Below are 144,179 nucleotides of genomic sequence, written 5' to 3' on the forward strand. Positions count from 1 at the left end.
AACTGATTTGGATCACACTTGTCTCAGGAAGAATAAAGAAGCAGAGAAAGGGAAAAAAAATAATAAGTTGATAAATAATTTAGTCTTGAGGGTTTCTTCCTCGGGTAAGTAGTTTTTGGAGGTAATAACAACACGATGGTTTCGTTTCCAGGGTTCGATTCTCCGCCGAGGAGAATCAGTAGGGAGGCACTGCCAAGAATCCGGTCTAGCTCCTTGCCAACAATTGACGGATATAAATAGTGATGAAGCATACGCGTTTAGCGCGTGGGAGATATTTACAACCTGAGCACGTTGGAGAGGAAGATGATAGCCAAGTGTGATAGTATGTACAAAGAGTATAATATACTCGACCCTAATGCAACAGCAGTGACGAAATCATTGATGAATTCCAAATTCAAATCGACGTTCGAATTGAAATTCGTTTTTTTTTTAAAACAAAAAAAATAAAAGAAAATCCTGGATACATCCACAGCATATGCCTTGTAAGTATTAACCTTGCCTATGTACATCGATTATCACGGGTACAAACAGGCCTTAGTCTGTTCGCGGTAATAATGTAGCAAATCATTGTCCATCGGCTTAGTCGATGAGTTCGATAGACTGGTCATAATGAGATGGACTTTTTAAATTAGGAACGATTTTTTAATTAGGAAAGATTTGATTGGTGACAAAACGTGGTTAGACCGACGGACAAAGTTACATTGCATTCATAACGCGAATAGATTATTGTTATATTAGTGGTGTCTGAACTTCGCCTATAGGTGTCGCTGTTTACCTACAAGTTCGCATTGGTAGCGACATCTACAATTATCTAATTATAATTATAACTTTAAAATGCTCTATGCTCCTGCTCCTCGGATCAACCGCGTATTTTAGCTTGTAGAACGCCATTATCACTTCATTGTCAAAAGTGCTGAACATAGACTTCTTCAATATTTAATGGAATCAGGCGTTATTTTGCGGAAGTCCATCCTAAGTAAGAAAAGGACCAATATTTAGCAACTTCCGTACTCATTAAGAGATTTAACGGTGGTAGTTGTGTAATTCGCATTGTTAGCCGCATGCGCATTTATCAGCGGGCTGGCGGGCGGTGCACTTTGTTGCATGACTACCACTGCATGTGCGGAAGTGGCTAAATATTGGTCCTTTTCTTACATAGACTTCTTCCAAAGCTTTCCAAAAGGGCCAGATGGAAGCGGTCTCCATCTACTGTAAAAGCGTTGACCTGTTCTGCATGCTAAGTGGCCTGCCTGATGTCACTTAACTCGCCTATACTTAGACCGTCTGTTTCATTTGCCCTCGTATCTCATTTTTTATTCGATCCCGCAGAGATTCAGAGCAAAACCCCCTCCATGGAACGTTATAACTGTGAGCTTGCCAATGACCCTCAAACTTAGAGACAAATAACTTTAGTTTCTATGAAATTGGGCATATCTGGCATTAAACGGTGATTGAAATAAAACACATGAATCATTTAACATTTTATTATATTTATAATATAATAGCTATCGTCCCACGGACGCGCCCGAGCGGACTGTACTGTACACTCGCCGTCATAATACTGTGCGATGTCCGACGGCGGACGAGGGGGGGAGACGGAGGCGTCGAGGGTCACGCCCCCTTGCGCGACGCCACCGACACACCGGCATGGAATGCAGAGGTGCGACACAGAATCACACTGATTTAAAGAATCTCATATAAATAGCATTTTCATTTTAATTATATAACCACATAAATAACATTCGCGACTGTACGCGATAAGATGGCGGAATATAACGTCACTAAAAACGATTTACAACTAAGCCAGCCGCCGGTCGCCAGTCGACCGATCCGTTAGATAAATTAAATCGATTTTATAGAACTTGCATATCGATTATTATATCGATATTGTGTACTACACTACAGTAAACTGCGAGTTGGGGGTCGACGACGGCTGCGGGGGGAAGTGGGGGGTCTAATCCTCGAGGTTGCGGAAAGCGGCCGACATATCCTCCAAGAGCTGCTCGAAGTCCGCCTTGATCTTCGCCTCGCCATCTTTCACTGGGTCCTGATGGTCAAACAAGAATTAAAATTTATTATGTATTAAATATAATTTAAAGTTTTTTTTGCTAGTCATCGTCTGTGGTATGCGAGCAGCGGGGCGGAAGGCGCTATTGATGAGACGCATACGAGATATTTGAGAACAGGCGGCTTGACGACTGCATATCCCGCACTTCTGCTCCCAAACCCCAGAAAGCGACTAACACTTACACTTGTGTGCGCATTTAGTATCAACTTTATAGTTTCACAAGAACAATGGTTTTGTACAAAGTTACTTATTCAATTAATGTAGAGGCCCCATGTGTTGCCTCCCTGTGGGGTGTATGCCCCATGTTAGGAAACATTGTTCTAGAGTTGAGACCACGGACCAGCTAAGGTCAACCACAACCTTCTTAAGGTCGTCTGAAGGCGATGAATGGAAGTCAACACATGGGGGGGGAAATTTGTGGGTGTGGTCTATATTTAGTGGAAGTTCTAGAAGAGAGGTGTTGATGATTGCAATGTAGAAACTGTCCATGTTGCATGTATATGTCGTTTAGAGGAACTGACCTTGAACTTCATGGAGGAGAGCTGGTAGAGCACGTTGCCCATGGCGTCACGGATCACGTTCCACGTGACCTTGTTGTCGGACTGCGCGGTTGACTCGACCGCGTGGCGCGACATGTCGTAGAACGCGATCATGTTCTTGAGCATGCCCGAAGTCTTGTAGAACGGACAGAAACGATCGTACGACGAGTAGCTGCGGACAAACATACCATGTTCATATTGACATTGTCCAAGTGAAAAGGCTTTAAACTGATGAATGTAGTTTTGTACCTATTTCCAATCACCTGTATATAACTTTATGAATTTAGTTACATTAATTTATTATTTCTATTGGAATGCGACAGGCACTTAACTTCTAACAGTATAAAGTCCTTAGCTGATACAGATAGTAAAAATTATTTCAAAACAGAAATGAGGAGATCCTCAGAAGACCCAAGGTCACCAAAGTAGCTCGAAGAGTCGTCTGAAGTGACAATAGGCGGAGCACATCGCCCGTAGACAGGGCATTGGTTGAACCCCCCCCCACCCCCTACCAAGTGGCCCAAAGACATAGTCAAGGTTACAGGAGGTCACGAGATCGCTGGATGCAGACAGCGCAGGACTGATCATGATATCGAACTTTGTAAGATGCCCATGCCTTGCAGTAGCGTCATCAGTCAACATAATGAAATAAATAACTCAAGTATGGATCTACACCGTTAGTACTTAGTCCAACAAAGAAAACAAAAATAGAGGGGGTTACAGTGGCGTAGCTATGGACATGATCCTCACCCTTTTTGTATACAAAAATTTGTTTCCAGAATCTTTTGAACCCTTTATGAACCCATCTTTGTTGTTTATACATTAAGGGAGAGGATTATGTCCTTAAATGTCGAACACATATATATCTTCTTTTGTATATTTCATGAACACAGATATATGTTTTGTGATTTAGGGCCATTTTAAAAAACACTTTATGTGTTTTGCGAATGAAAGGCTTAAACACTGTGTATATTATAATTTGCAACCGTTTACTTTTTTTTTAATATTCATATTATTTAACAACTTTTTTAGCACAAAAATAGTAAAATTCGATATTCTTTTTATGTTATTTACTTCAAATTATGGTTTTCATTTTTCTTTTAACATTTCATTATTCATCATTCAAAAAAAAAGTTAAAAAAAATTATTTTCAACTTTGGTGCCCCCCCTGTTTGTGGTGCCTGGTGCGGCCGCCCCGCTCGCCACCCCCTAGCTACGCACGCCACTGGGGGGTTATATATATACCTGTTTTGTTGCAAGAAGTCGTCCTTGAGCAGCTTGGCAACCTCGAGGGTGATCTTATCAGTCTCGGCCAGGGAAGCCTTGCCGACAAGCTGCACGATTTCTGTAAGATCCTCTTCCTCCTGCAGGATCTCCTTGACCTGAGCAAATGAAAAATGGTAAATATATATTTATTGAATATAATTGGTCACAACATTACATGAGATGTGACCAAGTAGGTAAATCTGACCATTATTTAATTGAGAGTAGAATAATATTTTGTCTTTTTGAGTATAAATAACAACGCACTGGTTGCACAGATTGAGTTGTCGTGGATCACTAGACGTTAATTAAACTTAAAAAAAATATTTGGCCATATGATTTGGCACTTTAGTTACATCTGACCACATTAGAAAATGGCTTCCTCCATGCATTTAAGACTATAAATAAATCTTATGCTCATTTTCAATCTTATGCGCATATAGTTGTTACTGACCTTTGTCCTAAGCGGCACAAACTCGGGGTAGTTCTTCTCATAGAAGTCATCGAGAGCGCGCATGTATTTGCTGAAAAATAAATATCATTACAGATACTTAAACTGTAATTATGTTTTTGACACGAGACCTACCAAGTAGTAAACCAAAAACAATTATTCTAATAAAAACTAATTACGTAGATTAAATAATGATAATTTTTAATCTGTAATAAACATATCGGGATACATATAACGCCATCTAATGACTTGCTTTGATATATATGTCATAGGCCATATGGGCACACCAAATAAAAATATTTCCTAAACTCAGTGATTATAAACTACTCTGTATATGTATATACAATAGTTAAAACCGAATATTTTGGATTATATATTGATATAGAATTTATATTTCAGATTGAGTAAGGATGGACTGTGTACTAGTCAACCCTGTCAATATTTCTGCTGCGACAAATCAAATGCCAGATATTAAAGCTGTATGTTTGTTAATTTTGTTTACTGGTTAGATTTATTATAAAAAATTTATAGGTTAGTCTAATTATGTATCCAATATAGGTTTTTAATTGGGTGCCCACCTGTATGAGATAAGCCAGTTGATGGAGGGGAAGTGCTTTCTCTGGGCGAGCTTCTTATCGAGACCCCAGAACACCTGCACGATACCGAGAGTGGCGGAGGTAACGGGATCGGAGAAGTCACCACCGGGTGGTGATACGGCACCCACGATGGACACGGAACCTGCCGAAGATCAGATAATACTTACGTAAACAATGTGTTTGTTGCAATTTTTCATACAATGGTTTTACAGAAACGATGCATAATTTGTTAACTAAATTATTTTGAAAAACGAAAAAAGTTGAATATTTAGTGTAATTTAGGCACAAAATCCAAAACCAAAAAATAAAGAAGTCATTGTGATAATCTTTCATGAAGGCCTATGCCTAGCAATGGTCTTAAATTACTCACCCTCTCTGTCTGGGTTGCCCAAGCACTTGACTCTTCCGGCACGCTCGTAGAAGGAGGCGAGACGGGCACCCAGGTAGGCCGGGTAACCGGAATCGGCGGGCATCTCAGCCAGACGACCAGAGATCTCACGAAGAGCCTCGGCCCAACGGGACGTGGAGTCAGCCATCATGGAAACATTGTAACCCATGTCACGGAAGTACTCCGACAGTGTGATACCTGGAAAAAATATATTGTCATAAAGTTTAACAGGGAACTATCTACAACCTGTAAAACGATTTAGTAATGAGTGAATATCAGGCAATTTCTAGAATGGGCTTTTAAAGCAACTTTGGAAGATTTTCTTGTCTCCGTGGACTCGTTTCCAAGCAGCTCTGTGCTCATTTTGCTTCCTTTGGTAAGATCATATATAAAGTGATAGGTGGGTGATTAGTAATAGTGAACATCAGACCCCCTCCCCTCCCCCCCTAGACATGTATAGATGCCGCATGCGCATTTATCAGCGAGCTGGCGGGCGGTCTAAATATTGGTCCTTTTTCTTACTTAGGATGGACTTAGGCAAAGACTTAAGCAAAATCACGCCTGATTCCGTTAAATATAAATCAATTGTCAGCTCTGCACATAATCAAGTCTGAAAAAAAATTACTGCCTGAATAAAAGCTATAATAATAGTATTTATTATTACCAGTGTAAATGGAGGCCTCTCGGGCAGCGACAGGCATGTTGGATGTGTTGGCGACCAGCGCTGTTCTCTTCATGATGGACTCGGTAACGCCTTCAATCTCCACCGTCAGCTCGGGGAAGTCCCGCAATACTTCTGACATCTCGTTACCTAAATTAACATGAAATAATATCAATTATATTCCCTACAGAATATTTTGTTTACACTAAAAACTAACTTTGAAATGGCAACATTGTAATGTCAAAAGGAAAACCAATATGTCATTTTGCTATTTCAAAACTAATTTTATTACTAAACTCCTAAATTGATGATTTATTGCCGTCATGCTCTCTTCCATTTTTATTGTGTATCTCCTGTACAACATTTTTGAGCATTTAGAGAGAGCAACATTTTTCAAATTATACTTTTCTTTCATTTTTTAATGGCTGACAATAATAATGAATAAATGAATAACCAAGTGTTATTCAAGGAAAGAGAGTTCAATGGAAAGAGCTGGAGTTTCAGTGCGAGATGGAATCAGAAATAAAGAAAACGATAAAAGAACCAAGGCCACCGACGAGCTTACACAAATGCTTGTCTGAAGTGGCAGTGGGCGAGGTACATTGTTGTTGGGGCATAAAGATTCTCAAGTGGCGACTAGGAACCTGTTCACGCTGCCAGGAGGCCTATGTCATGCATTGGGCGTCTATCGGCTAGATATACAATGATGGTAGGAGAAAATCTCTGAGAAAGACCTATGTCCAACAGTGAAACTAAAATGATGATGATGCAAGGAGTATATTGTACTCACCTCGCTCTCCGCACCCTACGTAGATGATGACGTCCGAGTTGGAATACTTGGACAGAGCCTGTGAGATGACAGTCTTTCCGCAACCGAAAGCTCCGGGGATGGCCGTGGTACCACCCTGGACACAGCTGTTCACAAAACATATATTTAATGAACCTTGTAATATGTTATTATATATACTATGACAAATTGCATATATATCTTAGTGAAGAAACACTACACAGATTAACAATATGACATCCATTATTTATATAGCATTATGGTCGTTATTACCTAAACCTTCCTAAAAAGAAAATTTAAATTAACAAGGGGTTTACATATTTTTAATTCATTCTAAAATCTGAGCAAGTATCAAGAACCATGTTTTCTTGATACTTGCAAATTTTCCAACAACATTTTTAAGGATATTGAGACAATTTTTTTTTTAATATAAACTTAGGGTTAGAATATTTGAGGTGATGAGATGTGCTTACGGGAAGAGTGAGTCGAGCACACGCTGGCCGGTGAGCAGCGGGTGGTTGGCGGGCAGCTTCTCGGTGACTGGACGCGGCTGTCGCACAGGCCACACTTGCAACATGGAGTATTTGGACTTCTCGCCATCGAATTCCGTCTCCAGCACTATGTCCTGATGGCAAACACCGTGAATGTAATGAAGCATCGAAGCATTTCAACTGTCTTTTAACCTCATCTACAAGATTGCATATGTGATTAGTAAACTTTTCTCTGAATTTTTACTTTCATGTTTACCATATTATCGGTTATAAAATATATATAATAAGTCTTACACTTTATCATATTTAATAAAAAAAATTCTATTACACTGAGGAAATTTTTTTAATTACTTGCAAGATGATGGTGTATTAATGTATTAAAGAATGGCATCACCCCTTTTCTTTTAGCTATATAATCAGTGTTCATATTCTGAATGTTGGCAAAAATCAAATGGCCATTTGATTAACTTCTTGCTTTTCTCTAACATAAAGTAAAGCAAGAAGTAAATGCTGATGATGGCATCAAATCCAATTTTATAAACTATGAATGATATTGCATGAAGTGAAAAAATATTTATAAATGAAAATCAAAAATGCACATTGGACATGTAAACACAGACTTACAGTGACTTTGTAGTTTCCAGCAGGGGCGATGTAGGTGACGGTACCCTTGCCCTTGGGTGGGATCAGCATCTTGTGCTTGACCAGAGTGTTCTCGTGTACGATACCATACAAGTCTCCTCCAGTTATATGGGATCCAACCTGAAGACAAAAAAAAAGTTCAAAACTTACTGCTTTTATGTACAAATAGATGGTTTATCGCAGTAAATATGCGAACATGCATGTAAATATTTGAATCAAATTCATGCACATATGTGTTATTGTAAATGTATGTGTGTGTGTTTATTAATAAATCTGAAATAATAAGTTTGCAGTCACCTTAACGTTAAGAGGGTTGAATTCCCAGTCGACTTCGCGAGCCAAACTGGGCACGTTGATACCCTTGGGGATGTAGATGGACTGGGTGAGTTCGTTGATGTCCTTCAGTGGTCGCTGGATACCGTCAAAGATGGAACCGAGGATACCAGGGCCAAGCTCCACGGACAATGGTTTTCCGGTTCGCAGTACAGGGTCGCCGACGGTTACACCAGAGGTTTCCTCGTATACCTAATCAAAACATAAAAACATTTATTAAAAATTGGATGGAGAATTATCAAGATGAAACTTGGCTGAACCCTAAGGAACGCCACGATGTCTCGTCTTACTCTGCCCGCCTCCAACGACTTCAGGCAACTACCCACCTACGCTACCCACACGAACGAGAAACTTTCGCTCCAATGGCCAGCGGTTGCAATGTGCTCTGGCCTCTGCCACAAATGAACAATTCTTCAAGCTACGTCTTCTTCTCATCCATGACATTGGTTTTTCTCCAGATCTCCTCATTGGGATCAGAAAGCCTTCTTATCTAAAGGTTCACCATAAACAACCGCGTGTCGGTTCCGTAAGTCATCACCACCAATACACCCTGGTCAAAGACCTTCGTATTCAGACATTAAAGTATCTTTTATTTAGTTTAACGATATAAAAAAAATAGTTACCTGAATGGTAGCCAGGTCACCCTCGAGACGAATGATCTCACCCACCAGCTCATTGTAACCGACACGCACCAGCTCGTACATAGCAGAGCCGGACATCTTCTCCGCCGTTACGACTGACAACAGAAATAATAAGTCAATACTGTACCGTCCGCACATGTTCTACTATGGACATAGATTATTATAAAAACAATATTGCCATATATCTGTAATTTACTGTTCATTAGACAAAACACGTTCCTTTCATTCTAATTTCAAATAACAATATTGCAACCAATTCTCCTTCAATAATTTTCCCATAATAATAATGAGTTGTCACTGGCACTGGGCTGCTGTTTTCTGAATGGCACCACATTGAAGCCACAAGATAGCATTGTATTAAGATAAGAACATAATTATTTCTTTAAATGCGAGAAACTTGAAAAAAAATTATAAAAATACAAGACGGTAAAATTCATCCTTTATGTAGACCAGTTGTTTCAATCTTTATTGCGCCATACCTCACCCTTTCCCCTATGTTACATACATAATTTTTATATTTAAACAAAAAAGTTAAACTTGTGGGACGTGGGGCCCACCTTGGGAAACAGTGATATAGACAATATTCTCTTAAATACAACTTGTAATTGACTGTACTTTTAGTTCATATATCATGTCAAAATCCCTAACTCCATATCTTTGGACATGTAGCTGTCCTTACTAGACAGAACCGAATTCAGAGTTGGACTGGTGACAATAATTTGTGAATCTAAACATTTAGTAAAGTTGATATTCAATTAGTTAGCATGTATGACCTATGTCTTAACAAAGATCAATATCGTAAGACTGCACCATGATTGTTTTTCTTTAAAATTCCTCCTTTGTTATTATGTAACAAATATAATTACTCCAATAATTTCACATGTCACTGAATTTCACATATCACAGTACTGCCATATGTCCAAAGACTTCACAGAAGTGGTCATCTATATTTTAGCAAAAGATTTGTGCAACTAGTTATTTGCATTACAATGTCATTATTAAAATGTATACTGCAGACATATATATTGACTGATTTGATTTAAAGTCTTACTAAAATTTAAAAAAAGTTTGAACAGAAATTTTAACTACATTTTAAGGGTTAAATGTTCATAAATTACTGTAGGTGTGTTAAAAACCTTTGCCACCATAGTATTATTAAAAATAAACTAACCAGGACCCGACACTGCAAACACATAACCGAATCTGTCCTCATTCTCCTCATCTTCAATCTTCTTCAAATTACTCTTTGACGCCATTTTGAGTAAGGTCTTTACTTAACTGTGAACAAAAACAAACAATTAATTATTGTTTCTTTAGAACAATGACATACTTTATTTCTGTAAAGAGAGGTCGAACCAGACTTTTCTCCTATGAATTAAACATTAAGAAAACATAAGAGGATTAACAAATTTTGAGCCTATACTCCCTTAAGTTCAACTATACTAAACACCAGTAGAATGTACTATTGAAATTAGCAGATGCTGATCTTTCTCAGAAGCTCCTGATTGCAGCCAGTGACTCCAAGGAGCATCCTTCAGGTGATCTAAAACCTTACCAGTCTCCCAACCTAATGAAGTATCTATGTAACAGTCAGAATCGGCAATCTCAAGTTGAGTTGCTAAAGATATTTAAGCTAATTACGCTCAGGGCCCTGCAACCTTCTATTTACAGAAAATGTAAGTACCCATAATGCAAACTGTGACCTCCAATCACAAATAAAGTTTCACTGTAATGAGAACAGTAGAAAAACATCTGTGTGAAGTTACAAGAATGATTTATCATACATCTATTTAAAATCTACAGTTAAGATTTTAGCTAGCTTTCATCCTATGTCAAAGAAAGTTAAAGTTGCACAATCATGAAATTGTCATTTTATACATTCAAGAGATCACAACCAACCTTACCATCATAGCGATGGAATAAAGCTAGTGAAAGGTCTACTAAACACACTGTTTCTTTAATAAGAAAAACATTACATTTTCCTTTACTAATTTTTTACACTATTTGTAGTAAAATGAGCTATATATCAGATAAACAATGGATTTTTTCACCAATTATGTTATACAGGAAGTTTCTCCTCAAAAACTTTCTGGTTAGATATTAACAATCAAACAAGAATAATACTCACATCCTAAGGAAAATATCTTAAAGAAAAACTTTTACTAGCCCACTCTTGGGAATCTAGGGACAAACTGACAGACATGTCAGCTGATCAACAGCTGTTATCAAACTGTGATGTTGATAACATCTCCCATCCATCAATGTCAAATTCAAAACATAATGTATGACAATGGCTAATTTGGAAAAATATATAAAATTTTCTCATATGCAGATATTAGATAATAACCATAAGGGATAAGACCATAATAATATTGAAACTTAATTTCACTGAGAATTTATTATTTAGATAATTTAATATATCCATTTTCAGAATTACCACTGGAATTGCCTGTATACCTAGATTTTATAAATACATGAGTGATTTCCAAATTTCAGCTTTAGGTAAATATACAACCAAAATTTCAATCTCCAATAATACCATTTTACTATTAATTTCCTTTGGAATCTCGGAAGACGCTAGATCCAGACTGCTTTGAAAGATTCTATTGAAAAGCTAAAACATATGTCCAGCAGTGAATATTCTGGAGCTAACATGATGGTGGTGACTTTTGTGGGAAATAAATTAAATGTAAAAAAAATTGTTATATAACTGTTTTAGAATTCAGGATGTCTCTTTTTACATAAGTTTCACTTACAAAATATATAAAACTTTTATCATATATAATACAAATTTAAAACTATTATTACAAAAAGGTGTGATTAAAGGCCATCACCAACAGTACAAGTGATAATAAAATATTTATGTAATATATAACAAAACTTTACTTTGAAATTACATCACGAGATTGGACAATATTGCAAACATATGCCCAGTTACAAAAGTTCTAATAACCAATTGCAACAAGGACAGAAATATAATTAAATTGCCAGGAGTCCAATAAGTAGAAACATTTCATATTTAATGCTCTATAACATTGCTTAAACACTTACAAAGTGTTTAATGATATTAAGGAGGAAGATCAATCTTTTCATATTTATAAATTGATGGAAATACAGCAACATGAAGTATATGAGATTCAAATAAGAATTTATTTGAAAGTTACGGTAAATAAATAATTAACTATTGTGGCTTGTTAGCTTAAGCCTTTTCAACAAACACATTTTTGATCCTGTACGAAAATTAGGAGAACTCGAAAGTAGTATCAATCACATGATCATGGGTGGATCTTAATCAAGGGCTCGTTAATTGCGCATAATTTTATCATTTGACCTAATATCGCCTATAATAAGTAGAATACATGGACTTGAATCAGTAAATAACTAAAAAGAAAACATGAAACCCTTAGAAATATATGACAATTCAAGACAACTAATAAAACTTGTTAATGGCGGAAATACGAAAATCTCTCTTGCTTACGAATATTAAATATTATTACTTACATCTAATAACACAAGCACAAATTAAAATGCAACAAAATATATCTATTTACTATGTGAAATATAATAATTCAACTCACGGGACGGCAAAGATTGAAAAGACGATCCGAGAATGGCGGAGATCACAACTTATCACAAGACCAATGATAAAAGTTTAGTCAGCTGACTTTTGTCTATGATATTTTGTCTATGTTTCAACTCATCATGAAGATCAATAGTGCTCAGTATTGATTTTTATTATTCAAACGCAGACTTCTAACATTTATATTAAACTTGTTTTAATTATTTTATCTATTTAAATTAAGATTTTAACCTTAAAATGCTATGTTATTTAAGCAACTTTTACTTTTGTATTTAAAAATAATATATTTTTATATCATTAGTTACCTAGTGATCGAATGTGTGTTATATTAATTATTACAAATCTATTGTAAACCCATAACCCACATATCAATAGTAAATATTTTTTGTGATTTATTTTTACATTAAATGTATTGATTGTTATTAAATATTTACCATGGAACCTAAAATCTGGGACGTTAGATATTCCCTGATAAGCAATTAGTCGACTCCCACGTGCCTATATGTTTAGAATATTTTGCGTTACTATCATTTACAGTTTTGCAGATCTGAGATGGAAATTTTTATAACTAAACTCGAAAGTTTTTCGCAAGATCTTCAGATTGTCATATAAATATTTCACGTTTAGACCGCCTCGCTCTAATATGGCTTAGCCTAATGGTCCCCGAGGAAGGACCACAACTTGAGCTTTACTAATTACACTAGTAGTTTTAGTCCATTTAAGGGCGTCTGAGAAAACTGAACCTCAACTCAATCCATTGCTATTGATAATCTAAGGTGAAAGGAAAAAAATACCAAATTTACTAGCTATATTATTAAACTTTAATTGCACAAAGTTCACACAAAAAAATCCTAAAAGAAGTGCCTACTGTACTTTGCCGTAAATTGCGACATATTTTGTCAGTAATTATTTTATTGGCAACATCGATGTGAAGTTTAATGATAATACATAATATACATTGACGTTACAAACTTTTAGGTTTTGTTATTTTCATACATGGAATTACTGTATATATTCACACCTAAGCTTAACACTTTCAACAATAGTAATCAATCGCATATATCTTAAATGTACGGACGTCTGAATACTTGCTTGGTTTTGGAGTAAAACATGTTTTTATAGGAACCATATTTTCAGGAACAAAAAAGATATACAGCTGAGCAAATGCTTGAGTTGGTTACTGCGACACGGTGCCATTAAAGAGGGTTTCAATTTAAGGTAGAGGTTTTTTGAATATATTTCATTTAAAAACATTAATTAGTGGTGTAATATCCATTGAGATATACCCGTAAAAGTAATCGCTAACAGATCATGTTTTCAAAATCTGTCGTTAAATTTAAAAAAAAAATTAATTCCTTTCTGAAAAGTAAACTAATTCTGCTGGTTTTTAATATCTGTTTTTATTTATTACTATTTACATTCGTAATATTTATTATGCTCAATAATATGAAAAAATTAATAATCGTAAAGTGTTTGCTTTTATTTACCATATGTTAATATTTAATTAAACATAATATTTGTAATATTCAACAAGTGAAGAAATTATAAGCAGTCATTGATCTTTTTATAAGTCTATCAAACATTTTTCTTGATTTATTGTATTGTTTGCTGAAAAATTTATGGAATAAGGTTTGATTGTTTTCAATATTCAGTACAATGAGACAAGTTACAAATAATTTCAAAAATAAATATTAAGATTTGGATCTTTTATAGTAATTTCTTTAATACAAAGAAACAAGTTTTTTGAGTAAATGATACATTAATTTAAGAAACTGTTTCATGAGATATTCACTGTTATAAGAAAAAATATATAGGCTGATTTGAAAAAGATGTAAAATTTTTAATGATGTCAATATTTTGCCCATTTGTCAGCAAAAAGCTCTTACACATTTTTCCAATGATTTTATATAAAGGTATCACTGTGAAATATGATACATTCATTAATTACATTTATTTCTATTGAAATGCACTCTGCAAGGACAGATTGCATTTTGAAACCAGTGATTATTGTATAAGACTAATCATAAATTAATTAAAATTGAATGTGCTGTACATTCAACCCTTTAATGTTTTTACACCAATAGTCTCTGTATTAATATTATAAATTATTGGTGTGTATTTCAGCCCAGAAGGGTACTTGGAAGTGGATAAAATCTTGCAGCACAAAAGTATCCAAGGAAAATTTAACAAAAGTGACATAGAGAGAGTTGTAAATAACAATGATAAGCAGAGATTCAAATTGAGATGGAATGCACAAACAAATGTACTAGAGATAAAGGCGAACCAGGGACATTCCATTAATGTAGAAGATTCAGACCTCACTCCTATTTTAGAGGTAAATCATATACTTTGTTTGTATATAAAAATGGTGATTTTTTTATTTATAATTTAATTCTACATGCTTTTATGTATTTCCTTTTAACATAGACATTTCCAACTATAAAATTATTGCCAAAGATATAAATGAAAAGGAAAAAAATAAACTTTTATATTAAATAATAAATTAATATGAAATAACTGAGAAAATAAATTAGCTTTAATAATTTGTGCAACCAAATTTAGGTAGGTTAGGTTGCAATCTCAAACTAATTTATTCTCTCTAAGCTAAAATGTGTAGAGAATCATGTAACAAAAGAGTTTCCAATTGAGTTACTCATGTCCCCCATACCTGCACAAAAGATAAGCACTAAAAGACTTTTAGTGATTAGGAACACAACATAATCTTAAGAGAAATATCTTCTCCCCAGTACTAGAAAAAGATTTTTATGTCTTTTTGCTGACATGACCTAGCTAATGAAGTACCATATATGTATTGTACTTACCTTTTAAGAGAAAAAAAACAACCTTTGTCACCTGTCATTGCTTTGTAAGGTGTTATCTATACAAATTTATAAAATTGGTGTCTGCTCATAATATTAAAATAATCGCTTTTTACTAAACGAATATATATACCACAGGAGGCCTAGCTCTTTGATAGTGTCAGCCATTTTTTGAAATTTTTACTGTTGTTAATTTTCAGTGTTTGGATTTTGCTAATTTTACGGTGCCATCAGTAATTTGTTTCGATTGCTCAGGAGCTGACATAGGTTATTTAAATATTGAAACAATTCAGCAATCAATTGGAACCAAAAGGCGTTGCTGTTTGGCCTGATATACACAAAAGTTACATTTTAATATTTGTCTGTCTATTTGTTTTGGCGAATCTCTAAAATGGCTAGACCAGTGCTTTCCAACCCTTTCTGTATTATGCCCCACTTAAGCCTTTCTAAAATTCTTACACCCTCCTATGTAATATATCGGACATAATTTTAATATTTTTTTATATATGTATATTAGGAAAGGGATTATACTTGTGTCGAGTAAATTTAACAGTCAAATTACCCACCTGTGGGACGTGGGCCCCACATTAGGTAACACTGGGCTAGACCGATTTTGACAGGACTTATTCTGGCAGGTAGCTGATGTTATATGGAGTAATTTAAGTTATTTTTATTTTAGAAAAATTCTTAAATGAAAAAAAAAATAAAGAATTTTTCTGCCACCTACCTACTTAGACAAAATTAGGTAGAAAAAAAAGTACAGTAAAGGTGAAAACCAATGCATTGTACGGACTTGCAAGGCATATTGATAGCCTCATGCCCCACACCTGGTCCCTCTCCCGACAATGACACACACCGTACACTTAGTGAATCCACAGAATGCTTGTAAATTTTGAGATTTTATATAAAAACTTTTTCAAGTTAAATTTAATAATTTTCGGATGGTCAAGGCATATTTTTTAGTTATAAGTATAATCAGTACAACATATTTGTATTAGGGGGACCGGAAAGTAATAACATCTCTGTTGACCTATTTTACAGAAAAATCGATTGATTTTTACCACTCTAGCATTGTTTACTAGATGGCAAAAGGTTGTTAATAACAAAAGCAAGTCTATTGTTGGTGGAAATAAAAACTTGTTAAAAATGTAGTTTTATGAACTTTTATTATTAGTTTAAGAAAGCGACATTACTTTCTGGTCCCCCAAATTTTCATGTGAAAATAAAATCAAAATAAGGATACATTAGTTAAGCAATGTTATAAAAATATGTTATTATACAACATATACATTATATGGAACATATATTAAGTTTAATGCACTGTTATGCATACTTTGAATTCTGATAAGTTTAATTGTTTTTGATAAAATACACTAATTACTGTTTGTTAGTGACACATGAACATTGCTTGTAATTGCCATAATTAGTTATTTGCTTATCTACTTAATATTATATCGTCAACTGTCTGGTTGTGAGCTTGCCAATAAAGACCAAAGTAAGAGATTACCTTTCTGAGCCCATTGTTGAATGTTTACTTAAAGCAATGCTAAGGAATTATGGAATAGGCTTCAATAAGTTACAAAAAGAAATACTAAAAAATCAACAAAGAAAATTATTTTCGCAGTCTCCCTATGTGCAGTAAATTTTATCTCCTAGTTCTTTCTGCTATAAGCTAATACATAAACTTTATATATACACCTGAATATTAAATCTATGGTTGTGATAGACAATTATTTAAAATTAAATGAATCGTTGTCAAATGTAACAGAGGTGTGAAAAGAAATGTTTTATTTTGTTTCTAAAAATAAATAAAAGTTATTCAGGTTTCATAAATCCAAGACTTCTTTTTTAAAAAGTTATACAAGAATATATATGTGTTATTCTATTGTTTAACTTAACTAAGAGTCGGTTTGGAGATTAAGTAAGTCTTAACTGCCACCATGACCATCCGATGTCCCTCACATTCTTATGATGAGTTTCTTGGAAAGGATGTTGGATGTTTACATTGTCTTGCAGGCGGCTTATTTGGCAAAGAAAAGCCTAGGGAGTAGATATGCCTTCTTGCCTAGTTTGCACATTATCTTGTCATAAGACATGATACATAAGAAATAAGTAGTAATGTATTTATGTTTTTAATTTTTTAACTAGTAATAAATATACTATAGATATATCGCTGTACTAATGGCCACAATATTTTCTTATTGACATCATTGACCCTAAGATAATATTTATTTACTAAACTTTCATTTTAATGTGAGACACATTTCAATTAATTCACATATGAAGGTGTGACAAAACGGACAGTACATAAAGCGCGGGAAACAGTACTGACGTTTGACATATGTCAACATAGTTTAGTTCCGTTTTAAAAAAAAATAAGAATATATAACTTTACTTGTGTTAATAATAAATTATATTAGTAATAGAACTTGAAATAAAACAATGAAACTTACATGCGGCTCACGGGCAACCTCCATGACTTAGATGGTTACCAGTGAGCTGCGTGGTCTACATAAAAATTTACAATATTGTTTAACAAATTATTTTGGCTTTTTATATATCACTGCCTTGAAATAATACATTAGCGTGTATATATTTAGATTTTTCTTAATATTATTCTAATTTGATTTCCAGCCAAAGTACACAACAGTGGTTCATGGTACATATTATTATTGTTGGCCCAAAATAAAGACGGAGGGACTGAGTCGTATGAAACGTCGCCACATACACTTGTCAAAAGGTACTCTCGGCGCAAATGTGATCAGTGGAGTCCGGAACAACGTACAAATATATATCTTCATAGACCTGGCAAAGGCGCTGGCTGATGGATTGAAATTCTTTGAGTCAGAGAACGGGGTGATCTTAACACCGGGAAATGTACATGGTCTTCTAACTCCTGATTACTTTTTAAAAGTGATTGCCGCCAAAACAGGTTCGATAAGTTTTTATTATATGCTTCTCTCCTCGACTCTCATTCTAAAACACTAATTTTGTACAATTACTTTGAAATCATAGCTTTTCTATGAGGTTTCTATGGCAGTTTATTTATTTGGGACCAACAGCTCTGCAGTAACAAAATCTATACATCGAGGTATAAAAAATAATACATGATGATTGATTATAGGTGTAAAAACTCTGGAAAAGTGAATGTATTCCTCATTTACTGTTAATTGATGTATATAAAATTTTAACATATTTGTATAATATACATGTATGTAAAATATTAACATAATGACAATGTAGTAAAAAAAAGCATTTTCAAAATTTAGATTACATTAATATTAAAATTAATTATTTTTTAATAAACTTCATCGGAACTGAGTTAATGGAGCGGAGAGGTCTGTGAACTTAAGAATAAAACAGAAGCTGGACAGATGCATTCCGGTTGTATGATGAAGTTCACACATAGTAAATTGCTCTACCTGATGAGAGCTGTATAGTGTTTATATTGTGTATGTGCAGTTTGGGACGGCTGTGTGGTTCTATTCAACCTTGGTTAGAAAGCGGGCGCTCCTTAAGACGGGTGTTGTGAATTTTTGCTATATGTCCCTGCAGACGTAGTGCCAGAAGATACTGGTCAGTCGCATTCCTACGGCAAAAATAATGAATGTAAAATATTTCAAAATGGTCAGTTTATACAGTACAGTAGGGAGATACCTGTTGAAGCTTAAAAAGTTAATGTTAACTTGTTAGCTACTATAAAGCTTTTCCATCTATAAGCAATCACCCTGTATATAAATTACGAAAATAAATTTTTGAACTCCCCACCTGCAGGGGTAATTTATCGTCTCATTCGCAGCATAGCATAGATCTTTTAAATCATTCTTTACATTACTTTTATTCAACGCAAAAGTCCATTTCATACTAAGCCAACACATTAAATATGTAAATATACATTGTAATTTTCGGTTATTAGCTAATTACCACAAAGTATATTGAACATACTGATTAGACAATAGTCAAAATGAGATATTTATAGATTAATAATTATTCCTTGGGAGCAAGTTATTTCATTGGCTTTTTGCTAGTTGGTGGTTCGAGCAGCAATTAAAAATACTTCTAGGATACTTTAATTCTGTAAGTTATATTTAATATATTTGTTTTGTATAGTTATTAATTGAAATAAATATGGTAGTGGTCCAAGAAACTTCCTAGAAAAGTCTTAAGGTTAGATGATACTTGCGAACAGTGGAGTGCAGTTTTACATTAAACTTCCGTAATGTCTCTGATTTACCTTGTAGTCTTTCATATATATATATATAAATAAATATATTTATATATATATAAATCTAATACGAGTATATAAAATTCTCATGTCACGGTGTTCGAACTTGAACTCCTCTGAAACGGCTTGACTGATTTTTACCAAATTTAATATGCGTATTCAGTAGGTCTGAGAATCGGCTACTATCTATTTTCTCTACCCCTAAGTGATAAAGGTTGTTCACACTTAAATTTTTTTTTTTTTTTTTTTAACGAAATTTTTGGTTTTTATATTTTTATGATACAGCATACAAGAATACATATAAACATAAATTTTCACCCCTCTACGATCAACCCTTATTTTTTATTTGTAAATTAAAATATCAATTTTTTTTTTGCAAAACAACGTTTGCGGGATCAGCTAATATATATATTGTGATGTGGAAAAACGTTTATTTAATTATTAAAACAATTTGTGCGCGGAAAATGAATAATTCGCCTACGCGCGGTTGCGCATCGAACCATCGCCCAAATCCGACTCTCCGAGAACTCCAACGGCCGCGGGCGCACGTGCTGCGTCTTGGCTACCTGCCAAGAGCAAGCAAGAGCGCGTATCGTGCACGCCGTGCGAGTGAGCGAGACGAGTGGGCGAGACGAACAAAAGGTTAAGCGTTGTGACGACGTCCGCGGGAACTTTCACATATGGCGGCTTTTTATATAGCAATATTATTACAATATATAAATATATATATACGAAAAACTGAAAAATATTAACAAACAATATTTTAAAGAGCCACAAAAATTTAACTTAAAACTTGCGTTCTTGCATTAGTTTTTGATAAAAAAACGAATATATCGTTTTACTAGAAAAACATCTGTTTATTCTTATGTAAGTAGTGTTTTTTTTTTCAAACAATTAGATGGTATATACATGGTTTTATTAGATAGCCGCATATGGCACACGAGATGCAGGTCACCGACCTCTGGTCTAGACCAATATCAATATTTTTAATTTTTAATTTATTTTTATCCGGATTAAATTTTTATAATTATTGGAATAAAGATATTTTTTTATCATTCTGATTCAGATATTTCTTTTTGTATCATAAAAAAGCCCCATATGAATTGGTTGTGGGTATTTTTCAGATCAGGATGTTAAAACCCCATGTTGTCATGATACTGTTTTCTATCAATATCTGATTATGACATAAGAAAACAAAACATTAAAAAAAGATACGTTTTAACGTTTTAGGTGTAATTATATACCATTAAATAATATTAAGAATTTTTACTAGTATGTTTGCTGAACTTAAACATATTATGGACATAATATGTTTGTATATAGTGCTAAACATAGACCTCTCCTATAGATTTAGAACTGGCAGTCTGCATCCCAAACAAAGTCTGTCTGCCTTTTTTTTATTTTATGGTCCCTGCTGTTAGGGACCTCTCGTTCCCCTATCTCGTGTGGGACAGGGACTTTTTATTTCTAGTAATTTATTCATATTTTTTATTATTATCATTCTTCTCTTTCATGTATCATATTATCTGTCGTACTGTTTCTTTCTCTTTCATTCCATTAGCCATACATCCATCCTCAACCACTACATTCTAGGTTTCCTTACTATTTTATTTTGCAACATTACATTTATTGTTCAAACATTTGACACATATTTTCTTTATAATTATCATATTATATTATACTGCTTATTGCACTATTTTTGGTACCACTTTATTTATTTTATATCTATATTTTAGTGTTTGCTTTACTTTTTATTCATGTTCAAGTCTATTTGAATCTATTACTGTGTTTTATTTTTACCTATAGCATTTATCACCACCTTCTTGCAGTAGCTGAGGAAGCATTCTCTCTCCCCTTTGTCTGTCTAACTTGTGGATAGCGCACTTGCTCGTCTCCGCTTCCGACACTTTTTTTTCTCTCTTGTAATTCAAATGCATGTTGTAATTTTCCAGGTGAGCAGCTCTTCTGAATGATGCAGTGTCAAGAGCAGAAAATATCCAGTCCCCCAGTCACTAACAAAATTCACGTTACTGGTAATTATTTAGTTTTGTTGCCTTTCTAAATTTGTCATCAGCGTGTTCACCATTATTATCATCATGTAATCTGATAAACAGACAGCAAGGCATAGGCTTTCCCCAAAGATCGCCACGAAGACCGGTCCTGCGCTCCCCTTCTCCCGTGACTTCACGTTTATGGATGCTTTTAAGATGGATGCCTTTGGAACCCTCGTTACAAATGAAAAATATGTAACAAGTTTTTAGTGATTCTAGTTTTTAATTCTTCTATCAAATTGAGCTTCTGCCTTCTTCATATATATATATATATATATATATATATATATATATATATATATATGAATATCATATTCACTTATAAATTAAGCAAAAATTTAAAACAAACATTTATTTACAACACTGTAATTTTAGAAAGATAGGATAAATTTGGTATTTCCCTCTCTAAATTTTCATTTATATTCTTGTAAGAGAACGCTGTGAGTATGTGTGTGTGTGTGTACACATATATTATAAGTTAAGTTGACATTAGTTCGTAATGCGCCATCTTCTCAGACTAACAAGAAGCTCGGTGGTTTTTCTTTTTACAATTGCGTTTACAAAAATTAGTTTTTTTTTTGGAAACGGAAGAATCCATTTCTTAACATCTTTACCGTGAATGTACTCTGGAATAGAGTAATACACCTTTTGATAGAGGCAATGTTTAATAAATTTCATGAATTTACTAAGAGATAAATTCACCACGTAGTCTGATAGTTTGTTATAATCTCATATACATTATTCTAATAATGAATGAAACAAGAGGCTAATGCCTACGTATATATATATATACATATATATATATATATATATATATATATATATATATATAATGAATTGCAATTGAATAAGTAAACAAATCCATTATTTTCAGGTTTCCCAATATACACACAGCCGCAAGACTTCACGAGAGTGTTTTCTGAATATGGCGAAGTGACTTTGGACAGGCTTACAAAAAAGTTTGCAACGCTGAGCTTCAGGAACGAAAATGACGCACAAGCAGCTATCGACAACTCAAATAAGGTTGTAATGTATGGAGAGTTTCTCACTGTCAAACCGTTCCAAGCGCACCTCGAAGGGCCCACAACACCCAAAAAGGAATACCCAAGGACACAACTAGGAGGTAAAGGGATCCTTATGATATTTAACCTTTTCAGTGTACTCCATCATAGTGACACTGCTGAGTGATGATCAAAGTGTACTATGCATTAAAATAAACATGGCTGGTCTTATGGTCGAATTGTCAACTACACAGACATCTATATCAATGGTAGCCAAACCTTGAGGAGTGTACAGCTTGGCAAGAGCTGCGCCGAGAACTGTGGAGAATGTCTCGTTACCAGGCTTTGTTAAGGCGATGGTGCAAAACAGTCATCAGAAGGAGGTTGCGGAGAGAGAGAGAGAAAAAGAACGTTAGTGCTTCCTATCCACAGTCCTGGACGTCGGAGGGTATTATACCGCGCCTTTCTCCAACTTCTTTAGCCTTGGATACGAAGTCGGGGTGATCCGCCGCAAGGAACGATTCGAGGCACTCTGCCACCGCCGTTTAAGAAGACTGGGGTCTTAGCCGGTAGGAGTCCAGGCAGACTCAACAGGCATAGTTTATAAGGGCAACTAGTGTATTATAATATATTATCACAATTCTATAATTTCAGTAAACCTCATGTATTGTCTATGTTTTCAGGTGAAATAGTGAGCCCGTTCAGGATAGATTTAACTGGGGAGTTCCTCCAACAGGTTGATAATATATTGGCAGCAATCCGTCTCACTCAGGAAGAAATACTCCAGCTTGGACAGTTGTATAACGATGTCGAGCGAGTTCTGCAGCTGCTGTGGCCAGGTATGACTAATTTTCCCAATACTGGTACATATACTTTTTCATACAATATGTGCTTACTGGGAAACAAATCAAAGGCTTTAGTTAATAAGTTGCAATATTTAACCATTTAGCCTAAATTTATTTATTGCTTTTCTTTTCAAATAAACTGTAAAATTTTGTAGTGTGCCAAATTATCTGACCGTGGCTAATACTTATTGCAGTATTTTCCAACATGGCGTCCTCGTACCATGGGAAAGCAATTGCAAAGTGGACTCCCAACTCGTTTAACCATTTTACTTTAATATAAAAATTATATATCTTACTTAGTGGGGCATAATAATTTTAGAAAGGCTACAGTAGAGGCATGGCACAACAAATATAAGTATTACACACAATGTAATTACATTTATAATTTCATATATGGACAATGTACGAGATATATATAATGTAGCATTTCATATAGTAGCAATTTTATTTTACAATTTAAAATTAAGCAATATAATAATTTTGTTACAACACTGGTCGCACAGGTTGTAAGGCAATCCCCTTCGGCTCCGTGACCACCGGACTCGGCATCAAGAACAGCGACGCGGACTGCTACGTGTGCATCCCGCGCGAGCTGCGACACCCCAACGTCAATTACGTGATAAAGGCCAAGCGCATCCTCCAGCTGCACACGAACCTTTTCACCGAAATCATCCCCATCCCGCGCGCCAATACGCCCATCATCAAATTCTTCCACATACCCACCGAGCGGAACTGTGACGTCACGTTCAAAACACCCTTAGGCACGCAGAATAGCAAGCTCATCGCCTTCCTTCTGCAGGCCGACCCACGCCTCATTCCACTCGCTCTCATCATCAAATACTGGGCGAAGGTGCACGGTGTCTCTGGAACGGGTAAATTGACTAACTATGGGCTCATCATGATGATTATCTTCTACCTACAACAGCCACCACTCTCAATATTGCCTTCAATACGATGGCTGCAAAGAAGTCCTGTCGACGAGTACATAATCGACTTCTGGAACGCTGGTTTCATGGGATACAAGGACCAATTGCCCCGAATTACCAACAATTCTTCTGTGCTTGAGCTGCTCGGTGGATTCTTTGAGTACTACTCAACCTTCAGCTTCGAGGACACTGTCATTTGTCCCTACCTTGGCCGTCCTATCAAAAAGCAAGTGTTTGCAATCACAAGTGAGCTGTGGCATGAGTTTGAACGCTACAAGTTCAATGTTGAAAGGAAATATGCACTGCCATTAAAATTCACCACACCGATGTGCGTGCAGGACCCAATCGAGCAAAGCCACAACGTCGCCTCGTCCGTCTCCTACAAACTAGCTGGGGACCTCCAGGAGTTCTTCAAATTCGCTGCCAGCGCTTACGAGCAGGACAAACACCTCGGGAGCAAACACTTTCTAAGGACAATCCTTCAACAGAAACCCAGGATTGTGCGGGTGAAACCATCCTCCACATACAAAGTCCACATAAGTCTGCGAGACGTCGCCCCCACCGCAGAATCCGAATGGAAGGCCATTGCGAAGGAATTCGTGGAAGTCATTTTCGAGGACATAATGAAAGTAACCCTGTACAAATTAGACGAGAAGTTCTCAGATACCCAGAAAGAGAAGTTGAAGTTTGTGGGAACGCTTAACAAGTCAGTGTGGAAAAGGAAGCAGTTCTCGCGTCTCTACGGCATCATGTCGTATAATTTCGTGGAGAAACAGGCGCGGATAACTGAGGAGATTATGAAAGTGGACAAGACGCTTTTCGAACTAAAGTTTCAGTTGATGGCGACGTTTTACGCAGAGCCGAAATTGGGACTGGCGCTGGACTTGGTCAGTGGTGACGCTGACGCGTTTAGAGATTTTGGTAGGTTTTTCATCGGGACTATGCCCTCGTGGTTCCGTGCGTTGTTGCGGCCGCACGCAAAACCGCCGGCAGTGGGCGCGCCGGTCGAAGTCGTGGATGCCACCAAGAATATAGATGCCACCATGGATACCAGCAGCGACAGCGACGATGATTCTCCACAGCTCAACACCAAACCAAAACCCAACGGCGTCCGAACCTAACTCACCACCATACCGTCGCCGAAATTAAACACTGGATCTTTCGTACTCATATAAATCTGAAGTTTTTATCTAGTATATTTATTTATTATACATCATTTCATCAACTTTTGATATTAAGACTTTTTAAAATCTCTATCAATAGTGTATGTATCCCATATCACATCCCCTAGTCAGATAAGTACACGAGGAATAGTGTTACAGTTCCACATTCATATAAATTAGTGTATAATGTAAATGTTAGTTAAAAACTTGCCACTTTGTGTATATATCGACCCAATTCATTTCCCGTCGAGGGAGCGCCAATTCTGCGCACAATTTTAATATATATATGTCAACTAATCTGATTAGGATACATTTATTTTGCAATTTCACGAATTTGAGAGGATCATTTCTGTTTTTATATGATTTTGATCTCATTATCTATGATCAATTAAACCCACCTGTCTATTAGATCTTTATCAAAAACAAAAAATTATTCGCGCTTTTTACTAACTTCTACTGTATGTCAGCCTGTCAATCTTGACTTTTGGCCACCTGTACGGTATCGTATTCGGCTACTTCGAAATCCATATAATCTCGGATGACAGACATGAATAAGTTAATTTTAAAAATCATTGATGCAAAATAAAATTATCAGAAAAAGCTAATTATAAAAGCTACATCGTTAATTATATTATCACTAAGAACAGGGATTCCCCTGTAATAGTAAATAGGGGAAGCCCCTAAACCGATGGCAGCTGAACTCGGACATTTGTCCATTCTCTAGTGGAATTACCTGTGTTATTAAATTTAAATGTTAATTGTTTTTTAATAATAATGACCTACTTATAGTACATGTAGTTTTAAAATATTCAGTCCGTATGAGACTAAAGGTTAATTTAAATTTGAAATTTAGTATTAGTCATACATAGTAATAACATTTCCAATTGTAATTCTAGAGGGCAAGTTTTTACACTCGTGGTACTGTTGCCTAGGATTATTTTTCGAAAAAGTATTTGTGAATTTTAAACAATTAGAAAGTCTAGAATTACAAGTGTAGCTGTAGTGATGATGTAATATTTTTATTGCCTAAGCGATTTACTTTATTTTTTTATTAAATTTCCTTAAATAATAACGAATGATACATGTGTTTTATTTTTGTTGTACACCCAATACACTATGCTTTACTGTGGTGATGATAATGATACATAAATTATACGTTTTTTAAGAGTAATGTCCTTTACGATGTTATTGTTGCGAAATTTGATTATTTATTTCTTAACACTTGTACACCATAGACAATAAATAGAAAAAAAAGAAATAATTCATATCGTCATAAGCGATCTCTACCAGACAACCTTTGGATACAGATGAGAGACACGAAGGAGAATGTAAATTAGAGTATATACAAAATGAATACTTATATATACATATATATATATGTATGAACACGTAAAAAAATTGGCATTGACGTGATCAGTAAGTTTGGGATACGACATTATTCATATGTACATTTCTGCCAACTCCTTCACCGCAATAGTTTTTACAGTTTTTTTTTCGAGTTACATTGGCTTTGTTTGTTATCGATTAAAACAGATTATGGTAATGTGTTACCATAAATATACTCATAAAAAATACAAAAGTTGCCAGTAATACTAATACTGAAAACTTATCGAACATTTTCCCCCGTAAATATGGTATTCCCTCTTACGATTCCACTTGCGAGAATTTAGTTCCGGAATTAAATAATAATAGTGTTTTACCTTTTTAGCTTCATTAAACTATTTTTCTTTAAAAGTCTTTTATTGCTTTTTTCGTAGAAAACATTAATGTTGGAATAAACTGGCATTAAAAATTCTTGTACATTATAAAAAATCATAATGTGTAATACTACATGTAGATGCCGAATTTGACGGAAAAGGAACAAGCACGCAATAGTATGATACGGGCTTATTCGGTTGGGGAGACAACATGACATGCGATGCTAGCATCCAGGGAATCCTCCGACTTTGGATGTTTCGTTAATCCAACTATTGGTACTCAGATAGTCTACCATCTTGTGGTCGCCTCTCGAGAACCTAGCGTTAAATATACATTTTTATTTTTATGTATTATTTTTAACGTTGATTTTATCACATACACGTCAGGTGACAAATTTCAGTATTTCCTCAATTCCAATCCCTATCCGAGGAGTGTAGAAATGAAACACTCGACAAAGCTTGATAGAATATTATTTGCGTGTCAAACAATTGCGCCGGCCGTCTCGTAGCAAGTTCTGTTGGCGCGCTATCCGCGCCCGCGCATGACCCTAATTCGCCTGCCTCTAGTTGGCCGTAATATGGAACAGTGATGCTAGTGTTCTGCGCATGCCACAAGTATGTCGCAAACCAATAAAAAAAATATTTATTTGAATTTAATCCAGTTGTAAATAGTAGCACGAGATTGGAATTGACGAGTTGAAAAATATACACTATTACAATATTGACAATTTGTAAGATGTTCAAGAGAGATCTGTCGGTACTTCGAAAAGATCTTAGTTATTATATATCTATGTAAATATTTACTAACATATACAATAGTTTTTACTATAAAAAATTGACGGTACTTCGAAAAATTTATAAACATGGCGACGAATGTCAGGCTAGAAAGAGCATTGCTCTTCTGACAGCAGAAGGCGCGTTACACGCTTCGGAGAACGTTGTAAAGTCAATATTTAAAATTCGGAGTGGAATAATAAAATTAAAGTGATAGAGACTAGAGCTCGAGAGATATGTCTTGTGAAGCAGTTTTCTGGGGCATTTTAGACTATTCCCCGAATCAATGTAGTAAAAGATATGAAAGCTCGATTTGTGACTTCATTGTTATATAAGAAAGATAACATTTTAAGACCTTAAGTTTCGGATATCTAGTGCGGTTTTTATATAACTAAGTTGTTTTTATATCATTTTCATATAAATAAAATGAAAATTAAATAGTAGTAGTATAATGGCGCATGAAGTATTAAATAGCCGCAAAAGAAAAGTCTACCCTGAAGTTACTTCTAATACCACCAAAATGTATTGCGACGACGAACAAAGGAGGTTGGTGATCGTAAACCAATTATGAATGAATGAGGTGTGTAGTTTCTTTTTTATTCGAAAGTGACTCTTTTCTTAAAACTTAGTCGACAAAACATAATAACATTATTTTATTAAAAGGTACAAGGGCAACGAATGTTGGTTACATGAATCAGATTTTTAGAATGGTATTCTTGGTAAACTCGTAACGTTATTTAATTATTTACTTTTCATTTTGACATTCAATATTCTGCATAAATATTTAGCCATGTCATTTGGTCTTATAATGCAGAGTTTGTTTCATCACTAAAGCTCTCGACACATTCAAAGATAAATTATCTAAAAAGCTAAAAAGCTTAAGATGTTATTATAAGTTTATGTATACTACTTGCGAAAAGAATTTTTCCCTTACCTAACATGATAAAAGTTTGAAAAAGTGTTTTGTTTTCGAATATTAAAACCATCATATTGGTACTATTTTTTTAATTTTCACATCCTTAAACTGCCATTATCATAAAGATATATTTAAATTAGATTTTAATAAAACTCTGCTTCATTTCACCATCATAATTTTTATCTAATTATATTTACTAAAAAATATATTTTGTTGCGATGTCAATTAAGAACAAAGTTAAAAACGGTTATGTCAATGTCACTGTCATCAATGTTTAAGGTTACCTATATAATTACAAAGTGGTTATTTAAATATTACTAACCTACTGTAAGGTTTGTTTCAAAATAATGTTTGATAAATCTTTCTAAACGTTCATTTTCTTTATAAATATATTAACGAATTAATAATAGCGCTCAAAAAGACACGTGCATTAATATTTATGAATATGTTTTTGTTATTAGAAAGCACTCTCGTGTCTATGTTGAACAATCGCTCATCCGTGTTTTTTTATTTACTGCAGAAGATATTTTTCGTTACGCGTTTTATGAATTAAGTACTACAATTTCAGAAATTGTATTGTTTAAGTTCACCTTTCTCTTATCCACTCTCTGCAACGCTCTGTCATTCGATACATTGTTCGTCTACAATATTATTCTTTGCACCCACTTAAAATTCAACAGTTGTGTTTGAAATAGATACTAGGTAACCTTTTTAATAATAATATTAACCCTTCTAGTGCCGGGCGAAAAAGATGTGCCTATGCGTGAATAACCGGTCGAATTTCACAATTTCACTAGGGTTTCGGAAACCTTAGGAGAAACAATATTTACATGATTTAAAAAGCTATTTATACTTTGGATGAAGTAGAAAACAAAACATGACTAGTTTTTCCCTACTCAATAAAAATTATAAATTAAAGAGATATAAATTTTCATAAAAATAGTAAAAGTTAAGTATCTTACACAACATATTTGCATATACAAAAATGCATCTTTTCATCATAATTTTTTATGGACCAATTATTATAAAGTTTATCTTGACAAGGTTTGATAAGAGCCACAGCAAATGAGTCCGCAGCTTGAATGTCACTGGTGCGGCAACCATCGGTGTTAATGTTAGATTTCGGTACCTCCATATTCAGTCGTCTTCCACAGAGTTAAAGTTAATTCCCTCATAATGAAATTAGGTCATTTATAATGTATTATTTTGGTATAACGTTCTTCCGCAATGCGAACAGTACAGCGCTGTGAAGCGCAGGTATATATATCGGCTCTGGCACTTCTCACTGGTGTAGCAGGAGCTGATATAGTGGCTTGCGGCACTAAAATGATTAATAATTATTGTGACTATTTATTACCCCTAACATATTACATACATTACATTACAGCTTTACAAGCAAATTAAAATACCATGTAAAACATAGAATGTTTTTATCTTTCTTAGTTTTTTATCTTCGTTACCAAAGGCTGCGCACTTCCTGGAAAGCTTTGGTTAAGGATTTGACAACTTGCCTCCACAGGTCTCTATAATCATTTCTGAGTGCTTCCATTATTGTAAGGCCTGTCACTACTCATATAGAGTCCACCCGTGTGGTTGGTCATCCTTTTTTTCTCTTACCTCTACTTTTGCTATGACCAGCTTATGGAGACTCTGGTTGCCTCTGAGCTATGTAGTTAAATATTCCAAAATCCCCTTGTAGCACATGTTAGAGATAGACTTTATACAGATATGAACCTAAACAGATCTATTGGTTCTCTTGGCAGTGTATGTTACGTAAATGTAAGAAAAGGACCAATATTTAGCGAAGTGGCTAAATATTGGTCCCTTTCTTGCTTAGGATGGACTTCCGCGAGGTAACGCCTGATTCCATTAAATATTTATGTAAATGTATCATGTGTTTTTATATCCATTAAAATTAAAGTAAGAAAAAAAAATGCTACTGGAACTTTTTTAGTATATTATCATAATTATCAAGTATTATTATAATTATATTAAATTTCTATACCATAAAAGATGTGATGAGTACTCAGAAAGCACACTAATAGTCGTACAAGAGATATGTTTAGGTAATTCAGACTAAAAACATATCCAGTCCAGTATTTTGGAAAGCTATATTGCATATACTGAATAACATCTGTAAAACTGAAATGAAATTTGTTCATATTAGGAACAACACAGATGACATACATAATACATAAAATTCTTCATTAGACTTGTTTATTTTATTAAATTGTGTCTGCTAACAATTATAACTATTTGCTATGTTATTAAGCTTACTCGCTAATTTGGAATAAATTGCACAACTTATTATAATGTAGTATCTGTTTGCATATTTTCTAAACATGGGTATATTTGAAAAAAGTTTCAAAGCAGCAAATAAAAAATGTATAATTTTTTTATACTTTTTTTTCAGACAAAAACCATCATTCCACACCTTTAATACCAAGAATGAAAAATGGGAGATGAAGGTAAATGATTAAAGATATCTTGTAACTCAATGTATGTATGTACAGAGAAAAAAATAATCAAATAATAACTTTTTCTGTGGCATCTCAGCCTTTTCAATATTTTTACGCCACTCTGAGTTACATATATTTTTTTATGTTAAAGCGAACGGATTAAACTTGTGTAGAGTCCACATTTGAATTTGCCTCTTAAAAATCCGATTGCCTCCTAGTGGAATGTGGGCCCTATATTGGGAAACACTAATCTATACCTACTTTTGGGCACATAGAAATAAAAAATAGTACCTATTGTCAACTTTCATTATTTTTTAGTTATTATGAAATATTTGTTGATATTGACTGTAAATGTGAAGAATTCTCTGAATGCTTATAAATGACATGCACAAGTAGACATAGCAAGAATTTTATATCTAGTGTCATTTTGTAAACACTTTTCCAATATCAACTCTGTATTTTACTTGTATGTAATAATGATAACTGTATAATTTCCAGAGAAAATTTTGGACATATCAAATCTCCACTTGGAAGGTGATTTTGATCATCAAGTACAACAAATTCTACAGTTCATAAGGCTGACCAGAGCGCAGGTGGAAGACTTACAGATCTTGTTTGATGATGTGCAGAATACTTTGGCGACAATATGGCCAGGTCAATAATTCTAAAACTATATCTGCTTCTTTTGTATTAAGTAAGACATGATTGACTTATCTAATAGATTCAGGCGTTATTTTGCGAAAGTCCATCCTAAGTAAGAAAAGGACCAATATATAGCTACTTCCACCATGCAGCAGTAGTCGTGGAAAAGAGTGCACCAATTAGTGGACTCTGTTTTTGGCACTAATTGGTGCAACATTACTCCTGAGGATGCTCCGTGGAGGGGTGAAACACGTGTTGAGTGATTTAACAGTGGTAGTTGTGTAATCGCATTGTTTGCCGCACGCGCATTTATCAGCGGGCTGGCGGGCGGTGCACTTTATGGCACGACTACTGCTACATAGCGGAATTAGCTATATATTGGTCCTTTTCTTACTTATGATAGACTTAGCTATAACATGGTGGCCTTTAGTACTCTTAAGTCTATGGTTTATATTCCAATATATATCAGAGAACTGGAAAGTAATGTCGTTTTTGTCGACATATCTTAAAGAAAAATTTATTGATTTTTACTGCGCCTGCATTGAAAATTTGTGTACTAAATGGCAAAAGGTTGTTGATAATGAAGGTGAATATATTGTTGATTACAGATAGAAACTTGTTAAAAATGCAGTTGTGTCAATTTTACTTAAGAAAGTGATATTACTTTCCAGTACTTCTAATATATTTCCACATTTTTTTTGTAGCCTTAGTATGTTACTTGTATTAGCTATAAAGCTAGAGCTAAAATAAAAACAATAATTATCTAAAACATCTCAGCTGCTTTTCTTTATATTTTTAGAGTAGAGAGTGAGGTAAAAGTAGGACAAGGTTTTATATCTTAATTGAAATAAAAGTCTGTCATATGAAGGAAACGCTTGAATGTTCAATACGAAATACCTGTATTCAGGAAAAATATCTTAATCAGTTTCCAAAGTTATTTGGCGAATGAATTATTAAAGTCCCGTTGAACTTTAGCTGTGGATTCAAGATGTCTGTGAACAAAATTATTATTCTGGTGTCGTTTGCAACTTCTGGGTTAGCAATAAGGCGATAAATTATGAAGTTTCAAGTGCAGTAACTACAATAACTGATCTTTTTTCATGATCAAAGGTCGCGGGTTCGATTCCTGGGATACAATTTTATATTATTCACACTTTTTGCATTAATTGTTAAGAATTGACACTGTTCATAAACAAGTTTCCAGAGGAAGGCCAATACCTTTCTCTGCATACCATAATACCACAAATGCGGTCGCCAACCCGCTTGCCAAGCTTGGCGGTTATGTTATATATATATATCTACCCCCCATAGATATCTTTGCAGAAGACCTATGCCTTGCAATGGCTGTCTATGAGCTAAAATGATGATGTCTTTTATAAAGTTATTATCTTAAAGTTAACATAGTGTACCATAGTTTAATTGAGAGTACTTCAGTTTATATGACTTAAGCCTCCTCTATTTATTTATGTGGGCCATCTTATGTAATATATTTAAAAACCTTACAAATCTTTATTTATTTTCTCATGCAGGATGTGTGGTGCAACCATTTGGCTCCATAGTTACAGGACTTGGCATCAAATCCAGTGACGTGGATTGTTACATTAACTTACTCCCATGGCAGAAGAATCCCAGTGACATCTATGTGACGAAAGCCAAGTCATTAATGTCGAGACGCCCGAAATTGTTCAGCAATCTGTTTGCAATAACCACGGCCAAGGTGCCAATCGTCAAGTGTTATCATATTCCAACCCAAAGATATTGTGATATTAGCTTTAAAAGTCTATTTGGTGTGCAAAACTCTAAATTGTTAGCGTATCTGATTAATTTGGATTCTAGAGCGTTCCATCTCGCTATTTTGGTTAAATACTGGTCAAAAGTACACAATCTGACTGGAACAAACCTTCTGCCCAATTATTCACTGTTATTATTAGTGATATTTTATTTGCAACAGAAATCTATTTTACCCCCCATATACAGGTTACAAAACGCTGAGTACATGGTAGACAATTGGAACGTTGCCTTTGATGAAATCGTATATGAGAGTGACAATGATGAATCCTTATACAATCTATTGGGAGAGTTTTTTATATATTACAGAGATTTTAAATACGATCAATATATTATAAGTCCGTTTTTAGGCCGACCCATCCATAAAGAGCAGTTTAATTCAGTAAAATTTATGACCGACCAGTATAGCTTGTATAAATTTAATTTAGAAAAAGGCATTTGTCAACCACTGAAGTTGAATACCTTGATCTGTGTACAGGATCCATTCGACCACAGCAGGAATTGCACAGGGGCCCTGCACCCAAAAATAGCATATTCATTGTTGACTCACTTCAAATTGTCTACAGATGTATTTGAAAATGAAAGAAGCGATGCATTTCTATGGGGTATTTTATCTATAGAAATTAAAGGTAGTTTGGTAACAAACACGAAGAAACGCGTACCGAAATGTATCCAGAAACATAGGCATGCTGTCAGTAGAAAGAATAATACTATTCGAAACGCTTTTGTACGTTTAAAAAAACAAAAATAATTATAAGTGTGTATAATTAACTTTTATAAGATTAATTATAGTTTTTAATTAACGAATTTTGAGACGCTGGGAGCAAACAGTTATTAATAAAAGAAACACCCACAGTGTTTGCATATTTTTATACTTTGTTTTACTTACCACATCAAGCACAGATCGTTTCATTGTGGTAGGGATTTAGTATCTCATTACGTACTTGGAAGACGTTGTATACTAGATGACAAAAGGTTGTTGATAACGAAGGTGAATATATTGTTGATTAAAAATAAAAACTTGTTCAAAATTTAGTCGTGTGAATTTAACTTAAGAATGCGACATTACTTTTCGATCCCTCTAATATTTTGGCAATAGTATCAAAAATGTCCAACAATTTACTTTGGTGATACACATTGAGCTCAACGTAATTAATTTTTTTATTACAAATTATCAACAAACATTATAATATTGCATGCAAATATAAATGATAGGTAACCACATTTGCCAGGTTAACAACAAAAAATAATTTTTGAAAAAGAGCAGTTTATGGAATATAATTATAAAACTCATTTATTTGCTATATTGTGTCAAAGGTAATATAGAGATATTAGATTGAGATATATAGTTTGGTATTCATCTTAATTAAGAAAAGGACCAATATATAGCTACTTCCGCCAATGCAGCAGTAGTCGTGCAATAAAGTGGACCGCCCGCCAGCCCGCTGATAAATGCGCATGCGGCAAACAATGCGAATTACACAACTACCACCGTTAAATCACTTAACGTTACACCGATTAGTGCTAATCACTAATCGGTGTAACATTACTCCTGAGGATGCCCCGTGGAGGGAAACACGTGGCGGAAGTAGCTATATATTGGTTCTTTTCTTACTTAGGATGGACTTCCGCAAAGTAACGCCTAAATCGATTGGATTTTCATCTTAATGTCTATATATCACAAGGCGGGCGTATTGCTTCCAACTGATTTTTAATCTATATGGGAGTCCTATGTCTCTCTGTGCACGTCCTTAGGATTAGATGACGATAGTATAATTTTATCTTTAAATTATAATAAAATTATTAGTTTAGCCTATTTTTAAGAAACTTACATACAATTGAAGTTTACTTTTATTAATATCAACACAGGAGTGCAATGTTTATAGGATTTACCACCTTTTCCTCGCCTCACCATCATACAGCACCGTCCGGGGGACACTTGCCCCGTATGGTGGTAAATGAGCGGCAACGCCGAACAACAGCGGTTCATTAACCTGACCCTGGGTGCCCGTAAACCCTGAGAGATTAAATCCACTTTAAAAAAAGTGACGACAGTGCCTTGGGAAGACACCGTTAGTATGTCCCATATCCGGGCCTGCAAGTGTGAAATCTGTCACTAAAAAATGCGGAGGAGTGAGAGATCAGGCCTCTGTGACAGGTACTGCTATTGGGAGAAGTGACAAAAAGTGTAAGGAAAATCTCTTTTCTGCATCTACAGAGTTGCAACTCAACCATATAATAAAAAGAGAAAATAACAGTTCACGAAGTACAAAAAAGCACATCACTCAATTAGAAACAAGTACCACGAACAGTAGTGGCCTCCCAATGGATTGAACTGGTGAGGAATCCATGAACGACGACCAGGACGCTCTCCCGATCTAAAAAAGTACATAAAAATAATAAATAAATTCAGAAATTAGTATTTACAAAATAATCTATTGCTACACATTTTAAAACTAAATTTATTTTTAAAGTATGTCTTTAATTTCAGTGTGCCTGTTGGCATAGGCCTCCTCCAAAACTTCCATTGACTTCTGTCGTTTGCAACCCTTCTCCATTTTACACCCGCAGTCAGTATTAAATCATCTTCCTATCTTATTTTTTGTCTTCCTCGATTTCTTTTTCCGTCTCTCGGGTACCATTCTTTTATGGCCTTACTCCATTTCCCATTCTTGTCACGAAAAAAAGTACATAAACCGCCATAATAATCTTTTATGGTGTTGTGGCGACTCTCTCGCCCACTTAACATTCAATGTTGCCAAACGCGGAACTACTTGTAGACATGACCCGCTTTTGAATTAGCTCTCTGTTCGATTTTATCGTGGATTTATGTAACATTATACAAGTCAATAACCACCCAGATGGAACGTCCGGACCACGGCGGGGCTCCAATGATAATTAGGGACAGTATTAAACAACACATACTTTAATATGTACCCGTATCTCCACACTGTGACGGTAGACCATTTGTAAGGAACAAATGCTATTGCGGCTGCTTATTGCCCGCCTATACATAAAATTGATGAAAAATAGTTTACTAACTTTTTTTGTAAATTTGGAAGGAGATTCATTTCAGGGGGCGACTGATACGCCAAGAACATTTATTTGGATTCAAAACTCACTACCACATGAGGAAAAGAATTTAACAAATCAGTTGACATTAATTCTGTCGCTGTGAACTTCTTCATTTCAAAGAAAATATATGATTTCTACACTAAAATGGAATCTTGCCTCGATGGAACGTCTGACCACATATGTACAGTCAGGACTACCATCTTCTGGTGAATAACACCGTATGACAACAAAAACTGCTGGGACCGCCATTACTGCTGGGAAGATAAGAGGTAATTCCATTTAAATACTGCATTCACTATACCTATTTAGCTTGGAACACTTGCGGCATGGCTATATTAATGTTTAACTCTTTCGAGAATGTCAAAAAGCGAGAATGTTAAAGCCATAAGTGATCAGCAGTATATTATCACTTAATTGGATTTTCATCTTTTTTAAAAATTTAACTTGTTTGGAACCCTATCGTTACCTGCGATAAGGACTGGAAAATCCTCGTAGACCAACTACTGGATAAAAATACATAGGATGCCGCTTCTTTTTAATTATTTCTATCGAATATTATAATTTCTATTAGTAATGTCGAAGTAAAGTATTTTTGAAAATTAGTTTCAAATATTGTATTATATATATAGTAATATTGAAAATAATTTTCGTAACGGACAAATGTAAAAATTAATATAGCTGAGAATCGAGTTTTGCATAAATATTTCATGCATAGCTAATTTAAATTAATATAAATATGCCGTACTTAAATACAATGAAATAAAAGTATGTTCATTTTTATGAAAAGCCTTGTAAATTTACACCCTTTTAAAATTTGATTTATCATATTCTAAGAGCGTATTTTGGCAGTGGTGAAATTTTTTACAAAATATGTTTTTTTATAATACAAAATTTTTGAGAAGTTAGTTTGTAAATAAAAAATTTGATAATAATTGAAATGTCGAGTGTTAAAGTTTCCGAACGAAGGTTATTGACAGTGAAATCATTCTTTGATTATTGTTATCAAAACTCAAGTTTAATGACGGCGATTCGATTCAAAACAATTTTCACAATTACGATCTGACCTTTGTTATTGTTAAATGGTTGTTCAGCTGTGACAAACTTGCCGGGTATTTCCTTATTATTTTCATAGCAATAAAGGCATTTTACAACGGTAACATGAAAATATTAATATTTATGTTGTGCTTTGCATTTTCGCGGGCGAAAACCGTGAAAGTGCGCGAAGGTCCAGGATATGATTGTCCTTACTGCCAGCCGGAGCAGGTCCACATTTCCTTTGGATGTAAGTAATATTCATTTGCTACAGGAACCTTATAGCAATTATGGATTTCTTTGTGCAAAATTTTAGACTATCATGATAGTGCAAAATTTGATCTCGTCTTAAGATATACAAGTATTTAATTAATATGTTCATATTTGTTAAAAATTTTAAAATGTTATCTTTTCTGTGCACTCATATATACAAGGATCGTTTACAATTAATAAATTACATGGTGTGTTAAAGAACGGAAGTTATTTATTTTATTTATTTTTTAATGTTTACTATTATTAAAGAGGATTAATTATAATTAAAATTAAGAATTAATTATTATATATTTTAACACTCACATTCACAATCAACTTTAAATAATAAAGAGTGAAATTTACAGTACATTCACACACATAATATAAGTACCATTGAACTTTGATTAATTGTAGTGGTTTCTAAGCTAATATAATTCTATACTAAAATGGAGAGAAAAAAAAAATTCAGACTCCAAAACCACCACTTTTTTGCACGCACACAAATTATATGGAAAATATTATTATTAATAATTATGAAAAGTATTATTAGAATATTTGAGAACATTATTTAATATTATCATTCACACACACTGCACATCATTCTGAAATATGTTTTATGCGGGTACATTTTTCTGTTGAACTTCAATAGGTCAAATAACTTTTGACAGTATAAAGTCTCTTGTGGTAGTTATTTGCAAATAAGTATATAACCAATTGACTAAAATGCATTTTAGTCAATTGGTTAAGATATGGTGTTACTATGTGTTTATGAGTCTGATATAGAGTGGATAAATAATCTTGCTAAGATTGTTTGTAGCATACTGTCTCACTTCAGGCCTCAATGGCCACCTCACAGATGCCTAATGAGTCATGGAGAGATTAAATCAAAAAATATTAAGAGAACCATACATGAATGATAGGACCTGACATAACTTCATAGATTCTCAATTTAAAAAGCTAGTATAGCACACAGAACAGATGGATGATGACTTGGTTAGGTCATTGAAAGAAACACTGGTTACAGCCTACTTGCAATGTTTCTTATTGGAAATCTATGGGAGAGGACTATGTCCAGCAGTAAATATCCTAAAATGATGATGATTGAATGAATGATGATGTTGACAAGGGTCAGAACGATTGAGAATGAGAATTATAAAACTTATCCAGGTCATTAAAAATCACAAAAAGTGCTTTACATGCCCAGGCACTATTAGTATAAATTACTAAAAACTGTGGTTGCAATTACTTGATCAGTTAGATGGAAATTAAATTTGAGCAACTGAAAAACATACTATGTCCCTCGACAAGTAGGGCATAGTACCTTGTTAAAATAATCAGAAGGCTCTAGATGCAGACACTACCTTTTAGTCCTATTAGAAATCTTGATGGATGGAATGACAGAAGAGCATGAAAATAAAATAAAAGAAGAATAAAAACCCTACTCTAAAACAAGATTGAGGTTTGGAGACCTAGTGGTGGCCATAAAGAAAAACCTATGAGGGCGGCCTTATGTTCAGCAGTGGACATGTTATTGCTGAGACGACAATAATGACTTCTCTGAATAAAGAGATGTCATAGAAATAAGCTACCAATCCAAAGTGTTGAGGACCCGATTGAAGGATATGAAAAAACATTGACAAGAATCTATGAGGCATTCCACCAGTAGATATTTAATTCAACAATATATTTTATCTAAAACTTTTTAAATTGAACAATAGTTATATGAAATTTGTTGTTATCACTGTGCTATGATAATGCCTGTGCTAATGATCTTTAAAGAGGTCAACACTCGGACAATATCATTAAAATTTATATATATACATCGGATATAAATTAGCAATCAAAGGTGTTAGGGATGATTTATTCATAAAAATAACTTTGATCTTCTATTGGTAGTAATCCATGTATTGTATATACAGGATGTTCGCATTGACGTCAAGCGAAAGTTGGTGATGAAGATGAAAGGCAGATGAATAAATCAAAAAAAAATGTACTACCTGTCAGTTGATATTGTAGTGTATATAATGTTTTTTTAATTATAGTAATAAAATGAACATCACTGAGTGCATAAAACTCATTAATTTATTTCAAAGGTATTTATTTTACACGCATGAAATATATATTTATTATTTAATTTTTTTATTTAAGATTCGCTACTTGCATTGACGTTGATTTATGGGACAATATAATTATATTGAATATATCTCGAAATAAATTATGTTTGTTAAAGATGTTGACCGATTGAATCAATTCAGGTCAATGGTTATTTAACCAAGCAAAACATGGACAGCAGATTTGTCAAGTTTTATCAAAATAAGCGATATTATTTTTAAAACAAACACATAAATTTTTTAAAACAAAGTTTTGACCAATTTCAGAATTTTTTTGGTCTCGGTAACCCTACAGCTCCATTTCTGCCATAATCACAAAACTAGACACAAAATGTGATGATTAGATGATGAACATGCAAATTTTACTAGTAACAGTAGATGACCTTAAAATATTATCAAACAACATGGTGATGTAAAGCAATAATTTTATTTCTCTAATGTTATTAATTAAAGCAAATATATTTTTGTGGACCTCAGATTAGGAATTGTGAACCTCTATTCCCGCCTTCTTACTGACCCTTGTTGATGTCCTGTAGTTATCTAAACCATTGTACTAAAATCGAAGAAGCGTGTACAGTAAAAGCCTTTTTCGCGGGGTATATGTTCCATAAATATGCCGCGAAGACAGGTAATTTATATGGGATTATAAGGAATATGTTCCTAGGTGACAAAATAATAATAATAAAAAAAAAAACAAATATATAAAAAAATCAATTTCATTGAAGTATTAGAGCATTTTAATTAATTATCTTAAGGCTTATACAATGGTTTCAGGATTTTTTTTTCTCTCGCTTGGCAGTTTAACCTCCTTCAATTCAGACCGACACGCATCAGTTGCATTAGCAGTTTGCCTCTTAAAAATAAGATTTCATCCCAAAGACTGATCGATGTTCATAAATAAATCAAAATTGTCATTTGCCATTCTTAAACCTTCATTGATTTTTCAAATTAAATGTCACGTTTGTGCTTATTGAAGCCTCGACTACTATGGGCTGTGAATTTTGCATTTTGACAATTTTTTTTATTAGTTCATTTGAAGGCATGAATAAAAGATATTGTGCTGGATTGGAATCTTTTTATTATGTACGTACTTATTAGATCTGTGAATAAAGAATTTTTTTAAAAAAGCCTTAAAGTATATATAACATCATATATATCTTCCTGTATATATAAAATAGTTTATAAATCGTGCCGAACATAATGGCAAAGACTATTTAAATAATGGTATTCGAATTAAATTCGGCCGGCGTACCCGGCGACGAATATTGCACATCGACCTTTGGAAAGAGACAATCGGCTAATTTCGGCTTCGTAGAGCACTATCTCTGTCTCACACTACCTATGTGACGTTTTGTCAGTCGTTGTACTTCGTGCGACAGAAATAACGCTCAACTAAACCGAAATTAGCCGATCGTCTCTTTCCAAAGGTCGATGTGCAATATTCATCGCCGGGTACTGTATGTACACTCATTACTGTGATGAAATATTTAGTTTTAAATTATTTTAAGTTTGCGTACTGTTCTTTAAAAGATTTAAAAATCATACTGCAATAGCATAATGGAAGGATTTGGTATTTTTGAATATAAACTTCTACCAGGACAAATGCAGTCAAGGCAACAGGAAGTCGCTATATGTGGGCAGTGCAAGTCAGGTCATCGTGGCGGTGGTGGTGGCGTGAAGGTGTGCTATGTGCTGATATGATGACAGAAATGTGATCCGTGATCTGGCGACACGCTACCACGTGATCCGACGCAACCTTGTGTCGTTGTGATGCCTAGCCAATGCGAACATTCGATAACACTGCATTCAATTACTTGCCTATTTGTTATGTTACAAATATGCGATAAGCAATTAATACGCAATACGTCAATGTAATCATATTATGTTGTTAATAACATAATTGAACTATATGTTATACATATATGAATGTATGAATATGCAGCTCATTTGTCAGCAAAAAGTTTCGCACCTTTTTACAATGACTTCTGCATAGTGGTCACAGTGTTACAAAGTCTCAGTATACAGTCTATACAGACAGATAATAAACAATAATTAAATTTTATCCATAATTTTTTTTAATTCTATCTATCTATTTATTGGTTTACACTTTATTGTACACCATAGATAATAACAAAAAAAAGAAACAATTTATATAGAGGTACAAGAGGCGGTCTTATTGCGCAGGCGATCTCTACCAGACAACCTTTAGATGGAGATGAGAGACATGCAGGAGAGGAGGGCAGTTAAGGGTGTACACCCTTAACAGCCTTACAATATATACATTACTATATACACATGCATATATACAAACATAACTATATAAATATATATATACATATGCAATTTAAATTTAGAAATCGTTTTTTATGTATCATTACGTTGTTAATTATTTAATATATTATATTTGTAACAATAGTTTTTTGTACAGGAATATAAACAGGGTACATTAACGGACACCACATGAGTTATATTTAATTTTTAAAGCTTTTACAGCTATAATCGATCACCCTGTATATAGTGCCCTTCACTACTAGACCTTTCTAGATTCTTGTTTTCATAGAAATACTAGACTATTCACATTGTGTTCAACGTATTACACATGGAATATTTAGAAATACCCACATTGAATGTTTTAGCGAAGAGCAACGATATTATGGTGACTTGGTCAACCTTCAACGACACGGGCGAGAGCCGCGTGCAGTACGGAGTGGACGAGATGAACCAGGAGGCTGAAGGCGGCAGCACTCTGTTCACGGACGGCGGCCCGGAACAACGCCAGCAGTACATACATCGAGTCCTGTTGAAGGATCTTAAACACAACACGCGATACGGTAAGTTGAAGCCATTTGGACCCCATGTCCAGGTTAAATGTGCCTTATATACATAAAGTTTCAGAAATAAGATCCGAAGGTAAACGATAGTAACAGAAGTGGGCAGGTCGCAAATCGCGCAAAATCAGGTAGTTGTTGCAGTTCAGAGACCACGGAACGGCTACCGCAGCCGCCCATAAGGTGGATAGTCAGTCAACCTTGTTAATGTGGTTGGAAGTTCCTGATAAAATGGTTAAGCCCACGTCCAGCTGTGGACGTCAAATGGCTGAAATAATCAGACAGAGCTTCTCTTTCTACACAATGCTGGACATACTAGTATATGACGCCTATATGTTAGAAGATGCCAAAAGCAGGGAATCGTTTCTCAGTGTTTGTAAAGAAATAGTTAAACGTGTTACGAAAATAAACAAGTAAAACAGTATAATAGAGCAAAAATAAATATGTAAACAAAATTGTAAAATAAAGAAGAAGGCGATGTATGAATGAGAATTAGAACGAAGGAGAACGATAGAATGAATTGTAGAAAGAATGAATGGAACGATAGATTATGCGAAGAATGAGAGTAGAGAAATAAAATTAAAAGGACAGTGAAAAAAAAAATAAGACAAAAAACGACAAAACGACGACGAAAAACGACCCTATCCTTCCCAAAGATAGGGGAACGAAACGTCCCCAATAGTGGGGGCTATTAAAAAAAAACACTAGTATATGTAGGCCTTCGTAGAAACTTCCGACCAGTGATTAGTGTATCAGTACTTATTTTTCATTTTTCAGCAGATAGACGCGCACTGCATAGGCCTCACTGAAAGAACGCCAAGATGTCTTGCGTCCGCAAACGGAAGTCGTTGGTCTTCGCGACCTTAACTATGTCGTCGGTCCAACTAATGGTCGCCACTCGAGAAGCTTCTGACCCCAAGGGTTGCACGATGTGCCCCCGCCCACTATCACTTCAGAAAAACAATTCTTCGAGCTACATCAGTAACCTTGGTTCTTCTGTGGATCTCAACATTTCTGATTCCATATCGCAAAGAAACCTCGAGAATAGCTCACTACAGTTTTATATAACTACAACTCATATACGTCGTGACGGCGTTATAAAATCGTAGTCATTGCACGATCCGTTTCCGAGGGCGGCCTCGCATCCCCTAATCGCAAACAGCGTGGACGATCCAAGGGAGGATCCAGGTGTTCCCTCATATTAATTAGCGGACCACGCTGCCGTCCCAAGCCGCACCTCTACACGCGTAGAACTACCGCCTTCCTGCAAACATCATCGTGCAACAGCACCTGCTGCACCCTGAAGTCATCTCTGATGAAGCTGTAATAGCCCCCGGGCTAACAGCTTTAACTTCATTGGCAACAATATAATACACACAGAGACAGTTGTTGCCAGAACCGCCGGAACGTTCGGATCTCTCAAGACTTTGTTAAACTGTAGGTAATATAAGAATATTCTTCTTAACTATGTTGTATACAGTGCCAAGTATTGGGTGGTGCATTTGATATGGTTTTGCATCATAGGCGTCGCCGTCGTGTTCGAGACAACTGGTAAGACGTAATAAACTCCCGTGTTCATGAGGCCCTAGGAACAATACCATATTGTCTGTCGGGAGATCCAATGTGATATTTTTCCCAGGCTACGGGCCTGGTCCGAAGTAGAAGTGTGTATATTCATTCATAACGATGTTAATAAAAGTTAAATTTCTGTGAAACTACCCTTTGACGTACTGTTGCTTCTACAATTTCATTCAGTCATAAACCAGATCCTACAGAAACTACGAAGCTCTTTCGACTCCTAAGAAATATTTTTGTATTAAATAATTGAAACCTACAGCCAGCAAGTATAAGTGTGGTAATATGCCTTACATTGTGGTAATGCGTTCCTTCTTGGTTTCTCCCTGACCAGTATATCACGCTGGTTCCACATACGGCTGGTCGGAGGAGTTCTGGTTCAAGACGCCGCCGGCCGGGGAGAACTGGGTGGTGCGCGCTGCTATCTTCGGAGACATGGGGAACAAGAACGCCCACGTGAGTTAACTTTTATACTCACTTATGCCTTCATCCAGTTATATATAAAAGATGTCCACCCACAAAGTGGATACATGACCTTATTAAGGCCGACAGAAGACTTAATGTAAGCCGCTTCTAATTGGTCCTTCTGGAAATTTAAGAGTAATGCCCATGTCCAACAGAGAAATGTTGCATTATCCTAAATTGACTTTATTAGTTTACACTTGTTAAAAGGTTATTTCATAAAATTCCGCTTTCCTAAACACCTATTCCCTTCCTGCGACCCCTTTTGGAAATATGTCACCAGAAATTATAACATATTAATATATATGTAAGAGCTAACTCTGGGCTAATTATTGTATAGATGGTTGAGCAGCAGCAAGAATCGTCTACAATTAATGGTGTTATTTAAACTTTTTCAATAACGTTTATTAAAAAGAATTAAAAATTAGCAATAAAATGTAATGAAGGCACTTAATGCTATCTCAAGTAGGTTGAATGTGACGTGACAAAGGGGATACATAGAAAGAGGGGTGAAGTTGATTGCGAATCGTGCGCGTTGCAGACTCGAAGCTATCTTCACTCACAGCCGGTTCGTACTCGGTCGCCTCGTTAGATGGCGCTAGCTTCAGTAACATATATAAAAGAATATAGGATTGTGGTCTCCGATTTCTAGGACACGTATAATCCAACGGTCCTATTACACCCTGTATATAACACAGACCCATAGAGGATTTATTGAAATGCTCGTATTCTGCAGTCGCTGTCATACCTGCAAGATGAAGCACAGCGCGGCCACTTCGACCTGATAATCCACGTGGGTGATTTCGCGTACGACATGCATGACGACGGTGCACGTGTTGGCGACCAATTCATGCGACAGCTGCAGCCTCTGGCCGCCGTGGTTCCCTACATGGCCTGTCCCGGCAACCACGAGGAGGCATAGTTAGTACATGCGCTTTATTTATTTGACATAGTTCACCAAAAACAGCAGATTGTAAGCATATTTATTTTATCATCTAATTAATGGAATCAGGCGTTACCTTGCGGAAGTCCATCCTAAGTAAGAAAAGGACCAATATTTAGCCACTTCCGCACATGCGTTGGTAGTCGTGCAACAAAGTGCACCGCCCGCCAGCCCGCTGACAAATGCGCATGCGGCAAACAATGCTAATTATACAACTGCCACCGTTAAACGTGTTTCACCCCTCCACGGGGCATCTTCAGAAGTTATGTTACACCGATTAGTGCCAAACACAGAGTGAATAGAACACACACACACAGAAACACAGAGTGAGACTCTCGAAAGTGGCTAAATATTGGTCCATTTCTTACTTATTATATCATCATCATGTCACTGATAGGAGCTCACTGTCAGGTATGGGCATCACCCAAAGAACATCACAGTGACCGTTCTTCCACTGCTTGCATCCAGCGACTTCCCCTAACCTTGGGCTATATCGTCGTTTCACCTAGTAGGGGGCCTCCACGCTGCATTTACCAGCTCGTGGTCGCCTCTCCAAAACCTTTAAGCTCCACTTTTGGTTGTACAAACGTGCAAGCAACATAAAAAACTAGCACTAAAAATGTAATCTCGAGACGAGAAGTATAAGAAACATTAGCACCAGTCTCCTGTGAATCTGAGGTCCTTTCCTGCGAGCTTATTGTACCTGGTGACTCCAAAGAGCGTCCGCCCAACTGACTTAAGCTCGACGACCTCTCAATACCGTAACGATTGTAAATGGATCGCAATGAACATCTGGATCTTGGTTACTGCTCCCTTAACCCTGCAAAATCTTTATATACTAATAAATCAACGGTGATCTTCCGTTAAAAATATATAAAACTAATTTAATTTACATAGACATGTATAGAAAGTTTGTTTCTTTTTTTTAATGTCTATGTTCCTCTTAATGTCTCCCGGTCGATTTACCTACTCTTACACGTTCCTCCCTTCTCCTCTCCCCCGCTTCATCCTCCTACTTTCTACCTCTTCCTACCTTTCACTTTTTCCGTCTTCCGCTGTCTCCTTTATTTTTACCCTGCACTCTTCTCCTACTCACTCTCGCTCTCTCGATCTCTCACTCCCTCCTAATTTCTTCGGCCCCCTCCTAGTGTCTCTTGTTTATCTCTTTTCTTAATAGGTTAGTAAAAACCCTAGATATGAAAGCTTGTAATTAATGTACACGTGGACTTGTTTTGTATAACTTGCCGTAAGCTCTATAGAATGCTCTACAGAAGACTAGGTAAAGGGGGGAAACGAGGTCTTGAAAGAATTCCGTTGCTGTTCTGCAACATCATCAGCGAGGAAGACAGAAGAGGAAAAAGATAGTAAGAAAATAGAGAAGGATTATTTTATATACGTGGTCAACCAAATTCCAGCAACTTCAGCAACTACCGCGCGCGCTTCTCCATGCCGGGGTCGCACGAAAGCCTCTTCTATAGTTACGACATGGGCCCGGTGCACTTCGTGTCCATTTCCACGGAGCCCTACTACTTCCTGCGCTACGGCCTTAAGGTCCTAGAGAACCAGTTCCGCTGGCTGCATGAAGATCTCAGCCAGGCTAATAAGCAGGAGAACAGGTGAGCTGGATCATCATCATATAAACCAATAAAAGGCTAATACTAATGTTATATGGATTTCGTTATTACGTATTTTGCACAGTTTTTGAGAAATTTTTTTTTCTCATAAACGATTTTTTAAAGTTGTGTAACATGTACTCTAATTTACCAGATGTCACATCTTCTTTTAGGCGAATTTTTGGACGCTCTTCTCTTGAAAATCTATTCAATCATTTAATATAGCAATATTGGTAATTTTATATTCAGATCACTCGTTTATATTAAGAGAATCTGTTACCTATAACAACTGTTATCATTGACTCAGTGTCATATACTTGTAAAATAGAAAATTGTCAAAAATATGATTAAAATGAGGATAGAAAGAAATGTTTTTTTGCTACCCTCATTTTTTTATTCCTTTCTATTTCTCTATTACATCGCATTTTCAGTGATATGATATTGTATGTAAGGATATAGTATATATAGATACGTAAGAAGAGACGTTGCTTTTGTTTCAAGTCATTTAAAACCGTTTTATATGTTATTCATTATAAGTATCTAATCTAGTGTGATATATTCCTGCAAATTGCTGATAAAACTGCTGATAAGATTGTCTCATGACGTCTTCAAAATGGCGATCATGACAGCAATTTGCGCGGGTAATAATTTGCTTTGTAGACTTGTAATATTGCTTTGTTTAATTTATCCCTTCAAAAGAAGGTAGTTTGAAATTTTAGTTTTTGTTCCTAACATTACCTCAAACTTCGTTGTTTTGAACTCCGCCAGCCGGCATGAACCTACTAACACTTTTGTTGACTTGTTGGACATATCTAACGTTTACTGATATGTTAGAAATGTGGGTGTATTTGCTAACTTGTTTGAGTGTGCTATGAGAAATTAAATGGAAAAAGAATTGGAGATGTATATGATTGGTTCTGGACGGAATCAAGGACATTGCATGTGAATAATTAATAAAAAAAAATCTACTTGTGTTATATCTTTAGAAAAAATTAAAAACAAAAATTTTGATCGGAAAACCAAGATAGTTTAGTAAAGAGGGAAAAATAGAAAAGTTGATAAGATTTAAATCATGAAGTGGAAATTGAAAACAAAAATTTTAAAAAACATCAAAAACTTAAGTCAGGAGTCAGAAGAATCTATTACAGTTAGAAAAGAATTAAAATAAAGATTATTGATCAGAGGAAAATCTGTTTAAACAATTCATTTGTACCTTTAGTTCAAAGTGGTTCAGATGGAATCATATGGGTCCACGGGAGAACCCAAAAAAATGAGGTTTCACAATTCATTACCATGGGTCCACAAATTTATCTGCTTTCTATAGTGAAGAACTAAAATGTTGACTTACCTTCGTTTATCAAATGAAGGCAGATCATATTTAATAAAAGCTTAGCAATTGTTACGTTTAAAAACTCGTGTATTCCATACGAATAAACTTTTAACGAAAAAAGCAGCAGATTAAATTTCACGAAACGGGGATCTCCCCGATTTCTCTGTCTTAGATATCAATGGAAGATGACATTAAGTTCAAGCCAAATAAATTAATTATAATACATGTTTAACATTGTTAAGTAATACACAATGTGTGTTTGCATTTATCCTTTGGAGTGTGCGTGTTAACAAATATCTGGTGTGTACCTAAGGAATGCTAAAATGACAATCAGATGACAAGATTCGATTCCTCGGCAGGCTTTTACGGCCTTGGATCGTTCTGTACGGCCACAGACCTATGTACTGCAGCAACGAGCACGTGCTGTGCTGGAACAACTACCTACCCACTCGTGTCGGATTGCCTCTTATAGGAATGGGTGAGTAAATTCACGACAACATCCAGAAAAATACAGGCGGAGTTCAAAACGACGATCGAGGCGTTAGCAAATGGCGAAAAGCAGTTGTATTCTTGATCATAGCACGTTTGTAGGGTAGTCAGGAAAATATGAAACTACCCGCGTTATTGGCGGCTGGTATTACAGGGCGAAGCGGCCGTGGATCGTATTGTACGGTCACAGGCCAATGTACTGCAGTAATTCAGACGACATAGACTGCAGCTTCGAGTACACCAGGAAAGGGCTGCCGATATGGGGCGCTTACGGTGAGTCTATTTCCTCTAATGAAGGCTTAAATTATTATAAGAGAAAGGCCGACGAGTTGGTAAAGGTCACGGGAATTCGCTGACTGCGGGCACTGCAAGATCAGTTGTCAATCATTGGAAGAGGCTTGTACCTTACATGAACCTTCTATCGGCTGACATGATGGTGATGGTGAAGGAAAACTTATGACTCGATGATGAATATTGTTTATCCGTTGAAAGTAATTGTTCTACCCTCAAGAACAAGATGTCTAAATTGCTAAGGTAAAGTCACTATTGCGCTGGTGGTTTGTAAGAAACTGCTATCTTAAAGTGTTTTATTAATTATCATATGCACTAAACTACTCTTAATAATTTATTAAAATATTTTTTTTTATATTATTTTCGTATTATGATTTTTATTTATCAAAAATAACTCAATGATTTTTCAGTTTGTCTTGCGAGATGACTTGCATTTATAGACATGTCTGTATATACGGTATTACATGTATAATATATCGTATTTAACAATATACACAAACTATACTTAATATATACTATATGCGTGGCCAATTTGGACTGGTATTCGAGTGCAGCTCGATAAAGGCCTTTAATAACTAAACAATAGTATCCCTGCATTACAACATGTATGTTAATCTAAAGTTTAGCACGTTCCAACTATACTGCAGTTATGTTTACCAGTTGGATGGTAAGGTATATGTCAAGGATATATGCAGGTATGGAACCGCTGCTGAAGCAGTACGGCGTGGACCTGGTGATTTGGGCTCACGAACACTCTTACGAGAGGCTCTGGCCGGTCTACGACGAGAAGGTGTACAACGGCTCGCTACAGGAGCCATACACTAACCCTGGGTGAGTATAAGCCTTTAGTAATAAAGGAACTAATATATAGCTACTTCCGCTACTAGCGCTACATAGCGGAAGTAGCTATATTATTTTCTCTTTTTTTATTTATATTATTTTCTTACTTAGGATGGACTTCCGCAAAGTAACGCCTGAATCTATTAGATATATAAGCCTTTACTCAAAGAGTGTTCCAATGCACATTGATTGAATGATTTTAAATTATTTCTTACTTTTTATTCCACAACTTCTTATGAAGTTTTCCTCTATCTCTATCAGTTTAAAATTTCCCGACAATTTTAAATTACATTTTTTTTGTAACCTAATGGGTTGAGATGACGAATAGACTTCTCTGAATGCTATTGTAAAGTTTAAGCGACGTGGAAGTCGAAAGTAATCGGGAATCCTTAAGCCAATTTTTTTAAATGGACTCCCATTGCTGCCAAAATGGCATTTGCAGATTCCACGTGTATGAGATGGCAGGTCGGAGAGTGCGTCCAGCCAAAGATTTCTTTTAAAATAGCGAAGCTCTAGAACTCCCGGGAAAATACTGGCACGGGGCACTACATATCGCTATATCACTCCTGTGAGCGCTCCACGGAGTGACTAAAATAATGGGCCCCCACGAGTGGACTTTGGCTGGGACTGTCACTTATAAAAGCCAAATCGTAATAGCAATATTCTTTGTGGAATATGAGTGTTGAAGGCATCTTATATCTCTCAAAATATCTGCTTATTATTTCATCATTCGAGAACGTTTTTAAAACCAAGGAAACCAAGGTTTTGACACTCGTGAAATGTGACACTCTGCTTTTGAAATCCAAATTCTTAGAACAAACCCAACATTTTTCTAATTTTACAATAATGTTAAAATTGTATATCTTTATATGTGTTATGCTTAAAAATCGTTTTAAGATTCCGGAAAAAAAAACTGTTTGTTATAAATAAAATATATAAAAGAATGATTTTTTGAGAGAATTCTTATTATATTATTAATAATGCTTGATACTAACAGTTTTGTAAGTTTTACGAGCTTTGCGTACTTACAACCGGTGTTTAAAATTGAAGGTGATTTTTTGGCATTTTGGAGATTTGCAAAAATTCTTCCAAAATTACGAACTGAAGGTAACTAAACAAATTTGTTTTTAAATCACCCTGACAAAACACATCGCTTTATGAATTGCTTTTGAGTAGCCATATGTCATTATAGACGCCTTACTGGCATCATGGTGTTTGAATTTTTGTTTTGGATATGACTCTTTATTAATATTTTAAGCATTTAGAGTAAAAATAGTTCTGTTGTACCCCAAGGAACCTTCCTAAAACCACCGATCTTCCTTATAACACTGGCTAATTTTATTTCTCTAATAAATTCTATTTTGTTGTTTCACAAATAGTAGTGTCGTCCTAAATGTAACAATAGTGAGTAGTATGAACCCACTGTTGGAATCCAAAACATTTGTCTGAAAGAGACAGAAAATTACGACATAAGGGAGCACGCAACTCTTGTCCTGAAAGTTGTATAACACTACTTCTAAGACAAGTGGTGACATCCGTGAGTACACTTATTTAATTTTTGAATAATTTACATTTTCTTTATTAATACTTTACGTCTCCGTTTATATTTCTCTTCAACGATAATTTTAATATTGTCATAACGCTATTATAAAACTGTCTCGCCATTTTGGCGCCCTTTATGGGACCAATTCAAAAATTTGTAATAGTTAAATTTTGAAGTGGTCATAGCGTGGTTGCGGTACAGTCGAGCGGGTATAATACCATGATGGTGGTAAGGTGTGGTGCTACCACGTACCAGTAGAAATAAATATAGATTGTTACCATCCGCAGCGCACCGGTGCATATTGTGACCGGTTCCGCGGGCTGCCAGGAGAAAATCGACCATTTCATGCGTGAGTATATGCCTTTATCTAGCTACTACCTTTATCATGCACTCGGAGACTATTTCGCTCATATCACGTATCAATAAGCTTACGACTTTTGACTGTATTAAAATAGTCTCGGCTTGTTTGAATTATTGGAACTTGTTGAGAAAGCTTAAGAAGTCCCTTGTTAGTTGTTGAAAAACGTTGAAAGCATGCCGCTTTCAATCGACTTATTAGAAATCTATAGTAGAGGCTTTTGTCCAGCTGTGGAATTCCTATAGCTGAAATGTGGTGATCTTTGACAAACATGTTCTCAAGAATAGAAAGTTATTTATTTAGAAAATAATCATTCGCTAGACTCATAGATACAATTTTTAATGGCAACTTTAATAATTTGACATTCGGAATATTTGTAACTTAATTGGTTCCTAGTTTAACAGCACAATTGCTTTATATAATTACTTATAACGATTAGTAATTTATGCCAATAAATAAGTCTAAAACAGAACTTCTAATTGAGTGTTAAAGTACGTTCAGATTATCTATTCAAAAGTCAAACCTAATCCGGTAGAACATGGAATGAATCTAAAAATTAGATTCCTGAAGGTTCTTTCAAGCTATATTGTTAATAGGTTTCGGCTATACGCCTCCAGGGCTCTTTGCAAACATCTAAAAACACTTAATCTAGATATCAAATAAAACTCAGTCTAAATATATATTAACTGTGGATTCCTTCGCCTAAATACGCAGCGAACCCGCCGGCGTGGTCTGCCTACCGATCAACCGACTACGGCTACACCCGGTTCAAAGCCTACAACAAAACTCACATCTACATCGAACAGGTCTCTGCTTTATGTTTACTTACATCGTTCACAAAACAATATCTCCCTCATATACTTGGAAATTACGATATATTATTTATAATAATTATTTGACAATAACAAATCTTCCGTATAAAATACAAGTTACAAATTAAAATTAATATATTATATATAAAAATACACCAAAAATGTCGAACAATGTTTTTTTTTCATTTAGTACGTGAATGTAGGTAGTCCTGAAACTGCTTAAAACTTATCGCCGGCACTTTATTTGTATTTCGATAGATAAGATTAGATGACTAAGCTACTTCAATACGCTGTTATATATTTTCATAAAACCCTCTTTAGTTATACATGGTGATTGGTTATAGTTGTTAAAAGTTTTAAACGGATGAACGATCTCATCTTTTACACTTGTTTCCAATCATCTTATTTAAAGCGATCACTCTGAGACTTGTAATGCGCAAGCAATGCTGCAGGGACAAAATAATAAACAATATTTAATTTTAATACGCTGTAATCCGGAGTTCGAAAACTCTTTTTCGTACTATATTATCAAAAAGTTAATTGTGAAATCATTGATTTCTATTTTTTTGTACAATGCATTAATCGACTGCAAGTAGGCTACACATTGACTTATTTGAAGCTTTTAAACATGTTATCATATCGAGCTGTATAACTGTTACAAAAATAGAGTTGCGGTGATATTTTAAGAAAAGAAAATAATGTATCCACAGCACGATACTCTAGCTTTGCTATATAATTATCTTATTCTTAATAATTACATTTGTTAATTTGTATTTCAGGTTGATGTGGACCTCAAGGGAGAGGTGATTGATTCCTTCTGGCTTATTAAGCATCGCCATCATCCTTTTACCAACTTATAAGCGTGCGAATGTAGCGAAATTCGTAGGTAGTTGCAAGTTTGAATAAACGGGGGTAGGTTATGGTTAGGTATTGCCATCGCCACGTTATTGAGTACATTGAAAATTCTTACGAAATACCCTCAATAAAAATGCGGGTACTTCGAATTGTTAGTATTTCGAAAAGTTTTCTAAAACTAAAAAGAGATGGCGCCACATCTACGTACTTTCACCTTGTTTAGTTAATAATTAAACCTTGGATAAAAGAACGAAATATTCTCTTTCGCAGTCAAATGTCAAGTTTGGTGCCATCACCTATAATTAGGAATCTCATTAAAAAGCCAGTCAATTAAATATAAACAAAACTACTACTAGTTACAACAGGAACGTATGGATTACATATAAGCCTATACCCTTCCCCCTCCCTGTCGCAGGCGTAGCTATAGCTCGTAAATTAATGACTTAAGTTGTTTTAATAATATACTCGCAGGTGTGGATATTTAGTTTTATATTAACCACTGCTAGATTGTAAAAACATTGTGATACGAAATAAATGTAGGTAGTTGAAAAATTACATATTCTGACATATCAACGTATCAAATTTATATTTCTTGTGTACCTGACTAAAAGAAATTCTAAAGGTTTTGTGGGTAATATACTGAAGGTGTATTGTGTTTTTGTTTCTGTAAAAAATATGAATACCCTCTTTATACAGGTGCTATGTAATCTGTTCATTGCGAATTCACAATTGGACTTCTGGTGTTTTTATTAGTACAATGTAATGTGAAGTGAAATATTTTAAAATTATTTTGTGATATGTAATAAATTTACTTTTGTGATTTTGAGTAATAAATATATTTTAATAATATATGTTGATTTTTATTTTAATCAAATAACTTCGCGAATTAGATTGGTTAGAGATGTACAGTTTATTAATAATAAGTGCAAGTACATGTTGATTTAATGGACTAGTCGAAGTGAAACACCTGGAAGAACAAGAAGTTGTGAGTTATTAAACCTTATTTATTCATAGTATTCTCCCACTTTGGTTCATTCATCACGTTATCACTTGTATGTCAAGAAAAGAATGGCATCAAAGTTACGAGTGTGCCAAAAGCGAGTTGTTCAGAAAAGAGCTCACAAAAAAATAACAGAATTTTTGTGCTCACTTTCATAAATGTTCTCTATACAGTAATTTTTTATGACCTTGTTTTATGGACCTGTCGTATCCTCTATCATTTTGAGGGCATTCTGATTTTAAATATAGTTTCTTTTTACTTTTGTCACAATCTCTATTAGCCTTCTTCCTTTCCTTTTCCATTTATTTACATTGCATTCACAACCTTTTGATAAATCACAGTGCAGTTTCAATTCTGATTTATATTTCAGGTAACTTCTGTTATATTATTCCTATATTTTCTTTATTCTGATTAACAATTTGTTATCCTGTTCTTATTCTTACCCGACCTACGTAGCATTTTTACTTATTACTTCCTTCATAGTTTTTCGGCAATACCTCAATAAAATATGCCGACACTCTTTCTCTCCCTTTAGGGTGCCACTATCCACCCCTCTTCCTAGCGATAATAATTGGTAAATGTAAATGGGTATGATCAAATTACAGTCGCTGAACGTCCACTGGTGGAAATGGGGCTCCCCTACTGATTTCCAATAAGATCGACAAACTTGTCAAGATCGATTGTGTACTTGGTGGTGATGCCCTAACCTGCGTATGCTGATATGTGACCACCATTCCAGAACCATCAAACTCCAGCCGTTTTGTTTCTTGTATTGTATATATATTGGACATGATTTTCTGTCTTTTGGTAATTTTATTTAGAATGACTATATGGGTTAAAGTTAAAGTCCCTTGTACTATATACTAGTATTTTATTATCTAGTTAATACGTTAGTAAGTTAAACTTAAAATTGTTAGTGAATTTTCTATACAAATTCTTCGCTATGGTTCCCAGGGCACCGGTGCACGTGGTGACGGGGTCGGCCGGCTGCCAGGAGGGCAGAGACCACTTTAAACGTTTGTATATCTACTATACATTACTTTAAAGTTATAATTGTAATTTATTGCACTCAAACTTTTCTTCATCTATCATCTTACTGCTAGATTTGGTAAAAATGAATAAACAAAGGGTACAAATAAGACAATAATTAGATGTCTATTTACTTACGTACACGTTAGTTAAAAATACAATACAAATTACATACTGTATAAATACAGGTTCTGTTGTGTTTATTTATAGGTGACACATTATTTATATACACAATATTAGCTTTATACAATTAAAAACATCAAATACGAAAAATGCGATCATTTTCGTACACTTAAAAGAAAGTAAGTAAGAGAGTCGCCGCAGAGAACGCGAGACTGGACACATGTTAGTTCTTAAACGCCCTATGCCATGCATTGGGCGTTTAAGAACTAACATGATCATGATGGTGACGTAAGACAAAACATCTGTAATGTGTTCCGACGCGTAATCTTCAAGGAAACTGCCCAAAAATACTCAAATAAAATTCTCTTACGGATTCAGAGCTGCACATTATCTCCCATGATTTCATGTTCCTAAACAAAGGAATTCAGTTGCTTAATAATTTCTATGGTCAGCTTACACTATTTATTATGCATACCTGCAGTAAAGTGATACAAAAGAAGGGTTTAGTAAAAATATAACTTTCCAGATACGCCGCACAAATGGTCGGCGTTCCGTTCGCAGGATTACGGCTACACACGGTTTAAAGCCTTCAACCGCACCCACATCAGTATTGAGCAGGTAAGCGACTGCACAGAAAAGTGGCCTTTTTAATTAGTTAATAGTCGCCAAAGAGCTATGGAGTCGGCTTTATCCACGCGATCGAAGCATAAATTTTGACTATAATAGAATACTGATCATTTTCAAGTACCTTAATAATCTAATTGGTTTAGATTGATTGTATTGATATATTTGGCAAACTTACAATCGCTCAGACTTATGAATAGTTGCTTACTAGATTGAATAAGGAATAATAAGACCTGTAGTGTCTGAATTGGCAGTGGGCGCACAGAACAGATGGCCACTGAGGCCTTAAAATTCTGGAGTAAAAACCTCGGTTCGTCATGCGCAGCGTGCAATGCAGATGTGTTAAAAGAAATACCTTGTTTGCAGGTGTCGGTGGACCTCGGAGGGCAGGTGATCGACAAGTTTTGGCTTATCAAAGATAGGAAGGATAAGAAATAATGCTTGCTTATATTTAATAGGTAATGTCTTTGCTTAGGTTCAAAGTAAAGATATGTAGATAATTATACGAATAGAAATGTAAGAACAGAAACCATGGTCAGCGTTGCACCTAACCTAACCTAACCCACCCATTTGAAGAGGCTTGTAAAGTGACTATCAGATATATTATGAAGAACAAAGAATAACACTAATGAAAGGAATATATAAATAAATGTCAAAGAAATAGTATTTGAAGTCTGTATTTATAAAAAAAATTCTAATATCGTAGTTTTTTCGCAATCGATACTTCAGAATAATTTAATCTATTAGACAAGCGTACAATATTTGGCGGGTAGAAATAAAAACCAAAGAGCCGCTGACACGTCAATACGTCTGTTAAAACTAGTCAACGTGTTCCAAATAAATAAACGTTGCACCCGGATGAGTCCAATGTCCAGTTCACACTTCCGACCTGAAGCTTAATTGTTCGCAACTGAATTTTCTCAAAGTACCCTCGATTTAGACCTATAACGACCATCTTCGATATATTGATCAACTTCGGGTAATAGTAAAATTTATAACTTTTAAGTTTTATTATTTCTTTAAATGTCCTAAAAATATGTTAGGCAAGGGTATAGTTTATTTTATTTACATTTATAGTTAATTTTGTTAAGTTGTTGGTACTTTTTTACTTTAAATAAAGATATTATAATAAATGATTGATTAATTTCATTAATTTAATATGTTATAGTATTTTATGTACATATATCGCCAATTTGCATCTGTTGAATATACACCATAGCCGTTGGCAACCTTTTAGTCGCGAGTCAAATTCAACCAAATTAGAAATTTTTAGTTCAGAGGCATTTTCTGTTAATTTTTAAAATTACAATTAGTCATCAGAAACCATTAAATAAGCAAAAGAAAGCAGTATATTCTAGAAGTTAAATATCAACTGCTGTTTGATCTTGAATTCCTGTAGATTACCAAATTCTTGTTCCAGAAGGGCATTATGGGTATCTAAAATCTACTATGACCATAAAGTAAGGTAATCATTTAAAACTCCCCGGGAGTTCTATTAATAGGAAAGCAGAATTTTTTTCCCTGGGTTTGAAGGACTGTCCTGACATTTGCCAAGCGTCTGTTTTTCAAAAGTTGGAATATCATTTGGCTCAGCACAAACCATTTTGGAGGATATTTTGTGTCTCAAACGCATTCCGATTGGTCCGTGTTGTCCTGAATTGGTTGTTTCCAACTTTTTGACTTTTGATTGATATCTTTCTGAAACCACCGTAACCGCCTGATTTAGCTTGGTGCGACTTCTGGCTATTCAGAAAACTTAAAAGGCCAATGTAGGAATGCCTTTTTGACACGATTGAGATAAAAACGAAGATCTTAAAGGCTATACCGGAAAAAGACTATTCCTACTATTTCGACGATTGGAAAAAGCGTTGGCAAAAGTTCTTTTTGTATCAGATTGGGATGACTTTGAGGGTAATTAAAATTGATTTGAAAGAATAAATAAAAGAATATACATTTTATAAAGAAATCCACCTTACGTTTCGATCACAATATTACAATACTTTTCAATGGCAAGAAGAGTGCTAATTTCATACAGTGAAATGTTTACTCTTTCCAATTGGGTTCGGCAAGCAATTCCGAAAAGTTAGTCTACCGTACATTAAAATATGTATTTTTTCGAAGAGTGCTGCCAGATCCGGAATATGATCCTATTGAGAAGAACCTGCCAAAGAACTCGATAGATACGCTTCGGCGCCGACTGTACAATTTCTACTGCCTATCATACATTTGTCACGTGAACTGATGTTTATATACCCAGCTTTTTATATATAGCTTTATAAACCCAGGGATGTTTATTATCCAATATGATATTTAATACAAAAATAAGCTTTCTTAATAAAACTTGCCTTAATTTAAGCTTTGAATTTTTGTCGCAAATCAATGTAAAATTGCTTTAGATATTTTATCATAGAAGAGTATACGTACCTAGAAAGGATGAATCAACAACGAAGTTGGTGTAACAATTTATTTTACCTGTTGTATTAAAGAAATTGTGGTGGCTCCTTTATTTCCATAGAACTATAATCAAATTAAGATCTTGTATCATCTTCTTGGAAGATGTTGCAGGGCGCTTCTTACCTATTTTATTATATATATGGGAGGGACCTACGTCCAGATGAAGACATTCTAGTTAAAACGATGATGATGTCTTCCGTCAACCTCAAACAAAACAACCGGGAACCCAAACGCGCTATCTAACAAGAGGTTAAAACCAATTGTTTTGCGAGGTTATGAGGATAGAAACTACCCGTTTATTCTGACTTCAATGTTTAATGAAATAACTCAGTAACAATACCACTATGGACTAATTATCAGACAGAAGGATTGCCTTGTTAATAATATATATAAATACATTTAAAAAACCTTTTAAGTTAAACGGTTTTTTGATACCCATATTGTGGTGGTTGTGGAAAAATATGTACCTAGTCCGCCATATTGGAACGGCGTCCATCTTGAAATTTAAATTTTGACATAATCATCGTGTTTTACTAGTGTAGCCCTTTCATTTGATACCCATATTGAGGGGGTTAAGGAAAAATATGTAATACGCCTTTTTGTATCGGCGGCCATCTTAGATTTATAATGTTATTGATTTTATTATATTGTATTGTCATCTAAATTAAATGTGTGCACTAAATTTCAGATCAATCTGACAACGGGAAAGTGGTTAAATTTCAATTTCTAATTTTAACCCAAATAAATAAACAAATAAATTCCGTACAGGTCGAACTAAATAAAACCGTTAAAAAATACAAAATGTAAGCGAACGTCGTCTTAACCTATGTTAGGTCAACGTTCGCTTGCACTTCACTTCACCTTTTTCTCTAAAAAGTTGAGGTGAAGTGTCAATATGTGTGTCAATGACGTATGAACGTGAAATGTCAAAATGTCTGTGTGGGAGTAATGCATTTTGTAATGGCGACTGTCGACCACAGACATTCTTTTCAATCTGAACACTTACACAATACCCGTATATCTCTTCTGAAATAATGTCGTCTAATATTAAGAGGCACGGTTTCGATTTGCCCTCTCTGATAATGCAATCTCAAATTACATCGTCTCGTGATTGACAGTAAATTCAATTTCGCAGTTATCAAAAATCAATGACAACCAGGTTTGAAGATATCTCTTTATCGTACATCTAATCTATCGAACGTCAGATTTACATCTATTGCCATCAATAGACACGAACACTTGTATGTAGATCATGCATTGGCCTTAACTGTTTCAGTTACTACTTTCTGTTTAAGTACTTTTATTAAATTACAACATAATAAATCTATATATATTTTTAACCCGTATATAACAAAGATTTTAACGTATGTACATCACAATATTTAGAAGCTCGTAAAAAAGAGCAGAGTCCAGCTTAGAATAAATTTTACGAAATTCCACCCGCAAGGGAGGTTAAAGGAGCGTTCGTTAAGATTGCGAAATGAGCGTGGGTCAAGTAGAAAATTAATATGATAGTTTTTTTATCACAGGTCAATGTTGTTTGTCATTTAGCATTCATAACTATATAAGGTTTGTGGTACGCTGCATGTTTGGCTTAGACCTCTTCACAGTAACTTATCTCGTGAACAGCTTGAAAGTGATGTGACCTAGATTAAATCATCATCATCATCATTTCAGCCATCGTCCACCTCTGGATTTAAGCCACCCATGAAGAAGGAGCATTTCCAACGGGTTCTTTAGGAAATGGTATACTTCCAACGGGTTTGCATGCAGCGTCTTCCAACAACCAGCAAGTCGTTTGTCATCTTGCTGGACGTCCTATGCTGCGCTCTTCGGTTCATGGTCTCCACTCCAGATCTTTAAAGTCCCAACCGCCATCTGTTCATCACTAAGTAGACTGTCCATCGTTCATGCCATTGAACATCTTTGCAAAGAACATGGAAAGAAAACTTACGTTCACAATAAGTTCAATCGAAACATTTTATTGAGATGATAAGGGTACTTGACTATTAGCAACTATTTTATGTTTTGCTATTGGCCTGCCTGTAGAATAAATTTCATACACAGTTGCCCACACACCCATTGCTAATTATTTTGTCTCAATAATAATAGTTATAATAAATTCATATTTTCTGCGAGTTGTGGCCTGCCTAACGCGTTTTCAACTTTGCCAATCGGCTGAGAAATATCATTTAATTTCTTTCGTCTACAAATCTTCTTATTCCTTATTCAATTTCATAAATAAATAAATAGGTTCAAACAAAGCATTTCCGCATTAAAAGTATTTATTTAGCTTATAATAAAAAGTACACAAAATATATATATATATACATAACAGCTAAATTGCGTTGTAGAAATATTTGTTATATTCTTAAACTAATTACAACTAACATCACACGTTCTGCGATAACCGATTTGTACTTGAGGTGAGCGAATGAACTCGTCACTGATTTTCAATTGTTAAGGCACAAACTTCTTACTGGCAACACTAAATAAACTTAATTGTTTAACACAAGACATGGAAACAAATTAAACGACAACCGCAACTACATATAGAAATCACCATAACCTTAAATACACCAAAGCATGTCTTCTAGTTGAAAATAAAATGGGTTGTTATAAGAACATTTATATCTTAGACTCGACTCTGTCCAATGCTGACTTCTCCGTCGCTTTTGCTAAATTTATTTTTTCTCCTATCAATTTGCCCCAAACTAACTTCTCCTTCGCTCTTCAAAGGTAGAATAAGGCTGGAATTATCTGAATATCTTGAAACAACAGAAGATCCACTGGATTCGGACACGGAAGGAACTTTAATTCTCTTTAATCTTCTCTTGTATTGCCTATTGATCTCGCCCAATCTGCTAATATCCGTGGAAGAGTAGTTGTCCTCTGCAGAGCTTGAACTACTCACTTTTGCAACTGATTTTGGTAATGGCCTGCTGAAATGTCGATCGGGGAGACTTGTTGGGGGAACATCTAAGTTCGTCAGAACATCCCTAGAAGTTTGCGGAAGGCGTAGACTAAATCGTGGTGACGATAGGTTTATTGACACGGCCAAGTCATCAGCTTTATCCAACTCAATGTGCATTGATTGTTTTTCGACGAACACCACTGGACTGGTCTGGTGGTCTACCGTCCGGGCCTGTGCAAACGGTGACGTCATCCGAGATTTAGACCTTGTCGGTGACGTCATAACGCTTCGGACATGCGCCGGAGATGTCTGAGTGTTCTTTTGTGACGCTGCGAAGTTTTTCATACTATTGTCTGTGTGTTTGGACTGAGAAGACTTGACTAAGTTCTTCTCCAGTATCTCAGTACACTCTTCTAGTATTAATTTCTTTATGAAATCTTCATTTAAAGTCTTTTCGACTTCATTTTTAGAATTTTCGGAGGGCCATAGGTCATTGTGTATTGGTTGGAGATTTCTCGGAGAAGTCTGGGTGGCTTTCAGGGATATTTTGTGCGTGGTGTTGCTCTGTGTGGCGTGATCCTGCGTGTCTATTGAGTGTACATATTCAAAAACATCTACTGAACTTTTGAATGAGAGGTTCGTGGATTTAGTGAAGGTTTTATTTTCGACATTGCTAGCGTTATCTACGTTTTCATTTAAATTATCATCTCGATTGTTTTTCGATGTGTTTTTATCCGAAGACGAGTTATCGATATCAGTTTGTTCTACTTCGAAGTCGTCAACGTAACTGGCTTTATCGCTTTGATCATTATCGCTCTGGATATTGGAAGTCCTCGACGGTGACTTATTTTCTTCAAGATTTCTTGATAACGTTGTTGTAATATTTCTTTCAATGTCCAATACTTCCTCCAATAGATTTTCATCTGACGTAGTGAGTATATTTTTGTTAGCTTGCTCATTTTTAGGACTGTTTTGACAAGAGTTGTCTTGACTTGCTATAATTTTATCTAATATTGGACTTAGAGGTATATTTTTATCGGGTAAATCTGATATCTCTTTTTCGATATCACTCACTCTGATTCCGCCTAATGTTAGTTTTTTGTACGGTATATACTCTATGTTATTTAATGATTTTTGAGGTCTATCCTTTCGTACTATTTCTGGTTTTATTTTTGTAGAGGAATCTTTAGACTTCGAAGTTTTATGATCTCGAGATGTTGGGCGCCCGTATATGACGTTAAGTTTTTTCTTCCATTCGTCTAAGTCGCGGTGTTGGTGTTTATCGCTATCTGCTTTATGCGTGTAACTTCTATTTGCTTTAACGCCTAAGCGCACGGGTTTAGATGTAGATCGATATGCAGATCGTCCTGTTGCTGATTTTATTGCGTTTCTATTTATTTTATCTTGTGCGTCTGAACTAATATTATTACTAGATTCACTACTTTCGCAAGTTAACATTTTGGATATTTTTCTAACTACAGGCTTGGTTGTTGAAGGCACTGTATGAACATGCGGGTAGGTTGTAGTGGTTTTTGCTGTTCTTGGAGCTGGTTCGTGTTCTATAGCAATAACAGCCACGTTGCTTTGCTTGTCTACAATTTCCGCCTGGTCGTTTTGCTCGGGTATAATGTCTAATTGTAATACTTTCTGTTCCTTAAGTTCACTTCTAATGTTGATGCTCGGCATTTCCTGTATGTGTAGGGGTTTGTGGTTACTTTGTGTTGTTCTTGGTTCTATATATGTGTGCGTAAATTCGTTGTATGAAATAGAAGTTGGCTTACTTTTAACATTATTGATAGTTGCATTCTTAAAATTACATTTAGGATTCTCGTCGATTTCTACAAATTTTGTTTTTGATATAGATAAATTATTTTTAGATGTTTTACACTTGGTTATAGGATTTAGTTGGTTGGTTGCTTTTACTGGTTTATTATTGGGTACAGCTATATTTTTATTGTTTAGTATTTTCTGATATTTATCGAGAGGTGTTTGTTCAATGATTGTGTGTCCGTGAAATTTTGCGTTTACGATTTCTTCTATATGAAGCTTTTCGTTGAATTCTTGGTCGAGCGGCGTCGGCAGCGCTTTCACGTGTACCTTCGGCTCGCGGCTCTTCATCAGTTCTCCGGAGATCAGCTTAAGGTCGTCCGCGGTTGATCGCAGCATGTCGTGAAGCCTCCTTAACATTGCCTCGTCCTCTGGTCGTATTGCGGGCTCGGGATTCCATAGTTCGTCGTCGTTGATGTTAACTATTTCCATTTTCTTGCTGCTCTCAACCTGCATTCGAAAAATATGTCGCGGTTAACAATGGACAACAATTTTTTATTACTAATTATTTATATAACAATACAGGATAATTAACTGTATGTGTTAAAGCTTTACCTCGCCGCGTATATAGCGATAACTGTGAAATATTTTACAGTAATTTATATTTGAGACAAATCGAAAACTTTTGGCAGTACAGATTCCGCAAGAAATAATATGTAGTTATCCGAATCTTGAAAAAGCTTTTTCTAACTATTTTATCATTACATTATTTATTATTTGTGAAACCATTGATTTTTGAATAGTGTGTACGATATGTTAATTAAAAGCAAATGAGCTATATTCACCCCTATAAAGCTTATAATCGATCATCCTGTATATTAAGTCTATCAAACTAATTATTTCTGAAAGTACACTTAAAACATAATATTGTTTTGACAATTTCTAAGTTAAAAATCCTTTGCACTCGAAGTCTTTCGCTTGCCCAAGTCAGCATGCCGTGTCAATTTCAGCAATTTATAAATAAACCAAAATGGCGATATTCCTTGACCAATATCCAAATTAGCCAATGTAGTTCCTCCGGCGCGCAATCTTCAAGGATTTACTTATAAATAATTAAAATAATATATAGTGTATTATTAACACATTACATAGCATGTAGGGCGTATACGACCCCCGATGCACTTACCGTTCAGGCCATTTGCAGTTCTCATTGAAAAACAAATGATTAAGAAAGGTACTCATATATAGCTACTTCCGCTATGCAGCAGTAGTCGTGCAATGAAGTGCACCGCCGGCCAGCCCGCTGATAAATGCGCGTGCGGTAAACAATGCGAAACACAACTACCACCGCTAATCTACTCTACACATGTTTCACCCCTCCACGGGGCATCAAACATCTCCTAAGGATACGGCGTGTAGATGTAAAAAAGCCGATTTAAAACGTTTAAAACCAAAAGTGGAGGTTTAAAACCCCAAATAAATCTTTTTAAACGGTTTAAAACTAGCCTACTAAAATATAAGAACAGTGTTTTTACACATCATTATCGACAATACTTGGTCTTGTGTTAGTTACCTATGCAGTTTATACCTATGTAGGTAAGTATATTACATATAAAGTACTATAATTATAAAGAAACAATATTACATACAATAGATTAAAATATGTACCTAAATCGTAAAGAAATTGTGGATAGGAGTTTTGACCTTTATTTCCAAGTAGTCTCCTCAATTTCTGTTCAAAAAGTTTGTCGACAGAGAGCCACCGCCGACTGCTATGCACACACACAGTCTGTCAAGAAAGTCATGAAAAGAAATAAAGTGTTGCCATATTTAATTTTAGGACAGAAATGTCAGTCAGTTTTACAAAGATAGTGGCGCCTCATAAATTTTCATGACTCTTGACTATATGATCATCATGTTGTCGAGTGGACTGTGTAAGATTAGCCAGTTTTTTTATTACTTTCAAGAAAAAGTCGGATACCTAATAATCTAATTTTATAACAGCTCATTACATTTTAGTTATTTAGTAATGTTTGGCATATTTGGTACGAGTACCTTTATATTAAATCCAAATTTGTACATTTTTTTAAAATACTGGCAGCACTGACATGTCCGCACGCAACACGCTATGTATGTGTGTGTGTGGTGTGGAGTAGGCGAGCTGGCAACGTTGCATCTTGACATCTCTCCGCGTGAGAAGTGCAAGTGTGTGAGTTTGGTTTTAAGCCGAATGAAACTGATTGATAAATCTTTTCAAAATAACCAATATAGTTAACTAGGTAATAGTTTTTTTCGTTTTAAACCGATTGGTTTAATTCGTTTTAAACCGGCCTTACATCTATAATACGGCGCACTTCATTGCACGACTACTGCTGCAAAGCGGAAGTAGCTATATATTAGTTCCTTTCTTAGTTAGGATGAACTTCCGCGAGGTAAAGCCTGAATCTATTAGATAAACAAAGGATTCTTAAACGAATGAATTGTAAGCTCGAATATAGATAACTTCACATCACATAAGCGCGTACGTAATGAATATTGAATTTTATAACTTTTCCCCGCTAATTATAGCTTTGCGGTATTGAAAAAGTGTAAAGTATATGTTTTTAACGACTTTTCTATATAAAGTGTGGGCCGTATACGCCGCACACGACCTAAATTTAAAATCTTCAATAATTGCCGTGGCGCGGAACGTATTAGAATTAGAATGAGAGAAAAGAGGAATGAATGAAAGGTGATACAGAGCAAAAGAGAAAGACAGCAGAATTGTGGCATGAAAGAATAGACCGAAAGTCAATGTGAAGTATGAAAGAAGAGAAAGTAAATAATAAAAAATTATGTGAATAATTAAATCTGCCCTTAAAGTCCCTGTCCCACAAAAAATAGAGGGTTCGAGAGGCCCCCAATAGCGGGGGCCATTAAAAAAAACGTATTACAATAGTTTCACGGAACTATATGAAAGCCGCGAAATTTTTGGATCGAATATATAAATACTGACCAAGTATCGATCGACTGGATAACTCGCAGTGGCGGTGCTCATCTGTTGGCGAGGCACAGGGGCTCCGGCATCCTCTCTGCGCGCTCTGAGGACAACACAAGTCTCACTTTAGTACACAAATACGTACATCACTAGAGTTGATATATCCCCTTACATTAAACGTCAAAAAACTGTCACTTGGTATTTTTTTTATTTTATAATTAAACATAAATGAAATCAAGTTATGTCAAATGAAGTAATTCCCATGTTCAAAGTCAAAATAAATTATATCTGAAATCTGACAAGCCGATAATTTACAATTTGGCAATACAAAATCTACGAGAACATGTCCCGGCTAAAAGCTTTTTCTTACTATATTAACATTATTTCTAAAACCACAGATTTTTATATTGTTCCATATATGAATTGACTTGATTTTAAACCTTACAACGAAAATAGTATCCAGTATATAACAGATTAAACCAGTGTTTCCCAAACTACATGCCACAGCTTAAAATTTTTAAACCTTCCAATGTTACATATAATTTTTATATTAAAACAGAAAGGGTTGAACTCATGTCGAATCCATTTTTTATATTGTCATTCTTATTTTTATATTCTTCTTCGTTGGGAAACACTGGACTAAATTATCTCGTTTTCAAACATATGAATCCAAATAATCTTGTAAAATCATAGAAGGACTGGTCCATCTTAAGTGATATTCATTATTTATCATATATACTTAACGTAACAATACACTATAAAGGTTTTTGTCGATAACACAGACGTCAATTGAAATCAAACAATCAACATTTAAAGTTAACTACCTATATTTTAAAATCCTTTTTTTGAATCATACTTTTCCAAAACAATATATTCTAGCGGTCGAGTTAACTTATCTCACAGCGTTGGCTGTGGCCTCCTTCTGTGAAACCTTCATGGTCCAGAAGGAGACGGCCGAACAGGATCGACAGAGGACAGATCCCGCTCGGAGACGACGCCGTCAGCAGTGGGACTCGCCTCACGCCTGTTCCCCTGCTATAAACGGGGCCTTCGGAGCCGTAGGAGTTTAGGGTGGAGGTCCTAAACTCCCACTAGCTTCGGCGACTTTGGGGAGGACGATGGGTCGATATGGTCTCGAACCATCGTGATAGCACCACGAGGGTTTCGAGGGTAGCGTGAACTATACACGTATACCCCGGGAGGGGCTATCTAAAATACACGGCGCGAGGAAAGATAGCGCGGCGATCTCGACCGGGAGATACCGCAGTCCACGTATAGCGCAGAGGGCGATCACCGTGGGGGTTTTAGTGGGTAGGAATCCCACATACCCTGTCTTCCCCACAAGAGGCAGAGCATCTGGAACATCCGGAAGATTCCCCTCGAAATTAGTCTCACAGCGTCATTTATGGAGTATATCAATAACTGAACCGAACATAAACTAGCTGTTTAAAAAGTTTTATAATATTTCATAAAATAATTTTAGTGTTTTTACATATTTTAATGACTAAACTTGTATTAGTACGAAGGTATATTATTGTATAGCAAGGAAGCATATTTTTATTGGAGAAAAAGTAAGTTAGGTAAAAATTGATCTAACTACGGTAGTAAGCAAAGGCATTCCCGTTATTTTAACAAAAGGCGTTAGAGGACCGTGAGGTTTCAGCCGATAGAACTCCGGCATAATCCTTTCATTGCTCCCACAGCGAAATATCCCATGCAGGTTTTTTTTCCACAAAAAAAGGTTAAAAATAATCTGTTGAAGGCACATGAACCTCTTCCACTTAGATATGTTCATCTTGTCACGTGTATCACTTCTATAACGACCAGTCAATTTGTATCAAGCTTAACTTAGTCAACAGTATAAATTAGGTTAGGAATGTAGATAGGTTAGGTACAAGGTTCAAATAAAATGTCCACATTACAAAATCACATCAATTGTATTTCACCAACATTTACATTAACGTCTTATTCGAAGCTTTTTCACTTGCCGCTTACAGTAAGAAAGATACAATTCTCAAAATTATTATTTTTTTTTGTGTCGAAACACACTTCGACATCTACAAACAAGCCTATGGGCACAGGCGGACTAAGTTTTGAGGTGATAAATATGCATATGAATAACTTTATCGTCATTATATACATGGAACAAGTCGGGACATAACACTAGTCCTCGATGAACCCCAAAAGAAAAATCACTGCATGTCCTGAAAAGTATCATACATATACACAGAAAAGTACGAGATTCAATGAATTCTATTCCTTGTATCATATATATATATATATATCAAATTCTAAGTACACGGATTTGGATGCTTATACTGGATAAGCCGTTGTGCCTAAATTAAACTATGCTATGATTACATGTTACGAATCTGCGAAGGTTTCGCTCAACACACTGACAGTAAAGAAAATTCACTAGAGATATTAATATACACGATAGATAGATATACTCGAACACTATTCAGATAAGTTTCTACAGCCTATGGCGCAATTGTATTACTTCATAAATACAAAATTCTTTATGAATATAAAACAACACATTTACAGTTGAACCGTTTGGATATAGATTCCATCGTTTTGCGCAATTCCTATACGCATATTTGTCACCTCCAAGTTCGGACGCACAGGTCTGCGAGAAAAGAACCGGCAATACTAAATCATCAATTTCGAATCTATCAGACAACGACGCGTTCAAAATTACAAGTGGCATGCGTTGCAACAGCAACTTGTAAATGATTTCATTACAAAACCTATTCGGTACATCAGAAAATGCATACGAACATACAATCCAAAAAAAAATAATTAAATTAACATTATCAAAATGCACGTCAATAGAAAAGGCTAACAGTTTATAATACTGAAGGTACACCCTTCGAGTACACCGGTCGCGGCGTATATTTACAAGCAAAAATAAGTATATACACGTACCCCTATGCGCAAGGTAGAAATAAATACGCGTCAATTTAATTAAACAAGCATGAGCGGCCTCGCGCGGCCCAAAATATAAACTACTAAGTCAACACGAAATCGCTGTACGACCGCAGCGAATTGAGAAATAACGACAGTGGTGCAAAATTCGTAATACCCTCATTTTAAAGTTCATTCATCTCTGTAAACGGGTCATGAAGATTACAATCCACGAATTAAATTAGTAAAACTGGACAAATAATGTCGAGAATAAAAACTAGTTCATTGAATTCTTAAAAACTAAGCAAAGGAAGAACAATTGACAAAAGAAGTTATATAGAGACAGTCAATATCGACAAATAAATATGACGAGTCTTCAGCGGTCAGGTAAGTGTACCCAAGTCCAATGCACTCACCGAAAGAAAGCACAAGAGAAAAAGAGAAAGACAGTCCGTCTCTGATAGCTTTCGAAATTGACACACTACGAACTGTATAACGTCATGACGTATATAATGATAATAATATAACGATAATTAGTTCACTTTATACAAATATAGCAGCGAGTTTTAAGAGTTCCTATAACGGCCGCAACGCTCGCGGTTCTGACAATTTGACAATTCACGAAATGACTAGCTGCGCGGACGGCCGCCTCGCGACCGGCACGCATCCGGTACGCGTCCGGTACGCGTCCGGTACGCACCCGCGACGCAGAGCCTAACCTTACCGGCGCCGAATATCGTCGTCCGATCGGACGGTGAACGGAACTCGAGCCACTCTGAAATAATCACAATCGTAATATAAAAAAGTACTATATATCCGAATACGTCGCAATAAATACAAATATACAGGAGCTAATATGTACAGGACGCTAGCCCGTACCGGAACGCTCGCGATCACGTAAATAAATGCCAAGTCCGCCGTGGTACGGGACCTGAGGGTAACTAAGAGAATGGCATCCTAAGAGCGCGCTCCGAGACCAAGGATCCGTGTAAAATCTTCCAAAACGGATATGTACTATATTCAGAATATTGCATAGCGCGCAGCGGCGTCGTGGACGATCCCGTACTGCGCCAATTAACTCGACTATTTACAAAGTATATACACGTCGGGTGTGCCGGCGCGCGAGCCCTGGGCCGAGAGGCCCTAGTGCCAGGGCCCGAGTCCGGGCCGCAAGTTGGCGCCGGCGCGACAGGCCCGGAGGCCTTCTCCTCCCGCTGCTCACAGCGCGAGGGACAAGAGGTAGAGTCGGGGCGCGACGGCGCGGCCCTAGGTCTCCCGTTCCTTCTTGGGCTTGAACTCCTCGCCCAGTATCGTGGCGATCTCGCCTTGCATGAACGCCCACGGCACCGTCGAGTTGGCGAGAGGGCATTTCTCACCGCTGGGACAGTACACCTGCAAAATACATGTCGCCTTTAAAAACTGTTTTCCCAATAGAAATTCCAATAAAAATTACTGTCACGAGCGGTTCTTGCGTAACGCAAACTGACTTAGCCACGCAGTACGTGCTGCTGAGTCGTGAGCGTGAGTCGATATAATTGTTGTGTCACGAAGATCCGCTTGTGACTGTGAGCTCTATGCAGGCACCGATGCCCTTCAACGCGGACTCTATTTTTAATTAAATTTTATCTGCGTAGGATTATTTGCAGTGACCACTTGTCTACATATTGACAAGCATGCCATAGTAGCCCAATTCGATATAAACTACAATTAGAGCGACACCCTTGAAAATCCAAACAGGTTTTAGTTTGCGGTCACTTTTACAGCATTCCTATTACAGTAATAACACGACTTTTTTTTCGATACTTCTATTACTATTGTACTGTTGTTTACATTTTTAGTATGTTCGGTATCCCAATGTTGGTACTTTTTAGTTAAGTTAGACCAAGTCAATAATAAAAATCTCCGTGAAGATAGAGTCCGCGTCAATTCAACACGGGTGCCCAGGCACGAAACAAATGAAGTGTACTAACCTCGGATCCCTGCTGGCGCTTGATGGAGTCCCTGGAGCAAGGGAAGCAGAACTTGTGGTGCGGCTGGCTGGGGCACTGCACGAAGTGTGTGTCCTCGAGCCTCTCCTGGCAGAGCGTGCACTTGAGCAGCGGCGCGGTCGGCTCCGCGTCGGCCGCCTCGCTCGACGACACCGACGTCGTGGAGGACACGTGGCGCGAGCCCGACGACCGCCGCCCTCCATTGGAGCCTGCGCCAACACAACCGTCAACAACTGCGACACTCGCGCGGCGGCCGTCGGCGCCCCGCCACGACCGATCCCGAGTCCGCCTCGACTAAGCCAGAACCCGTCCCGACTAAGCCAGAGCCGCCATGACTAAGCCAGAGCCCGTCTCGACTAAGCCAGAGCCCGTCTCGACTAAGCCAGAGCCCGTCTCGACTAAGCCAGAGCCGTCATGACTAAGCCAGAGCCGTCATGACTAAGCCAGAGCCGTCATGACTAAGCCAGAGCCGTCCCGACTAAGCCAGAACCCGTCCCGACTAAGCCAGAGCCGTCCCGACTAAGCCAGAGCCCGTCCCGACTAAGCCAGAGCCCGTCTCGACTAAGCCAGAGCCGTCCCGACTAAGCCAGAACCTGTCCCGACTAAGCCAGAGCCGTCCCGACTAAGCCAGAGCCCGTCTCGACTAAACCAGAGCCCGTCTCGACTAAGCCAGAGCCAGTCTCGACCGAGTCTAAGTCTGTCTCGACCGAGTCTGTACGCGTAATAACGCGTGAAGTAATAACTTCACTGATTTGGTCACTTTTATCTCGCCCATAAAAATACGAATTTTTCCTTATCGACATTCAAACAATTTTTTTTTTGGAACGTAATAATGATGCATAGCATTCTCCTAACAATAAATAACAGTTACCTACTACCGTTTTAAATTAAAGTATTCATTTAATTTTTTTTAAATGATTTTTTTAACCCAGCTCATGTATTTTTATTGCTTTGTATTTGTATGCAATATTGTTGAAATTGTAAGCAATATAATAAATAAAATGAGTATATTGAATGAATAAGTGAATGTTAACTAAAATGTAACTTAAAACTTTGAAACCGACACGAAAAATTACTGGGAATGTGTCACCAATTAAAGTTAGACCTTAATACGTTGAACTTCATGTGAAAATTCGATTGTTTTCATATAAACCATGGGTGATCTGTGAGCTGGGTAAAAAGGTTCATTTGCAACGCTTCCCCATAAACCATATTGCAAGAGAATAAAACTGATGTCCAACTGGACGGCGTGGTTTACAAATATATATCACAAAGAAACTTTTAGGCTTTTTTAACATATATATTAATGTACATCGATAAAAGTAATCTGTAAAATTCCCTATTTTTTATATATAAATAAGTACATTTCGCGACAGACCTACAAAACGAAGGGCTGACGATAACGAGGAAAAAGCGAGACAAAATTATATAAAATGTACTTAGGTGTTGTTATAAAATTACTTAATTATTATTAAATCTAAGTTTAAGTGTAATAGAATGCAAGTCTCTAATAATAAATCAATTATTTAATTTATTTTGTCTTGGTCTCAATGGAATAGCAAGCTTGACACCAGTGGGTCATAAGGACATGTTAATTATATCGTGTGACGGTTAAAACTGTGTTACCTGAGGAGTTGGGTGAGTGCTGGCTGGAGCGGCTGTTGGAGCGCTGTGGTGGGGGCTGTGGCGGAGAACCGCCAGCCGAGCGTGGACTGCCTGGTGGTAGAGTATCTGCCACAGACATTAGCGCTGCCATGGGGGAAGGCCCGCCGGCCGGGGGCGAAGCCGCCGCTCGACCAAGCGGGGAACCACCAGCGCCGTTGCTAAGCGTCGCGCCGCTTGTCGCGCCAACACCACCCACGCCGCCCACGCTGCTCGTGTAGCCTGAAACACCTTCCACGATTACAACCAGCTCAAAGTCATTGAACCGAAAGCAAAATAGAAACGCTTCAAAAGTACGTATTCACCGGACTAGACTTTAATTATAGCCAAAATATGAATGTATGACTGAATGTCGTTACTTCGGGCGTCGTTGATAGATAGCGCTACTATTGGATTGCCTCTCGTTATCGTTTGGCACTTGAACAAATAGCCCTAAGCAAATAATAATATATAATAATAAGTAATTATAAATACATAAAGCCTTTATTGTATGTATTTAAAGTATTTTAATTTGATTATTAACTTTTTCGTTAATTTTTTTCACGTAAATTACAGAAACGAACGTACAAGATGTCTTCACCCCTAATAATCCCACCTGCAGACCTCGATTGGGTACTTCCGCTCCCGTATGAAACAACTGCGATGTTATCTCAGTACATAACTATAAGTTTCTGGAGCACTGGCACCTTGGGACACCTGCCGTGATTGTACCCGTCTATAACATCGCTTCATAACTCACAATACAGTTGTATCATCGATAAAATATACTCATTTAATTCGCGGCGAACAAACGGCTTTTTGTTTAGTGCAATGTTAATGCGTTTTAAAAGAATATAGTTAGACGTTGCCGCGTCACAATGGCCCCTAGTTAACAAAACGAAAACATAATTAACAAAGGTTTCCTGTCCTTACTAACCGCATGATTCGATGAATAAGGCGGTGTTTGTACGATCGGATGTGTTCGAAGATTCAGTGTACGATGCGACGCGGCACCGAGTGACACATCGCATGCAGTAGCGATAGTAAACACGTACACGCACCGCGCACACAACGCACACACCGTCCGCGGCCGTGTGCGCTTACGTCGCGCGTGTCACCGCGCCCGCGGCCAGACGCGGCCCGGAGCGGCGCGACGTTGCCGTCCCGCGCGCGCCCTCCGACGCCTCGACAACCGCGACCACAAACTCCGCTGCCATTCACGGGACGCACTCCTGCGTGGATGACGACACCACGGCTAAAGCACCGCGAGTCACGTGCTGTCGTACTTCTTTGTATTTCATTTTTGGAGAATTCTTTTTTTATATTTATTCATTCTTTTTATTAGGTAAATCTGAAGGCACCGTCGTAAGCCATCAGTTTATATTAAATATTTCACACGGATTAAAAGTTTTATAGGTCCATAATGTGAACACTCCATGTTTCTACGAGCAAGGGACGGGACTCCAGGCTAGTATGAATTGCAACGGATGACGAGGTGAATTGTATTAGAATAAATTTAAAAGTGTTTCGTGGATAAGGATAGTGAAATACGTAAACAGAATGTTGCGGAGAAAGGGCGCGAGCGACGGCCGCGCGGGCCATATGGTGGCGGTGACGTCACGCGGTGACCTTTTTGGCCGGCGGCACCCTACGCGCGGAATGTGGTCGGGCGAGTGCCAAGCGTAGGCAGGCGGGCGTTATATTTTTTCGCCGTGCTCTACCTACATACGTCGAGCGAAAATGTCGTCACGCGACGTTGCCGCGCCGCACGTTACGTGGGCGGCGGTACGTAGCGAGGCCGGCTCGGGCTCGCTTTCGAGAACGCTCAGCCGGTCGAACCGGTTTTGTATTTATGGAGCGAGTTAATGCACCACGCGAGCGACGGACTCTTGCGCAAACAGCGCCGCGGCGAGCGCCCAGCGCCGCGCGGCCACACGTCGCTATTTTTACAATGTTAACCCACATTGTTATTGGTAAACAACGGCATTGCCGCGCTTACATCACATGTCAGCGCTCACGATTGTGCGAGGCACAGGAAATCCGGGACGACTTCAAATCGTATAATACTCGTTCATCAAACAGTGGTGTCACAAACTATCATCAAATCGTCCGACTAATTGCTGAAATCTATCACATTACACATTTAAATAATTCATTGAGGAAAATGAAAAATGTAGAAAACAATTTGAAAACGATCTTAAACTGCGCTAACACGCGGAGATTATAATAAAAATAGTTTTTTTTTTAATGATAGACACTCGTGAGTCGTGAGTGATTTAGTGCATTTAACGCGTAAAACGGATTAATGTTTCGCCGTATTTTTTGAAAATAGAATTTAAAGTACCCCTATAACAACTAGATAATCATTTTTATTTACATTAAATTTTCTAGCTTTTTTCATTAAAAAAAAATTAACATTAACTGCAGGTAATAATTTCTATAATGTACATACTATATTAGTTTTTTTGCGATTTTAAATTGTTGCTTTATTCGTATTTTTGTGAAATATTGCCTTATTTTTTTAATTTGATATTTATACTTATAAAAAATCTTTAATTTTAAACCGCACAATTTTTAATTTGTAAGTCTAAAATATTTTTATTACAATATAGTTTGTGAATTTAAGATAGAAGGAAATAAAGCTAATTGTCCGAATTGTTATAATATATACATATATATGCGAGTTGATGAAACATTTCAAGTGGTAATACGTACTTTTGGAGCAAGAATACATGTAAATGGAAAGTGAAAATGTAAGAAGTGGGCTCACCGTTAGTCTTGAACGAGGTCGCGTCGAACGACGGCGTGCGCAAAGGATGCTTCTCCTGCTTGAATACCCGCTCGGGTGCGAACGGCGCGGCCAGCGAGACCGCGGGCAGGGACTCGCCGCGCGTTAGCGGCGGCCGAGAGTGCTCCTCGAGAAGTCTCTTGGTCGGTTCGTGGTGGGTTTGATGATCATCGTCGTCTAACGGCCGCTTGAGGGTAAGGCCTGGAGCGAGCCGTGCTCCGGCGTGTGTGGGGAGATGGTGAGTGGGCAAATGCGTTAGCCGCCGTCCCTCATGTTCCTCCCGTCGGCTTCCGTACTCCGCCAGTAGCCCAGCGCTGGGCGTGGGGCGCGTATGATGTAGTGGAAACCCCGCTGCAGGAGCATGGTGCGCTGGCGGCGCCGGTTGCCCGCGCCCTGTCGATTCTCCTCCGTTCTGGTGCGCCTCTAATGGAGCCCTATGAGCGCCCTTCGCGTGCGTTGGGCCTCTGCCCTCTTGAAAACCGTGGGCCCTCTTCAACTGCCTGGCGGTGTCGAGCACTACCTCGATGCGGTCCGCGCCCTCGTAGTTGACGCAGCCGCGGCACACCGCCTCCGAGAACTCGTGCAGCATTGCCCATGGCATGCGCGGCAAGTCGCACAGGTAGCAGTGCTGTCTCTTCTGCATCACCGACATCTCGCCGGCCGTCGCGCGGAACGGGAGAGATCGGTACACTTCGTTTCCTTTAAAAATTGTCACCGGTTAAACGTACTAGCTATGACACACTGTCACCATGGTACACACGCTAACACCGGTTTCACATTCGTCGCGAGCGGATACTGACACTGCGTGCGGTTCGCGCGGCGGTCGAGCGGGGACTGGGCGGCAGCAGCGGGCGCAGGGCGGGTCGCGCCGCTATCGAGCGGTGACGTCAGCGCGCGCAGGACGCGCCGTTAGCCGCGCCCGCCCCGCACGCCGCGCCGCCGCCCGCACCCGCGCCGCCCGCATGCACTCACAACATCAATAATACCAGAACGCGAGCCGCCGCCACGAGCCACTTCTCCAAAACGATCGACGCCGCGTTTTACTTCACGGCGCCGTGAAGTGACTCGGTTCTAGTGAACACCAAGTAAATGATATCCTTTTTGTAATATGTACTCGCGGAACGATAAATAATAGGCCCACGAAAATCCGCAAACCTGGCAAAAAATTGACGCACGAAGTAAATTTAGCTCGTAAACAAAAAATGATTCATCGGTCGACAACAGTTATGTGCTAGTTGAAATAAACACGAGCGAGCGCATTCTGGTTCGAGCGGCGGCCGCGCGCCGTGAGCTGGACGATTTCACGAGCCACGTAGGGCATCGCGGAGTCGCCGCACACCCGCAGAGCCCCGACATTATTCAACGAAAGTAAACAGCTGCGGACGTAGAATAACAATTAGCGTACGCGCTCGATGCATTAAATTTCAATCAATCCTCGCTCGGTTTCCTTTCGGGCTGCATTCTGAATTAAGATTACAGCAAGGCGGTGGGGCGCGGGGCGCGGGGATGCGACCGGTCCGTCGGCCATCTTGAGACGTGACGTCACGTGACGAGTCAGCCGCGCGGGGCGGCAACGTCGCACCGCCGCGTTGCCGGTTTCTGTTGTGCTTTTACAATATTGGTGGCGCATCGGGTTTTGTTGTCCGGGGGTCGGCAAGAAACAGTTACGCGGCCAGGTAGACGGCTGACGGCCCGAACGTGTCTCCGGCTGCGCCCATCCGGACCTCTTTACCAGAGATACACAACACACTGCACATTTATCTAATCTTTCGTTACAAACCAATATCTATTATATAAAAACGTATTACATTGAATATTGGGCTACATTAATATTTGACGTCCTGATGCACGCACGTTTTTAATTCAAATTTGTATCGTTATGAAGCAGTATTTTTGTGCCATAATTAAACTAAATATTACAGGTGATTGCTTAAAGGTGTAAAAGTTTTAACGGAATGTATAAGTAACTCATTTGTCAGCAAGTATCTTTAAAGCTTTCTTTAGATCAGCACCTTTTTCCATTCACCCTATTCGTATATGTAGTTATGTATGATTTCTGAAACCATAATAAAGTGTACCATTCACTATTTGACAGCGAATGAGCTATACATTCACTCACTCATTCAGTTATAACCAGTCAGCCTATATAATCGAAATCACCAAAATATGTACATAAACATATTGGTTTAACATCATTTTCTCATGTTGCATACCGTTATAATATAAATGAAACGCTACATCTGAGATACATTTTTATTGCTGGTCATTATGTTTTAAAATAGAATAGAGACTAAACTTTTAACACGATATACCAATGAACAATACAAAGTTATTTTATCGTCAAAAATGAAATGGTAATTTGAGAGATAGTAATGTATTTCGTTTCGGTAATGTAACAAGTCATAGGTTGTTATCGAAGGTTCTAGACCACGATATATAGACTTGGCGTGGGCAGGACCTCCCACTAGGTGGACTAACAACATGACCAAAGTCACAGAAAGTCTATTATCGTGATGATCTTTGGGGGAGGTATATGCCTTGTAATGGACGTGTGTCAGCTGGCTTGAATGAAAGATCCCTTCAGATTTACCATTCTCAATTCGATAAGTTTCAGAAATAAACAAAAAGGATGATTTTAACTCGGTTCAATATAGAGACAATATGACAAAAGAGACAATGATGCTGAATAACAGCTAAATCAGTTAAATCCACTTGTCTGAACGGATCTGTGTAACGCCAGCAATCAAGTAATTGGTTTTGCTTTTGGAGTCCCATCCAAAAGCGAACGAACGAAAATCTAATTCTTGAAACGTAGTATTTGACAGGTTACCTCGCAAATTTAATTTGTTTACGCCGGTAAAATTGATTTAAATTTAATATAATCTCTCATCTAATCTTCTCAGGTTATTAATTTATAAACGAGTAAGAAAACTATTTTGTACAATAAAATATAAACATCATTATTTTGTAGTTGAGGATAGAAACAACAATATTTTGTACTTACGGATGGAAACAACACTATTTTGTATATGAGAATAGTAACAACATTATTTTGCAGTTGAGGATAGGAATAATACTATTTTGTATGTGAGGATAGAAGTAACAATGTTTTGTATTTACGGATAGAAACAACACTATTTTGTATATGAGAATAGTAACAACATTATTTTACAGTTGAGGATAGGAATAATACTATTTTGTATGTGAGGATAGAATCAACAATATTTTGTAGTTACGAATGGAAATAACACTATTTTGTATATGAGAATAGTAACAACATTATTTTACAGTTGAGGATAGGAATAATACTATTTTGTATGTGAGGATAGAATCAACAATATTTTGTAGTTACGAATGGAAACAACACTATTTTGTATATGAGAATAGTAACAACATTATTTTGCAGTTGAGGATAGGAATATTACTATTTTGTATATGAGAAGAGTAACAACATTATTTTACAGTTGAGGATAGGAATAATACTATTTTGTATGTGAAGATAGACACAATATTTTGTACTTAAGAATGGAAACAACTGTTCATGAATGTGGAGATAACTCTTTGCTCTATAGATTTATATGACGTTAGAGTTTCAAATATATTTTTTTGCATTACAACAGACACAACACTCTTTTGTATATGAGAATAGAAACAACAATGTTTTGCTGTTTTTTATATATATTGTTGTTAAACCAACTCGACTAAATACAATTTTATGGATTTCAGAATTCGGAATCGGACAACATTTATTTCTCATCACCCTAAATGTTAGGGATGTCCACCCTTAAGTATTTTTTTTATTTTTTAGACATTTTTTTTCTTTTATATTTTTAAGATACAGCATACAAAAATACATATAACCCTAAATTTTTATCCCTCTACGATCAATCCATATTTTTTATTTGTTTTTAAATGTTTCCTAGTAATAACATACATGGCAAAACAACGTTTGATTTCAGAATTCAGTTTGTTTACTAAAATTTTCTTATATATGTAGAGTTTCACATCACTATGAAATTATACAGTGAATGATGGTCTATACAAAATTGCGATGAGCATAATTCCCTTAAATATTACAGGAGGGCGTGTTGAGAGTTTTTGTAGCGAGCAGAAAATTAGTATCTTTACATGGGAATATAGGTCAGCGCGTGTTCACTTTTACTTTTTATCCTGTCCAGTTCTCTGGTATCACTAACGCTCGGTGTTTATGGTCCAATCTCGTATTAATAATTTCCTAGCTTCCTTTTTAACTCCTAGACAAATGATAAAGATTAAAATAAAATTCATGCAGCTTTACGTACGTAAGACGTAGTTCAAAGAATTGCTTGTCTGCTTGGAACCATGGCCGTTGGGGCCGAAAGGTTATCGACCACGAACAGGTAGACGCAGCGTGGGTAGACCTCCACACTAAGTAGACTGACCATACTTAAGGTCGCAGGAAGTAGCTGGATGTAGGCAGCGCAGTGCCGGTCGTGGCGATCTTCGGGAGAAGCCTTTGCATTGCAGTGGCGTCCATCAGTGAAAAGAAGAAGATATGAAATTGATAGTGTAATAGAACCCAGTTGTACTAGCCATAGGAAATTCACAGCTGGACATATGACTGTTCATTATCCTGAAACGATATTAAAATGAATAAATATAAAATACAGTTACTTTACTTTTTAGGCAAGGTGAATCAGTCAGATGATCAGGTTTATATTTGTCAGATATCGCTATAACATCACTAATAAAAATGCTAACAAAAATTATTACTAAATTATTACTCTGTGTTTGGCACTAATCGGTGTAACATAACTCCTGAAGATGCCCCGTGGATGAGTGAAACACGTGTTTAGTAATTTGGTGGTGGCGGTTGTGTGATTCGCATTGTTTGCCGCATACGCATTTATCAGCGGGCTAGCGGGCGGTGCACTTTGTTGCACGACTATCACTGCATGTGCGGAAGTGGCTAAATATTGGTCCTTTTCTTACTTAAGATGCACTTTCGCGCGGTAACGCCTGATTCCATTAAATAACAAATAACAAAAATAACAAAAATTATTATCGTAATTTTTTTTGGAATTTCAAAAGACTTTCATTTGCATTACAAAAAAAAAACTTTTGTTTCATTTCAAAAAAGAAAAGGTACGAATGGACTTTTATATTTATTGTTCTTTGTCGGAAAGTAAAGGTTTAGGGTCATTCTACCTGCGGTTTAACTTTAACTGGAATACGATACAGTTACATTTAAAAACCATTCTTAATATACCCGGAGTATACTTCGTACAGTGAAATGTCATTGTTTTATCGCAGACCAACAAAAATATATGCCGCGTTTATGGTGGTTTCTAATACGTAGTATTGCAAATCTGTAGGAAGATTATGTCCATCAGTGGACGTTATATGACTGATTATAATTATGGTTAACTTGTTTTTAGATTTTGATACAAATTAGCCAAATTGACGGACAACGTTCATTGACTGTATTCTTAAATAGGTCGGACTGTAACAAAAAGGTGTGTTATATTTCTAATATTTTGATTTTTTTTTATTAATTCTAATTTGTATCGCTGGTGTTTTTTTTTTTACAGTATTTATCTTTCGCTTTAACTAAACGCAGACAGTTGGGAGAGGGTTGCCGCTATTTGATACGGATCTTTCTTCTCCCAGCTGCGAGGCACGACAGCGTTTTATATTATTATTATTTTTTTTTACAATTTTTTTTTTAACACAATTTTCACTTACGGGTAAATACAGCTAAAATTTATACATATTAACAATACAATTTGGAATACACAATTATATATTAGTTGCTACATTATTTTATTTAAGTCGCTGCCCAAGCGCTACAGACCGTTAAATGCCTTGGGATTAATATTTTGATTGGATCGAGAAATCACTATGACAGACGTTCCGATTTCAGAATAAAAAGTATATAACACCAAAGAGGATACAGCAATTTTATGTACACTTGCAAATTTCAGTATCTACGGACTACGTTTTTAAAAACGCTATTCAATATTTAGATTACTAATTTAAATTGTGTGCCTCAAAAGCCAAATTTTGTGCTCTTTTAGTTTGAGAAGCGATTCCACGCATGTCGAACTAAAGCCTATTGGTGAGGAATGATCCCTCGTATTAGCAGAAATCTTCCCGTGAATATATAGAATTGAAGTCACGTTCATCCAATGTTCATACATTCACTTCAATGCGTAGGTGCAAAGATTTCTGTGGGAAATATACCATAATCACCACGCTTGGTAGGCGGGTTGTCAATTGCAGCGTGGTATTATGGTACGCAGAGGACGCTGCTGTGCATCCTCTAGAACAGTGATTCTCAAAGTGGTCTATATCGACCCCCAGGGGTCTATGACAATCTGCAAGGGGTCTACGTCAGCAAAAAAAAAATTGGGGGTCCATGAAATGAAAATGGGGGTCCACGATAGTGGATCTCAACAGACAGACTGATAGTACCTATTTACTTACATCATACTATCTTATAATATCAAAACATTTACATTATTTATAAAAGTACCTATGAAGTAAAAAAATTATTATATATGTTTATAAAATTGTGTAAGTTGTAGGATGTTGGTATAATAGATTGGTTTTGTTGATATAGTAAATATAAAATTTTATTTTGAGTAGTTTTAATTTAAATTCAATTAATAAATGTATAAATTAACATGCGTTTTTACTTTAAGTTTTAAACACTAAACTTCACTACAGTTAGAAATTTACAGGAAATCAATCACAGGTAAGTAGGGGGTCTACAACATGCCCAGGGGTCTACAACACAAAAAAAGTTTGGGGAACTCTGCTCTAGAAACTTGTTTGTGAGCAGTGGCAATTCTATATAATGAATGCACAAATTTTCGCTGCGAGATCGGAGCAGAAGTTAGAAAGTCCGCAGAAGAAGCTAGATCACCGATGTAGCTCCAGGAGTTGCACAATGACGACCAATGGCTGTTGGGGCTGAAAGGTTCTCTGGTGGCGAGACGGTAGACGTGGGAAATGTTAGCTGACTAGGTAGATCGAAGACATTGTTACAGTTGCATGAAATCGCTCAAAGCTGGCAGTGCAGCACCTTGGTGAGAAACCAATGCCTCTAAGAAGAATATTGCACAAAGTGTAAATTATTCAAGATCGTATCCCGAAAATTAAACTCGCGATTTACAATAGCAAGTTTTAATCCTTTACCCCTACCATTGTTCATGATGTTGTCATATTGTTACAGATTTAACAGAATCAGGCGTTGCCTTGAAGTCCATCCTAAGTAAGAAAAGGACCAATATTTAGCCACCTCCGCACACGCAGTGGTAGTCGTGCAACAATGTGCACCGCCCGCCAGCCCGCTGATAAATGCGTATGCGGCAAACAATGCGTCAATTAGTGGCACTCTGTGTTTGGCACTAATGGGTGTAATATAACTTCAGAAGATGCCCCGTGGAGGGGTGAAACACGTGTTGAGTGATTTAACAGTGGCAGTTGTGTAATTCGCATTTGCAAATGGCTAAATATTGGTTCTTTTCTTACCTATATTGTTATATACTTTCATATCTATGTATTAATTTCTGAAGCAGATCAGTTTCATTTTTAACTAGGTTAAAAATAAAAAATAAAACTTTATACGGCCATTTAAATACATTTTAAAAAAAAGAGCATGTGATCGTTTCTCACGCCGTGTACACCACGAGTGGAATAAAAATAATTATAAAGATGTTTCATATCTCTGCCTTGATACAATTTGGCAGCTGGATGGGGCGGCAGCCGTCGCGGCGGGTTCATATCGATTGGCTGTAGCAAAAGGGGGAGTACGGGATGGATCTACTTCTTTTCAATGACTCTGACGGGTAAAGTATGGTCCCTGCATCCTGCATGCCTTTGAAAAACTACTACTACAATTGTGAACTGCTTGCAGTAAAAAAAACTATTACACGCAATTGTAAAAGTATTACCAGCTATTTGCGAAAGGCATAATCAATTACATATGTAAATGAATCTCCAAGTCTGTCCTGCAATAACTTAAGATCGACTCTACCGATTTAATTATTTATATCTTTCATATACTTTATAGGTTGTTATCGAATTTTGGTTAAAAACATGATAACTTATGTTTTGTTTTGAATCGCCGGAAGACGTGGTCTTTTTCTATGATCTTGAAAAATTCTGTTACGTACGAAATATTTCTTTTAGCAGTCCCAGTTTATTGCATTAAGCTATATTTAATACTAGGTGTGCCGCGCGATTTCGTCCGCGTGGAATTAAAAAAAATTATGTATTTATCTAATATTATTTATTATATACGCTAGGATACATTTAATTAGTTTCATAATAATAAACAAAATAGTACAATGGGCGGTCTTATCACACAAGGCAATCTCTTACAGGCAACCATATACATAACAACATAAACAGTAGAAGTATAAATAATGGGTAGTTAACGTGTACAAAACATACACATATATGCACACATACATAAATATGTATATAGCATATATACTTATAATAAATAAGGTATAATACACATTATAAATATAGTACAATAATAAATATTATTTAGTGCTTTTTTTAAATTGTGCGAGCAGGACATGAATTTATTTATAATAGGTTGTCAAATATCTCCCTTCCGCTTTTTTGCTCTTTATTCAATGCTTTATAAAAAGTGTTACAGTGATCGGATTTAATTCAAATATGCGCCGTTTTGTTCGATAATCTGTTTCCATCTAGACGGCAACTTCATAATACCTCCCTCGTAGAAGCCCCCCTCCTTATTTGCGAAGAACTCGGACAGCCACTTTTCACAAACCTCTTTTGAGTTCAACTTTACACCACCAAGGGCGTTCGCCATGGACAGGAACAGGTGGTAATCACTTGGCGCTATGTCCGGGCTGTATGGTGGATTTGATAAAACCTCCCATCCGAGCTCCCGTAGCTTCTGACGAGTCAAAACCGAAGTGTGTGGTCTGGCGTTGTCCTGGTGGAACACTACACCCTTCCTGTTGGCCAATTCTGGACGCTTCTGGTCGATCGCCTGCTTCAAGCGGTCCAATTGTTCGCAGTAGATAGTAGAATTAAGCGTCTGGCCATATGGGAGCAGCTCATAGTGGATGATTCCCTTCCAATCCCACCAAACACACAGCAAAACCTTCCTGGCCGTCAATCCCGGCTTGGCCACTGTTTGGGACGATTCACCGGCCTTCGACCACGACCGTTTTCGCTTGATATTGTCGTATGTGATCCATTTTTCGTCGCCAGTCACCATCCGCTTCAAGAATGGGTCGAGTTCGTTCCGTTTCAGCAGCATATCGCAGGCGTTGATTCGGTCCAGAAGGTTTTTTTGCGTCAAATCATGCGGCACCCAAACATCAAGCTTTTTTTTGTATCCAGCCTTCTGCAGATAGTTTAAAATGGTTTGGTGACTAACTCCCATCTCCTGGGCGATGTCACGAGATGCCACATGCCGGTCTAACTCGATGTAGTCCATGATTTGATCGGTATTTGTCGTCACAGGTCTTCCGCCGGCTGGCTTATCCATGGTGTCGTTTTCGCCGGCTCTGAATCGTCGAAACCATTCCTCCGCGGTTCGAAGTGATAGAGTACCATCCCCCAAAACACCATTAATCTCACGGAACGTTTCTCTAGCGGATTTGCCTTTAACGAAGGAAAACTTTAAAATAGCGCGAATTTCGGCGTTAGTGAACTCCATATTTACACGTCTATAACTGTTGAACGCAATATCCAAACTAATCATGCATAGCGTCGTTTTGTAGGTTATGTCAAGACCTTTCAAATTATGTATAGTATTGCCAGATACGAGCTCTGTAGCGCTTTGTACATAGCCGCGAAATTCAAAAGACAAAAAGGCGGAAGGGAGATATTTGACAACCTATTATATATAAATTCTTATAGCACCCACAACTTGAAACGACATCATTATTTGCTGTTTTCGTTTCAATTGAAATCAGCATGAATTGTCACTGCAACATTTAGAATGACAGTGGCGTCATCTGTCAAAAATTGGTCATACAAACTTAGAAACCTTCATGCACAACAACTTTGCTAAAGATCATCAGATGATCATGCGTAATTTACTATTCTATAAAGGACGTACAGACAAACATTCATTTATCTATATATAAATGAATAGATGGAAAGTCGTTTAGTGAACGATTCATTTAATACATAAACAATTTTACTAATAATTTCTTCATCTATTAATCAAATTTTTGAAATATCCAATACGACCTATATATTGTTTACCTAATAAAATCAATATTTTGTAAACAAATAGAGGCTGATTGATATAATTTGTTGTGACTATAACAACAGAGTGTTTTATTCGAAACTAGCTGTGCCCGCGACTTTGTCCGCGTGGAATTTAACAAAAAAAAAATTTTTTTTAAATTTCTGAAATAAAAGTACTTAAGTTACTCCTTAATACATCAGCTACCTGCCAGTATATGATCCGTCAAAATCGGTCTAATCATTTCAGATATTACACGGTAAAAATAAACAGACGGACAAAAAAAATGTCATTTTTGATATATGTACCATATATATTCATATGCATGTAGTTAATAGCCGTTATTTTAATATTACAAGCAGACGTTCCAATTTTATTTGTATATATATAATATATGTGGGTCGCAGAGTAACTGCGGACCAGATGGCTGTTGGTGATCTGTTTGACGCCGTGTGTTTTGTGATAGCTACGAGGTCAGAGCATCACATCTATAATAATTTACCAAACATGGTTTCTTTGTGGTGGGTTTATGCCAGTTCAGGCGTGTTGAGGACCCTCCTACTAGTAACTCTTAGCTAAAAATATTACCTGGCCTTCGGCCTGACATAACTAATGTTGTGGGAGATCGCTTCTTTGTTTCTGGACTATGATGCTCATCTCAGATCGGTAAGGATCAGCCCGCGTCGCTCCCGACTGTCCTAGTAGTCCTCGCTCTTCAACGTACACTTTTTTTATGGCCCCCCGCTATTAGAGGCCTCTTGTACCCCTAATTAGTTGGGATGAACTCCGAGCGCCGGTCTGGCGTTAAAATCAGGGAGGAGTCAATAGCCTCCCTGATAAGCGGAAAGGATACCAAGAAAGAATTCCTCTCATATTGCAAAAGAATCACACAATATGCAATAGAAAGAAATAAAAGTAAGGCATTGACAACAAATAAAAACTAACAAGACAAGATAAAAATAAAATAATATAATACTGTGATATATAATAGATAAAAATGTGATATACAATAAAAAATGAAACTAGGAAAATGTAAAATGAAAAGAGGATGAAAGAAAAGTAATACAGAGTAAAAGGGAAAGACAGCAGAATTGTGGCATGAAAGAATAGACTGAGAGAATATGTAAAGTATGAAAGGAGAGAATGTAAATAATAAATAATAATGTGAATAAATAAATTTGCCCAAAAAGTCCCTATCCCACACAAGATAGGGGTACGAGAAAAAAAAAATAGTTGGGATCAGGGTCTTTGTTTACAAATAAGTTTTTCAGATTTTTCATCTTTATTCTTCGCTCACTGTCATACTTCTCAATTTCTTTTATTCTTACCTTATTTCCATCACAATATCTTTCATTTTGTTCTTTTATTCCTTCTTGCTTTCATCGCCTTCCTTCCATCATCTTATTACTCTTAGGTGGCTAGGTACTTTTTTTATTCTTTATTTTATTATTTACTTATTCTCTTTTTTATCACAGTTTTGTTTGGGTTGTGCTTTCTTAATACATTATTGCACTTTTCTTATTCTATTTTTCCTATTATTAATTAACTAGTTATTTTATGTGCAGTTTATTAGGTACCTACTTATCTATACTGTTTTGTTTCTATTAACAGTGTCACTCACCATCCTACTTCAACGTACACTACAATCACAGCACTATATACCTACACAGGTATAGTCCCTCATTGTGCAACTGTCATCTTTGTAACTGAAATACGATCTGCTGGAGTAAAGCTTTTAGCTCACGGACCTCTGTTTCTGTGAGGTCAATTTCACTGAAACTGCTCGAAGTCTAAAGTGACTAGCAGCGTAACCTCATAGCAGTTACAGACAGCGCAGGACGGAACATAGTGTCTTTGTGGAAGATCCTGTGCCAGTGGGTGTCTATCGACTGAAAATATGAAGAAAGTCTAGTATTATAAGCAAAATGATTATTACATGAAACTTATATAAATGTATGTTAAGTTTTGACTCTCCAACCTGGCTATATTCTGATGATAATGCGTGCTGTTAGCCGTTTTGGCTTTTACAGCTTCATCGTTTTCAATCATCGTCTCCATCATCTCCAACCATACACATCATACCACAACCATAATATCATCACCATCATTTTAACCATGGGACGACAACTGCTAGACAAAGCATTCCACATAGATTTTTTTTGGCCACACCCTTTTTTGGTTCCTTTTCACTAACTTTTAACTTAATTTTTAACTTATTTTAGGCACCTCTAGTTTTCCCCTGCCATGATTAATAATTAATATTTTTTCACTAAACATTATTAGACATGCTCCTCTCTGATCCTTCTTAATATCTTTCACTTTCTCTTTTTCCTCTTCCTTCTTGGATTGCTTTTCTTATCTTTTCTTTCGTACATAGACTCACTTCCATCGCCTTCACCGCAGTATCCGCCATAGATTTCCAATAAGAACCATTGGAAGCGGTCTGCATCCAGTGTCTTCCTTGCCTTGAGAAAGTCATCTCTCCACCTTGCAGGTGGACAATTTATAACACTCAATGTACATTGATGCGGAAATAAAGACATTTGCAATGTTTATAGCATTACACGAGCTGATAAATCTAGTGGAATGTCTTAGAAGAACAGCGCCTGCGTACGTCGAGGAATCTTTCCCCCGCGTCCTCCCATGAACACCCCCTCGTACGTTTCCCGCTTATAAGATAAAATATCCGCACGTGCCTCGGTTTGTTTATTTACAAATAGATGGATGTACGGCGCTCCCGCTGGTGGCGTTGGCAGCACGCAGGGGTCGAGCCGACGCCCCCCCCCCCCTCCCCCCGCGACACTGCCGACGCGCCCTGCTCTACGGATTTTCCCCGTATTGATTTTGCGCAGCCGACAGGCAGGCGGGAGATTTGTTTCTCATCTTAACTTTTCCTTTTCTAGTTGCTGTTCTTGTAAGTTTAACTGTACGGTGTTTTTGTGCTAGAAAGTGAAGCGAGGCCGTTCACCCGATGCCAATTGGCGCCCGTAACGGTGCTGGTTTCGCCGGGTTTCATTATACTATATTATAGAGTATTAGCTGAAACTAATCTGCAGCTTTGTAACGAGGGCTATTCGTATAATATATAGGATGATGAAAAATAGGTGTAAAATATTTGAAGTCTATTCACCAAAATGCTTTAAAGCCACCTATCTTCAACCCTATATAAAGTGATCACTCTAAATTACGTAAATATTTTTTTTTCTGTCAAAATATGTCATCCTAATAACTTCCGGCAATATAAAGTCTACAGTTACAGATGGTAAACAATAATTAATTTTAAGACGTGTTCCAATTTCGAAAAAGCTTTTTTGTACTATACACTATGTTATTTAATATTTGATTTGTATGGTGCTTATCACACATTAACTGGCAGCATTGTCTATGCATTTACTCTTCTAAAGCTTTTACTATTACCAATCACCTGTGTAAAACCTAAAGAAACTCTGAAATAAAACTTGGGTTACGTAGAAATTAACGAAATACATAATCAATACATGGCCGAATCCAACCGGTCACATTAAAAATTTATGGTGGCCCATGCTATTCCCAGCAGTGGGCATCTCAGCTGAAGTAATGATGATGATGAAACAAGTGTTGGAAGTCGTTGTTTATATTGACATCCTAATTCAGTGTCTAGTTAAGACGGATGTAAACATTTAAAATGGAAGTAGAATTTGTTTTTTTTTTTAATTTAAATATTTTGTAAACGTTTCGTTCATTTTTAAAAGTCTTTCCTTCATTAATATTGCATTCATTTCATCGGTAAATTAACCAGCAGCTTCTATCCAGGTTATAACTCAAAAATATTCTGCTACAAAAAAAAGAATCTTCTAGAAAAAAATCTTTAACTGAATTAAAAAAAAAATTGTAAACGCTTTGTAACATTTACAAGTGAGAAATAAATCTGAATAATATAACATGCATTTTTTAATGAAATCAAAAAAAATGAGGGTAGTCATAAAATTACATGGCCTGCGAAATATCCGCGACATCGGCTCGTTGAGCACGGCAGCTAGCGGGGGTCGCTAGCATCACGTGCGCAAAGAGGAAGGGGGAGACGATCGATCGGCTTTCGGCGCATGCCCTCCACGCCGCCACGTGCCTGTGTTTGTTTACTTACTGCAGCACCCAGTATTGAGTGACAATTAAACAATTCTTTATTCCACTTGAATGGAGAGACAGTCAAACTAAAATTTTGTCACTTGTCACTTTCTTGTTTTTTCGCATGGGTAGAGTAACCCTTCGTCCCAAGCGTCCCACTAGTGATACCATCAACAAGGCTGATAACAAAAATTTATTTATACCTATTATTTTCAATTCCTCAATCACATCACCAATAGTGGTGATCACCTTTGTTTGTAATGAGAAAAATACCAGAAATAAACCCTTCTATTTAAAACAAAACTTGGAAGTTCCACACGAGTCATTTGAGAAAATCCCACAGTAATTTTATTCATGTTATTTTGTCATAAATATCCTTTATACAGTAGTTCGAGCAATACATTGCCAAGTTGTAATATCACGTAAAGAAATCCTTTACAATGTCTAAGAATATTTTATTAAAACATGTTTATTGAGTTTTTAAAATTCAAACAAATGGTTCTATTTTAAAAGCCTACACAGTTGACTATAAAGGTGGTTACTAGCTTTATAGAACCTGGAGAAAGACTACGAAGAAGTCTGAGACTTGCGATACAGTCTTATATAATTCACACTTTGTGCATTAATTATATAAGATTGCCACAGCTCACATATAAGTTTTCATAGGATTGGCAGGAATGTCCTCTGCGTACCATAATACCAAACTGCGACCCTCAACCCGCTTGTCAAGTGTGACGATTATCGCATATCCCTTCGTATATATCTTTGGGATAAGGTCATGGCTTGTATTATGTAGGCTCTTCTTATATCAGGTTCCATTTTAAACGCTCGAAGCTTTAAGTTGAGGAATGACATGGAGAAAGAAAAGGACCAATATTTAGCCACTTCCGCACATGCAGTGGTAGTCGTGCAATAAAGTGCACCGCCCGCCAGCCCGCTGATAAATGCGTATGCGGCAAACAATGCGAATCACATAACCGCCACCGCCAAACTACTCAACACAGAGACTCTGTGTTTGGCACTTATCGGTGTAACAGCTCCTGAAGATGCCCTGTGGAGGGGTGAAACACGTGTGGCTAAATATTGGTCCTTTTCTTACTTAGGATGGACTTCCGCGAGGTAACGCCTGATTCCATTAAATATGACACGGAGAAGCAAAATTTTGATTCCAGTTTAATTCAAATTAAACTTTTTTAGAATTCACATCATCCTCTCACTCATTCTCCACCAAAGATTGACACGATGACAGGTCTTGCACTATTCACGTCCACCAACTTTACATGACCTTTACTATGTCCTGGATCCACCTAGTATTTAATGGAATCAGGCGTTACCTCGCGGAAGTCCATCCTAAGTAAGAAAAGGACCAATATTTAGTCACCTCCGCACATGCAGCGGTAGTCGTCGGGGCATCTGCCCCGTGGAGGGGTGAAACACGTGTTGAGTAATTTGGCGGTGGCGGTTGTGTGATTCGCATTGTTTGCCGCATACGCATTTATCAGCGGGCTGGCGAGCGGTGCATTTCATTGCACGACTTCCACTGCATGTGCGGAGGTGGTTAAATATTGGTTCTTTTCTCACCTAGTATTCGGTTTACCCAGTCAGCGATGATATAATAACATTACTGGACCAAGACACTGATCTAGAAAGGAATCAAAAGACGCTACTAAAAAGAAGGGAGGAGACCAAAATTATGTAACAACTAATTGACTCGTAAGACTCCAAGCAAGAGAGAGATAATCGAAAAGAAGATACCAAGAAGACTTCCGAAAGAAAAAACGGTGAACGACGGAGGGAATGACGGCGTCGCACCGACGCGCCGGGAGGCGCATTTTTAGTAATTAAGGGTAGAGATTTAGATGACGCTGTAGAATCCTTGCGCGGCTAATAGTATATTATATGTATGTATAAACCTTACATGTATAAGTCTGTGTTAAAATTTATTAAAAGATGCGTTGTTTTGGAGGTTCTTCCTTCATCTCCACAACTATAGGACCTTGCGAAGCAGAATAGAGTCAAAAATAAAATATTGAAAATATAAATAGATAATATGTTGACGATCAATAACAGTTCTGTTAAAAGTTCCAGTGTGAAGATACATATTCCAGTGTGAATCAAAAAAAATAACTCAATATATACATGCCTTTAATTATTACAGTGTGCAACCTTTATAGATATGCACAATAATTCCAGATGTACGATTAACATATTGCTTGCGTGTAACAATTTGTGAAATATCTTACCAAATTCATAATTGTAAGTACATTTGATTGGTTTAACCTTTTTAAAACAGTTTGACATTTGAATTAACGAAGGCGATAATTCGCGGTAATCGGTACTTCACCTCCGATTAGACGGAAGCGGCCTCCGCCTTGGGCGGGCTCGCCGCTGGCCTCATTGCTGTAAGGATAAACAGACAATTCGTATGTGGAACCGCGCGTGCGCCTCACGCGATCGTATAAAGTTCGAGGTTATGTTTGTGTGTACACATTATACAGCACGGACAGTGATCTATAGATCAAATTCACGCTGCGATTCTTACTCCACGTTTTTTTAAGCTCCCGTTATTGTGGACCTCTCATACATATATCTATCTTAGGTGCTCAGGGACAATATGTACTCAATAAATTTTTCACAGACTTTTTTATTTTAACTCTTCTCATTATCTTCTACGCATCTTTCTTTTATTCGTCACATTCACCTCCATTTCTTTCCTCTCTAACATTACCTTCCTCTTACCCAGACACTGCTCCCGATTCGCATCCAAAAGACGTAACCACATGACCTTATGTGAAAACCTTAATATACCTCCGTTCAACTTACCGGACCTTCTCAAGAAAAAATCTACAGCAGAATCTTTTGAGTTGGCCCGGCACATTGTCCTAAATCTCAAGGCATTTAACGGTCTGTAGCGCTTGGGCAGCGACTTGAAATAAAATAATGTACCAACTAAAACTTACAAATTGTATTGTTAACATGTATAAATTTTAGCTGCATTTACCCATAAGAGAAAATTGTGTAAGAAAAATTGTACAAATTTATAAAACGCTGTCGTGCCTTGAAGCTGGGAGAAGAAAGATCCGTATCAAATAGCGGCAACCCTCTCCCAACTGTCTGCGCTTAGTAAAAGCGAAAAAGATATTATGCTTGCAAAAGAAGGACGAGTCTTCATAGCAAGATCTCTTAAAATTTTGCAAAATTTAGTCAGCGTGGTAAATGATAATTCCATCTATAATTTTAACTTTTTTGTTTAAAATTTTATTTTGTTACTACTGTCAATTGGTATTAAATGCTCCAACATGTTGTTCCATGTATCATTTAACACTCAATATATTTACACTTTTGTACAGGACACGCAAAAAGAATATAAACTTTATAAAATAGGCAAAAGATTTACAATCGGATTTCTTCCAAAATACCTTGGATGGACTTGATCACCCAAGAAAAATAGAGGAAGCGGTCACCAAGCTATAATTTTGTATATTTCAGAAATATAGGGTGGGCCAAAAATTTTTGCAAATAGCAAAACTTGATTTCTCCAAAACCGTGAGAGTAAGGTGCCAACGGCGAGACGGAGCATATCTCGACGATGTAATTTTTAAAAAATAAATTTTAATAAATGATAATTACGGTAAATAAATCATAAACAAAATGGCATTTGTACTTTTATTTCTACACGTTTCAAAAGTGTAAAAATTAATGGCCCACCCTTTATGTAAAAATACACAGACAAAATACAGTATACGTATATAGTATAGAAGAAGTATACAGAAAAAATATTTAAAATTACCATATGTAATTTTAAACCTAATAATACAGCATAACTAACCCAGTTATAATCTGTGAAAGCCGTTGGCGTTCTTCGCCTTAAATAGAAATATAATTAAATAAAAAAAAAACATAGAGAAAGAGCTATTGTTTGTATGTGAATGTACTTGAACTAAACTTAAAAAGATACGTATACAAATGGTGTCGAACAAGAGGATAGGTCTATAGTTATGTTCTATTGAACCAGGCGTCGCATATGTACAGTCGTACACAAAAAGCTCAGTCGACGTTACACCCACGCTGTTTCATTGTGAAGTGTTTGTGCCGGTTCAAAGTGCGAGAGATTACTAGCATCTGACAGTTCAATACTGATTCATATTGTTCATTTATTTATATTTTTATCCTCTGCATTATTCAGTTTAAAAGTTTTATGTCAAATATTATCGATTCAAAATCGATTAAAAATAATACATTTATTCGTTTATGTATATTATTTTCGTCTGTAGATATTTATGGGTTTATACAATGGGGGTGGCAATATTGTAGTCTGTTTCTGCTATTATTTGCAGTTTTCATGTGAAATGACAAGTTTTTTTTCACTAATTAAACCAAGAGTCTATCTCTGTCTCATACGCACCACACAGACCTATTGGACAAACTAAACTGCGTTCCTTATAACTGCAGTCAATTCATTTTTAACGTTCAGAAATACGATCACGTTTATGTTCGTCGATCTGTTTGTTCATTCGCGAGTGGAATAATTTATATTTAATGTAACAATGTTAAACGATTTCTAAATATAAAAACTAAACTATATATACAATAAATCATAATTATTAAACCTATTTTATTTTTGACTTTGTTTCGCAAGGTGTTAAAAGAAAAGAAAGAAAGCAGAAAGAAACTCCACAACAACACATTCTTTAATAAAGTTTAACACAGATTTATATTTCCTAAATAAAACCTAATAATATTATTTATATATCCTAAATAAAACCTAATAATCAGGCGACATCACTGCCAAGGATTCTTGTCATTTAAATATTCGATTATTGAATATTAAGCCTTTTCCGGCAATTTATTTTTAACATTCGTTTTAAATTTTGTAAATGTCAGTCCAATAATGTTTTGCAGAATATTATTATAAAATCTAATTCTGTATATTAGTGTAATTAGAGACTTTGGTACAGCCAGTTTTTCTAGGTGCCTTGTAATTATTTTATGGACGTCCCCTATTTTTAGTAATTATTGTAAGTGTACAAGATATTATTATAAATATATTGTGAGGCCACTGTAAGAATATTGTCTTTTTAAACCGCTTTCTTTTAAGATTTTTTTTAAATTAAGTTATGTACATTACAACTTAGTCCAAGCACGGTTTCCTCCCAAAGTGCCGACTCCAAATGTGATTTAGAGCGTGAAGATAGAGACATCACACGACATATAATTAAACAATGCCAGCGGACTTCCCCGGGCGGCGCGTAAGCATTTGTGACCCCTTTAACGGTTCACCCTTGAAATAATGCATGTACAGCCGCCAGTTACAACCCCATAGTACGTTACATATAGAGGTTGTAGAGGGAGTGTGTATTGATTTGTGACGTCACAGGTCCCCGGAGCCGGGGCGGGGAACAAAGCCCGCCCTTGCGTATTACACTGAATAGCATTTTGGCACTCGTTCCATATGAATTAGAGGCTTCTTTAAGCGCGATTTTTTTTATTACAACAACTTTTACAAAGGCAAATCATTATAAAAATGTAAAGAAAAACTCAGAGGAAAGCCTCTTCAGAATTCGTCTTTCTCTCTCTACCCTTTCCTAAAATCAATGTTTTAATGAACTAAGAGGAAGTGTTTTTAAAAATTCAACATATATTTTTTACTATCTCTCACAGAAAACATTGTACTGTCAAAATAAAAATGGAAAGAAAAACTCAGAGGAAAGCCTCTTCAGAATTCGTCTTTATCTCCCTAACCTTTCCTATAATCAATGATTTAATGAACTAAGAGGAAGTGTTTTTAAAATTCCAACATATATTATTTACTATCTCACCCAGCAGACTTTGTATTGTCAAAAGTTATTGGCATGTCGTATTGCAAGGAAAACAATAAAGTAATATAACATATTTCATAGTGATCACTATATACAGGATGATTGAAAGCATTTGTAAGCGTTGTAAAGCGTTTACTAACAAGAGAGCTACACATTTACACCTATAAAATTTTTACACTTATAACCCAAACACGCACATGGTGGCGCAAAAGTAATGTCATAATTTGAACGAGTCATAATTTTCATAAAAAGCTCTAAATGTCACACACAGATATAAATAGAAGTAGTTGTCAACGAGCGATGGAGTATATCTTTATATCTACATCTTAACGTCAAATTACAGTGACATTTGGCGCCATTTGTAAAAATTATGGCATATTCATGTTATGACATTAATTTTGCACCATTCTATATAAGACCAGCTTCATAAATATTTCTCACGTTTGGACCTATAGAAGAAAATGCGCGGAATTAAAACGCAGTTGTGGAAATGTATAGAGTTGCATTCACCACCCCATTACGCCTTTTGCTGCGTTTTGTCACTGGGAGGTTCTATAGTAAAGTAGACACTGTACATATATATATATATATATATAGATTTTTTAATTTATTTAGAATGTTGATTTTGAAATATATGACTTCGAACCTTGATGAATACATACAACAATTATATATATATACACTCATAGTAGTTCGATAGTTTTCACTTTGATGTCATGGAAAAAATCCCTGGTATGTTTTTCATTTATATTCCTACCAGCATTATTACGCATTGTACGTTTTTTTTTTAAATTTTTAACTTGATTTGCTTATGCAATATTATTAATGTACAGTCATCATCATATTACCCGACAGACGCATACTGTGATGAACAGACCTTCCCCCAAGATCTTCACGATGATCAGTTCAACGCTGCCCAAATCCGGACTTTCCGGGACCTGAACTAAGTCTTCGCTCCACCTAATGGAGGCTTCCCACAGAATTATAAATAATAATCTGTTTTTTTTTTAATTCGATAATGTCGAGCGACAGAGAGAAGAAGGTCACACTTGGAGCCATTTGTTCTTAAATATCTCGTGTGCGTTCTGTCGTCGCATTTCGCATACGCTATAATAGATTCCTTTTTTAAATTAAAATCTTAAAACATATGTATTAATTCACTTTTAATTTTCTCACCACAATTTATATAAGAATTATTCTCCTAAATTACGCAAATGATAATGAATTAGGATCATTTAAAGTACATATATACATATAATTGATCTTAGGTTTTTAATTAAAATTGAACAATACTACAAATAACACAAATTACATCGTATAATAAGCCAATTCATAGAACAGTTCTAGTCTTTATCAGTATAGAGGTCATGAAACGAAACGTGCGTGACGTACGAACAGAATGCGTCATGCGATAACTCGAGTATGTCTCTCTGATGACAATTTAAAGGTTCGTTAGCCGAAAATAAGGCTGTGGACTTAATGAGTAATAAATGCAGCCGACTCGGTCTGCCGCTCCCATTGTGCGTGGGTAGTCGAGCGTAGTTGCATTCTATAAGGCCAGTATAACATACACCACTTTTTTCTGTGAAATATATTCTTCTTTTTGTGTGATCTTGATAGAGAAGAAGTCACAACCTGATCGCGGTATCGATCGATTCTTACCTTCCCTTTAACAATCCCAATATTTACCACTGCTGGATCTTGAGCCATTACGACAAGTCAAAATCAAAATGAATATGTTCTTTATTCGAATTGTCTATTAAAATACTTTAGAATCGACAAAATAAAATGTCGACATTGTTGTACAGGAAGCAACCACATCGGAAGGCATTTCCACTGAGAATCGGGGAGAAACTCAAAAGATCGTCTTTACAAATATAGTTTTATAAAGAGTGCGCGACAATAATTAGTTTCCCAAGTCAGCATTAACAACATTCAATTCCACGCATTAACATCAGTATAGTATTCTTGAATAGAATACTATACTGTCTAGATCTGAAATTAATTGTGGAATTTTATTATATATACATAAATCTTGTGCCATGAATGATTTATTTAATTTTTGAAGGCAAAAACTAGGAGTATACAGTTCATTTTTATTACTTGTATAAATAGTGTCTATTACTAATTTTTTTAAAATATATATACTGATGTACAGCGTACAAGAATTCTGTTAAAGCAGATATACAAATTCAATTGTAGCAATATAACAAATGCTAAATTTAAAGTTGACAATAGACTTGTTAAAAATTGTCCTATCATATATCTATCGTATTTTATCTAATTTTACGTAGTCATTGGATTAAAAGGAACAATTGCTAAGATCACATGTTTACATTTATTATCATAGAATAATTCTATGAATAGAGGTTTTTATCTTCAAAAAGACATCCGGTTTGTCGAGTTCGATGTAGCAAAAATAAAAATCATTACTTTTAGTTTTCTTTCACGAAACCATAACTCTGATGCTCTTTTTGATGAATAATGATGAAGAAATTTTTGATGAATGGCCGATTCTTTTACGTAAGTATTCATATATCTATGTGTTCAGATTTTGTGAATAAAGTAAATTTACCCAACTAATGTTTATCTCTATATGACAAGTTCAAAATCATTGCAACAAATAAATTTTCCATAAGTAGAAACAATCGAAAACATTGGCTTAAATACATATTTTTAAAGTGCATCGTGTTGTTTATTCTGATTTTGAAATACGTTGTTATATATACTGTTATCAGTTTTACTAATCGTTGACGTAATTACGAAATATTATCGATAATTAGAATGTACGCGTCAATAGACTAATTAACAAACGTTGGGACAGTATCAGAGGTGTCTGTGAGGACAAATTGTTAGTTCATTGCACTTGAAAAATGTTTCAACGACACATGTAATTATTGCAAATTATAATAATGTAGCAAAAGGCCACTATACTAAATAAGGAAAGTAAATACGAAGTGACAACATTGGAGAAAAAAGGAACAAGACATCCAGCTTGATTATATCAACTTCCAGAAAGAGATCACCCGCCGAATCTAACTCGGATTGGCAGCGTTCAAAATACCGCAATGTTTTAAGACGAAGGTCTTTGACCAATGTATGTTGGCAGTGATGACATATGGTTTCCAGACGTGATCGCTTACAATCAGCCTCATAAGAAAACTCAAGGTCAACTATCGAGTAATTGAGAGGGCTATGTTCGAAATGAGGAGATCTGTCTGAAGTGATAGTGGGCGGGGCATATCACCGGTTCAACCGATAGCTGTTACCGAAACCTCTAGTGCGACCAAGAACGGTAGACGCGTGGGTAGACTTCCACTAGGGGAGCCAATGACATTGTTAAGTTCGTAATAAGCCGCTGGACGCATGCAGCGCATGCTCAGTCATCGTGGCGATCTTTCAGGTAGGCATAGACATTGCACCGGGCGTCCATAGGCTGAAATAAGAATGATTGTCATTTAAAGTTAGCTTACAAAACACAGGATTAGCCACTGTACATCCTTATAATGATAAATATTTATCACAGAACATAGTTGTAAAACGCACTATCGCTGATGAAAGTCGCTCGTGCAACAGTTGTGATTCAAAGCATATGTAATCATCCAATCGATAAGATACATTTATTTTTGCATGCAACAAAGGCTTATTAATTAGTCACCGCAAACCCGATGTGGAAGATCTTGGGACCAGCGAGAAATCAAGACGGACCTTGGAGGCTCCGAAAGAATGCCGAAATTGAGACTTTAGTAGCACAGCCAAATATCATTGGCGAATATAAAGCTCAACCAATCCACTGGCTTGGTCACTTGGAGCGAATGGGATCGGATCGGGGCGTGAAGGTAGCGTACCTGGAAAAACCGAGGGGTCGAAGACCAGTGGGTAGACCCAGGTATCGCTGGATCGATCGCGTTGAGGCAGACTTGCGCGAATTGAATGTCAACCAATGGCAGACGATGGCGCAAGATAGAGGAAAGTGGAAGTCTCTCGCTTCGGAGGCCAAGACCCACTTTGGGTCACTGAGCCAGCGGAGTAGTAGTAGTAGTAAACCCGATATGATCCAATTAAAAAATAACCAATGTATGTTACCAATGATGACTGCAGACCTTATTGGCAAGCTTGCAGTCTACCAAGAAGGTAGTAGGATATACTCAAGGTTTGTTTATGAGATCGAAATAGAAATAAGAATACATATAGACGTACAAACCGACAGGGCGTAACAATTTGGTATGTGATAGGCGCTGGGCAGTGGTACGACAAGCACAGGAGGTCTAAATACAAGGTCGACAAGATGACCTTGGTCATCGAACAACTGGATACCGCTTCTTTCATTATTGGAAATCTATAGGGAGTTCTATGTCCAGTAGTGAACGTCTTATGGTTGAAATGACGATGATTCCTTTCGCCGAGAAGACGTCAGAGAAAAATGGTGTTTACGAATTAAAAAAGAAAGAAAGAACAATAGTTCCTTAAACCTGATAATTAAAACAAAAATATAACTGAGAATAGAGTAATAAGACTAATGTTTGCTATCCGTGTCAGCGTCCGCTGCGAGTTCCGCCCTGACCCAGTAAGATGTAAGGAAACATTCGGGCGTACAATTCGCGAGGTAGATCGAAAAGCGCCGGGGACGCGTCCCCGGGAGCGCCGCGTTAGTTCTAGACCTATCGTAACGTTTGCGTGTCGTTTACCTCGGAGCGTGCAACGCGGGGTGACGTGTGGGTGCGCGCGTATCGATCCAGGCCGCGGCGCAGGCGCGGGCGCATCGATTCGGTACGACCTCCTTGTCGCACACCGAATCCAGACGGTAAATAATCGCTCGCGGAGTATCCGCTTCGCATACCGACTCGGCGGTAATGAAAAGCGACGCCACGGGTCGCTTATACAGGGTGATTGGTTGAAATAAAAACTTTAAATAACAATTATTTTAATCTACAAAACTTAACATCATGTAAAACGATTTAATGTCTGAAATTAAAAAGTATTACGGCAGTTAAAATAAATGCGACATAAAATGATCGCCAATTGTAACTTTAGAATATATTGAATAGTGAATATATAAATTATTTAGTAATTATGTATGGTATACTTCGTTCAAAAATCAATACTTTCAGAAATAATAACATTAAAAATAATTATTGTTTACAATCTATCTCTTCAGGCTTTGAATGCCTAAAGTTACTTGTCTGTCGCGTTTCAAAAGACATTTTTTTCTTATTTTAGAGAAATTATATGTACACCTTTTATAAAAATCAAAAGTTTCGAAAATAATTAATAACATAATATATAGTAAGTAAAAACGTTTTAAACTACGTCTTACTACATATAAAAATAATTATTATTACTGTCTGTTACTAGGGAAGTTGCTGAATGTGGGCAGAGAAAGACCGGTTATCATGGAGGCTTTTGAGGCATATACCTTGCAGTTGGCATGAACGATCTAACATTGCAGGCTTTGTATTGTCAGAAGTTATTTGCCTGTGGTAATAAAAATAATATCACGTTTTTTATATTCATCACTTTATACAGTGTGTTTGAAAATAGATGTATAAGCTTTAAATGGTTTTGCTGCGAAATGAGACACATTCACCTCTCCAAATATTTTACACTTATAACCGAACAACCTGTGTACTTTCAATAATTAAAAAGTCTGAGCCACGATTCTCAATCCTCACGAATCTTGAACAATTAAAACCGTCATATCTTGAATATAAAATGAACGACATACATTATTAAACAACTGTAACCAGTTTCAACTGGTTTATACTTGTTTATAATGCAATTTAGATCTAGATCGGTTTGAATCTCGACAGACAGAGTTTTGTATAATATAACAAACGACTTATCAGTGTTCTAAAAATTCGCTATATAATTTATTACATATAATATTCATACCGCTATATATATATATATATATGTTTATACTCTTAGTGTACATACATAAAATAATAATTGAAGTACAACAATTATAAAATTACAATACACACAAATAAAGATTTTTTATAAAAAAATAGGTTTAAAACTCTGTAAAACTATAAATAAAGTGTATTTTATAAAAATGAGTCATAAAAATCGGAGATATCTAATGTAAAATTGTGAAAATGTAGATATGGGAAAAAGGCTATGTATGGAAGAAAATCTGTAAATAAGAAAAGATAGAATTCGTGGAGAACAAAGTAGACATAAAAGATATTGTGAAGAAAAGAAAGAGTATGTAAATAAAAATTAAACACACCTGAAACACACTCATTCACCCGTAATGTACGGTACATTGCCCCACACAAAAAAATAATGATAGAAAATTGTAGAATGAAAGAAGAGGAAAGATAGAAGGGAACAGAAATAAAAGTAAAAGAATGTGAAAAAATCATAAAAGAATATCAAACTCTGTCCTACAAGTACAGGGAGTAGGAGAGGTCGGTACGGCACCGTTCCAAAACTTTAAATGAGCAATTCTTCGAGCTATATCGAACCTTGGTTCTTCTGGGGATTCTCATTTATAATATGATTCCTACTGCTGTCCAAATAGCATTTGCAGATTCCGCGGGTTTGAGGTGGCAGAACGTATATATTTCACTGGAATAGGATACTGCCGAGCTCTTATCGCTTCAGCTGGTGCTCCATAGACAGACCAGGCTCAACGGTCTCTATGCTATAAGTAAATGCTCACATAGTATTTTGAGAAACGGACTCCTGAGAGAGCTTGTTCGATTGATATTACCTGGCTAATATCACTACTACTAATAAGGAGCTCTCTCTAGCTCTGGGAGTAGAAGTAGTTGAAGAAACTCCAGCAAGGCTTCCACCTAGTATGATCAAGGGTTGGCGTCCCCTGCGATATACTATTCAAGGTTGGGTTTCCGGCGAGATCTGGCTTTCAAATAGTTTCATACATTTGTATATTCCAGGAAAAACATTTACTAGTCCGTTCCCGGAAAAATTTTAACTTTATTCCGTTAAATACTCAACTATTAACTCGTCTATTATTCCACGCGTAAACGTAATCCTTTCCAAGAAAATATGAATAATGGTGTTAAAGATAAATCCATAGGCCGCGGTGAACCACACCGACGAAGTGGTCGCTGTGCGTATAAAAACATTTAAAGTCATTACTGCATTTATTTAATTTAGATTGGTATGTCTAATATTTGTTTTAACCTACAGGATGATTTTAAATAGGTTGTAAAAGCTTTAAAGGTTTAAATGTGTAACTTATATGCTGTCCATTAGTGTACAGAACATTTAAAAAAAAAAAACAATAAATACTATATGATAATATACTTTTTCGGATTACTACATATCAAAATTAAATATGGTTTACTATCTGTCCGTATAATTTTTACTGTCTTGATTTATTTAAATTCAGTTTAGTCAGTCTTGGCCAGACTGCATTTAATCCGAGACACTAGGACACTTTTTTATTGTCAAAAGTTATCGGCTTGTCGCATTCCAATAGAAAAAAAATGTAATACGTATTTCAGAGTGATTACTTTATACAGAGTGTTTGGAAATACAGTAATACCCCGCTTTACACGACCCCGTTATACGCGGTTTCACTATAACGCGAATTGCAAATTTCGCGCTCAAATGCCTCGAATTACGCGAAAGAGTGCGTATAAATATAATGTAGTCATCAACTTCTCTATGGTGTCTTGACCATCTGTCAAACAATTAAAAACAGTGTTGGGTGTTATGAACGTATTTTACAAGAACGTAAACAAAACGTTACCCAAAAGACAATAGATGTATTTTTCCGTAAAAAATAACAGTATGTATTGCATAAAGTGTTACTAGAATTAAAGTGATTGATGAATTTTTGACTATGTTTAATCATAAACCTCGTTATACGCGAATTTCAGTTAACGCGATTTTTTTTGGAACGTATCCCTCACGTAAAGCGGGGTATTACTGTACGTGTAAACATATAGCTTTATGCTAACAAAAGACTCATACATTTACCCCTTGATAGCAGTTACACTAACTATTAACCAACCTGTATACGATATCACGATGTTACATATTCATTCAAATTATCTTTAGAAATTGTTTGTTCTATTTATTCAAGGTCGAAGTCCCATCCACCTGCAATAAGCGTTTTGATAATACTTTTATAGTGCGAACAGTCAAGGAGTAGAACAACCCATCGGAGTCAATAGGTGTCTTCTAGGCAAACAAGTAGCATCATAGACCTCGTTATCGCTTAACATCAAGCGAGAGAGAAGTCAAACACTTCGCGTATAAAGGATTAAAAAAAAATCTTATGGAGGTTGGTAGTCATTATTTCTGATCGCCAGATTTTCCATAAGCCCTCCCTGCACGCTTTTAACGTGTAATTAATTCCAGCAGCGCCCTCCCGCCGGAGACGAGGGTGTGGAGATGAGGGTGTGGAGACGAGGGTGTGGAGGGACGCGGTGCCTCCCGGCCCGGGATCAATACCCGCAGCCCGCGGGATCCTTGGCCTGGTTCCACGTGACCCGGTCTTTATCCCCGTCTCGCTGACGACCCGCCTCACATCTAAGCGTTGTACAACTTGATATCATTGAAACTTGTATTAAATAACATTGAAGTCGTGAGTCAAATTGCATCAAAAATAACATCTGCATAGGTTAGGTTAAAATTTTTCTTTATCATTTCTTTTCTAATAAAAATAAACCTAAAGCATAGTATTAGATAATTATAAACGTATATTAAAACAATTAGTGCAGTGCTTGACAATTTTGCTTACTTGACAATTTCTTGCTTCAAATCATTTTTATTTAAAAAATTACAGTAAGAAAGAAAAGGACCAATATTTAGCCACTTCCGCACATGCAGTGGTAGTCGTGCAATGAAATGCACCGCCCGCCAGCCCGCTGATAAATGCGCTCTGTGTTGTGCGAATCACACAACCGCCACCACAAAATCACTCAACACGTGTTTCACCCCTCCACGGAGCATCTTCAGGAGCTATGTTACACCGATTAGTGCCAAACACAGAGACGCGGCTACTTATATATAAATTCGACTGTTCCTAAGTATACCATCGATTCTGAAAAACCACTTTATTGTGTGACCATTTGAAATTGAGATATCCAATAATTGCCTCCTGCTATTTGAAGCTAGGAGCGTTCTTTACAAGACCTTAACTGAAAAAACCACATAGTTAGATTAGACGGATTTGTTTTGTAGTCGTTTTCATACATCCAATTACCAGTACATATTGTTGTTAACACTTGGTGTGCCTTGCATTTCTTGTCGAATTCGCTTACCCGTGGCACGGACCGTACGCGGCGCCGGAGCTGGTTCAAGAACTGGTTTCGGAGTCTTACCTCCTTATGCGAGGTCAGGCCGCATGCTTTTGTCGTACGTGTATTTTGCAAGAATTTCTTGTTAGACCTCCCTATCTTACTTTTTTATATTTATACCAGCTGATCCCGCAAACGTTGTTTTGCAAAAAAAATTAAAGTTTTTAATTAACAAATGTATGATAAGGGTTGATCGTAGAGGGGTGAAAATTTAGGTTTGTATGTATTTTTGTATGCTGTATCATAATAAAATAAAAACCAAAAAAAAATGTCTAAAAAATTAAAAATAAAATTTAGGGGTGGACCACCCTTATCACTTAGGGGTATGGAAAATAGATAGTAGCCGATTCTCAGACATACTGAATACGCATGTAAAATTTGGTAAAAATCGGTCAAGTCGTTTCGGAGGAGTTCAAGTTCGAACACCGTGACACGAAAATTTTATATATTAGATATTACACTTTGGATCTTTGATACTGATAACTAGTTTCCGAAAATTTAAGAACACCAGAAGAACTCAGTTTCGTAGAAAGGAGAATTAATTTTAGCTAATATTAAACACATAGACACACATGAAAGCATTCCTTAGTTGTTCCGAACGGAATTGTATTCGTGTCTATGTGTGTATTTTTGTGTATTTGTGTGTGCTACGGGCTTACAAAATCTCTCATCTGAGGAAAGCCCACAGAGACTCAATCAGGTTTCAGAGATTACTGAACAGAGTTAGATCTTTTGAAAATTCCTTTACGCTAAATCTACCATTTTTTTACTAGATTTTGTTTGATGAACACTTTAGTCATCATAATCATCACCGTGTTGATATAAGCCATTGCAAGACATCATTATATCACACGATATATTGTTTTTAAGGATGTTAGTATTGTTAGTCCTGAAGGCTTTTATAGCTTCATAGAATCTGAGTTCACGGATTGGAAGGGTCTGTAAATTTGCAGGAAATTAAACCAAGACTCCTCACGTGTTAGTGTGGGGATTTGAATGTCTGGGCAGACCATTCGGTAATCTAAGGATACGAATTCTACCTCGGATCACCTTCACCGCCACCGAAAACGAATCAATTGTGACATGTCTGATCTTGGTACATCACACGCATTTATGTATGCGATGTGTTGAGGTGGGTTGATGCTGTTGAAGTGAGAACGTTGCTTCCAGCGTATGACGTGTGTTGCTTTAATGTGGCAACCCTGAGATAAATTTCAGACGTTTTCAGGACGCCTCTTGATGGCGTTGAGGTAGGTGGGGAGAGAAATAGCGAGAAGCGCTGAGTGGGTATAGGTGTGCGGAGGATGTCTCAAAGTAGGTCTCCGAGAAGAATTGAAAAAACTCTTAGACCCGGATTACAACTCTAGGCCTCCCCCAAAGATGACTGGACTTGCGCTGCCCGCATCATGTGGCTTTTCGGCTTTCATAACCTCTTCAGTATATTCTAAGACATTACAATTTTTCATTGCAAAAGCTTACACAGCTACCTACAAAAACATCGCGTATTTTAAAAAATCTAGAGAAAGATATAAACTTTTGAGTATCTTTAAATCTAATCTGTTGTGTACCACTTCACATATACATAATACGAGTTTTTTTTGGCCCCCGCTATTGGGGACCTCTCCTTCCATCCCCTATTTAATTGGGAACAAGGTTTTGTATTTCTTAATATTTTTTTTTTCACTAGAATTTTTATTTTCGTTCTCGTCTTCCATACGCAAATATCTTTTTTCCTCCTTCTATCATTCTAAAATTCCATCTCCTTTCTCAATCATTCCATTCCTTTCGTACATTCGCAAACACTTCAGTTATCCATTTCTATTACAGTATCACAGTTTTAATTATTTTCTCGTGTACATCAATTTTATCATGGATTTATTTTACAATTTTTTTTTAATATCAATGAATCTATTACACTATACGTGTTCAAATATGCACATGTATTGACTGCATATTGTCATGATTCTTATTCGAACAGTGCTTAGAAATTTTCTTTTCCTATAAACAGGACATCGGTATTCAAGACACGACTCTCACGTTTATTGCTGTATTTATTTGCGGGGACTGCGGGCACGCGCAGAATTAATATTAGTTGGCATTTTCTTGCAGACCGTCATCGTGCCTACAACTGCAACTACAATACTACAGACCAGTGTTAACCAATTCGAAAATTGACTCGACATGAGTTTAACCCTTTTGCTCTGGACAAATGATCTGAATACGATGATCTATCATTATATTTAAATGGTAATTCGGTGCTGGATTTAATGTTAAAGGCTTTGTTAAATAATTATGAATGATGGAGAAGGGAGGAGGGATGAAAAAGAATTTTAGAAAGGCTAAGGTTGGGCACGGTACAAAATAGCTTGAGATATACTGCTATAGACAAAGTATATTCTTTGAAAATCTGAATCATTATCATCATCATTGTAACCGTGGTTGGATATAGCCCCCCCCCCCTCCCCATACAATTACAATAGAACCGGTCGAATAAGCGTCTAACGTTGATCGTTATCTCTACTCCAGAACTTTAAGGCTCCAGCGACTGTCTGAACTTCACACCACGTGGTGTGGTCACTGCCAATTCGCTGTGCTATGTTGGTTCCTTTCGTTTGACCAAACCCCATAGCTTTAGACATAGTGGTTCATGCATTACATTCAGCCTATAGACACCCACTGTAAGGTATAGGCCTCACCGAAAGATATCTGTGGGGGATTTACAATAATCGCTTAGCAAAGGGTGTTGGCGATAACGGATCCATGTGGTATCATATCTCCTTCTTCTTTTTAGCTGATGGACGCCCACTGCAAGGTATAGGCTTCCCTTAAAGATCAGCGCGATGATCCGTTTTGCGCTGCTCGCATTCAGCGATCTCTCGCGACCATTACTATGTCGGTCTTCTAAGTGGCATGTCTACCCACCCCGCGTCTACCCTCTGATGGTCGCTACTTGACAACATTTCAGCTCCAACGGTCATCGCTTCCACGAGCGATTTGCTCCTCCCACTGCCATTTCAGACAAACAATTCTTCGAGTTACGTCGGCGATCTTGGACCTTATTTCTGATTGTATCTCGCAGCGAAAGTCATAGCCCTCTCCATTGCTCTCTGGATGACCTTGAGTCTTCTCATAAGGCACGTCGTAAGGGATGTAAGTGGTATCATATGATGTAATAATACTAATATTAAAAAGTATATCATTATTACGGTATTTATTATTTCTCAAGTGATTGATTTTACTATAGGGTGTACCATGTATTAATTGTAAGCAAATATGCTATACGTGGTGTACCTTTAATGCTTTTACATCTATTACTAATCCTGTAATTCGTAAGTAAATTATTACATGTATTTTATGTGCGCGGCGGTAGTCGTCCATCGGCATGGTTCACTGCGGACAATGAATTTATCTCTAACAGCATTATTCATATTTTCTTGGTAAGAATTACGCTTACGCTTGGAATTAGAGATAACAAGTATTTAACGGAAATATTTAAAATATTTCCAGGCATTGGTTTGTCTAGATTTGTAGTATAAAAACAGAGATTGCATTTCGTTCTCTCGAGTAGTCGAGGGCGTAGATGCGGTGGGTAGGGTTGCCCAGCATCCGCGGGGATCAATAGCCGGGCGCCGCATCCTTGGCCCGCTTCCACGGCTACCCCCCTCCCGCTCCCCCCTCCTGCCCCCCACTACAAACTTGTTTGGAGAATAGCGTACGCAGCGCTGTACTTTGTTACTAAGCACTTACTTTTATTACACTGCGAATACGACTTTTTAATTCAAAATATTTCTATTCAAGATTTACATGCACTTTTGATTTATCAATTATTTTTAGTTGATGATTTGTAAGATAGCACCATTCGGTTTGTCTGCTGAGAATAGCCTGCTTGAAACTCTGTAGTTGCATTTTTTGATGATGCAGCTAACTATTTTACAAGAAAATGTAATAACTCGGTTAGTCTGAAAATTTGCAAAATTGCAACCACAAGTCGTATTTCCCTTAGCATGCGTAAACAAGTGTTGCAGACGGTGGCGGCGCTTCACAAGTATCGACGCGTATTGAATATGGAATATTCAAGTTCGAATAAATTCTCTGAGCTTCTTAAAGCATCTGTCAAGTCGCTTGACTTGACAGATGCTTTAAGATATATTTTAGTTCTGTATCTATTGAAAGTAGAAGAATTTTCCCTCACAGAATCCTTTGTCTCCCGTGGATCACTTTGGATACAAGGCTTTAGACACTATTGCCTTGAGGTCCGGCCTTCTTGGACAACCTGGTGATAGAAAAAAGCTAATCGGGTTTTATCATCGAGTGACACTTCAAGCAGAGGGCCCCTCGTGGACCCTTGAAACTCTTCACGGTGAGGTAGCTGAAGCGATCTGGTAAAATAGTATGTGCTGCCAGAACTGAGGCTCCTCCAGGAGGTCTCAAGCTTAGGGCACTCTGCGTCCTGTCACTTGAAACCCACGGAATCAGCCAATGTCATTTGGGCAGCAGTGGCAGTCTCGTAAAAAAACGTCTTCTTTTGTTGCGTAATAAAATTTACTCTTAACCCTGAAGTATTTCTCTATGTATGTTATGTTCTGGTGAAGAATCATCTTTAAGTTCTAAATCGTCCGATGCAGGTGGTTTGCCATATTAATCAAAGAATAATGTCCCCGTTGTTAATTTGAATCATTAATTCGATTTAATTAAGGTAATATTTCTAACTAAACTCGATAAATATAGCCTACACGTGAACCTTTTATGGATATATGGCATCCTATCGCCATTAACGGAGATGAAGATGGCACTTATGTGCTATGAAACATAACTAAAACAGAGCATATGTGACATACAGGATGATCGGTTACAGGTGGAAAATCATAAATGGGGTGGATATATAGCTTGTTTACAAACAAAAAGCTCTAATGTTTCATACCTTGTATAATTTTTTTATGTGACCCCCGCCATTGGAGGCCTCTTGTACCCCTATTTATGGTGGGACAGGGAATTTGCAATTTAATTTTTCACATGAATTTTTATTTTCTCTCTCTTCTTTCATGTTTTATTTTCTCTTTCGGTCTATTATCTATCTTTCATGCTACATTTCTACTTTCTTACCCTTTTGCTCTGTTCATCTATCATTCTTTCCTCTTTTCTTTTTACATTTTTATTTTTCATTTTTACTTATTTTCTATAATACATTATACATCACATATGAGTTTTATTTTATCACATTTTATCACATTTCTTATTGAATATTTGGATTTTTATTTTTTTGTACAACGTTTATAACTATTTTTTTGCAACAAGCGAGGAATTCTTTCCTAGTTTCTTTTTCGCCTATCAGGGAGGCTATTGTCTCCTCCCTGATTTTAACGCCAGACCGGCACTCGAATTCGAGCCGGAGTCCCCCGAATGCGGGACACTGGGCCACAAGGTGGATCACGGTCTGGTCCACGCCCGGTTCACAGAAGCACGAGGGGTCCTCCTTGAGCTTGAACCTGTGGAGGTACTCAGAGAACCCCCCGTGAAGAGCTGGGCCGAGACCGTGTCCACCTCGATACTGCGGAGCACGCGGTAGGCTGTCTGTCACCTTGTATAATGTGGTCACTCTGAAATATGTTAATTTATTTATTCTAATTGAATGCGTCAGATCAATGCCTATCATCTGCATATAATCTGTAGTATATCATATATCATATAATCTGCAGGGACAGACAGTAAACAATAATTATTTTATTATGTATTAATTCGAATTTTAAATCACTTTTTTATTATTGGACCATACATTGACAGCAATGTGCTATACAATCGCCTCTTTAAATATATTACACATAACCAATCACACTGTATACAAATATTTGTCTTTTGAAACTGTTTAGTCAAGTGACATATTCACATATATATACACACTCTTCATGTCTTTCATCCTCAGCCAAAGATTGTCAGTTTTTTTTTTGGCCCCCGCTATTGGGAGCCTCTCGTACCTCTCTTTTGTTTGGGACAGGGACTTTATTTACAAATAATTTTTTCAGGGTTTCATCCTTATTTTACACTCACTTTCATACTTCTCAATTTCTTTTATTCTTTCCTTTTATCCTTCACAATATCTTGCAAGGTAGAGAACGCCTCGAGCGACAAGACCGCCTTTTGTTCCTCTAAAAAATTGTTTCTTTTTTAGATATTATCTATTGTGTACAATAAAGTATAAATAAATAAATATATAATAAAATAGATCACCTGCTTAGTGTCATATGGACCAGGGCATATAATCCAAACGAGTAGGTCTAAAAAAAACAAGTATGAACACGTTTGCGGTTTGCCTGTTGTGCGGTGCTGATTCCATTGAAAATACCATAATTAAATTTTCGCAGGAAATTCTTTGAATGCTGGGATAACAATGTCAATGTACGGGATTGCACGCGCAATGATTGCTGTTATTGTGGTTACGTGTTGATCCTTGTTTTATATATGCTGTATATGAAATGCAACATCTGAATCATATTATAATATTACGCACAATCATTTACTATGTAACTTCAAGTCACTCAGAGAGCTATGGAGAGAGCTATTCTTGGAGTTTCGGTGAACCAACATCGCTGAAGTACCTCGAAGAATTGGTTGTCTGAAGTGGCAATGTGGGGGGGGGGGGTGTCACATCGCTCGTGTTACCAATGGCCGTTAGTGCCGAAAGGTTCTCGAGTGGCCACCACGAGACTAATAAATAAATAAATAATTTCTATCCTCCTCTATGCAACTATCGTGTTGTCGTATAACAAAGATCTATTAATGTAAATGTAAGAATAAAGTAATAAAAATAAATGCAAAACAGAACAAAATAAAAAACCTGTAATGTTCTAGTGCGGCGACGATAGTGAGATCATAAATGAAAGTAACAGAAAAAAATATATAAATGACATTGAGAAGGGAAAAAGATGAGAACGCAAATAATATCATGATAAATATTTTTATATACATTTTGTAAAAATAGTCCCCTATCTACCTAACTATGAAAGGTCCTCAAAAAGGGAATATTTAGAAAAAAAACCACAAACAATTTTATGTAAAATAAATTTGTGAAACTAACTCAGAGCTACATTTGTATCGAAGTATCGAAAAATCAAACACAGTTATCAGCTCGGCGAGCGGATAGGTACGAGGGTAATGAAAACCCTCGATAAGGATTCCCGGTAGTGCGCTATTTGTGAAAGGAACGGCACTCATAGATACCGCGGGTCCGACAGACAGCGGGCCTCTGTTGACGGCGTACCCGCTGTCCGCACTGATAGCGGACTTAAATATTTATCAATATTTAAGTCCGCAATATTTTAAATATTTAATGGAATCAGGCGTTACCTCGCGGAAGTCCATTCTAGGTAAGAAAAGGACCAATATTTAGCCACTTCCGCACATGCAGTGGTAGTCGTGCAATGAAATTCACCTGATGCCCCGTGGAGGGGTGAAACACGTGTTGAATAATTTGGTGATGGCGGTTGTGTGATTCGCATTGTTTGCCGCATACGCATTTATCAGCGGGCTGGCGGGCGGTGCATTTCATTGCACGACTACCACTGCATGTGCGGAAGTAGCTAAATATTGGTCCTTTTCTTACCCAATATTTTACTATATAATAAAGCCTACAGTGTGTTTAAATGTAACTAAATATGTTGTACGTACACATATCTTAAAATTGGAGTATCAATAGACTGAACATAAGATGTCTTAGAGCAGAGTTCCCAAAAATTTTTTGTGTCGTAGACCCCTTGCCATGTTTTTCCGTGTTGGGTAGACCCCCTACTTACCTGATATTGATTTCCTGTAAATTTCTAACTGTAGTGAAGTTAAGTGTTAAAAACTTAAAGTATAAACACATGTTTATTTATACATTTATTAATTGAATTTAAATTAAAACTACTCAAAATAATTGCATCTGTTATGTAAAATATACGTAACATTAAATAAACATAAAATAAACTATAAATAAAATAACATAAGTAATAAGTCAATATTTTAGTGAGAAGGATGAACCTGATGCTTTAATAATAAATTATCAACATTTGTCAATTTTGTAAGGGTTAATCTTAAATCTCCTCGGCTAATGATGTCCAATCTGACCCCCATTTTCATTTCATGGACCCCTCAAATTTTTTTTTCGCTGACGCAGACCGCTTGCTGGTTGTCATAGACCTCTAGGGGTCGATATAGACCACTTTGGGAATCACTGTCTTAGACCTTCCGTTTTTTTTTGTTTCACATAAAAAATTAAAGATATATTATTAAATAAATATCATTATAGAATTCAAGAGTTTTTAGTTGATCGAAATGTGTGAAACTTGGTTTGTTGTCTCATTAGCAGATTTAACATTATAATGTAAACATTAAACATTGTTAAATTAAATTTGATAAGAGAAACTGTTGAGTTTCTGACCGGCTCTTCCCAACAGATCTGCATTCATCAGAAATGATTGACAATTCAAAAGTATACGTAAATGCCTCTATAAATAAAGATATTCGAAATTTCGAAAATTTTGACATTGCGTTATGAAGACCAAGGACCAACAGGATAGAAAAAACTATGAAGATAGATGTCCGAATATATAGCAAAAAGTCTGGTTGACTAAAGGCGGCTAAACAGAGACTTGAAAGAATATGGAGGAAGCTATCACCCAAAGAGGATCATTAATAAATCTAAGCATACTACGCAGTAGTTTAATTATCTTATTAAATCAATAACAACAACACCAGCCATCCAAGGAAAAGCTCAGGGACTAAAGAGCAAGGCAGTCATCGTTGTTTGTCGAACAACAGACACGCTCAGGCTGTATAACAGTGTCCATCATGCGGTAGCAATATCACGTCACACACGTGCGTGTATTGCACGGACGAGACTCAAGATGCGATCGCAAGATTCATCGATGTGGAGAATACGGCAACCATCGCACAGACACTGGTGCACAACCTGAGGATTCCAATATGGAGTAGGGATAAGGAAGTTGTCGCACGAAACGTAATTTTAAAAACTGGACATTATTAGGGCGTAGTTAAAAATGAACAAGTCTGCAATGATTTCAATTCGGAAATAGTTTTAGAGAGTAAACACTAACATGTAAAGGTATGAGGAAATAAAACAAAATCGAAAATATTAAATGTTATATAAAAAACTTTGTTAACAATTTCCTTCTTAGCTCAAATAATTATGTCAAATGTTATATCACTCTAGAGAAGCATACAAGTAATACTGATAAGCATATATACATATGTACGTATGTCCGTCAACACAGCGCGCTTTGTAAACACTTAGTCAACTGATACATCGCTTGTCGCGGGCTGTTTGACCAGGTGTGTTCCTGAAGGTCATTTCATATAAGATATGTACATGTAGATTATGTAACAAAGTTCCATTCATAATGTAGTGAACGTGCAATTCCTAGTCACTTCCTGAGTTGGAATGGTTGGTCGCGGGAGGAAGACAAACGATAAGCCGTCTGTTTTAAAACATCTCGTGTGCGTCTTGACAATTGCGACGTCGTCTGTTTCATTGCTCGTGTACCTCTGTTGTTGTCTATAATGCGCGCAAATGCTAGTCACGTCTAGTGGTATGTGGGCAGCATAAAGGATGAAGTAGAGAAACTTCAACCTGTCTGTTCTCAAATGTCTCGTGTGCGTCTTGCCAATCGTGACCTTCTCTGTTCCAAAATTTACATACCTCTACAGTTATCAATGTTGTATGCGAAATGGCTAGATGGCTCTTGAGGTATGTGATCGCAACAATAGAGGAAGTAGAGAAACTTAAAGCCATCTATTCTCAAACATCTCATGTGCGTCTCATCAATCTTGTCTACTGTCATCTTATGGCATATACGCCTCTATCTAAAGTTTGTTCAAAAGTGCTAGTCGTAACCAGTGGCGTACCTATAACTTTTGCCGCCCGGGGCGATCTCCAGTTTGCCGCCCTTTCTATTATATGTCAATCAAATAGTGGTTTTTGATTTTAAAAAATATTGAAATATCACTTCAAATTAATCATATAAACTTTTCAAAAGAAATGACATTTATAAACTGACAATTTTAGTTAGGAAAAATTGCCGAACAAAGTCGTAGATCCTTTTACGAATTCAACGAATTTTAATGAATACAATAAAATAAAATTATTATCTTGTTCTTGAATTTTAATCCAAAATTTACACTAAAATGCATTTATATACACCGAGGAATAATATTCGAAATCATAAATTTAATCATAATTTATATAAATCAAATATTAAACTTATAATAATCATTTATTATTCAAGAAAGAAAATAACTTTGAAATGAAAAATTTTTATTTTTACAGCTATAAGTAAATATAAAAAATGCCGCCCCTAGGTAAGTGCCGCCCGGTGCGGACCGCACCCACCGCCCCCCCTAGGTACGCCACTGGTCGTAACTTGAAGTATGAATGCTGCAAGAATGATAAGTTAGATAAACGTTCAGCCGTCTGTTCTTAAGAACATATTATTATATATTATATAATAGATATTTAAATATCTCGTGCATCTTGTCAATCGCGCCTTCCTTCATCCTTCATCTCGTCGTTCACATACCTAAGTATAAAGTATGTGCGTAAGGTAAGTAAGCAGCCGGAAGGATGAGTCACAAAAACGTTCAGCCATCTGTTCTCAAATGTCTCATGTGCGTTTTATCAATCGTGCCTTCCTTGTCTAATCGCTCACATACATCAGCTTATAGTGTGTTCAAAAGCGCTAGTCGTATCGTGAGGTATGTACACGGCAAGATACGTTAGACAAATATTCAGCTGACCGTTCTTAAACATCACATGTGCGTCTTGCTAATCTTTTCATCCATTTCCTTTCACATGCATTAAGACTACTACTTTTCACACTTGCTATATTTCAATTGTAATTGACGTATGTAAATTTCAACTTAATTGTTTTATTACATCGAATAACAATTAATATAGTATTTTAAATAACTTTCAGATAAAGTAAATACCGCAGTTGAATTCGCGGAAATAATAAATAAGAACAAATGTGCTTGTGTTTTAATATATTTGCACATTACTCATAGATATTACGTGTTTTAAATTAATATGACATTTAAAGGAATATAAAAACACAAGCATCTTAAACGGAATCTTTTATTTTTTAAAGGACTTTAAAGGTTCCGTTGATTTGAAAGGCTTTCAAGGGTTATCGGAAGATGGAAGAAGCAAGACGTTTCCAATTTGGTGTATTGGAAATCTATATGTGAGGCCTATGTTCTGCAGTGTACGTCCTGCAGCTGAAACGAAAAGATACCATAGCTGGTAGATATAATCAACAATATGTCGTCGTCGTTGTGTCAGCCCTTAAGATATCTATTTGGGGGATAAACCTAAATCGCCATCCTTGATAAAAAAGGTTGGGTAATATCTAAACTGTGGGCATGCTTCCTACTAGGTGGATTGAGAACATAGTTAAGAATGCGGGAAGTCACAGAATACGGGCAGCGCATTTTGCGATCTTTGGGGAGGGGGGGGGGAGGCCTATGCCTTACAGAGGCTGTCCTGAAGCTGAAAAAGAAGAAGATCTAAACTGTTTTAAGCCAACCGGAAAACAAAATTAATAGAGTTCACAATTATAATTAAATAATGAAATTATAATGTAATAATAATGAAAAAAAAGTAATGTAAAACAAATATATAAAATTAGGAGGTTAAATCAAAAAATAGATAATCAAAATGTGATACATAACTAAACCAAAGAAAACTAGAATACACACATTGTATTTTATCTGTGATATTATGGGAATTGTGGAGTAGGATGATAGAATTTGTAAAGGAAGAATAAAGAAAAGTTGTAGACGTGTATATATATATATATATATATATATATATATATATATATATATATATATATATATATATATATATATACACGTCTATATTTATACTATATATATATACACGTCTATATATATACACGTGTATATTTTACACGACAATTTTTTTCATTTAATTTCGTTTCACAAATTGTTTTCAAATAGTGCACCATATTAACTATTTCTTTGTTTTTGAGCTTACAGTTTCACAATAAGTTTTTAATTACTTTCACATTTTCCATTTAATTTAATTATTAAAAAACTAAACGCTATATGTCTATAAAAAATTGTGTTTCAGTTTCTAGTTTTAGTTATTTATATTTATTCAACTTTTTGTATATATCATTTAGTAGGGTTGGTATAGTATAAAGTATAAAAACTAAAGTACGTTTTCATTACGTAAAAGCGTACATGCGCCTATCCACTGCAAATACAAAGACTGGGAGAGCCGCTGATAACGGAGTGATAACAGAGGAATTTTAATACTCGCCTTACATTTTTAAATTTATACGCGAAGCAGATAAATAGTGACGAGAAAAATAAAATGATAAATTTTTTATGGCTCCTGTTTTTGGGGACCTCGCTAAGTTTCTCAGTGTAGTTTTATTTATTTTTCTTCTTTTTCTTACATTCTCTTTCATTATTATTGTTTTTTTTTTACATACCTTCTTTGCGTCGCCTTCCATCCTTTGCTATATTTTTTACAATATTACATTTTAATTTATATCCTTCTTTACATTATTTTTTACAATTCTCTTTTAAATTTTCTTTAAAATCATTACAGTTATTTTTATAAAACTGTTTGTTCAACCTTTCTTGTACCATTCCTCACCTTAGCCTTTCTAAAATTCTTACATCTTCCCATGTAAGATACATAATTGTTATATTAGATCAGAGTTCCCCAAACTTTTTTTGTGTCGTAGACCCCTTGCCATCTTTTTCCGTGTTAGGTAGACCCCTTATTACCTGATATTGATTTCCTGTAAATTTCTAACTGTAGTGAAGTTTAGTGTTAAAAACTTAAAGTAAAAACACATGTTAATTTATACAATTATTAATTGAATTTAAATTAAAACTACTCAAAATAAAATTATGTATCTGTTATGTAAAATATACTTAACATGAAATAAACTATAAATAAAGTAATATAAGCAATAAGTCAATATTTTTAGTGAGAAGAATGAACGAAGAATGTATTAAAGCGAAGTGTTAAACTTGTGCCGAATGCGCTTCCGAACTACCCACCTTAACAATCAAGTTGCCCTCTTGTGGGGCGTGGGCCTCGCGCTGGGAAACACTGATCTAACTATTATCTATGCACTAAAAAAATGCATTTTCTGTGTTACCCAGCCGTAACTATTATAAGAAACTATTAATAATAAATACTAGTATTTGTCGGAAGACCGCACTTTCGCTGCTGCTCGCATGACATTTGAGCTGTTTATTTTAAAATTGGCATAAGTCATTTTGTTTTTTAAACGAGATATTTTTTTTAAAAATGAACAGATACCGTACAATTGTATTTAGTGTTGACACTTAAAATAAACGGCTCATTTGCATATTCCGAGGTACAAGGCACAGAGGGTGCATAACCTAAGACTTCTTTTAAGGTAGAGACGATCCAGGACTTCCGGAGAGTCTATGCTCAGACATTCATCTATTTCTCTGGATTTGGCACACGTCACAGAAACATTTCTTTGGTACAGAACAAGACTCTACTCGTTGAAATCGTATTGGTTTTGGTGGAGTCATTAAAATATATCTATCACCATTACAACATATCTTGTTGTAACGGTGATTAACCATATTTGTCGCAGAATAAACTGACTGACATCTTGGTTGCAGAAAAGAATAGAAGAGGGCCACATCACCAGCTGGAGATTCACCAGATGAAAGACGCCACATCTTCTTAGAGCACTGCAAAAAGGTTATAACTGACGTAATTAAAAGAAATAAGTACAAGACGGGTAAAAGTGGATTCAAGTACAAATTGTGAACCTATGGAATAAAGAACTAAATAAAATAGAAAAAATGTAAAGTTCAAACAGGATTGCGAGAATAAATACACGAATATATAAAAATGAAACAGGAAAATAAAGCATGGAAAGGAATGATAGATTATGTGACGAATAAAAGAAAGATGTATAAAAGATATTGAGAAGGACAAAAGATAAGGACAACAATAGAACAATTAAGTGGAAAACTTATTAAGAAAAACATTGTCCTTATGTATCCAAGACAGCATGTACAGAGGCCTCCAATAACGGGCCGATAAAAAACGGTGATTAATAAATGGTTACTTTTTACTGGTAGCTCAGCGGTAAAGGACTGAGATTTGCGATCGTAGGTCGCGGGTTCAATTCCCGGGACGAAAGCCTTAATTCACACAATGTGTATTAATTATATAGATTTGCCACTGCTCACGAATAAGTTTCCAGAGATTGGCCAGTAACGTCCTGTGTACCATAATACCATATTGCCATTGCCAACACGCCTGCCAAGCGTGTCGATTATGATGTATTTTTTTATTTTTTTAATGCGCCCCGCTATTGGGGGCCTCTCGTACCCCTATCTTAGGTGGAACAGGGTCTTTATTGGAAATTTAATTTTTTTCACATAATTTTTTATTTTCATTCTCTACTTTCATCCTTCACATAATCTTTCATTCTATTCTTTTATGCCAATATTCTGCTTTCTTTCACTTTTGCTCTGTGTCCTTTCATTCCTCCCTCATTACTTGTTACATTTTATCTTTTTTCTTTCATTTACATTTTTACCACACTTTGTATTACATTTGAGTTACATTATATCACCTTTTTTGTTATTGTCTATTTAAATTTTTATTTTTTTTGTATAACTTTTCTTTATTATTTTCTTGCAGCATGAGAGGAATTCTTTCCTAGTTTCCTTTCCGCCTATCAGGGAGGCTATTGTCTCCTCCCTGATTTTAACGCCAGATGATTATGGTGTATTATCCCCGTAGATATCTTTGGGGGGAGACTTAAATTTTCCAGTGGGCGTCTGGACTTAAGCGATGACTCTCAACTGAGTGGGTTGGGCGCGGTACACGGACACCCTGCGTGTATGATAACCGTTATCATGCTAGAAACTTTCCACGCCATATCGCGAAACAGCGTGAGTAACTGCGATTTTGTTACTTACGAACCGGGATGCTATAGCACTGTTAAATATAAAACGTTTCTACTACTTAAACTGCGAATAGAAGTATAATATAGCTTACTCATCAGTGTACACATAGACTCCTTATTAAGTTACTAACTGGCTTTATTCTTAAAACATTCCATAACCAAATATACAAGGCGATTGCTTATAGTTATATAAGATTTTAAGTGGTAAATGTGTTGCTTATCTATCAATTAATATATACACCCTATCTATATATCCAGTATTTGGAGCGGTAAGAGCAGAATATCTGTCTCTATTAGCAGAGATAATAGAGAAAGAGAACATCGTCACACTGTTCAGTAAAGAGGATTATCGTTAAACCTTTTTGAAGTTCTGTTAAAAGGTAATAAAAAAAACAATACACAGCAATGAATAAATAAGAACAAGAATAATAAAAATAATAAACACGAGTGATAAAATAGCTATGATGTTAGAAATGTATATGTGAAATAGATAGAAAGAAAATAAATAAACTGTTAAACAAATGATAAAGATAATAAACGTAAAATTGTAGAACTATGGAGAGAAGGCGGCGCAAGTGAGGCGATGTATAGAAGGAATGAAAGACGCCGAGATGAGAATGGAAAATAATTAAAATCATTCGAAATATTATAAAGTAAATAAAGGCCATGTCCACCTATGACACTGGTTGAACAAAATTAAAAACAGAAAAAAATGTCAATGGTTTCAGAAATTATTCAAAACGTAATGATAATAAATCAGATTACTACATATTAAATTTAATTATTGCTATCTGTTCTGCAGACTTGTGTTGCTAGAAGTTATTGACCTAGCATTACAATAGAAATAATAAATTAATAAAACATATTTTAGTGAACAAAGTGTTACAGGATGATGGGAAATATGTGTAAAAGATTTGAAGATTGCTGGCAAATGTGCTATACATTCACATTTAATGCTTTTACATATAAGTTAACACCCTGTATTTCATAGAACAAAATAAATAAATCCTATAGCGTGCAAGTGTTTCTAACATATAGCGTTCCATAACATGTTACGTAACCCCAAAGATTTTAATGTTAACCAAATATGCACACCGAAAAAAAATTAAATATCAAAGCTTTCGTTATGCAATATACATATTCTCATGCCATTGCCACACCCCTCGCATATTCTCACGACTTTACTTTTAAAGTCGACTTTATGACGTCGACTTTAAAAGTAAAGTCGAAACGAACCCTTAATAATTTCCTCGTTCGAGACTTCGATAAATGATCAACTTGAAGTCGTAGATGATGAATTTATGATTCCGATGAGTAATGAAAAAAATTACCGACCATGAAATAATGAAGCAACGACGATGCAAACAAAATGTGATAACTTTATCACTGAGTAGTCGCAGACGATGTCGGTAAAATATAAAGATAAATAATTCGGCATATTTAATGGAATCAGGCGTTACCTCGCGGAAGTCCATCCTAAGTAAGAAAAGGACACCGATTAGTGCCAAACACAGACTCTGTGTTTGGCAATAATCGGTGTAACATAACTCCTGAAGATGCCCCGTGGAGGGGTGAAACACGTGTTGAGTAATTTGGTGGTGGCGGTTGTGTGATTCGCATTGTTTGCCGCATACGCATTTATCAGCGGGCTGGCGGGCGGTGCATTTCATTGCACGACTACCACTGCATGTGCGGAAAAAACTTGCAAAACTGCATGTGTGGCTAAATATTGGTCCTTTTCTTAAATAATTCGGCAACACTGTGGAGTGTTTGGTAGGCCAGTGGTAGCTCAGCATTGATATTTGCGATCATAGGTCGCGGGTTGTATTCCTGGAATGCAAGCCTTATTAACACTTTGTTCATTAATGATATACGATTGGCACTATTCGCAAATACATTTTGTGCATTAATTATATAGAATTGCTACAGCTAGCAAACAAAGTTTCCAGAGGACAGACAGCAGCGTCCATTGCGTGGCGTAATACCACTGAGATTGCCAACTCGCCTGACAGGCGTATCACACTTGTACTAATGACACGGAGGCCGCGCCCGCCTACACCGCGTTCAAGCGGGGGCGGTCTGGACATAGTCATAGTCATAAACATAGTCCGCTATGCCGGCGATCCTTAGTCTCAGCTCGGGAAATCAATTACAAGAAAGCTGCTTGTCTTGAAGTTTTTGTCGCGCAGGTTGTAGATAGACCACACAAGTAAAGACCCAAGGTGACCATCTGATTTCACCATGCGCCGCCATGTGATTCCTACATAGACACGTGTGATACCCGAATTGTGATGGGATCCAATATGAAGTACCTCGGATTAATTCTCGATAGCCGCTGGAATTTCCGCGAGTATTTGACAAGTCTAGTCTGGAGAGACTCGTGTTCCTCCCGACCGTCGAGTAGTCCTCGCTTCAGATAACTTACACTACACTATACACCTACAGTATACTACTGTAGTTAGAAAGCCTTTTTAAATATATAGAAGAAAGTTTATTGTCAAAACAGACACCATTGTCTCAGAAAGAATTGTAATTTTGTAGACCTTAAAGAAAAGTATATATAGTTTTCTGCATGTATACAGTACATGAGCAGCGGTAGAGAACTAAAACTTGCGATCGTAGGTCACGGGTTCGAATTCCGGGATACAGTATTATATTATTCACACTGCGCATTAATATCACTACCACTTTTCACAAATAAGTTTCCAGAGGATGGACAGCAGCATCATCTGCGTACAATACTGCAATAGATAATCCGCCAGCAAAGCGTGGCGCTTATGGTATATGCCTCCATAGATATCTTTGTTGGAAGACTATCACTTGAGGTCTTATAGCAGAAAAGAGAAAGAGAAAATACGTCTTTTTATTCGTCAACACAAGATGAATCCTTATAGCAAGATCTTCTCTTACGATTTCCCTAAATTTCCAGTCAGTGTCAGACATATTTTGATCTGTAATTTTAATTTTTCTATTAATTTTTTTCTCGTATATGTATGGAGTTTTCAGAGGATATGCAGCAGCGTCCTCTGCGTACCATAATACCACACTGCGATCGCCAACCCGCCTGCCAAGCGTGGCGATTAAATAATATCCCCCATAGATGTCTTTGGGGGGGGATCTTACTTCTGCCTTGTAGTGGGCGTCTTGTGCTTGTTTCGTGTATTATCTTGTAATCCTAGTTGAAGCTGCTATTTGTAATACTATTCGTATACACGTATAATTTTTGACTAAATCTTAAGGTCTCATATTATTTACTTGAACTTGTTTAATTCTCATTTCAATCACGTCACAATTGTTTACAAGAAACAAATGCTTGAGTCGTACTTTGCTAAAATTTTTACAGTGAAATTGTGCAAAAACATGTTGCATACTTCTTATGTTCTCTATACTCAAGTTTCTTTATTATTATGTAATTTTAATTTCCTTTCTTTAGTTATATTAGGTATTATTGCTGTGTTTGTTGAAAGAAAGGTTCGAATCAAAGGTTCGATGCAATGATAACTGAACTGAGGTGAAATCCATTATCTGCTGCGAGGACGAAAGAATATACGTCAATTGGTAGAAAGTCATCGTGTTGATTATCGCCTCGTGATCGGCCGCCATCACCGCCGCGTCCACTCAACTAAAAATAATCGAGATGATAAGATTAGGCATTTGCGTCAATGCATTATCGTCCCGTATCGCGGCACCGACTGTGTCATGGACCTTTATGTGGAGCGATTAAGATCTGCGATCCGATCGATGCGCGGCATGTCGGCCGCCACGTGCTCCGTTTATAATAACTTCAGCGGAAAATTCTAGAAGTTTCTAGATTTAAAACGACTATAATAGATCTTGTTGAGAACTTTACATTGCTAAAAAAATACACGTGAAATAGCTGTTGGAGCCGAAACGTTCTCTAGTAGCACCACGAGCTGGCCGCTGTTAAACGCAGCGTGGGTATGTATAGTCTCGGGAAGTCGTAGGATACTGACAACGTAAGATCGGTGATCATGGCGATCTTTGATATAGACCTGTGTCTTGAAGTGTCGTATCTATCAGCTAACATGATGATGATATGGGAATAGGGTCTAGGTTTTTCTGATACTATGGGTCAAAGCCCACTGATAAATGTGCATTCGGCAAACAATGCGAATTACACAACTACCACCGTTAAATCACCCGACACGTGTTTCACCCCTCCACGGGGCATCCTCAGGAGTAATGTTACACCGATTAGAGCCAAACACCGAGATCTGATTGTTTGTGGGTTCTCTCTGATGTTGTCGTCAACAGAAGCAATGTTCTCTGTTGAACGAACATTACGAAGTAGGCCATTTCGTGCAACATCTAGTGGACCCAGTATTTACGAGGAGCTTGGCCAAACACTTAATTGTTTGAGCACATCGAACACGTTGTCAAAATTCACGGTGACTTAAACAACAGACTGAAAATTCGTTCAACGCTCCATATCTTATTAACATGTAATTCTCTATATATCTACATTATAAATGTTAAAGCGCAGAGACATTTGCCGCCATTTGTAAAAATTAAGACACGTTCACATTATGACATTACTTTTGCGCCACCTATTACTTATCTATATAGGTCTTTTTGAACGCTCTTTTCTGCGTGTTTTGTGAGGAGACAAGTATTGCGATTGCAAGTGAAAAGGCCTCCAACATTGTGCTCTTAAGGGGTGGCCACCCGCTCCTTAACCGCAAACAGCGCGGGCGAACTACAGTTGAATCTGGATCCATCCTTGGCTCGCCTGTGGTCCATGCTGCTGTAACAAGCCGCATACAAAACATCAACACTACACAGCTCTACTCGGTTAGAGCGGTTTAATACGTGTGAACGTCATCTTACAGCTGGAATGCGTCTATCCAGCTACTTTTTTATTATGTGAACTCAGTTCCGATGAAGCTGTAAAGGCACCCGGGCTAACAGCATCATTTTCAACCGAAACCAAGGAAACGAACATTATGATCATACGCAAAGATTTTATAGTGCATGATACCCACTCATACCTTGAAATTAATAGATAATGATGGAGATGATACAACCTTTCGGAGCGCTTACAAAGATGACAATGTGTACAGAAATAGAAATTCGAATAATCGATGCTTAGTTAAAAAGAAAAGGTTATATAAGTCTGTCGGTTTAGCAGTCAGAGCTTATTACAAGGCACAAGGAAAATAAATACACGACATATTTCTCCACATACATGATTCATGAGCAGTATTTGAAATATTTATACGATTTTTGTTAAGAATATATAATATGGATGTGTATTTATCAGGTAATTTTGATTTTATATTTGATTTTTAGTTTGTATACAAAATGGCTATTATTTTTATAAAATAGTAAGAAAAGGACCAATATTTAGCCACTTCCGCACATGCAGTGGTAGTCGTGCACCAAAGTGCACCGCCCGCCAGCCCGCTGGCTAGAAGTGGCTAAATTGTTCCTTTTCTTACTTAGGATGGACTTCCGCAAGGTAACGCCTGATTCCATTAAATATTATAAAATAGTGTCACATTACATGCTCCCTTCTCAATATCTTCCGTTTGAAAAATTTCTGAAAAGGATTCCGAGTTCAATTCCCCAAAAAGTTGTTTTTAACAATTCATTATTTATATATTATAAAAAATTTATATAAAAATTCAAAGCTAAGGATTCTTTACACCTTTTATTAGCCAATTGATACAAAAATTAGGTCAAAGGCAGCGGCCACACGTTCTATACGACATTGACTTCGAGTTTTTGGACTTCTATTTTAAAACACCACAACCCCAGATGCCGATCGATATTAGCAAAAAGTAACTTATTTCTCGTCATCGATGTGACGAATACGGCAACCGGCATAGATAGCGCACAACTTGAGGATGCCAATATGAAGTAAGGATAAGGATGTGGTCACACAAACGTAATGTTAAAAACTGAACACTATTAGGACCTCGTGAAAACAACCAAGACACCAATTAATTATAAAAAAAAGTTGACTTCAAATTACTTTTAAATAGTTATGATTTAAATTAGTATATAGTTTAATAAGCTCATCAACTTTAAGACCACAGCGGTAATCTATTAAGCGAGTGCAATCAGCGCATTGCTACTTCAATCTGCTGATACCCTGGGCTGGATCTCCTTAGTTGTGATGCAGTCGTGTAGAGAAATCCCGAGCATAGCCCTCTCTGTTACACGGTGTATCGCTTGTTGTAGCTTTAAGTTATTATTATAATTACTATTATATATATACTACTCAGAGGTAGAATCTAATTATTAGTAATTTAAATTAAGTGATACTTTAAAAGACTTAGTAAACACTAACATACAAAACCGTGAGCTAAAACAATATTTATATACGGAAATATTAAACGTAATTGTAAAAACGAAGGCTCGGACGATAATATCTGTCGAATATAGATAAGAGTGAATAGGTTTCTATGCAAGTATGCAATGTAGACCTCATCATCGTCTAACATCAGGCGAGATCTGTCAAATTTTACACCTATAAAAGTTAAAAAAAAACCAGATAAATAGTTTTAAGTTTTAATGTAGGATAAGATAAGGACCAATATTCAGCCACCTCCGCACATGCAGTGGTAGTCGTGCAACAAAGTGCACCGCCCGCCAGCCCGCTAATAAATGCGTATGCGGCAAACAATGCGAATCACACAACCGCCACCGCCAAATCACTCAACACGTGTTTCACCCCTCCACGGGGCATCTTTAGGAGCTATGTTACACCATCATGGAGAAATTGGTGCTTTTCTTACTTAGGATGGACTTCCGCGATGTAATGCCTGATTCCATTAAATATTAATGTAGGATGTTACACGCATTCATATTTTGATTAATTTCACATGATTTTCTAATTACTTAATTATGATGACTATATATCGACAAAGATTTAAATGTTTTACAATGAAATGTTTAATGTTAAAAAAATAAATCTGAAATATATAGTTACTAATCGCGTGACATGTCCATATTAATATATACGTTCGACATCATATTCCATACATCGCTCCGTTTATTCCGCTCAACGCATTAAGAGATCGCACCCGATCTTTGACCCGATTTGTCGTCGTCTTACGCAACGCGACGGCCGAGAGACATCGGCGCGCAGATGTCAAGGTGAATGCGAAAGGAAACGTCGCTCCCGACGCCATCTTCCTATCGTGTTTATTTAGGGCACTACACGATGTACACGAGATATATAATACAAGATCGATACCACGGCTCCGCTCATTCAGCGCCACGCTAAATATACGCACACGCAGATCAGGTCTACACAATTCAAAGTTGGCGCACGACCGATCTGGGAAATGTTTTATTGCTGCATCGATCGTGTAACATTCAATTTTCTAAAGGTCTATCAAAGAAGCTATTAACAATGAAACTATACTAATAGGCTTTACTAGGCACTTCTGAAAAGAAAACACAATGATTTAATTTTAATTTAATTTAGTATTATTTATTGTACACGCTGGAAAACACATAAATTATTCCATACATAAACAGCGGTCTTATCACACGAGGCAATCTCTTACAGACAACCATAGTATGTAAACAATAGTATAAATAAGGCAGTTAAGGTGTACATAACAATACATATATATATACATAACGTACATATAAATATGTATTTATATATAGACTACTACTACCAGATTCGTAATGTTGATTCTATCAAGAAGGTCTTGCCCAAAAAAATGATAGCTATCTATTTGTGAAGATTAGCATTATACTAATCCTATTTCCGTCGCCAAATTGCAAGGCGCATGCCTCCCTCAGAGTTATCTATAGGGGGCTATACCATAATCGCCACGCTTGGCAGTGTTGTATTATGGCACGCAGAGGACGCTGCTGCCCATCGTCTGGAAGCTCGTGAGCAGTGGTAATCCTATATAATTAATGCACAAAGTGTGGCATTCAAACCCGTGATATATGATCGCAAGTCCCAGTCCTCTACCACTGGGATACCACTGCTCGATTAATATTTATTTATTGTACACAATAGATAATAACTAAAAAAAAGAAACAATTCATATATTCAATTAATACATATATTCGATCGAGGGCGATTTTCACTAGAGAACCTTTAGATGGAGATGATAGACATGAAAGAAAGGGCAGTTCAGGGTGTAAGTACATACAAATACACAAATATAAATGTATTTATATATATGTAATTGTATATATATATACAATTGTATATATATATATATATATATATATACACTTATATATAAACATATATAGGAATATATACATTACTATTACACATTGGTGGTAAAAATATTTTCGGTTCTTAAGATTTTGCCAGTCCAGCACCGATGAAGTTCGGTGAGACCGGTGTAAATATATATATACACACACATATACATAAATATACATAAACTTTAAAGGGGTGAATATATAACATTTGCTGTCAATTATTGTATTGTATATCCTATCCAAAAATCAATGGTTTTCGAAATAATTGACATCGTAAGAAATACTTTGTACTGACACAAGGTATAGGTCTGTCGCATTCCCATAAAAAAAAATAATGTAACATATTTCAGACAAACAGATATATCTTTATAGTTTTTGGCTAAATGAGCTTTGCATTCATTTTTCTACACCATACAGACCCTTTAATATCTATTTTATATCTTGATTTATATATGTGCTCATTATGATGCGACTTAAATTGTAAAATAAAATAGAGTCTTTAGCAGAGTTCCCCAAACTTTTTTGTGTCGTAGACCCCTTGCCATGTTTTTCCTTGTTGGGTAGACCCCCTACTTACCTGATATTGATTTCCTGTAAATTTCTAACTGTAGTGAAGTTTAGTGTTAAAAATTTAAAGTAAAAACACATGTTAATTTATACATTAATTAATTGAATATAATTTAAAACTACTCAAAATACTACTTCTAGGTACTTTTATAAATAATGTAAATGTTTTGATATTATAAGATAGTATGATGTAAGTAAATAGGTACTATCAGTGTATATGTTGAGATCCACTATCGTAGACCCCCATTTTCATTTCATAGACCCCCTAAATTTTCGCTGACGTAGATCTCTTGAAGGTTGTCATAGATCCAATGGCGTACCTAGGGGGGGCGGTGGGTGCGGTCCGCACCGGGCGGCACTTACCTTGGGGCAGCGTTTTTTATATTTACTTATGGTTACGTATGGTTATTAAAAAGCAACTTATTCATTTTCTTTCTTGAATAATAAATGAAAATTCTGTTCCCAACATTGTAATTTTGTTAGAATTTTTTTAATAATTTCAATCAGTGTCGTTAGTTGCGAAAGAAGCTTCTCAAAATTGAAGTTGAAAAAAAATTATCTTCGTTCTACAATGAGTCAATTTATACTACAAAATCTTGCAATATTGCCAATAGAACAAGAAATTACAAATAATATAAATTATGAGAGCATTATACACGATTTTTCTAGTATGAAAGCTAGAAGAGTAGATATTATATAAATATGTTTACGAGAGCATACAAATATGTCTAAAAAAATTTACTCTATGTATTAATTAATTTTGATTAAATAACTTAATAATTTATTTATGTGTATTAATTAATAAAACCACTATTTGATTGACTTATAATAGAAAGGGCGGCAAACTGGATCTCGCCCCGGGCGGCAAAAGTTCTTGGTACGCCACTGCATTGACCCCTAGGGGTCGATAAAGACCACTTTGGGAATCACTGGTCTTTAGTCTGTTATTAACAAGATGTCCGACCCATTGTCATTATTAACAATCTGCGAGTTTAGTTCAATATCGAAGTAGTTTGAATGTTGCATGGATTCTTTGCCCATTCAAGTGAGCGAATGACAAATCATACACGCAACCGGGCGACGAAGGTCATTACTAACAGCTCTATCTTTTATATTCTTTGATTACGTCAAAGTTGCGTAAGCCCCGCCGAGCGAGCAATACGCGTCCACGCCGAATTCCGTTACGAATTTGCATTTCGATCACAATAACGCTCGGCTCGGCAGCGATTTGCATAAGAAGCGGTCATTTATAAATTTTCCACGTACAGTTCGACACTCGAGCAGGGGGACGAGGAACGGGTTTAATCGCTGATTGTACATTCGGTGTAAATGTACAAATCTAAAAGAGTCGCGATCACATGTATACTTACAATATCTACGATCAAAAAGTAAGGCGAATTTTTAGTCTGAATCTTGTCTCCGTCACGCAAGGCTTTGGAAAGTTCATTTATGATCTAGGGTAGAAGACATATGTGAACTATGGCTTCGACCTCAAAATAATGTAACCTCTAGGCATGCATGTAGCGAATGGACAAGATGAAGTGGCAATTGGCAGACCACATAGCGCCCAGAACACGAGGCTGCCTAGGTCTTTTGGTTCAGGAGTGAAGACCACGGACCGCAAGGCGAAGCTAATGTCGCTCCACAAAATAGACAACCTTGTTAATGTCTTTTAAGAGTGAGGTCCCTTCGCGCTTGTGGGCTGAACTTCCTTTCAGCCATTTATCCCGTCGGCACGGTCCAACCTTGGGATTAGGGTTATTTTTGAAGAGGTTTTCTTCCTCGCAGCTCCGTACGGTTACGGAGCCCCCAGTCCCTACTGGGATTACGGGTTGTCCGGTGTCGGCAGAAGCCGAGTGCACCTGGCACATCTCCGCACTGGTCGCATTCTCTGTCCCATCTCTTAAAGATGGGCACGGGATGCTACCTCAAGCCTGAGCGGCTCGTCTCTGGGACTGTGCAGTCCTTGGCCGATTCTCAGTTCTGGAAAGAACCGATGGTACGCCCCCAACCCTACCAGTTTTGGTCTACGCCGGAACATGTCCGGTACCACCCATATCTTAGTGGCGTTCCCCTATCCGCCACCCGGGGGACGCGCCCGATGGAAGGTCTGGCAACTCCACACGGGCGTCGGAAGACACCAGACGCAAGCCGACCAACCGATCTTATATTAAATCTACGTGGAAGTGTATATCCGGTTGTAGACATCTGAACACCTTCCTTTATTTTTAAATTACGTAGAGATACTAGAGATATACAGACCAATTAGTGCTAAGAAAGCTTTTAAACTTAGTTAATACGTATTATGATAGTTTAAAAAGTCATCTTTTAAAAGGAAGCTCCGAAAGATGAAAGAAAACGGTAAAATCGTTCTCAAGTAATGGTTAGAGCAAAAAGAAATAGGGATTAATTTTTATGTATAGTATGTTAATTTGTAGTTGAAATAAGTAAATTATACAAAACAAACTTTGAATGTAAATTATAAATACCACAGCAGATGTACTCAGTTTAGGATGCCGTTTCGAGTGTCCTCTTCGGAGTCTCGGCTTGAGTCGTCACTCAGCACGCGTTTAGCATTCCGATTCAAGTGTACCAGAGAGGTACGAATGTCCTCTTTGACCGCGTGCTGTTGTCAGCCCACATGGAGGCCCACACTTGTTTCGAGTGCCTAGTTACAATAATGATAAACTATCGTATGTGTGGATTTTTGTTCAGACATGGTGGATGGTGTAGAACTTATCCGGCTGACCACGGAGCGGAACGCGCGGGGAATCCCACTGTAATTGCCTGAATCGATACCGGAGAATATTTGAAAGACGAACAATAGCGTTATTAGTGACTGACGCGTTCCCAGCGGCGTGCTATCAGCGACCGATCTCACGGGAGACGGGAGAGCGCTGTTTGATTTATGGGCACAGAATAAAAACTAAAATTTACACTCGCACAGAAACTATAATACTTTCTGTTCATATTTGATCTAAATAACAAATATAAGTAGATGGTAATTTTATTTTTAGAGGCTTTGATGTGAATATTATCGAACTACACACTACAGATTGTAGTGTTTCCAACACCTGCTGCTTCTGAAATAATGGATACAGTATTATTATTTTTATATGGCCCCCGCTATTGGCGATCTCTCGATTCCCTACGTTATTTATTATAAATATAATTAAATATTTTTTTTACTTTCTTTTCTTTTTTATTTCCATACTCTTCTATCATTATTCACATGATATATTTTTCTTCTATTTGCGTTCTACAATTTCTATCTTTCTTTTCTATACTTATTACGTTCATTCATCACATCACTTCCTTCGCCTCGTTCCTCAATATCACAGCTTCTATCTTTCTTTTCCTTACTAATTACGTTCATTCATCACCTCACTTCCTTCGCCTCGTTTCTCAATATCACAGCATTTGTTTATCACATTATTTTTACATAAATTTAATTTCTATTTTATATCATCGCAGATTGCACTTGCACATTTAATATTTTCATAATATTTATTATTATGGATTGGATCATGCTTGGCTAACTATGCACATTATTGGTATAGGGCGACCACGATTTGGTAGAGGCGTGGATGGACCCTTCATTTTGTGGACTGACAGCATAGTAAAGGTCGCGGAAAGTCCCTGGATTTTGGCGCTCTTTAGGGACAACCTATGCTTTGCTGTTGACGTTTATCATGTGACAATATATATTCTGTTATATGAACTTAACCACCAACTTAACCCTGGGTCCGATGAAGCTGTAAAAGCCAAACGGCTAACAGCGCCCATCAACTTTCGAATATAGCCAACCTAACGCTTTGACCTCTAGTCAAAGCGTCGCAATCCATCATCGCGAGCTTCACGGCTGTGATTTCCTGTTGCAAAAAGCCCGGAGGCGGGCGTGCAAGTTGCCCATAGCCCGTGCGAAAGTTCCCACAGTCGGTCTAATGCACTTTCCCAGCGGCGTGAGGCAACGACCGGTTCACTCGGCACCTTTGTTTCGCCACCTCGTCCGCAATCAGGGGGCGAAGTGAATTGGCATATCTTACAATACCGTGGGCTTTATTCGCAGCGTAATTAAACAAATCAAATGTTAATTTCTTCATATAGTTTTTTCACTTTGAATCATTTATCATTTTGGCGAGCGTGTGGACTATATGACCGGATTGAATGAATAAAAATGATGCTGGTAGTTTAATCTAATATTATATATAAAATTCTCGTGTCAGGGTGTTCGAACTTGAACTCCTCTGAAATGGCTTGACTGATTTTTACCAAATTTATTATGCGTGTTCAGTAGGTCTGAGAATCGGCTACTATCTATTTTCTATACCCCTAAGTGATAAAGGTTGTTCACACTTTAAAAAAAAAAAAATTTTTTTTAACGAAATTTTTGTTTTTATTTTTTTATGATACAGCATACAAGAATACATACAACCATAAATTTTCACCCCTCTTCGATCAACCCTTATTTTTTATTTGTAAATTAAAATATCAATTTTTTTTTTGCAAAACAACGTTTGCCGGATCAGCTAGTTATTTATATACAAAACTACGTGACAGTTAAATAATACGTAACAATAGACTGACAGAAAAAGAAACACGCAAACCTGCATCGCGACACAAACTGTCAATAAATAAAGTATAAAAAAATATAAAAAGGTTCTATATGACCCAGTTAATATCCAACAGCAAGTAAGATAAGAACATCAGATAAGCAATCTGACAGAAATGCTACACGAAGCGTAAGACTTCCGGAGTCACGAAAGTCTTTCTGCCAGATGTCCTTTCATCTTATTAGTTAATGTGCTAGAGGCCGTTCAATCCCTTACAGATCCAGATGTTGACCAGACATGGAGGCTTTGCATCGTATCTAGCAGATGAGTGCGACTCGGCGATAGAGGAAGAAGCTTTGCATCTCCTTCTAGATTGTTCTAGGCACAGTAGACACAAGTGCGAATTTGAGACTGAGGTAGAACTGAAACTAGACAGAGAAAGTTTGCTCCAGATAATGTTGTTCCTAAAGCAAAGACAGCTGTTAATGTTTTTAATCGAAGAACTCGTACGACAAGAACTGGTCAGGTACTGCAGTACTTTGTTCCCTGGGCCAGCACAAAGACGGCTGTAAGTGAACCAAATGCTGATGTAAATAGATTTAACTCATACAATATACAGAGTTTAATTATAAGTATAGATAAATAGTTGGTAACATTATATAAGGAAATATATAACAAAGTGCTCAATGTTACCTATTATTGGCAAAAGGATGACATGTTCATATTGTAAAAGAGTAGTAAATAATAAATATTACAAATAGAAGATAATAAAAAAAATATAAAAGTAGTATGACAAGATAAAATATATTTCTGCGAATTATTCCTCTTGAAAAAGTTTTTAGTCAGTCGTATTGGGTGGAAATGTATGTTTATTGACTGATACACGATAGATATTATAATGTATATATAAAACATTATTACAGTTATATTCAAAAATAGCATTTCTTCTCAACAGATCAACATTCCAAGCCGGCGGTAGCAATAATGTTTAAATAATTGACGATTCGAAAGTGCGTGTAAACAACTTCTCGAACAAAGATATTTTGAATTTGGAATCTTTGTTCTAAATAAGGTTATGTCTGTCGATTATGAGAGAGATACGACGCAAAGAGGATTTAGTAATCCTTGTGAACGAGCGATTGTGGTTACACCGGATTATCCGCGACGCTATATTCGACCCTGAATACCTGCGATACAACCGCGGAGCGCTGCAGTCGGTAACGCGCCATAAACCAGATCTGGATTCGAACCCGCGACCGGTTTCTATGTAATACGTTACCACCGGCCCCGGGTATACAATGACAACTAGTTTCACGAACTGGTTTGGCTGGTCGTTAGCTCAAAATGAACAAGTTAGAACGCACGAGACCTCTGTACGATTTAAATTACTTCTTTACTGGTCATTTGTTCGTTTTAATGATAATCCCATTTGGATGTACGTCACGACAGGAATTCTTCCCCAATTTGAAAGAAGCTAAAATTGAATTATGCTACCGTGTGATGGCGTCGATTTTGTTTCACAACCTCCACTGTCGAGTGATACTCAACACGGTGTAATACTTCTTTTTGCGGAAAATTTTAAAACAGGAAAAATTTTTGTTACTAAAATGTTTGAATCACGAATGAAAAAAACATATTCTAGAATCGCAACATACTATAATTCAATTAAATTTTATCGATGCTACATAACAGCCTTGGAGTGGAAAGAGTTAAATTAACATGGCTGCAAGGGTTCCTAACATTATCTGATCCCAGCATTTGCAAAAGAAAGATATAACTGTGAATTGAAGCTGAAGGAACCTAGCTCAAGTTGCACCATCACCTCCCTAATGTCAAATAAAGAACGCCGCCACAAATTCCTAAATTATATCAGAAAAGTTGTCAAGGAGGTTGTAAAAATAATGAAGGTTTGATTAAAAATATAATATCGTGTATATTAAAAGACAAAATTCTAAATAAAAATTCAAAAACAGGAATAATTAATTTTAAATTGCAAACTAAAGGATATCAAAAAATATGTGAATGAAAAGAAGAAACCAAAAGAAAAGACGATGTAGCAATAGAAGTTGTGAACGATGAGAGAGGAGAACTAAATTAAAATAGTAACAATAAAAAAGTTATTGTTAAATAAAGTCCCTGTCCCAAGTCCGACGGCAGAATGAGAGGCCTCCAATAGCGAGGGCCATTAAACCTCTTTCTGATAGGAGAAGAGCCAGTAATAAAGGTAGTGTTTTTTAAATTACTTCCATAGCACTGTTAACAGGCAGAATTATATCATTATTTAAGTGGAATACTAGAGATTAGAACGATGTTATTTATTTATTATTATCTTCCTTTATTCCACAGACATTAGCACTCTGGTATTGTTGGTTAAATTAAAGTAAATTCCTAGATTTACTTACACTAATTCTGTCCTATCGAACATCTCTGAGGGAGATCTATGACCAGCTTTCTTTTTCTTCTATTTCTTCATAAATATTCATTATACGAGAAATACCTTTTTATTAAGTACTATATTCCTCAGACATTAGCGTCAGTGCCTTTGTTACACTCTTTGCTGTCTCTAAATCTATTTACTAACTTAAATCGTAAACTATTTAAAACTAAGTTGAAGTCAACTAATTATTATGATTTTTTTAAATCATTGACATCTTGTTAGTTTTAACGACACTCTAACAATGTTAAAACGAGATTCAGTCTGCATGTCCTTCTTAATATCTCTTAGTTATTCTTCTTTTATTCGTCACATTATCTTTCCGTTTCCATTGTATATTATACTCTACAGAAGTTACAAGTGATAACATAAACACGGCATCAAAGAGTCAGTCCAGTCAGCGAAATAAAAACTGGTCGGGCCGCCAACAGGCACTGCATGTGGCATTTCCCTGGCCATCGATTTGGGTGGATTTTATGAATTTATTCACTTCTTACATATGTCAAACTTTTGAATCCTTTATAGGCGAAGCATTTAACCTGTGTCTGTCCTGATGTAATGCGATGTCGAGATCTACATTGCTACATGCTTGTCCAGAAAACATTTATTTTGAATGGACTATCACTGCTGCCTGATGGCATTTGCAGGTTTCTCTGGTATGAGGTAGGCGTAGAGTGCATATAGCTTAAAACCTCTTTTAAAGTAGGGAAGCTGGGGGGCTTTCAGGGGAGCTTCGGTTTGGGTTACCAGATTGGAGGGCCGTCGAGTAAGGCTTCCATGACGGGACCTCGATGTAGGGTGTCACTCGTCAACAACCTGCTTAACGACACAATGGCGCCCAAAAGGGCCATATCTAAGAAGACATCTTTTCACTCTTGTCTTGAAGACTCCAAGTTATAATTGTCTGGAAACAATGACGCCGGTAGATTATTCCACTCCTTATCTGTTCGCATTATATAAGTATAAGTAAAACTCTAATTGCGCAGTAATACACCAGCAAAGAGTTTTTAATTAAAAAACGTATAATTTCAAACTATAATTCTTGTTGGTATAAAACTTAACTCCGATATTATTTCGTGTTAAAAATTAATAACACACAAGCCAGATATACAGAACGGTGACAATACAATCTCATATAATTCACACTTTGTTCATTTATTATATAGGGTTGGCACTAAAGGTGAAACTCGTTACAGACATGTATTCTTTTAACGTCTAGATTCACTGAAATTAGTAGTTTGTTAAAGCTATCTGTTTGTCTGTCTTTTCGATTGAATCGTATTATCAGATTATTTAAGAACAGTGATAGTCCAGCGATAGAGGATTGAGACTTGCGAACATAGAGTGCGGATTCGATTCCTAGAATATAGTGTTATATAATTCACACTTCGTTCATTAATTATGTATGATTGTCACTGCTCAGATATAAGTTTCCAGGGGATAAGCAGCTGCGACCACAGTACGATCGCTAATCCTCCTGCAAGACGTGATGATTATGGTATATTTCCTCCCATAGGTGTCTTTGGAATTGACATATGCCTTGTAATTCGTGTCTATGGATTGAAACGTTGGCGTAACAGAAACATTTTTAAATTTATTAAAGATCATTAATAACAATAGATAATAAAATATGTCAGCTAAACATATGTGGGTGGTTTTTATGTTTCAAACACACAAAGGCAAGGTTTTGTTGGCATTAATATGGGCAGACTAAAATGTATGAGAGCGACGTTATGGAAAAAAACCAACCGATAGTGTTATGTTTGAGAGCTGATGGCCTTCGGCGGACCGGTTTGACGAACAGCATCTTCTGATTCCCCGCCAAACACCGACGGCTGTGACGTCACGCAGTATAACGCTACGTTCTGTATTTAAAATTATTCTCTATTTAAATATCTTAAGAATAAAATGAAACAAATAATCCTGTAATAACTTTTTAAAAAACCATTCAGCTTGGGAATCATCATGATATAGTATGTTTGTATATATGTATGTGTGTATTGTAATGTAAAGCAAATTGTGTAATTTGTGTATATATATATATATATATGTTATGTGTATATACGTGTATGTATGCAAGTATAGACAAGTTTCGTAAATCCGAGGCTTCTTTTTTCTAAAGTTATACAAAAATACATGTCTTAATCTTTTGTTTAACTTATCTAAGAGTCGATTTGGGGACTCTGTGAGCCTGAGCTGGTGCTCTGCTGAGCAGCGATCCCCTGGAGTCTGACCCAGAACTGACGCCATGACCATCCGATGTCCCTCACGTTCTTAAATTGAATTTCTTGACAGACAGCTTATTTGGCAAAGAAAAGTCTAGAAAATAGACTCCTTGCCTAGCTTACATGTTATTGTGTAATGAGCCGTCTGCTGTTTTTATAACTGTGTACTATACTAGTATAGTACACACTTTAAAATTTTTATTTCTTATATTTTATATATCCTAAACTGTTCTGTTTTCACCTTCATGTCTCTCATTTCCATCCAAAGGTTGTCTGGTAGAGATCGCCTGCGCAATAAGACCGCCTCTTGTACCTCTGTATAAATTACATCTTTTTAGTCATTATTTATATGTTATATTGTTACATTTCCTTTTTGATTTTTATATAGTTTTGGTGTACAATAAATTATAAATAAATAATTTCAGCCGTATAATGTCCACTTCTGGGCTTTGGCCTCCCCATATATAAAACCAGTTGCCAGCGACATGCTTCAATGTATTCCGAGGAACTTGACAATGAATTATTGAAAAAAATTGTTATATTAACCAAAAATAGAATTTGTCGCGAGTTCATTTTAGAACAAAACTAGTTTATATATCTCTACTTTTAGTGTCTCTTGCTCCTAGATGTGCGCTTTCCTCAATGGTACACCAATAACATATTCCAATTTATTTTTTAACCACATCACTGCTTGATTCAAATTAAAATTTCTATTGCCGTCAAAAGTCAAAAAAGCGGTAAATATGTAGCTTATTAGCTGTCTGTCTGTTACTGTTTACTACCTGGCCCTGCAGGCTTTGTACTGTTGCATTCCAATAGTCATATTTCATATTTCAGAGTCATAATTTTATATAATAGGCAATGAACGCTTTTTGCTGATAACTGAGCTGTAAATTCAACCCTTTCAAGCTTTTACATTTAAAACTGATCACCCTGTATAAACCGGCGTATTTGAAATTTTAAATGTTAACGGTCAAAGAGTATTTTAATTATAAAAAAGGCCAACAATATTGAGTGTTATACACACACACACACACTATGTATGTATATACTTGGATTTAAATGGGCGAATTGGCTCTTGATGTACTATACCAGCATGATTACCGATGTTATCCGTACCTCTAGTACATTGCATCACAGTTCCTCAGAGAGGTGTCGGTGATGTTTTGCAAGCGTTCGCTCCACACACGACCATCTACTTGACGAGCGGCCAATGCAAATGCGAAGGGGAAAAGCTACCTTGTTGACTCATAAGCGCGCAGTGAGATGGGGAAATACGTAGATTATCTTTGTATCGTTATGTAAGCCGAGACGTATGACGCACGCGGTTACATCCACGAAGCAAGTTTTGACAACTTGGATAACGTTTACTGATAGTACATCTCCTATGCTATAAGCCTAGAAACATCTATGCATCCTCCTATAGGCTTAGAAACATCTATGCATCCTCCTATAGGCTTAGAAACATCTATGCATCCTCCTATAAGCCTAGAATCATCTATGCATCCTCCTATAAGCCTAGAAACATCTATGCATCCTCCTATAAGCCTAGAAACATCTATGTATCCTCCTATAAGCCTAGAAACATCTATGCATCCTCCAATAAGCCTAGAAACATCTATGCATCCTCCTATAAGCTTAGAAACATCTATGCATCCTCCTATAAGCCTAGAAACATTTATGCATCCTCCTATAAGCCTAGAAACATCTATGCATTCTCCGATAAACCTAGAAACATCTATGTAACCTCCTATAAGCCTAGAAACATCTATGCATTCTCCTATAAGCCTAGAAACATCTATGCATTCTCCTATAAGCCTAGAAACATCTATGCATTCTCCTATAAGCCTAGAAACATCTATGCATCCTCCAATAAGCCTAGAAACATCTATGCATCCTCCTATAAGCTTAGAAACATCTATGCATCCTCCTATAAGCCTAGAAACATTTATGCATCCTCCTATAAGCCTAGAAACATCTATGCATTCTCCGATAAACCTAGAAACATCTATGTAACCTCCTATAAGCCTAGAAACATCTATGCATTCTCCTATAAGCCTAGAAACATCTATGCATTCTCCTATAAGCCTAGAAACATCTATGCATTCTCCTATAAGCCTAGAAACATCTATGTATCCTCCTATAAGCCTAGAAACATCTATGCATCCTCCTATAAGCCTAGAAACATCTATGCATCCTCCTACAAGCCTAGAAACAGGTTTAACAGATAATCAAGTTTTATTGTATAACTGCCTTCAAGCATTTTTTAAATTCAATAGATTTTTAAGAAAAACACAGAAGAACTACGGGAAGTCGCTTGATGCGGGCTGTGCAAGACGAGTCGTCGTAGTGATCTTTGGGGGAAGCCTTGCAGTGGGCTTCCACCCACTGAAAAAAAGAGAGTAAAGATTTTAAAAGCTGTTGGGGAATATGTTCCTTTTTTAAAACAATACATACACAAATAAAGATATATTTCATCGTATGATTTTCACAGCTGAACATAGATCTCTCCCATAGGCTCCGAATAAAACCATTTTTTACAACTCGTTCATTCTATAAAACTTTGGGACAGGCACTTTGATTTCACTAAGTCTTTTAGTGTAGTTATATTTATTTTTCTTCTTTCGATCGTCACAATATCTGGCATTCTTTCTTATTCCTTTCTTTCATGCTTATTGCTTTTATTTACTTACCTTCTATACCCTGCTTTCAATCCTCCGCAACACTTTGTATAATATTACATTTTTTTTACATTTTATTTGATATTCTTGCTCGTTCTATTTTTGAATATGTCTTCTTACTTTATAAGAAAAGGACCAATATATAGCTACTTATAATACATAGCTACTACCAATATAGTGCACCGCTTGCCAAACACAGAGTCTCACTAATATGAGTGTAACATTACTCCTGAGGATGCCCCATGGAGGGGTGACACGTGTTGAGTGATTTAACGTTGGTAGTTGTGTAATTCACATTGTTTGCCGCATGCGCATTTATCAGCGGGCTGGCGGTCGGTGCACTTTGTTGCACGACTACTGCTGTATGGCGGAAGCAGCTATATATTAGTCCTTTCTTACTCAGGATGGACTTCCGCAAAATAACACCTGAATCCATTAGATCTTCTTACTTTATCACAGTTATTTTTATTACGTGTAGCGAATCTTTTGTTCCATATCAGGGAGTTGGTGGTGCCACTGTCTATTTTGACTTCCAATTCTATTTCCAAATCGATTCTCATGCTGCAAAATACTGTACATTGAGCAAATGCGTGCGTCATGGTCTGAATAAGGTCGGTTCGAAGCGGCTCTAGTGCCTTCCGTCTACCTTAAAAAGCTTGCATGCGTTAGGCTTGTCGCTCCGTGATCACCACTTCAAACAATACGGCTCCAGTGGCCATCATTTTTGCGCGTACAGTCAACTTTTCAGGTATATAACTTTAAAACATGTTTACATTAAAGTACAGTCAGCGTTGCGCAAACAAATCAAAGTGTACAAAACGCCGAAGGGTTTCCACAAAGGACTCTTGCTTAACTTCGCACGCGACAAAGAAGTCGGTAACGAACAAACGAGCGCTAAAACAAACGCGACTCAAAAAGCCGGCAGACGAAACGTACCGTTGCAAAATCACAGGGCACCGCCGGGCTTACCTGGAACAAAAGAATTGTTGTTAGTCGTTTTGTTGTTCAAGCAACACATTGCATCGATTTTATTGTTCCCTTAATAACGGTACTTCACATTTTTTTTGTCACTATGGATTTACGTTTTAAGTTAAGTAAGTTAATTTTACTCCGGATCATTAGAGAGACTAAGTCAGTCGACATAATCATATTATAAGAATACTAGCTAATCCCGCAAACGTTGTTTTGCAAAAAAAATTAAAGTTTTTAATTAACAAATGTAAGATAAGGGTTGATCGTAGAGGGGTGAAAATTTATGGTTGTAAGTATTCTTGTATGCTGTATCATAATAAAATAAAAACCAAAAAAATTGTCTAAAAAATAAAAAAATAATTTAGGGGTGGACCACCCTTAACACTTAGGGGTACGGAAAATAGATAGTAGCCGATTCTCAGACCTACTGAATACGCATATAAAATTTGGTAAAAGTCGGTCGAGCCGTTTCAGAGGAGTTCAAGTTCGAACACCGTGACACGAGAATTTTATATATTAGATATTAAATTATATACATAGATTTGAAGTAGTTTCCGTTTTTGTTCACTACCTTTCTGTGAACAGACCATTCGTTCACCAGATTCAGAGTGCCGAAAACGGCATAAACCTAGTATCACTACTTGGCTTTTACAAAAAGGTAACTTTAAACGTGTACCTCTCGATCACTCTTATCTTGGCAGGGACATGGTCTTTTTGAGACCTACACCTCTTTCATACATCACATTATCTCCCGCTCTTTTCGTCTTCCATATCAGTTTCTTTCGTACTTTTATCATTCCTTTCTCTTCCATACATTACCTCCCTTCTCTTCTTCACAATTTCCTCATTCTCACAGTTATAGCTTTCCTAAATAAAGACAGGTTAAAATTGGCTATAAGCTAGTTTTTTCCAATGACTTTAACGAGGTGATCTATCCGTCTTGTGGGTGCCTCCTATTTAATGGAATCAGGCGCTACCTTGCGGAAGTCCATCCTAAGTAAGAAAATGACCAATATTTAGCCATTTCCGCACATGCAGTGGTAGTCGTGCAACAAAGTGCACCGCCCGCCAGAGTCAAACTCTCTCTGTGTTTAGTAGCACGAATCGGTGTAACATAACTCCCGAAGATGCCCCGTGGAGGGGTGAAACACGTGTTGAGTGATTTGACGGTGGCAGTAAAGCCGCATACGCATTTATCAGCGGGCTGGCGGGCGGTGCACTTTGTTGCACGACTACCACTGCATGTGCGGAAGTGGCTAAATATTGGTGCCTCCTATGTTGCACATCCGTGGCATCCTGTCCAGTGTCCAGTAACCTGTGTTCTGTATTCTTTTTCCTTTTTTCAGCCAGCATAGGTCTCTTCTCAAGATCGCAATGATGACCGGTTTTACGTTGCCCGCATTTAGCGACCGCCCGCGACCATCTACACCGCGTCTATCGCCGTGTTCTACATTGCTTGACATAAATAGACGGTACATTACTTGGTGTAAAACTACATATAGCACCTAATTGAAACTCAATCTTTCCGACCGTGACAATGCCGCCCCATCTCGTGGGATTGGCAATTACATTTGTCGACACAAGTGTACTCAATTGTGAGCGAATTCAATTGAGTTATCGTTGGGTGACCTTAGCGAAGCAGCGCGGGCCGTGCGGGCTCTCGAACGGTAACAAGCGCCTAATTCGTCTGAGTGATCGATACGAACATACCGTGAGAAATAACGACTTTATAATTGAGATTAGACAGAGAAAA

At 36.5% G+C, this 144,179-nt stretch overlaps 6 protein-coding genes across 12 annotated transcripts; 3 read left to right on the forward strand and 3 right to left on the reverse strand.

Annotated features, from left to right (window-relative positions):
- Positions 1-1,469: 1,469 nt before the first annotated feature.
- Positions 1,470-12,524, reverse strand: LOC137931565 (V-type proton ATPase catalytic subunit A). 3 transcript variants are annotated; one of them, XM_068775001.1, is made up of 14 exons: positions 12,439-12,524; positions 10,032-10,138; positions 8,843-8,955; positions 8,184-8,411; positions 7,869-8,006; positions 7,227-7,378; positions 6,757-6,881; positions 5,970-6,116; positions 5,288-5,503; positions 4,900-5,059; positions 4,325-4,394; positions 3,853-3,989; positions 2,590-2,779; positions 1,470-2,047 (listed from the first exon to the last, which is right to left on the reverse strand). In XM_068775001.1, the coding sequence occupies exons 2-14, from the start codon at positions 10,114-10,116 to the stop codon at positions 1,955-1,957; spliced, it is 1,854 nt and encodes a 617-aa protein (XP_068631102.1). In that variant the 5' UTR covers positions 10,117-10,138; positions 12,439-12,524; the 3' UTR covers positions 1,470-1,954. The 3 variants fall into 3 exon arrangements, with proteins under 3 accessions (XP_068631102.1, XP_068631109.1, XP_068631118.1); XM_068775008.1 differs by having other exon boundaries at positions 12,362-12,448; XM_068775017.1 differs by lacking the exon at positions 12,439-12,524 and adding an exon at positions 10,989-11,006.
- A 5,582-nt stretch (positions 12,525-18,106) lies between these two features.
- LOC137929838 (speckle targeted PIP5K1A-regulated poly(A) polymerase-like) lies at positions 18,107-26,549 on the forward strand. 3 transcript variants are annotated; one of them, XM_068772954.1, is made up of 5 exons: positions 18,107-18,191; positions 21,437-21,517; positions 22,410-22,658; positions 23,220-23,375; positions 23,885-26,549. In XM_068772954.1, exons 2-5 carry the CDS (start codon positions 21,454-21,456, stop codon positions 25,426-25,428), a joined length of 2,013 nt encoding a protein of 670 aa, XP_068629055.1. In that variant the 5' UTR covers positions 18,107-18,191; positions 21,437-21,453; the 3' UTR covers positions 25,429-26,549. The 3 variants fall into 3 exon arrangements, with proteins under 3 accessions (XP_068629055.1, XP_068629063.1, XP_068629070.1); XM_068772962.1 differs by lacking the exon at positions 18,107-18,191 and adding an exon at positions 19,260-19,336; XM_068772969.1 differs by lacking the exon at positions 18,107-18,191 and adding an exon at positions 19,408-19,426.
- A 4,717-nt stretch (positions 26,550-31,266) lies between these two features.
- LOC137932576 (terminal uridylyltransferase Tailor-like) lies at positions 31,267-34,618 on the forward strand. The gene is made up of 3 exons (XM_068776189.1): positions 31,267-31,325; positions 31,815-31,970; positions 33,488-34,618. The coding sequence occupies exons 1-3, from the start codon at positions 31,313-31,315 to the stop codon at positions 34,495-34,497; spliced, it is 1,179 nt and encodes a 392-aa protein (XP_068632290.1). The 5' UTR covers positions 31,267-31,312; the 3' UTR covers positions 34,498-34,618.
- A 3,283-nt stretch (positions 34,619-37,901) lies between these two features.
- Positions 37,902-58,022, forward strand: LOC137932575 (acid phosphatase type 7). 3 transcript variants are annotated; one of them, XM_068776188.1, is made up of 10 exons: positions 37,902-38,103; positions 42,853-43,047; positions 44,954-45,075; positions 45,818-46,002; positions 47,440-47,640; positions 49,611-49,729; positions 50,443-50,578; positions 56,110-56,171; positions 56,834-56,925; positions 57,298-58,022. In XM_068776188.1, exons 1-10 carry the CDS (start codon positions 37,980-37,982, stop codon positions 57,367-57,369), a joined length of 1,308 nt encoding a protein of 435 aa, XP_068632289.1. In that variant the 5' UTR covers positions 37,902-37,979; the 3' UTR covers positions 57,370-58,022. The 3 variants fall into 3 exon arrangements, with proteins under 3 accessions (XP_068632289.1, XP_068632288.1, XP_068632287.1); XM_068776187.1 differs by lacking the exons at positions 49,611-49,729; positions 56,110-56,171; positions 56,834-56,925; positions 57,298-58,022 and adding exons at positions 49,327-49,445; positions 52,418-52,479; positions 53,203-53,294; positions 54,080-54,361; XM_068776186.1 differs by lacking the exons at positions 56,110-56,171; positions 56,834-56,925; positions 57,298-58,022 and adding exons at positions 52,418-52,479; positions 53,203-53,294; positions 54,080-54,361.
- A 3,998-nt stretch (positions 58,023-62,020) lies between these two features.
- LOC137931887 (serine-rich adhesin for platelets-like) lies at positions 62,021-64,558 on the reverse strand. The gene has a single exon (XM_068775411.1). It carries the CDS (start codon positions 64,556-64,558, stop codon positions 62,021-62,023), a length of 2,538 nt encoding a protein of 845 aa, XP_068631512.1.
- A 4,403-nt stretch (positions 64,559-68,961) lies between these two features.
- On the reverse strand, positions 68,962-77,200 carry Pits (Protein interacting with Ttk69 and Sin3A). Its single transcript, XM_068774823.1, has 4 exons — positions 76,350-77,200; positions 73,565-73,822; positions 71,921-72,147; positions 68,962-71,342 (listed from the first exon to the last, which is right to left on the reverse strand). The coding sequence occupies exons 1-4, from the start codon at positions 77,017-77,019 to the stop codon at positions 71,217-71,219; spliced, it is 1,281 nt and encodes a 426-aa protein (XP_068630924.1). The 5' UTR covers positions 77,020-77,200; the 3' UTR covers positions 68,962-71,216.
- Positions 77,201-144,179: the final 66,979 nt, after the last annotated feature.

Source organism: Battus philenor, unplaced genomic scaffold (genome assembly GCF_028537555.1).
Source record: "Battus philenor isolate CCGP_79_NKW_IND1 unplaced genomic scaffold, ilBatPhil1.0.hap1 SCAF_11, whole genome shotgun sequence".
Lineage (NCBI taxonomy): Eukaryota > Metazoa > Arthropoda > Insecta > Lepidoptera > Papilionidae > Battus > Battus philenor.

Excerpts from the sequence above, each read along its gene's own strand:
- LOC137929838 (XM_068772954.1), top strand. The coding sequence starts at position 21,454 with ATGATGCAGTGTCAAGAGCAGAAAATATCCAGTCCCCCAGTCACTAAC. Across the intron at positions 21,518-22,409 it reads TAACAAAATTCACGTTACTG|GTTTCCCAATATACACACAG; the intron begins GTAATTATTTAG and ends CATTATTTTCAG. Across the intron at positions 22,659-23,219 it reads CCCAAGGACACAACTAGGAG|GTGAAATAGTGAGCCCGTTC; the intron begins GTAAAGGGATCC and ends CTATGTTTTCAG.
- LOC137931565 (XM_068775001.1), bottom strand. The coding sequence starts at position 10,116 with ATGGCGTCAAAGAGTAATTTGAAGAAGATTGAAGATGAGGAGAATGAG. Across the intron at positions 8,956-10,031 it reads GTTTGCAGTGTCGGGTCCTG|TCGTAACGGCGGAGAAGATG; the intron begins GTTAGTTTATTT and ends TTCTGTTGTCAG. Across the intron at positions 8,412-8,842 it reads GTGACCTGGCTACCATTCAG|GTATACGAGGAAACCTCTGG; the intron begins GTAACTATTTTT and ends TGTTTTGATTAG.
- LOC137932575 (XM_068776187.1), top strand. The coding sequence starts at position 37,980 with ATGAAAATATTAATATTTATGTTGTGCTTTGCATTTTCGCGGGCGAAA. Across the intron at positions 45,076-45,817 it reads TGGGGAACAAGAACGCCCAC|TCGCTGTCATACCTGCAAGA; the intron begins GTGAGTTAACTT and ends CGTATTCTGCAG. Across the intron at positions 47,641-49,326 it reads GCTAATAAGCAGGAGAACAG|GCTTTTACGGCCTTGGATCG; the intron begins GTGAGCTGGATC and ends ATTCCTCGGCAG.
- Pits (XM_068774823.1), bottom strand. The coding sequence starts at position 77,019 with ATGTCGGTGATGCAGAAGAGACAGCACTGCTACCTGTGCGACTTGCCG. Across the intron at positions 73,823-76,349 it reads GACCTCGTTCAAGACTAACG|GCTACACGAGCAGCGTGGGC; the intron begins GTGAGCCCACTT and ends AAGGTGTTTCAG. Across the intron at positions 72,148-73,564 it reads GCACTCACCCAACTCCTCAG|GCTCCAATGGAGGGCGGCGG; the intron begins GTAACACAGTTT and ends GTGTTGGCGCAG.
- LOC137932576 (XM_068776189.1), top strand. Across the intron at positions 31,971-33,487 it reads TTTGGCGACAATATGGCCAG|GATGTGTGGTGCAACCATTT; the intron begins GTCAATAATTCT and ends TTTCTCATGCAG.
- LOC137931887 (XM_068775411.1), bottom strand. The coding sequence starts at position 64,558 with ATGGAAATAGTTAACATCAACGACGACGAACTATGGAATCCCGAGCCC.